Genomic DNA, 144,179 nt, shown 5'->3' with positions numbered 1-144,179 from the left:
TTATTGTTGTAGCTTAGCCCGTCCGAATGTGTGTGTGTGTGTGTGTTTGGGTTTCGTTGTGGCGGAGCCTGTCCTGGTGTGTGTGTTTGGTCTGTTTACTGGCACTTTACTTACTGTTGGAATAAATTGAATATGTACCGTATTTGCTCGATTATAAGACTCCCCCAAAATCTGAATATTAATTTAGGAAAAAAAGAAAAAGCCTGAATATAAGATGACCCTATAGGAAAAAAGTTTTACTGGTAAATATTAATTCATGTAAACTATTTTTTTCATATTTAATAAAAGCTATGATTGAGAAAAATATATTTTTTGTTTTTCTTTCCTTTTATTTGCCAACCTGCCCCCCAGTTATGCACATCTGCCCCCAGACTTTCCACTCTGCCTCCCTGATATGCCTTATACCCCCCTATATTCCACTCTGCCTCCCTGATATGGCTTATATCCTTCTATATGCCAGAGTGGCATATAGGGGGTTAAAGGGCATTTCTGGAGACAGTGGCATACAGGGAGTTAAAAGGCATATCATGGGGGCACTCTGTCTCCAGAAAAGCCTTATGCCACCCATACAACACTCTCGCCCCCCCCCGACTTACCAGTGCTTCTGACTCCCTGGTGTCTGGTGGGGGCAGTGGGTGTTCCGCCAGAACTTCTATGAGCACCTGAAGGTCATGTGACGCCAGTGCTGCTTCATAGAATCTACAGCGGAAGTACAAGCAGTAGCGAGGGTTGTCTGTGTTCATCGAGGGGACGTTCGCCGGCTGCCAGAGAAGAGAATTCCCTGCAGCACTGCAGGGAATTCTCCTCTCTGGCAGCCGGGGAAGGTATGCGCAATGCGCGTAGACAACCCCCGCTACTGCTTGTACTTCCGCTGCAGCTTCTATGAAGGTGATCGGTGATAGTCGTCCGGCTTAAGTGCCGGCAGCAGCTGAAGTTACTGGACAGGAGGCTCCAGGTCCCCCGCAGAGCTGCGGGGTATCTGAATCTTAGTCTCATAGTAAGACCTCATTTGAGGTCTGATTAGAAGACGACCTCGATTATAAGACCTTTAAAAATCCTTGTCTTATAATTGAGCAAATACGGAAATTTTTACTTATCCAGAGATAAAAAACTCTCCTGAATTTGTATGCACTTCAGAGGACAAAACTTTCTAAGCACAGAAATCAGTGAGAGGAAAAGTAAAGGTATTGTTATTTCAATCTGCATATTTTAGTATTAGTGGGACTAAATTATGACTTCAAGAGTCCCATGTATGATTAGTTTTTTTTTTTGTGTACTCATGTACTCCCAATCCTATCACATACGATTATATCCTATATTATCTGCCTAGCACTAATGTCATCTTTATCTAGTACATGTGGATGCTGAGGAGTTAAGATTCTGTGTATTTTATTTATTTCCATAAAAAGGCCCTCCGTGACTGATGAGTGTTGTCTGTGAAAGTTTGCAGAGTGCAATGTATGTAAGTGTGCGTGTGTGTATATGTAAACACTCACTGGCCACTTTATTAGGTACACCTTGCTAGTACCAGGTTGGAACCCATTTTGCCTTCAGAACTGCCTTTATTCTTCGTGGCATACTTTTCTACAAGGTTCTGAAAACATTCCTCAAAGATTTTGGTCTATATAGACATGATGGCATCATTCAGTTGCTGCAGATTTGTTGACTGCACATCCATGATGCAAATCTCCCGCTCCACCACATCCCAAAGGTGCTCTATTGGATTAAGATCTGGTGATCATGGAGGCCCTTGGAGTACAGTGAACTCATTGTCATGTTCAAGAAACCCGTTAGAGATAATGTGAGCTTTGTGACATGGTGCATTATCCTGCTGGAAGTAGCCGTCAGAAGATGGGTATGCTGTGGTCATAAAGGGATGGACATGGTCAGCAACAATTGCTGAGGTAGGTAGCCTACTCAGGTAGGCTGTCATGTTTAAATTACGCTCAATTGGTACTAAGGGGCCCAAAGTGTGCCAAGAAAATGTCCTCCACACCATTACACCACCACCAGCCTGAACCATTGATAAAAGGCAGGATGGATCCATGCTTTCGTGTTGTTTAAACCAAAGTCTGACCATGCCATCTGAATGTCGTAGTCGGAATCGAGACTCATCAGACCAAGCAACGTACGTCCAGTATTCTGTTGTTCAATTTTGGTGAGCCTGTGCGAATTGTAGCATTTGTTTCCTGTTCTTAGCTGACAGGAGTGGCACCTGGTGTGGTCTTCTACAGACACACTCAGAAATCTTATGGTGCTGCCACAACCACAAGGGATTCTGGGTAAGTACATGCAAATAAGGTCAACAATGATCTGGCTTGTCTGGTGTCTGTAGATGAGTGTAGCTGATGCTTGCCTCAAGTTTTCCTGCTAAATTTCTGCTGTCTGGAGTAAATGCTGTTTTGCTATTCAACCTGGGTTTATCCAGACCACTGGATGACAGTATTAGAATGCCAAACATTTTTATTTTACCAGGCATTGTCTGCTATACTGCAGGTGGTACCACAGAATTATGTTGTCTTAGTTTGGCAATTGTTAAATAGTTTGTTTTTTGAAAAAAACAAAAACAAAAACTTAATTTTTGTGTTACTACACAGGCAAGGGAATCTCTCAGATTTAGCCAGTAGAATTGTTCTCTGGTTTGAATGCACTGAGATTTCATGTAAAAGCTGAATAAGCTCAACTATATAAAATATTAACTATGCGAGGACATTACTTGTTTAAGGTGACCACTTTTTATTTCTGCCATTTAGGGACACACTATGAAGCAGATGAAATTATACATGCAAGACGCATAATATATATATACCGTATTTGCTTGATTATAAGATGACCCCCCCAAAATTTGAATATTGATTTAGGAATGCCTTTTAACCCCCCTATATGCCACTCTGCCCCCCCCACATATGCCTTATACGCCCCTATATACCACTCCCTAGACTTGTCCCCCGTACTTCAGATTCCTTGGTGTCTAGTGGGGCAGCTGGTGGAGGTCTGTGGGATGTGCACAGACAATCTCCGCTGCTGCTGCCGCCGGGGCTTCTATGAATGAGCACCGGAAGTTCATGTGATGCCGGCGCTCCGTCATAGAATCCCTAAAGGAAGTGCCGGCAGCAGTGGAGGTTGTCTGCGCAGGCGTCCCTGCAGCGCTGGTCGAAGACAACCTCAAATATAAAACAATGGATATTTTTCACAGCATTTATAATAGAGTAAATACGGTGTGTGTGTGTGTGTGTGTGTATATATATATATATATATAATATATATATATATATATATATATGCAAGCTGTCACAAACACATAAAATACATTTTATATTATGTATATCTCACATTCACACTGATTCACATATACTATAAATTATTAGGATTTAATAATATACATACATTACAGACATGATTAGATTCAGACTGTTAACCGCTCTATTACCAGGCATGAGCAGGTCAGATACATAACTCCTTTATTACCAGACATTACAAACACAGTCACATACACATAGTCACATACACATACCTGGTGCTGTAACCTTGTTACATGGAGTTATTTAGTATATAGTAGACATGTGCACGACGAGCAAAATCTCATCGGACAAAATTTTGTTTTTGACGCTTTCTTTTCTGGCAACAAATTTTTTTTCTGCCTGTTTGTTACATTGGAAATTTGGAGGTCTTTTTTGATTAGGAACGACATTTGGGGGCATTCCCAAAAGGGGGAAAATGTCCCTGACACCTTCTGGACTCAACTTTCATTGGAAATTAAAAAAAGGTTCCCCAGAGTAAGGCTAGGTTTCCACTTGGTTTTTTTATGCTAAAAACGCCCATAAAAACGCCAATAGCGCCACCTGGCGTTTTTTTTAGTGGAAAAACGCAGCAGCCAGATGTTAGCTGTTTTTCAATAGGAAATCGCAAAATGCCATTTCCACTTGGCGTTTTTCTGTCTGGCGTTTTTTCAGTCCTCTTTGGCGTTTTTCTGCTTTTTTGGGCTCTGTGGCAGTTTTTCAAAATCGCAGCATGTTGACACTGGCGTTTTTTCAGAGAAATCTTGGCGTTTTTCTCCAATAGAAGTCTATGGGAGAGAAAAAACGCCATGAAAAAGCCATGTGGGTTTATTGCCTTGGCGTTTTTTATGGCGTTTTTTCCACAGTTACAATGCAGAGGATGGACCCAGTATCTGTGTGTTCTACGAGAAATAGGCTGAAAACAAACAGTTTCACACAAAACAAAGTCCTGGACTGGTTCATATTGAATTTTACACCATTTGGAACAAACATGCCATTACAAACAAACATACGCGACACATCAACTGGATCCTGCGTGCCAAAAGCAACAGCAAACAATTTGCACTATCATTTGGGGCCAATCTTCCTAGAGGAGCAGACATTCGGAATAAAGCATGCCTTACAAACCACAGAAAAGAGACAAAGGGGTCCGCCGGGGCGTTTAAGTAGAACTCTACCAAGTAAATGACATCGGGGGCAGATACTTGCCATTTATCCTAATCCCTTTTAGCTGGGTGAAACTGCTAACTTGTAAAGGCTGGAAAAACTGCCTAAGGTCAAAAAAAGCAATTTCCACGGAAAGGCTAAAACGCCAGAAAAAAACGCCAAAATGCAGTGGCAGTTTTCTTGGCGTTTTTCATCAAGAAAAGAAACGCAGGACAAAAACCCAAGTGGAAACCTAGCCTAAGGATAGCCAAAGAGGTGGAGCAGCAGTGGTAGTGTGACTCTGCCTTTCTTGGTTTTTGGCACCAGGATTGTGCATTCAGGTTTTTGGCCTGTTCCTAGTTCAGCCTCTAGTGGCCACCCTGCTTCTGTTTCTCCTCTCCTTCTATTGTCACCTGGCCTCGTTACCTGCAGCTCTGTAGTATTAAGGCGAGTAGCTTCCTGCAAACAGGCATTTGCATTGTTTGGTTTTTGGTTTCTGTTAGTTTGCTTGCCGATAATGTTCTGTGTACTTCCTTCTGCCCTTACAAAAAAAATACTGCAGTTTTTCTGAAGTAATACTGCAGTTTTTTGGACATGAAAAAACTGCAATACTGCACTTTTACTGCAGTTGTACTGCATTTGTACTTCACTGTATTATTTTTGTACGGAAGTACAAATGCAATAAAGCTGCAGTACTTTGAAGTACAACTGTAGGTTTGCAGTATAAAAAAAAAAGTGCAGTAAATGTGCAGTAATACTGCAGTAAAAGTGCAGTATTGCAGTTTTTTCATGTCCAAAAAACTGCAGTATTACTTCAGAAAAAACTGCAGTAATTTTTCGTAAGGGTGAGCTCATATTTCATGATCCAGCTTTGTTTACCAGACCCTGGCGTGTCCTAGACTCGCCTAGCTGTCCAGCCATGTACCCTGTCTGTGCCCTTCGAGAGGACTTCAGTCTCTGCCTGGTTCTGTCTCAGCATCAGCCTTGCCAGTCCCAGTCCTGCTTTTCTGTCTGCTGTGTGCCTGTCTATCTTGTACCATGAATCACAGTGTACAGACAACACTATCCCTGCACTGAAGCTCCTCTCTAACCTGCTTACCCACTGTGTGACAAGTAGAGCACTGGGCCTTGGTAGGCAGCCTCTGGCACATCATAGGCAGATGCAGCCCCATGCAACAGGACTGAATTTCCCCGATATTATATTATAATGTCTGGTTTTGTCACCAATATTTATTCATCAATGAAGAATAATAGATTATATGATAAAATATATATGATATGAAAAATAAAAATTAACTTATTCACAAACTAGAGGTTTGGCTGGCAGCATAAATGGGCAACTTTGTTAATCAACTAAACTCTACTCAAGAACAGGGGGGAAACATCTGCTGCAGTTCCTGTACTACACTACAGTAGTCACTACAGGTTCTCCAATCCACCCCACAACAGTACATTTTCTGCACTAAAAGAAACGTTGAATTAACTTGCAGTATTGTATATGAGTAATGAGCATCAATCTCTGATAAGCTGTCAGTCTCACATTCCAACTACCATCTGTCTGTTACTGCTGCTCCCGACAAAGTTAAAATGGCATCAGCACACTTGTATGTCCATGTGCCCCATGATATGCCTTTTGACCCCCTATGTGCCACTCTGCCTCCAGAAATGCCTTATACCCCTATATGCCACTCTGGCATTTAGAGGGTTAAAAGGCATATTATGGGGAAGAGTGGCATATAGGGAGGTTTAAGGCATTCAGGAGGCAGAGTGGCGTATAGAGGGTTAAAAAGGCATTTCTGGAGGCAGAGTGGCATTCAGGGGGTTAAAAGGCATTTCACAGAGCCCTCTGCCTCCAGAAATGCCTTATGCCCCCCATTTAACACTCCCCCGCCCCCCCCCAACTTACCGGTGCTTCTGACTTCCCTGTCATGTAGCCGGGGCAGCGTGTAGATCCCACGCACTTACGCTGCAGCCGGAAAGAGGCGTGGCTAGCAGCGGGGGTTGTCTGCGTCCATCGCGCAGACCTTCCCCAACTGTCAGAGATCAGAGTTCCCCGCACCGGTGCGGCACAACCCCCGCTGCTAGCCACACCTCCTTCCTGCTGCAGCGGAAGTTGTCTATGCGAATTGCGTAGACATCTACACGCTGCCCCAGCTACACACTGGGGACTCAGAAGTACCGGTAAGTGGGGCGGACGGGGGGAGACAGGAGGATCCAGGTCCCATGCAGCTGCGGGGGATCTGGATCTTAGTCGTCTCATAGTCAGACCTATTTGAGGTCTGATCATAAGACGACGCCGATTATAAGACGAGGGGTATTTTTCAGAGCATTTGCTCTGAAAAAAACCTCGTCTTATAATCGAGCAAATACGGTATATCCATTTTGTATATATAGTACCTTCCACAATGGGGCAGTGTTATACTTGAAACTCGGTTGTAATGACTAGCGTAACTTATGTTGCTTTTCTTTTTGCTTATGAAAGATAGTGTTACTGAAGGTTCTCATGAAACACATTATTACCGTATTTTCTTGATTATAAGACAAGGTTTTTTCAGAGCAAATGCTCTGTAAACTACCCCTCGTCTTATAATCGATGCCATCTTCTAATCAGACCTCAAATTAGGCTGGCTATACTGACTGGTCAGTGACTTGTCATTTGCCTTGTTGTTTCATATTCATTTTTTTTTATTTCAAAGGAGGAGAAATGTCAGAACAAGGGATCATAGTCTAAAAGTAGATGGTCAAAGGTTTAGCTGTCAGAATGTTTTGCTTTACTGAAAGGGTGGTAGATAAATGCAACAGCCTCCTATGAAAAGTGGTAGAGGCTAATACAGTAAGGGGATTTAAACAGCCATAAAGCTATCCTGTATCTAGGACAAGATCAAGGACTGATTAAGACCTGAGTCTTTCATCAGGAAAAATGAGTAGATTAGATAGGCCGAATGGTTATCAGTAAAATTCTATGTTTCTATTGTTCGAGTCTTGGTTGATGCTCTCTTGTAAAGTGCCTGCCTGTGGCTGAACAATTGCCCTAAAAAGGCCTTGTACTGACTTTTCATATACTTTAGGAATGAGATACTGTCTCCAGCTGTGTGCCCTGTCTGAGGGCTTCCAGGGTAAGCAAACACAGTTTAGCAAAACTAGGTAACCTGTGTTTGGTGGGCATGGTGATCCATCAGTATCTGCAAATGTGTAACTTGTCAGTCTCTCTTACTCTATGAGACATGTGATATAAGTTGTGTGGAACATATAAATTATGCACTAGCCTCACTTTCATTATTCATATACATGTAACTAGAGGTGCAGATGATCGCAAATCATCTAAATACAAAGAAGAAATGAAAACCCATGTTTCTTTTAATTCTTAAGAAACATGTTTCCGATCAGATATGATTCTCAGGAAAAGGTACGGATTTCGATGTGCTTTTGATGTAAAGAATGACATTGTCTGCAGTGGTAATTATACTGCATTATCTAAAGTTTTGCATAGTAAGAACTGATATGGTGACCTCCAGGTGAGACAGCTAATGATCTGGTTACAGAGTAATGGTCTATGGATGAGATAATGTGTGATGAAATATAGAGCTTTAATCCCGTTGTGAGAAACTTACCTGGTTTCACATGCTTAGTCTCTATCTTAGGCATTAAAGTTCTGAACTTTTTCAGTAAGTAAGTTTTGGGCAATAAGACTGAATGAGATAAAGAGAACTTCTATGATAATGAAAAACCTTATTGAATATTATGCATTAATTTGTATGTGATGCATCATACATTATCAGAAAACCTACATATTTTTGTTTTAATTAACAAGCATTGAAGTTTAGGAAGAGGGTGATGATATATATAAAAGTAGCACTGTAATAAAAATATATTTGTGACATTGCTAATATTTACACATGTATAATAACCACCAGATTAACTATTCTAGCTGCAAAATCTATACCTGTCTTTATGTACAGAAGTTACAGTGAATGAAAGCAAGTAAAAATCTAACCTATTCCCTGTGCTCAAGCTATATTCTACTCACCCACGCTTGCAAAGGCTGCCTGAATCATTGAACTTGACAATAGGTGAGATATAACAACACAATGGGCACGAATAATCATGTTGATTCAGTGAATAGGAAGTAAACATACCTTTCCCTATGGTATTCACATAAACTATTTTTTTTAATTACGCATGTAAAATGTTAATATATACACACAGTTAACATACATTTTAATTTGTAGAACTGTGCAAGGTAACAGATCCACTTCATAATATGTGAAAGTTAATGTATTGGAAGGATACGAATCATGCAGGTTCTCCATGATATGCTTTTAACCCCTTCAGGACCAGGGAGGTTTTTTTTAATTAAAAAAAAACATGTCTGCCTTACATGACCAGAGCAGTTTTTGTGTTTTTGCTAAATCTTTATTTGACTATGATTGCCCACTAACTCATTTATTGCATCCCCACAAGTAGGGCTATTTTATTTTGAAATTATATATGAATATTCAAAAGAATTGATTCAGATATTTGTCCTCATATGCCTGGTATTTTCATTTATTTGGGCATTTACAAGGTTAAATATGACTGCCGCACATTGCTTTTTCTAAACAAGATTTTTAAAAAATGTGATTTGTTGGGAGTTGGGCCCGATTGGCAAAAATAAAAGTATTTCACTAAGGGCACTTTAACACTTTTTATTTAACTATTTTAGCACCCGTCCTAAACATAGCAGTAAAATTATTTTTTTTTGTCATTTTTAACAAACCCGTTCTATATAATACACAGTATCTGCGTACATTTATTTCCTTGAGTAAGTGAAATTATTGAAACAACGTGTGATTTGTATTCAGAAACTCCACCCGAGTACAGGAATACCCCACATGCATGGGTAGGGCATGTTTTTTGGCACCGTGGGTTCAAAATTACAACATGTGCATTACAGTTTTCAAATATAGAATGTTGACAGATCAGTTAATGATTGTGTTTTGTGTGATCATTAGCCCCTGTTTGGTATAATGGTTTTGAAAACTGTAATGCACATGTTGCATTACATACAAATCCTGTATTTGCAGATATACAATAATAATGCATGGAAACATAGCATTGCAGGTATAAATCAACTGGAAATCACATGTAAACTCGGCATTGAGGGTATAGATCAAATAAACACATGGAAACAGCATTGTGGGTATTGATCAACTGCATAAGACATACAAACCCTGCATTTGCAGTTATACATAAATAATGTATGGAAACACAGCATAGCAGATATGGATCGACAGAATAACACACAAACCCAGCTTTGCGGGTATAGATCAATTGGAATTCACATAAACACTCAGCATTATAGGTATAGATAAAACCCCGTAAATTACAGGCATAGATCACAGGTTGCACAACCCAAAGCCAGCCCTGGCGTCCACACTGCCCACATAGAACCTGACTAGCACCCAAATTACACTCATAGGACTTGCCATCTTGGTCCCCAAACAGCCCAGCATGAGTCAACTTTGTGCCCAAACAGCCCGGCCTGTGCCATCTTGGTCCCCAAGGCTCAAACACCTTGCTTGTGCTATCTTTGCCTTTCCACAAATCAATTATACATCTATGATACACTTTTACAGTCACTCACAAATTCACACTTTCGATCACACAATCATTTATTTACTCACTCATTCAGACAAATAATTTACACATTCATTCATTAAATCTCTCACTCGTTCACACAATGCATCCACACATTCTTTCATTTTCTCACTATCTACCCCCTCTCACTCCCTTCTCACTATCTACCGCCTCTCCTCCCTTTTCTCACTATCTACCCTCTCCACCCTTTGAAGTTCACTTACCTCGCAGAAGTCCTGCGGTGGGAGCGCAAGGCCTCTGTCTCGCTGCTCTGCCATACTGCTGAGCGCCGGTATATGAAGTAATATTCCAGGGCTCAGCATGAAATGCCCGCACCTCGACCGAGCTAGAAGTGAGGGGCGCCGAGCGGTTGCTGAAAACTTATTCTTGAGCGACCGCTCGGCACCCTTCTCTCTCTCCTCTGCGTAACAATTCCGGGGCAATGCAAATCCCTGTGTTTGTGCAAGCATACCTAGAAGAATTGGTTCCGTTTTGAAGACAAAGGGTGGTCTCACCAGATAATGATTTGATTTAGGTTTTTCTTCTGTTCACTCACGTTATTGGCTTGCCCTTCTATTTTTTTCCATAATTGCTTCACAGACAAGCCCCACGGAACTAGTTCATGCATAGTTTGCTAAAATCATTCAGATGTCATCAAATAAGCATGTTAACACCTCTCACATAGCCTGGCAGTAGGATTTCAGGGAAAAGAAAAAATGTCGGTGCGCTAAGGTAGTCTCGGGCTCAAATAATACAAATGTGTAATACGAGGCCTACCAAACAGGTGTAAGCATGCTGCAAGAAACAGTGTATTGCCTGTACAATGTATGCAAAAAACAAAAACTGTCTGCGCTTTTTACCCTAATAAAGTTGGCAATAAATATATAAACATAATATAAATGAAAGGTTTTGGTTATATCAATTGGCCAAAGTATAATTAAGCTCACCCACCACATCAAGGCACACTCTCAATAGGGTGAGAACCTACTCTCGCCTCCTACATTGTGGGCAGGGGAGGGCTGGCAGCCTAAGGCCTGGGGGGCAAGTCTTGTCAAGTGGCCCGTTGCGCCACCGAATCAGCCCACTATACATGCCCATCTTTTCCTGATTTTCTAACGCATATTGATGTAATGTGATGGGACTGGGAGTAAAAAAAAATGATGTTTAATACATTAAAAAACAGCTAATCTTTGTAACAAAATAAAATTGGACCCTAGGCATTTCCTTGGGCCCCTGCCTGTAATTATCCCCAGAGTCCCTTTGTCCCTCATTCACTAAGCCACACCTCTGTTTTACTTACTCCCGGTAGTTCAGGTATAGATCAAATAAACAACACATGTAAACAGCACGTGCATGTATAGATCAACTGAATAAGAAATACAAACTCTGTATTTGCAGGTATACATAAATAATGTATGCAAACATAGCATAGCAGAATAACACACAAACCCAGCTTTGCAGGTACAGATCAACTGGAAATCACATAACAACTAAGCATTAAAGGTATAGATAAAACCTCCTAAATTACACGCATATATCACAGGATGCACACCCCCAAAGCCAGCCCTGGTGTCCACACTGCCCACATAGAACCCGACCAGCACCAAGATAACATTAACAAATTACAGTCCAGAGTGAGCCAACTTTGTCCCCAAACAGCCCAGGGTGAGCCAATTTTGTCCCCAAACAGGACAGGCTTTGCCACACAGACAGCCAAACACACAGACACCAGGACAGGCTCTGCCACACCGATATCCAAACACACACACACCAAGACAGGCTCTGCGACACTGATGCCCACATCCAATGGTTTGTTGTTTGTTTGTTTTTCCCCCTTGTGTATTGATGCCCATCCAGCCCCCCCCCTTTGGTTTTAATGTATTTCCCCCCACACCCTTGTGTATTGCCCCATGCGGATTTGTGCCCCCAGCCAGACCCCTTTGTACATTATGCCCCTTGTGTATTGCCCCATGTGGCTTTGTGCCCACAGCCAGCCCACTTTGTACATTATGCCCCAACACCCTTGTGTATTGATTTATGTGATGTCCCCAGCCAGCCCCCTCCCTTGTGTATTGATGCCCCCCTTTGCATTGTTTAATGACTGACCCATGTAATTTGAACCCAGCCCCCCACCCCCCACCTTTGTGTATTGATTTATGTGGTGCCCCAACCACCCTGTTGTGTACTTATACCCCCTAGCCACCCCCATTTTGCATTTAATTGTTGTCCCAATGCAGCCCCCCCTTTGAATATGGCCCCCCTTCCGCCTATTACCCCAACTATTTTTTTTATTTGTTTAATACTTACGTTTTTGCTGCCATCCTTCACTGCTGCTGTGCTCCAACGTGCTCTTCTAGCTGTCACGAGGAGCTGTTCGTATGACCCCGCCCCCTTGAGCGGCCCATCACATTGACGATGTGACGTGCCGCTCAAGGGGGCGGAGTCACACAGGACACTGGGCGGCACTGTGCAGGCACGCTGGCCGCTTAATGATTTTAAAGCGGCCAGTGTGTCTTATGGCCGCTTAATGATTAACCATTGCAGCCGATGTGGCTGTGACTCTTAAAGCGGCCGTAAGACACGCTGGCCGCTTTAAGAGTCACAGCCACATCGGCTGCAATGGCATTTCGGTGTGCCGGCCAATTCGGCCGGCCTACCGCGGATGCTGCGGGCGTTAAAGACGGCCCTGGTGTGGCCGAATCAGCCGCTTAAATGGGCGGCCGCGCGGCCGTTTAATGTAGATTCAGGGCGGCAATTGCCCCCCTGATTGTGGGCACACAAAGCAGTTTATACTGCTACCAAAACCTTATTAATGTGTTGGGGGAGGTGCAATTAAACCTCCTCCCCATTAACCCCTGGACAGCAAGCTGCAACCAGACATATGAGGAGCCAGACTGATGAGGAGTAGGATTTCAGTACAGTCTACACAGAGGAATCATGGGAAATAAAGGTACATTTATAGTGGTGGGCAAAGCAGGTTTGGTAAAGCATGAGCCCAGCAGAGCTAAAACAGACCAAACAAAATTCATCAAATGAGAAGCAGTCACTGATGCGTTTCATTCATATTGTTGTACTTATGGATAGGTACATATGTAGTACGTAAAAATAATTTTGTGTTTGGTGAAACAAAGAGTAGCTTTGTGCGCAGGCTAAGTGGAACTCTCATGCAAGGGAACTTAGTGTCCATTGACATCAATGGAATCATTAGGAGCAAATCACATATGGTATATGCCACCTGAACACTAATTTTTTTATTCACATACATGCGGTTGGTTGCTGCTTCAGTGAATTTAATGGGAGTGCTATTGAGCTTTTGCAAGAATTTTATGTAATGTGTCCTAGTTTCAGTATAAAACTGAAGTCTCCTTTTTAATTTCTGTATCCAAACAATACATGCTTTAGTTTGAATGCAGTAAAATTCAGAGGAGTCCGAACATGCCTTACAAAATAAAAATGTAATTTTGCGGATAAGACTTTTTTTGCCTAAAATATTTACACTATTCCGAGTAATAACCTCACACTGGAGCCAGTACTACTCCTGTTATATAATATAGTGTTTTTAACCACACATACTTAGGTAGTAAATGAAAAAAAATTATAAAAAAAAAGTATGATTATGGAATTGCCATTTTAATATCACTGTGCGGCCAATATAACTAAAAATTACTTATCTATGTACATATGTAATGATCTGGGATGAAAGAAGAAGAAAAGCATATATATATATATATATATATATATATATATATATATATATATATATATAATGTTCACACACACTAACCTACCTAGTCACACACTTTCACTAATATACCCAGACACACATGCTTTCTGTAGCATACCTAAAGACACTTATTCACACACAATTTCACTAACAACCCCCACACACTTTTACCAACATAGTAGTAACTAACTATTCAGCCTAGGCCAGGATACTTAACTGAACGGTGATACCTTTTTATTAGAAAAAAAATATAAAGTCACATAAGCTCAGATCTTCATTCCATCTGACGAAGGCACCTCTGAGGTCCCAAAAGTTTACGCAACTCTTACCTTTTACTGTGCATTCAAAGAAAAACACATCGCCTTAAACTACAGGCTCCATTTTACTATAGCAATATAAATTGATTTTATTAAAATGTATGTTTCTGCCCAGCTTTTGTCACAATTATTGTTTTTATATTCTATGTACTGAAAAAACACAAACTAGTTTAATAAAGTTAGCTTACTGGCTTATTTAACAAGATTAGTGAGATAACTGATGCTTGTAATTTTAAGGCAAGACAGGAGGCTTCATATTTTGCATCTCTTCCTTTACTCTCACCACAGCAGCAAAGAAAGAGTTAACGTGAAACAGTGAACCAACCAATAGAACAACATACACAGGAGGTATATAAACCCCTAAACCTTCCCCCCTCTTCCTCTTTCTTTGCTGCTCACCGTGCTTTCAAGGTCAGATCATTTGCTATATTTGCTCTTGATTTCTGAATTATTTTTTTTTTTTATTTAGTGTCAGTAATCTCATTTACTTTAGAAATTTAATGTGATTTCTTGTTATTCATTTATTATTCCTCGTTTGTACTTTTGCCTTCCAGGTTTATATTGTGCATTAGCTACCCTCCTGTGGTGCTCTTTTCCTCCTTCCCCTGCCCTTTTGGGCTCCGTCCAGGTGGTGGGGGGGGCCTTCGTTTCCTCGGGTCCTCACTTCCCATCTTCTCCCCCTGCCTTCCTGGGTCTGGTTCTCCCTGCTCGTTTCTCTCGGTGGCTCGCCCCTCCTTTTGATACTTACCTGTTCCCTCGGTCAGGTTCTGTCCCAGCTCGCGGCACTTCCTCCTTCTCGGGCGGCGGCCATCTTTCTCTGGGCTTCGTTCGCCGTTCTCTCCCCTTTGCGGCCGCCATCTTTTTTACATCAGTTTTCTTTGCCGCGGCGGCCGTTTTTCTGTACGAGAGTCACGTTTCCTGCGTGATTCTCGGCGGCCATCTTTGTTTAGGCTCCGGATCTCGTGCGTCTGAGTTCCGGTCGCCATTTTGGATTTGTTTCTCGTGTCCTCCGGCGGTTTTTTCCTCTCGGCTGACTCGCGTTTTTTCTAACCTGTGTGTCATCTAGGCTGTTCTTCTACCGGCTCTTCGCTTTATCGGGTGAGCCCCTGCCTCTATCTCCTTGGGCATCCTCCTGGTTTTCCCTGTTCTCCATATCCCCAGGTTTAATCAGGCTGTTGGCCGGGGTGAGCCCCAACTTTACTACACTTGCCACTATCTTATACCGTTTTGAATCAGGGTGAGCTCCTGTTATTCTTGTCTCAGGGTGTGCCTCTAGTGTTATACTATGTCCCTAGAGAATACTCCTTCCCAAGATGCCTTTATGGCCTGGCTGGAGTCGAAATTTTCTACCTCCATGGAGTCCTTCCTAACCAAAATGTCTGCTTCTATGCCCCAAGGGCAGCCTCCTGTCCCTAGTAGACCCTCCGCTGTTCGCTCAGATTCAGATTCTGAGAAGTCAGATGAGGAGGCTCAGGGCTCTAAGCGCCCCTGGAAAGGCAGCAGGGGGGTAAGTGTCTGCTGGCAAAGGTAAAGCCCCTGCCAAGCGGCCCAAGACCTCTGACATGCCTCTCTCTACAGGCCTGGCCTGCGATGAGGGCTCTTCCCAAGACCCACTTGCTATAGTGGACGAATGGCGGGCTAACTCCTCCAATGGCTCGGAAGCCTCAGTGAATCTGGTTTCGTCCAGAGACTTTGACTCACGCTTCGTTCGTGAGTGCTTGGTGGATGAGCCCCACCTGGCCGAATCCCAACAGGCTCTGGCAGCCTATACGGCCTCCACATCTACGGACCTCCCGGTCCTGGACCCTTCGGGTTCTGCCTTATTTGATCCTACTAGTATGCGCCACCCTAGAGCTACTGAATGGGCCCCGCCTGAGCACATTGCTCTCTATTTGCACAAGTGGCTACGCAAACCCCTGCCTAAGGAGATACGTAATAAGCTCAGGGCTGAATGCCCGCGCCCAAACATTCCAGACAAGGTTGCGGTCACACCTGAATTCGACCCTAACGTGGTCGCACTGCTGGCCCTTAATAAGAGAGACCCCAGGAAGGGTCTAGAACAGGGACTTAAATCGGCCCAAGACAAACTCCTGGACCTAGTGGGTCCCGTCACACAAATTTTGTCCCTGGCCGACAGGGCTTTTTTGCAAGCGACCCCCCTTGACCCCAAGCTCGTTCGCGACTGGGCTCTACACGTGGTGTGTTTACTGGGCAACGCCAATGTGGCCATTGCGACCGAACGCCGCAGAGAGGCCCTATTCCGCATGGATGCACGTTTAGCCGATTTAGGCTCTAGGGATCTGGGGGCAGCCGCTAACGGTCTGCTTTTTGGTGACGCTTTCGTCAAAGAGTTGAATCGTCACGTGTCCCTCATGACGTCCTGGAATAAGGCGAAACTGTCGATGCGAAAAGTTTTTCAGACGGGCCCTCGTTTTTCCGCCAGGGCTGGACGACCGCGGGGCCGGGTCGCCAGCCGCTCATCTTTCCAAGGCTCCTGAGGATTCCCTCAGGCCCAGACGTCCTACCGGACCCAGTTCCAGCTCCTTCATTCCACGAGGTAGCAACAGAGGTCGAGGCGCTTCCGGATTCCCTAGAGGCCGCTCCGGATTCGGTAAGCCCACATGTTTTTTACCCTTCTTTCCCTCCTCGGGTTGGGGGCAGTATCTCTCGTTATTTCCACAATTGGGCGTGGATTTCGTCAGACCCTTGGATCCTCCAAACGGTCCAGGGTTTTCAGATAGATTTTGTATCTCCCCCCCTTCAGGTGCGCAGGCCCCCTCCCTCTCGCCGCTCCGCGGTCGATCGCGCTCTAGTGGATGCGGAACTTCGTTCCCTTCGCGACAAAGGAGCCATTCAGCGGGCCTCCGGCCCGATTGGTTTCCTCAGCTCCATCTTTTTGGTCCGGAAAAGGTCCGGAGAGTTTCGCCCGGTCATCAATCTCAGGGCCCTCAACGCTTTTGTGGTGTACCGCCACTTCAAGATGGAGGGCATCCATCTTCTTCGCGACCTTATGTCGGAGGGCGATTGGTTTACCAGACTGGACCTTACAGACGCGTACATTTCCGTCCCTATTCACCCAGATCACAGGCGGTTCCTGCAGTTTCGCTGGGGCAGAGAAATCTGGCAATTCAAGGCCCTGCCTTTCGGCCTCAGTTCTGCTCCCTGGTGCTTTACAAAGCTCCTAAAGCCGGTTATGGCCCTCTTCCGCTCCAGGGGTATCAGGTGCATCGTCTACCTAGACGATATCCTGCTTTTTTCCAGTTCCAAGTCGACTCTCCGAAGCCATACGGACTTCGTGGTCCAATCCCTCCATCAGCTCGGTTTCCTGGTCAACGAGGCCAAATCGGAATTGTCCCCGAGTCAGCGGATCATCTTTCTCGGTTTCGAGATAGATTCCCGGGCGGCCATGCTTCGACTCCCGCGGTCCAAAATTGTCGCCATCCGCAAAGAGATCAGAGCCCTTCTTCGCGCGGATTCTTGCTCCCTCCGCCTCCTGGCCCGAGTGGTGGGCCTCCTCTCGTCGTCCATTCAGGCGATATTCCCGGGCCCTCTGCACTATCGCGCCCTGCAGCGCCTCAAGGCGCGACACCTCCGCAGGATCCCGTCCTACGACCAACCGGTTCAGTTGACCCCGGAGGTCCGCCAGGAGCTTCTCTGGTGGCTCCGGCATATGGAGGCGTGGAATGGTCGGGCGATCTTCGGTTCCCGGCCGGACTTTGTCCTCGAGTCGGACGCCAGCATGCTGGGCTGGGGCGCAGCCTCCGCTTCGGAGGCGACCGGGGGTCTTTGGTCCCCGGAGGAGCGCTCCCTCCACATCAATTGCCTGGAGTTGATCGCGGGGTCGTTCGCGATCAAGAGCCTAGCGAGGGACCGCACGGACTGCTGTCTCCTTCTTCGGATGGACAATGTCTCGGCGGTCCGCTATATCAACCGCCTCGGCGGCGCGCGCTCAAAGCGGCTCACGGAGGTGACCAAGGATATTTTCGAGTTTTGCCTGGCCCGCAATATCACCCTGCAGGCCGAGTATCTTCCGGGCGCCGAGAACCTCCTGGCAGATTGGTTCTCGAGGCATTGGCGGGATGCCAGCGACTGGAGGCTCCATCCCCAGGTGTTTCTAGCCATTCATCACCTGAGGGGTCCTCTGCATCTGGACTTCTTCAGCTGGCTTCCGGATCCGGAAGCCCGAGCGACAGATGCTTTTTCCCAGGACTGGCCTGCGTCGGGCGCTTACGCTTTTCCCCCGTTTGCCCTCATTCCCAGGGTAGTGCATCACCTGCGTCGGGCGGGGGGCTCCCTTGTCCTGGTGACCCCCCTTTGCCACTCTCAACCGTGGTTTCCGGCCCTGTTGGAATTGTCCTTTCGGGATCCTCTGGCTCTCCCTCTCCTGCCGTCTCTCTTATCCGGCCCAGAGGGTCAGCCTCACCCTCTCGTCCTGGAGAGCCGCCTGTCCCTGGTGGCTTGGACGGTTTCGGGGGACCCCGCCCGCTCCCGGGCCTATCGGAGGAGGCTCAGTCGCTTCTCCGAGAGTCGTGGGCTCCAGGTACCAGAAAGTCGTACAGGTCTGCTTGGCGACGCTGGGCTGCTTGGTGTATGGGACGACAGGTGGATCCCCATTCGGCCCCCTTAGGTTCCGTTTTGAATTTTCTGGCCGACCTTTTTTCTGCCGGCATGTCTTATCGGACGATTAATGTTTTTCGTTCCGCTATCTCGTTTGGGCATGTGGGGTTTGCTGGTGACCCGGTCGGTAAGGCTCCTTTGGTGTGTCGCCTGCTGCGGGGCATTCTCCTTTCTTCGTTCCTACCTGTCCCGTTCTGCTGCGTTTCGTCCCCCTTTGGTCTCTCAACTTCTTATCTCCTACGTTAAACCGTTTAAGGCGGTTTCTTCCCCTACATTAGCCAGGTGGGTCAGGTGGCTCTTGTCCCTGGCGGGGGTTGATGCGTCTTTTGGGGCCCACTCGGTTCGGGGGGCTGCGGCTTCGGGCGCCCTTCGGGCCAGTGGGGCTCTGGGGGATATTCTCCAGGCGGCTGACTGGTCTCGTGCCTCTACTTTCCGCTCTTTTTATTTTCGCCCGGTTGCTTCGGCTGCGGTGGCTTTGGTTTCCAAGCGTTAAAAATGCAAAATATGAAGCCTCCTGTCTTGCCTTAAAATTGGAAATTATTCTAGCCTTGGTGCCTGAATAATTATAATTTTAATAAAGACAGGAGGCGAGTATTTTCCCTCCCTTCCCTCCCTGCAGGTGTTTGGCTCCTGGGGGTAAGTACGCTGGCTTCTGCCTATGGTTGTTGGGGGCTTTCGTGCTCTCTTTGTTTATGTGATCCTCTTATGTTCTGCTCCTGTGTTCTGTTTGCGGCCGTTCCGGCTGTTTTCTGGATGTGATTCTGTTAAGTTTTTCCCTCTTTTTCAGCTTGAGTGCTCCCGTGTCCTGTGCTTATTGCGGTTTTTCCACTGGTAGCGGCTGGTTGCCCTCCTTGTGTGACTCCTGGTTCGAGTTCTGGTTCCAGTTGCGGTTCTGGTTTTGGACGGCGTTCTGATGATCCTCGGCTCCGGCTCGCAGCGGACGAAAGAGGAAGAGGGGGGAAGGTTTAGGGGTTTATATACCTCCTGTGTATGTTGTTCTATTGGTTGGTTCACTGTTTCACGTTAACTCTTTCTTTGCTGCTGTGGTGAGAGTAAAGGAAGAGATGCAAAATACTCGCCTCCTGTCTTTATTAAAATTATAATTATTCAGGCACCAAGGCTAGAATAATTTCCAATTCTTCACTAATCTTGTAATGATTTGTTTATAAACAAACATTGCTTGACGCAGACTGATTCTTGATAAAATCTGTACTAGTACTTAACTTTGTCATGGTTATAGGTTGGTATGAACGAAACTCTAATTTGTTTACTTAGGAAACATTTGTTTTAATTAGTCTTGTTTACTGTGGAAATAATGTTGTGTCTTGGTTGGAACGTTTGAGTGCCGATGGGCTGGGGCTTATCTTTGCCTTCTGGAACTGAGTCAATTTTCAGAGTTTTACTATAATTACATTTAGGGGACAATCCTACATACTGTTAAATAAGGTAAACCTATATATTGTTTTATCTGGCCAAGTCAAGGCACTTATACCTAGTTTAAGATAAACCATGCATCCTATCATGTAAATATGAAAAAAAAACCATGTCTAGTAACCTGAACTGAATGATTTTCTTAAAGCCCCAAGCTTCCCTTAGTTTATGTACCCAATAGATCTTACATACACGTGGATTGCATGGTCACAGTGCACAACATTGTAGATATTTTATTTCCCTTCCACAAAGGCATGCTTGCTAAAAATTTTGGGTAAGATCTCAAGAATACAGCCTTTTTTTGCTTTCCGGTCCATGGAAGACATGTGCTTATATATCGTACTAATTGTTCTGCAATATGTATTATACTACTGGCGATATACTTTATTAGCAGTATTGGTGTGCTGACCATTTCTTAAGAAATATGTTCTCACCTTAATTTAAATTTGGCCAAAGTGGCAAACCAGGTGTGACATGATTAAATCTTTGTGAAAAAGCAAAGAAAAAAAGATTTAAAAAAACCCCAACACATCTTTGCATGTAAAAGATTTATTTTCTAGCCCATGCCTCTCTTAGTGGATTGTTCATTAAACTGGGAGTTTGAAGTTCAGTTGAATATTACATGTGACAAGCTTAACTATGAGCATCTCCTGCAAGAAGAGCTGAATTGGGCTAGCATAATAAATAGTTAATGTTAGCAGACTTCTTGAAAGTCATCTCATAAATTGAACAATGTATTATGCACAACCAGCTCAGGCTTTCTTGTTGTTGGGGTTGTCTCTATATTATACTGAGATAAGGAGTAGGCTGTAATCTTATAATACTTCAGTATGCAGTGTTAAAATATAGCAATGCAACCGATAGCCTGTGTCTAATTAATTGATGTAAAGTTCATTTTTGGTGACTTATCCACCATGAGTGAAACTTGACTAACATGTCTTACCATCTGTCGAGATGTCAAGTATCTTCAGGGTAATATTCCCTGAAGAATTGGAAGCTTGCAGGCCTGGAGATTTCTTGACTGACAGGACTTTTTCAATAAACTTATGACGTGTGTTTGCCGAATGACAGAAGTCCCTAAAGTTTTGTGTGTTAGGCACACAAAAATAAAACTTATTATCGAAACGTGTCTGAAAAGGCTTTTTTCTTTATTAATCTAAAATGTGTGAGTACTCACTTAAGTAAGCAATTGTCCTGTTTTTATATTATTTAATAGCATACTTAAACAATGTGGTTGAAAATAGTGTACAACTAAAATACCTTGCCTATAACATTGGTTAATTTTAGTTGTATGCCAGTGAATGTCAAAGTTTTGCAACCCGTTAGCAGACTGGTATATCAGTTATAGTAATTATGTTGCTTAGAAGCCCAAGTAGCAAAAACTACAGTGTGCTTAACTTTTCTTCAAGTAGTTGAAAAAAAGACTGGGTGGGACTTTTTCAGCTGATATATATTATATAGGCGGACTCTCTTTGGGATACCTCAATAATAGTATATCCCACAATAGTATTAACAAAGCAGTAGGATACATGTTGTATTCCTTTTGTAATGACACATGGCATATAAGTGGGCATGTAGGGCATGCTATTTTTAGTGTAATTGTTTTTTGGTTAAATTTAAGGTAAAGATGTCAAAAACTATTTTTTTTAAAAATTAATTTTATATATCCCCAATGTACTGACAATAAAATATATTTAAAAACCTAATTCAGCTTTGTAAATAGAAATTTGATGTCTTAAGAAAATCTTACTTAAAGCAACTATAATAAAAACAAAGTATATTTTCTAAAATACGACACAAATCCTTTCTAAATGGTCTGATTATTAATAGAAATTAAAGAACCCTATTTTTACATTGTTTGCAATGTATGCAAATATCTCATGTAAAACTTCAGTATTTTAAGTTTAGTATACAAGCCCTTATCCGATTAAGTACCACTCTATCTAAGCATCATGCTCGCTTTAGCAACTACAGTCACTGGCCAACTTGCCGCATCTTACTCGTGATTCCATTAAGGAAGCAGGTCGAGTATTTTCATATTCTTTTGTAACTGCCCATGTCCATGGAAACTCAAGGCACAGTATTTCTCCTAGATAAACAGTTCCTAAATAAAATTAAAAGTAATAATTCAGATATTATATGTATTGCAGGGATTTTGTACTCGTTCAATATGTAATACAATTAGATATTTGCTTCCTTGGTTCAGTTACAGGTAGCAAAACTATTACTACCACTGACCCTGTGTTTGTTTTAGTGGGTTGGACTGTTTATAGGGAAAGATCAGATATTATATTGTGATACCGCCTTGAGTTAAGTAGCTTAAGTGATTTCCTTGCTTGGCAAACATTGTATAAAGAGTGTGCCTTAACAACACTAAATCATTTTGGCATAAGTATCTCTAAGGATATGATTCGGTAGACTAGAAGCTTTCATAATTACTTTGTGCTGCACAGTTGTAGCTGACTAGAAGCAGAGTATAGTCTACAGAAGTGGAAGCAGGAGGCTAGTTTATTGATGCTGGGCAGCAGACACAATTCTCAACAAAGTGTCTAATTCTTTCCAAATTAACTTTTAATGATGAACAAAGTGTGTGCCTCCTGCTTGTTGTAGACTTGTGTGCACTGTAATTTAATTTGCTCTGCTGAAGCTCAACAAGCAAAATAACATGTTCAGGTCTGGTAGAAGGCACCTATGGAAACAAAGTGTTACAAGAGTTTTAAAGGTAAGAATATTTATATTACATGTAATATAATTATTGAAAATCAGACTATTTACAATTAAATACACCACATAAAGCACAATTATAAATGCTATTAGAAGTATACATACTTTAGTAGTATAGTAAATAAGTATAAGCACAAACTGACGGTGTATCCTATATATATATATATAAATGTATGTATGTGTATAGCAGGCATTGTTAAACACTCATCTACATCCTCCATACAAGCCATAAGACTTGCTTTCCTCACCGAAATATTGTAGTTCTGGTGGATGTAGATAAGTGTTTAATAATGCCTGCTATTACATAATTCTTAGTGGAGGGGTTTTCCATCACACTTTTCCCCCCATTATACCTAATAATATATAATGAATTATACGCTAATGCTAAGTAATTTGGGGATATTTTTATTTCAACCAAATGATGTTTTTATATCTTAATATCTTATCTAATCTTTTTTAACATTCATTTTTATAGTTGTATTTATTTATTTTTTTAACTGATTTTATATTATATAATAGTTATTTCTTTTTAAGCATAACATTTAATGATTCTTTTTTACAGTACGGGTCTTATGTTGTTCAGATTTAAAAGAATATTTTTATCTGGGTGGATTTAAGGTCATGAGAACTGGGTGCAGAACATGGCTGATATAGATGCAACCCTACATAAAATGTTATTTAGTTGAAAATCCTTATGTCATTAACTGGAATTCATAATATTTTGAAATAAAGGTATTGCAAACCTCAATAAAAAAAGAACACAGGCGACTATGAGAATTTGATTGCTGTGGAGCTCAGTGAAACATTCAACAAACGCAAATATTCCTACAATCGAATTGAAAATATCTGCTGTGCTATTATAAAATAAAATAAAATAATATATCACCATAGACTGTTACCCTTTATTTGTTGTGCAGTAGCTATGAGCTAATATGTGGTTTCAAACAGTTTGTTTTAAGTCAATAAAGCACCCAGATAGGAATCATTTGTCAAGATGAAAAGCCAAAGGTATTCAATGGATAAGCTTGGTTATTTTTCAAGTCCAGACTTGTGGAAAAGGAGGGGCTATAGCTTGGCTAACAGTAAAAATCTTATCCAAGACTGTATAAAGAAATGTCATTGATCTTGTTGTAGATAACATAGGGAACCGTTTAAATAGGAGATAATTGCACAATGCAGATTCCCCAGCTTGGTTCCCCCCTCACAAAAGTTAATATGTGTGTGCCATTATGTTTAAATAGGAGAATGAGACCTTTCCTTTATACACTCACGTCATTTTAGAATTGTTCTACGTTTTTTGGTCTTTGGATTTGATTTGTATTTTTTTTCTATTAAAGGGTCAGTTTAATGACCCACACAGCCCTACCATCAAAGAATGAGTGTGAGTTAGAGCGTGAGATGAAAGTGTGAGTGAGAATGTAATAACCTTCAGTTTTGTTGGGAGGCCCTTCTCGTACATTCTTACAAATTAACAAAATTGTCATGTTTCATCTCATAACCAGCACCTTTCCTTTTTCTCATATGTTATGTTATAAAAGCTAAACAATCTACTTTTTCACATGTGTTTCCTGTAGCAACAGGACATCATAAAATGCTGGGGTCCCCTTTCAAGCTGTGAGACCACAAAACTTGCCTCTTTTTGATGTGAATGACTGATTCTGTGAATGGGTCACTGTGCATATGTGAAATTCTTGTCTATGGGAGATCATGTTCTGAAACAAATAAATGGAAGGCACCAATTTTGCCCCCCAAAAAGCTCTTTTGTGATAACCACCACCTTTTTAATATCTAGTAATATTTAGAAGAGTGATGAGCAGCAGACCGTATTAATCTAAGTGTCAAAGGATATCAGTTTTCTTCGTGCCTAATGACCCTAGAACACAAGCCTTTATTTTTTTACTTCCTTACTGCGTTCTTGAATGATAGTTAAACATCAAACCCAATTATCTAGTCTAATTTATTAATTTTATAATAGGAGCAGAGGAAACGCTTGCTTTTCTGTTGTCGCTATAGTAAAAAAGAATGTTCACACAGATATCCTTTTAAGAAATTAGGCAGGGACATCTATCATTTACAGAATATTTCTTTGAATAGTTGTTATTTATGTTAGGTCACTTGCATTTAGCATTACTGACTGACCTAGACTATAAATAGGTGCCATAAGCTATTCATAGGGAGTTGTAGTGCTTTGTTAGTTAGCCCTGTCAATATACATGCCCATATAGCTCTTGTTACTTCCAAAATGCCTGTTTAGACATAGCCGTTTGCATTACAATTGTTTAATTGGAACCCTCTATGCTAATCAGGAACTCTTTTGTCAAAGTCAATACTATCCAATTAAGTATTTTACTTATCCTGTAAACAATATACCGCCTCGTGTAATGTTATTGTTGACATAAAATCTTTGGTCATTTCTTTATTTCAGCAAAAACTAAAAGAAGAGAAGGAGGCAAAACGGGCACAGCTGGATGGCAGACATGACTATGTTTTGGGAATTGTGGCGGCCTGTTTGGATTTGGAAAAATCAGAGGTGGAAGATGCAATTTTGGAGGGTAGTCAGGTGTGTGGCTTATTCTTCCTAGAATCAATATAATATAAACAAATAGATCATTGAATGAAGCAGAAAATGTTACATGCTTTTTTCCCCCTGCAGAATTATTGGGAAGTGAAAGTAACAGGGGGTGGCTATATGAAAACTCATTAAAACAATCTGTACCGATGATGTTTGAAATGTAATTGTGCTTCTGTTTGAAATGCATGTTGCTATCCTTGGCCATAGAAAGTCTGTATGCTAAAATCTTTGTTCATTTAGAATTGGCTGAAATATTTATTTAGTCTCACGATTTGCAAGAAAATGCCAAACTAGTGAAGACAAGAACATTCACTGCTAAGCTATCCCTATAGTCAATTACAGCCCTGTACATGGTCATACAAACATAATTAATTTTGGTGTTAACAACATGGCGGTACAATACTTGGCGGTATTGTAATCTCTGAAACACCAATACTGTAGCATTGTCCAGAGAGAGAAGGAGCATCAATACCTTCTATAATAGCAGACATATGTGTCATTTATGAGAACTGGGAATCTTCCCTTCAGTAGTTTACTACTCATATTTTTCTTCTCATTAATTTGTGATATACACAACAGGAAAAATATAGTCTCCTTGATTTGGACTCTTTCCAGGGACTCCTCCAATCCCACATCTCATATGTATACAATAAGAGAGCAGAACTTCTTTAAAATGTATCTTGAGAAAAGGAAAACAATTCACTTGCAAGAAGCATACATAGCGTGACTCTGTGGTATAGATTAAAACCTTTTTTATTGATATACACTCACAATATTAACAAGCGACCTCAGTTGCTGACTTCAATTGTGAAGAATTGGAATCATTCCACGAGGACTCTTGACTAGTAATCTCCATCCATGTGTTTTATTGGCACTAGAGCTGTGAGTGATCAATAAAAAATACTTTATTTTGTAATCTCTACCACAAAGTTACGATATGTATTCCTCTTCTTTTCTCTGCGTGTGAATCTGTGTCCCCTGAGAGATCCAGTCGAGGATTTTTTTTCTCTGAAGATACATTTTAAAGATGTTCTGCTCTCTTGTATCTCATGAATTTGTACCAATGATATAATCACAGTAATTAAAAGTATATTTCTAGCATTTCAATTAACTGTTAATTTAATTGTAATGCAGATTGAGCGAATGGATCGTTTTTTTGCTGTTGGTGGACTCCGACATATCATGTTTTATTACCAAGATGTGGAAGCAGCCGAAGCAGGTGAATGAATGTTTTAATGCAAAATGAGAAGTCAAATGCTACTTAAAAGGGACACACCAGCAATCATATACACTTTAATGTTAAAGTAAGGTTTTAGGAATATTAGGCAGCTGCACAAGCCTATTTCAGGTACCAAAAAGATTACCACAGTTTTAGACCTATGCCACATATATATATATATATATATATATATATATATATATATATATATATATCTAAAGCATCTCACTTAGGACAGGTCCTGACATAGAGTTTACTGGAAGCCTAACTAGGAAGAATTCAGGCATGGACATGTGGCACACCAGGCAGATGCCTCATGGGTTGGTGGTTGGTAGGGCTACATACCAATATTGCTGCTTGAGTGGCAGATCGGGTTCTGAAGTGTGCAGCTGCCATTTGGATATGTGTGGCATTAAAGTGCCTGCTTGTCTCCGGTTGGGCCCTGAACCAGTTGTAGTAACAAGTGCTTAGGATGTCTTATTTGATCATTATTTGATCACTTGATTAGGCTCTATGGGCTTAGAGTATACTCTGTCCAGTGGGTATAAACATGACTTGAATGAGTTAAACAGTACCTGAGAAATGGCATTTCACAAACATTGTGATATTGCTACAATTGAACTGGAACTAAGTAAAAATATGATTTCCTTTTCCAACATTCAGTCGTCATTGTTGGCTGCACACGCTGACATCATGAGTTAGGTTAGGTTATGTGCTTTGTGTCCGTTATGTAAATAAGTTAAATTATTGCCTTACAACAAGTGGCTGACTTCATCAAGTCTGTTTTCTACGGTTACTTAACATTGTTAAATCAATTTTAATGCTAAAGTTAATTTAGTAATGTCTAATTAAAGTACCTAATTATACAATTGTAGGACATTTAGGATCATTCGGAGCTGTCACTACTACATTAGTAGCAAGAAACAAAAAACCCAAGGTTTTTGTGACAGAGGGAAAAGATGTTGCTCTGACTGGAATTTGCATATTCTTCATTCGCTCTAATTCTACAAAACCAATCACTTCAGAGAATATCCACAGGGTAAGCTTTCACGTAACCAAGTCTACTTGTTGTGCGATACCCCAAATCTTCAAAAAAGGTTACATATCAATCTGACTATAGGACAATACGAAGATACAAATATCTGACGATCTGGAGTAGGTCAGGTTTCAGTTACCCTAAAATGAGAAAAAAACACAATTAAAACAGCAGTGTGCTCTGTAAGAAATAATACACTCTTTCTATTACACAGGTGTATATCTATATATATATATATATATATATATAAAAAACTTAATTTATATACATCTAATATTCTGCAAAATAACATTCCTTACATTAGATTATCAGCTATTATATGGTTTGTTAGCTGGTACCTGTACAAAATTCTTGCCTGTGACTGTATTGTTCAAAAATATTTTCCATTTTTTGTTTTCTTAAGCATTACAATATGTTTGGTTTGATACATCTGTGTTTGTTTACAGGAGGTGAATTTCAATATGATAGATACATCTGGAAATAACTTGCTGAAAAGCGTGGAGTCTTTGCTGTCTGATATATTTATTCCTGCTCTGAAGACTATGGATAATGCCTGGGGAGAGCTGGTTGACCCCCAGGAAGCTGGCAATGTCAGGCAGGACTTCATTGGTTCTCTTGAAGGATTTGTTGATGTGCTGGCTGGTGCACAACAAAGTTTGATTGAGAAGGTTTGGATATTGTCTACTCACTTTGTGCCATCACCATACATAGAAAATAATTATAGCATTCGTTTTTAGTGATATTGCTAATATCCAGTCTATTGGTATACTGTATTTGTAATTGGCTTTCTGCTGACTTTTCTTATGGTTTTCACTATAAAGAGCTCATGGATAGCAAGAAGCCATCCTTGTTTAAACAGTTTTTTAAAGAAAAAATAGTTATTGTGTGGTTAGTGATTAATGTTTTCGCTGGATCTTTCAGACCTGAGCATAAAAAAAGTTACCTTGGGCTGGATGTAGCAATCCGAACAAAGATTGCAGTGGGGGAAAATCAGATAAAATATTTAATAAATCCGGGCCAGTATATCTATTTTTAATAGTGGTTAATTGCCCCCAGCATAAATCCAGCTCATTATTTGGTAAATGTGTTTTAAAATGTGTTTTAAAGTACAGTAGATGATCTGTGTATAGTTTACATAGGGAGCCATGTTTATTGTAGCTCACTGATGGAGCTTTTGATGTTTGTGCCAGTCACATTGTGTATACCACCTGTTTTACTTTTTATTGCTCCCACTACTAGGTTAACCTGGAGAAGTGTGAAACGTATGACTTACGAACACTGAAGGGCCCTGCTGATTACTTGGCTGTAGCTAACAGCACAGAAGGTCTTGAGAGAATAGAGAGCTGTATGAGAGTTTGGATTAAACAAATAGAACAGGTAATAATAAATCAGGCTTCAGTTTGTTTAAAGTTTTTGGTATAGTAGTTTGAGACTTGTACTGGTATTTTTTTTGAAAGTCTGTTTTCATAATGCCTCCTGTAGTAACTATTGTTTCACTGTAAAAATATAATGCATTAACGGAACATGGTAAGACAAAGAAAAAAATTAAATAGACAGGATGTTGCCAGATCATTTTTTTGAGCAGGCATTCAGCAGGCTCGTACACAGAAAAATTGGCTGATCCCTGCTAAACTCCTCTTCCTCCACTAAAAACTAAAATAAAATCAGACATTTTATCATTTTTTTTAATGTATTTAAATTTAGTCTTATGAACATATATATATATATAACCAATGGTTCTGGAACCCTTTCTTATACATGTATGTGCATCCTATGCACTGAAGATGTCCACATTTAGTATTAAAGTATTGTTCACACTCACAATCATTTCAGGTTCTGGCAGAGAGCAACCAGTTGCGGAAAGAAGCAGATGATCTTGGCCCTAGAGCAGAGCTTGATCATTGGAAAAAGCGATTGTCTAAGTTCAATTACCTGCTGGATCAACTAAAGTCTCCCGAGGTGAAGGCTGTCCTCGGAGTCCTCTCGGCAGCTAAATCCAAGCTTCTCAAGGTTCCTTTTATAACTTTATTTTAAACATTAAGTGTTTAATTACCTAGAATTGTAGCACAGTAAAATAATAATGCAACTCTCAGTCATTGTGGTACCATAGTAACCAGTTGAATTCTCCATTTTTAGCACTTTGCTCCAGAATTGCTCTTTATTCACAACTACCTATGTTCACAATATTCTTCGCTTTTATTTTTATATTGACATCCTTTGTTGCTGTAGATGACTGCGATTGTATGCCATAATGATGATTCTTCTAACATTTGTTTTCTGTTAACTATTTGTATACTGGAATAATAAAATAGATGTGTATTTGTTATATTCAATTTTAATATGGCAACAGGTCTTAGCAATATATGTATAACCAAGATTCTTCTAACAGTGTTTTTTTGTATATTGCCTTTTATGAAGACTTGGCGGCAATTAGATACCCGGATTACAGACTCTGCAAATGAAGCAAAGGATAACGTTAAATATTTATACACCTTGGAAAAGTTTTGTGACCCACTTTACAACAGTGACCCAGTAAGTGCTATTTAATGTATTTAAATACAATGTAAATGGGGATCTGTAAGAGATAAATAAGCTCACTGCATATAAAAGTCTTTGTCTCTGAAAATAAAATAAAACAACCTATGTGCACAGGATGTACGTATTGGATCTGTTGATTTTTTTTCTCCAATGAAGTTATAAGTATGTCATAAACTTTGTCTTAAAGAGATATGTTTTTTTTTGTTTTTATACATGACATGATACATTGGATTTATCATCATTGTTTCATTATTATGAGCCATGTCATGCTTGTTTATCCCACTGCATTGCTTTTCCTCCAGGTGTCTATGATGGATTCTGTTCCGAGACTAATGAATGCCATAGGGATGATCCATAACATATCTCGATACTACAACACCTCTGAAAAGATTACATCCCTATTTGTGAAGGTAGTGAGAAAGTTGTATATACATGGACACTTTTTATAGTTCTATCCTCTGCTTGCTGGTAGAAAAAATGGACATGTAGAACCATGGGAGGTTAATTTGTTAATATAGTTATAACTCACTCCCATAAATATCTATTTTTGCCTGCAATGTTGAAATTCAAATGACCAACCTTTGGGTCATTCCACTTGCATACACTAAGTGGTACATTTTCATATCCAATGTCGATATGCCTTTATTATCTGTTAACTTTTCGTAAAAAAGACTTTTTAAAGATATGTATAACAATATGTTTGACCTTATTACGTATATCAGTATTCACTTCTTCTTTGGCTGCATGTAACAGCTTACATGTTAATAAATGTTATATATGTAACAAAAGTTATGGCGAAAACAGAAAAAAATGTTTATATTAATATCCTAAGCCTCAGTACATAAAATATTAAATTCTTTACTACAAACATTTTAAAAGCTTCTACAAGCTGTGTTTAGATGTGGACATCTAAATGGTTCTTTCTGCTTTATAGTTAAATGTTGAGATTATTTAGGTGATTTGCCAACTTTACTTATACATTGCCTCATTTTGAGAACGGTTCTCTGTGTTGTATGTATCGTAGGTGACAAACCAGATGATAACTGCTTGCAAGTCTTATATTACCAACAACAAAACTGCCACAATCTGGGATCAGCCTCAGGATATAGTTGTTGAAAAACTGAAATCAGCAATTAAACTCAATCAGGTAACAGTAATCTATAAATCATCTATAAAGCAAGCAGAGTGGTCTAAAGGGACACAAATCCGTTATTCAGAACCAGGAGCCCCGGGTTCCCTGAGGTTGACTGATCCTTTGTGATATGACCCAGCATAATGCATAGTTAATGTGTGGAGACAAGCCAAATCGCCAGTTAAAAGATGGCTTTTTTGGTTGCATACTCACTGAACATTTATAACAAGCATCTCAGCACATATATCATAAAATAAATCAACACAACGTGCCAGCATTGCAGAAAAAAGTAATTGATGTGATGATACATCCCTTATGCATGCCTGTAATAAGTATTTACACATATAATTTAGCAGCAGGTGGTCCAATTGTGCATCGAGAAACTTTGGGGAACATTGTGCACTGCAGGGGCTGCTCCTCTTTTAGTATAACTAATTAAAAAGCTATGGGAATCCATGTTTTACACGCTTATTCCCCCATTTTGCCTTAGCTGAATGTGAGGCTACTTGATGTTGGTGAATAATGTTTTGTTTTTTTTTAAATTATTATTTAGTGGTATCAACATGTATTTCACAAGACCAAAGAATCCCTGGAACAAATTCCTTCTGAAAGACAGTTTGATTTTAGCGAAGTGTATATTTTTGGAAAGTTTGATACCTTTCAGAAAAGACTTGAGAAAATCATCCACATCTTTGAAACCATTACAACATATTCGTCTTTAAGAGACTCTAAAATTGAAGGGCTGGAAGTCATGGCAACAAAATTTCAGGTAAAAAATACTTAACAGCCAACTCTGGTTTTTTTTGCAGCAAAACCAACTGATGTTTGCTTTTCTGACAGTATAGCCTAGTTGGAGTTTCTGCAGATTCCAATGTTTGCATTTTTTTCTGGAATTTTTCTTTTTTTCAGCTTTTCAGAGCATTATCTGAAGGCTTGGTGGAATAGAACTGGCAAAATAATATAAGATACATAGCTAAAAAATGTATTTTTTATAGTTGGGGTTATGTGTAAGAGGTATTCTACTGCAAAGCTTGAAAAGTGTTCTTGTCAATCAGCAGTTGGGTTTTGAGTACCTTTTTAAATCAAACTTTTATATGAGAATATGATTTTTATACACTTTTGACCATACCCACCCGTTTCCCTATTTTTTGACCATACTCACCTGTTTCTCCAGCTTATGATCATTTCCAGTCATCAGTGTTGTCAACTTACATTTTGTATAGTAACATCAGGGCTATGCTCTTGTATGAATTAAACCAGTTTCATACACCTATATACCCAATGATTAAAAACAAAACACATAACGGAATGATTTGTGCTTTCATTTGCACAGACGGCAGAAATACAGGAGCAGTGGGAGGTAATATAATGAGATAATGTGGTGGATTGTGATTCACAATATCTTTTCCTATATCTTGTTACAGTTACAGGAATATGCTATCATACCACTCTTTACAAATTAAAGTATTTTGTATTGTATTTCTCTTCTCTTTGTTTGCTCTTCCTATGTTGCCAATTGAAATACCATTGCAGGTTGGTATTTTTGAGCATTTATCTTGAAACAATGAAAACTTAAAATTCAATTTTTCTTCCATTTTGTAGTGCCCTTATCACCAGTGGTAAAGTTTAGACACCTAAAATGTGGGGGTTAATTGATCTACAGTTATTTCGAGTCAAAACCTAAAATACATTTGGGAAAACTAATGGTGTAGAACCAACTTTTTCCTCCACAAAAAGAGTACTGTGTTTATAGTAAAGTTAAAACAACTAATATATAAGTGGAATCATAAAATAAATATTGATATGCAAACCATTAAAAAGAGAAACAATGCTGTCTTTTAAGAATTGTAAAAATGTATTGGAAGTGTTCATTTTAAGAATGATTTCAGTGTATAGAATAAAATTGTTTGTTTTTTGGTTTTCATGTAAATGCTCATTTCAAGTGAACATAGAACAAATTTTGCTATGTGTCACTTGGTTAGAGGTACCATATGTGTTTTTTTTTGTTTGTTTTTTTATAGTACAAAATGCTTTTTTTTTTAGTTTGGTTAAAAAAATGATTTCTTTCTACACAACATCTGTTTTATTTTCACCTAAATTATTTTTTTTCCCACTTTAGTCCATTGTCACAACAATCAAGAAAAAACAATATAATTTTTTGGACCACAGGAAAACAGAATTTGATGAGGACTATTATGAATTTGTGAAGCAGACAAATGACCTTCATGTAAGTCATAAAATTTCATTGTATAAGAAAAAGGCCATTTATTGTAATATGACTTAATAGTGTGCATTTTTTTGAAATATATTTTACTTTATAATTTTCACTTTGCACATATTTTTTGATATATGTATAAAAATAAAGTTGTTATTTTATACAATATTACTTGGAAAGCATAGTGTAAACTGGTGATTTTATTCATATTTTATTATTTAGAAATAACATACATATTCTATCCAAATAACATTTTTTTGCCCCTTAATATTTAATTATTTTGTAAATTAGACTAGATAAAAAAAACCACACTGCGTAAAGCCCAGTCCACAGTATTCCATCATTTCCAAATCACTTTTAAAAGCATTTGACTTTCAAGACCCAAGAGTTTCTGCAATATATCAGTGGAATGGACTGAGAGTGTAAATAGAATGGAAGATTCTGACAACTGTCTTTTATATTATCAAGTAAGGTTTTTTATGGTGACTACACTTATTTTATTAATTTTATTAAAGCCAGAGTAAAGTTTGTTGAGAATAACACCTGGTAATTCCTTCTAATTGTATGCCCTCTCCATCAATTGTTATCTTTTAAACAGATGTTTTGTGTTTAATGTATTTTTACATTTGTTAAATCTAGCAAAATTGATTTGTTGCATACAGTACTTAACATTATATCTACAGTCATATATTAAATAAAAATAATAATAAACATGGTTTGCACCAGAAATACCGTATATTCTGAAGGGCACAGTCAATTTAAACATCTTAAATTCTGACGACCTCCTCTTCCTGATAGTATTTGCATTTCTGCACACGCCATAATACCTAGACTGTAAGCTTTATCTGACAGCGACCACTTTCCAGATGTATTCATACCTTGGACATACACAATTTATTGCAGTAGCCTAATGGATTTAAACCAGAATGTTATTTATTTCAGAACCATCTGAAGATGTTTATGGATTCTACTTTTGAAATGATTCACAACACTGAAAGGGCTCTCATTATGCTGAAGAAGTTTGAAAGGTAAACAATTTCCTTGAATAAAGTTAATAATCCATTGAATGTTTATCTTTTTATTTATAGTCTATTATTCACAATGCATTTCTATATTGTGAAGTATGATATTAACTACAGTAGTTTATGGGTCAGATTTTTTGGTGTCTTTCAAAATTAGCTATAAATAGAACAACCTCTCATTAGAAGTGGTGGGGGATAATATTGTAAGGGAATTTAAAGATGCATGGGAAAGGCATAAAGCTATCCTGAATCTAAGACAAGATCAAGGACTGTAAGACCCGAGTCTTACACTAGGAAAAATGGGCAGGCTAGATGGGCCAAATGGTTCTAAGTTTTAACCCAATCTCTTGTGACCACTACCACAATGTATCTTGCATGTCTTTATCCTGAAGAATACAATTCAATTATATACTATTCATAGTTTTTATGTTTGTGTTCATTATTGTTTGATTCCAAGGAGTGATATTTCTTCCAAGGAGTGATGGGTGGGTTTTGATAAAATTTAGTAACAAGTTAAGAAACTCTTAACAGGTTGGCAATACCAGACTTGGGCATTGTGGAAAAATATCAAAAGATCCTTGAGAACTATGGACATGACATTGAAATGGTCTCCAGAGTTTACACAAAGCAAAAAAATGAACCACCACTAGGACGGGATTTACCACCTGTTGCTGGAAAGATTCTCTGGGCTCGTCAACTTTTCCACAGAATCCAAGGTCCAATGGAACTTTTTCAGCAGCATCCAACCGTTCTTCAAACAGAAGAAGCCAAGCGCATAATCCGCAACTATAACAAAGTTGCAAAGGTTCTTTTAGAATATGAGGTTGTTTTCCATAGAGGATGGCTAAAACAGGTAGGTGTGAATGTTTTTCCAAGTAATAACACACGTGATGTTTCAGGATATTTTAGTATAGTACAGAATTTCCTGTCTGATAAGTTGATTAGTTGACATCAGAGTAACAGCTGATCATGTCATTTGATACACATCAAAAAGCTAGGACTAATGTGGAGCAATATAGTAAATTGAGGTTATTAATTACCTGCAAGAATATCAATTGTTTAGGTTGTTTTTATTGCAACATATAATAATATAGTTTTTTTCTTTGTTGTTCCTTTTTTCTTTGTAAGATGGAAGTTGCCAAATCTGGTCTTCAAGCATCTTTACTTGTTAAGGCTCCAGAAACAGGAGAAATATTTGTGAATTTTGACCCTATGATATTAACGTTGATCCGAGAAACTGAGTGCATGGATCAAATGGGCCTTGAAATACCACCATTTGCAGTGGCTCTCCAGCAGAAACGAGATCTGTACAAGAGGAATTTTAATAAATTACAGGTAACAACAAGTGGATTCTCTACCCATCCTCTCCATTCGGCTTACTTTATCACCTTTCTGTTTAGCCATTTGACATTACCATGGTTTATCCTTCTTCCTTTAATTCATTTCATCCATTTAACCTAACTTTGTTTTTTTAAAACCTTTTCTATCCTCTCACTTTTCCCATTTTACATTTATTTCTCCCAGGTTAAGCAGAAAGAGGAGGGGCAAGTTTAAAAATGATTTCAATAAATGTCATTTTTGTCCAAGCACCTACTTGTATAATGTAAACTTTACTGTATTTTTCTTTTAGATGATGCTGATGGAAGACAAGAGGATTAGGTCAAAGGTATATCTTCCACTTGATCAACTAATGGCGCCTCATATAGCAAAAGTGGATGAAGCAATTCAGCCTGGTCTGACATCTTTAAACTGGACATCTCTGAATATTGATAAATATTTGAACAACATTACTGGGAAACATGGTAAGTTTCAATATAAAGATCCTCATGGCTGTCATCGATTACTCATGTATAAATAACATTTTTTTTCTAGTCATTATATCTATGTATCAAACATTAACTGGAAAAATCTATTTTTTTAATGTTTGCCCCTTCTAACAAACAAGAATGTTTGCTCTCTTTTCCTACTAAAACAAAAATGTAATCCTATCTTTTAGAAATTATGCATACCTTTTGTTAAGTTAACATTTTACAAGCAAAAAATTTTGTCATCTAATTGTTGATGAACCAGTAATGGATAATACAGGTTCTTCTGATAAAGAAGATTATCCGTTTCCAGCTACATTCTTTTCTTTCAAAAACAAGGAAACCCAAAACTTTTGAACAGTGATGTGTGCATCTGTTTATGTATAATATATATCACTCTCTCTGAAAAGCTTTAGGTTTAACCTGTTCTTTATAGCCCTTAATAGGTCACAGGTTGCCCCAACAATTATCAGATACTTGAGTCTCAGAACACAGACATGTCATTAGTGGGAGGGATATACATAGTATTTCTGCAAAATCACACAGCATAAAACATATACTGAACAAAAAATTATGACAATTAAGTAGATATTCAAACATGCATCCTCACTCACAATACTCAACATCTTTTTATTTTCTTCTAGCTGAAGTTGAGCTGTTGCTTGACAGAGTTAATGACTTGGTAGAATTCAGAATTGATGCAGTACTGCAAGAGATGAGTTCAACTACTCTCTGTAAGCTTCCTGAAGACGAACCATTAAGTTGTGAAGAATTTCTCCAAATGACAAAGGTATTTATTTAAAGCAAAGTACATCGACTGGTCACCGCTTTCTGGTATTCTGTATGAGCTATGTAACTGTGCTCCCACAACCATTGCTGTTCATCTATGAACTACAACTACTACCATTGAGTTGTCTGTGTTGTTACACAAAGCTCTTTAGATACTGCATGATATATTTTATGTGTATTTGTATGTGTTTGCTATAATTATATCTGGCATGAGGTCAAAAAAACAATCTCTCTAAGATCACAGTGCGCTGCACTCATAAAAACAAACCTTGATTCATACAGTGTAATGATATAAAGACTGGATATCTAACTAAACTGAATATTGCCTGTGTATGAGTAAACTGTTTATTCATGGAGATATATATATATATATATATATTGTGAGCTGGGATCATGTAACCACACAGTCTTAAGGTTTGAAATACCACATAAGGCTGAATTATTTTTAGAATTGTAGTCCTTTTTATTAAAAGGTCTGTAAACAAACATAAATAAAACAAACAAAAAGAAAAGCCTTGCTCTTTGAGCACTTACTGACAAACAAAAACTAACTATCGTTGGACGGCTTACCCGCTACCAACAAAAAACATTTAGCACAGACCTTTTTCGTTTAGGAACCGTTCAGCAGATTTGTTTAGGAGAAAATGCAGTCTCACTCACTGCTTGTATCTTTCTCACCTGACTAACTTACAGGGCTCCTTTTTGTAGCAGCCCCCTGCTGCTCATTGGTAACAGGTGAGTAAATCTCTGAACCAGAACTCCTGGACTGGCTGCATCACCTGCTGCAAGTAAACTGTGGAGTGGAGCACTGGCCCTCCCTTCTCTCCAAATGCTCCACCCCAGGGACCCAAACATAACTACAACATTACCATTACTTTGCTGGTAACAAAACATTCTCCCTGGGGTTATCGAATACATTGCACTGCAGTATTTGGTGGGAAATGTACATGTTATCCACCACAATGCCCTGTTCCCTGTCACAATATATATATAGATGTATAGGAACTGCACTGAAAGATCTCTATATACAGTAATTTGTGTGGGCACATTAAATGCTAAAGAGACAATTTAGGGTTGAGCAAAGACATACTGATACTAATTTGTTTAGTCTGCATCATCAAAGGGTTAATAACCAGTATGCTAATATGGTCACCGGTAATTAGAATGACAAAAGCCAAATTTTCTTGTTAAATGTCCTGTACGCTTTATCAGATGTCAAGCCCAACAGTTACCTTGGTGTCAGGGTATAGTCTGCACATGTTCTTACTCTTAGCATCAATATCACATGCTATGTAATTAAACTAATGGAAGTAGAAGCTGCAAAGCGATTGACAAAGATTTCTTTTTAAAGAAAAACAAGGGGCCATTTACTTTGTTAAATGGACTTGTAAAATGAACCATTATGCTAATACAATTTTTATGTGGAAACACAAACACAGCTTCAGTTACTTACAATTACACAATCTACTGGTCTGTCGCCACCAAAAGAGTGGCCAAACTAGATATAGGATTACTTGAAGTTAAAGATAAATGTTGACCAATTCAGACACAACAAGCCAATAATATTAGCATGTCTAGTAACTAAATACACAGAAACATAGCTCAAACTTTCAGCCAACAATCATACACTGTAGTCATTCTTCACTCAAGCCTTTATACTGTAAACTCTTGTCTGTAATGAATCTGGATCTCTCTAAGTTAATTTTTAAAATGACTCTATTGTTTTATTAGGTTAACTGTGTTTATTGTACCCAATAATTGCTCTGTAGAGTATATCGGAACATTGTATACAAAGGATAATAGTAAACGACCTAGTATATTGGCGTAGAGTTTGTTTTGCTCTAAAGGAACAAGTGTCACAATGTAATAATTATATTCTGAACAATGTGAAAAATAGAATATCTTTTGTAATCTGGTTAAAAAGAAATGTACATGTTTGGACAATTTAATATGATACATAAAAAGCCAACCCACATTATATGCTTTAAAATGAGATATGGAATGGGTAAAATCCATTTCTGTAGTATACACATTTGTTTAAAAATTAATTTGAGCACACATTTCCCTATTTTACTGTTTAGGTGAATCATTTATGTCTTGCTTTACAAGTCAACCCCCAAATCTTGTGACCTTTTGGTAGATTTTTATGCAACTGTATAAGGCATTTAGATGAAGAATGTGTTTTATTTATGAGAAGAAGTACAGATAGTCCTCGTATCTATGCAAAGGAAAAGCAATTTTTAGTCTGAACAGTTTAGAACATTGAAGTAGTAGCAGTCTCTTCATCACCAATTACATACATGGATACTTTACATAAAATGTGTGTGTCATTTACATGATTACCAACACTACATTCACAACACATGGCTACTCATCCCAAATCTAGCTCCATGATTTTTTTCTTAAAAGTAATGTTTTCAGAATTGTTTCCTTAAGATCTTAGCTGATTTACTTTCCTGCTGATGCCAACTTCCACTTGTTTCTTGTCTCTGGCCTTCACTGCAGAAACTGTTCTCCAATCATACAGGACCCACTGTGTCCAATACATATGCCTGTCTCCTAACTGTTTAAGAAACTATTCAGTAGACTTGTGCACATGGACCACAAACAATTAGGACAAATAGTTTATTTTGTGTGTGGTCCAATCATTTTCAAACAACAAATTTCATTTCCCATTCATAATGAAATTTGTTTTCTCTCCCACACTCTCATGCTCACTTACTCTCTCTCACACTAGCATTCGCTCGTTCTCTGAGAGAGAGCATGAAGCTCTACTTCGTTTGTTTTGTTGAGGTACCTCCTCGTTTTCAGACAATTGCTACCAATTTTCCATTCAAATTTAATGCCAGTTTCATTCAAATTTAAATTTGTACTATTCAGGAAATGATTCTGCAAACCTTAGTTTTAATATTTTTATGTTTTGCTTTATTGCTTTCGTTAAAGTTAAAAAAGAAATCTTTTTACAATGATTAGACACAGTGGGCATAATTCTCCTGTTCTTATGTATAAAATTAATTCTCGATTTTGTGTTCAGTCAGTTGCTTTAATGATACACTGGAAAAAAAAATACATTCTTTGCTTTTGAATAGGATTTTTGTCATAAGGGAGCTTTGAAGTTAAATACCAAAAGTTCCATGGTTGAAGAAGCAACCAATGAACTTATAAATATGCTGCTTGAGTTGGATGTTCATTCCATTAATGATGGTGCTAAACCAATGACAGGAAGTAGAAATGTGGATGAAGCAAAGGGACCTACGGATGATAAAGGTAAGTCCATTAAAAAGATAATTATTATTATTATCCTTTATTTATATAGCGCCAACAGTTTACGCAGCGCTTAATACAATACATAAATTCAAGGGATATGACAAGACAAGAATTGACAGACTAAGACAAACCGATACATTTGGTGGAGAGATAATCTATCTCCATTAGCATATCTCCCTCAGTGTTAAAGATGTATCATTCTTGGTCTGTCTAAATGGCTTGCACATAAGGTAAAATGTGAGCTATCTTCAGAGGAAAATATTTTTAACAATAACATGCAAACTAGGGAGCAACTTCAACCAGGTGGCTCAGTAATAAAGCAGACAACATGCTGAAAATCAATTCCTGTCCAAAACGTATTTGTTACTTTATACATGCTGAAGTTTCAGTGTGAAACAGCAAGTACACTAAACAGCTTTACTTTGTGGCCCAAAATCTTTAGTCCAAATCAGCCCAGCAGGACATTCACCCATTCCACGTATACTAGCTCAGTTTTACTTATAGGCATTTAAAATATACAATAATTTTTTGTTAACAATCAAAGAATTATGATTCTTTGAAATTACACGTGATATATGTGTATTGTGTATGGTTGATATTGAATCTCTGCATTGTTTTTCTTGTTTCAAAGATGTTGAGGAAGGAAAAACACAGACACTGTCAAACACTCACAATACTAGTCAGGTTACGCTTGGTCCTCCATCACCACTGACCAAGAAGAAGAAAAAGGATATGATTGAGATATTAGAAGAGGAAGCACATGAACTTTTGTCTCATTTTAATCATCGCAATCTTGACGCTTTGTTGAAAGTCACTCGAAACACGTTGGAGACCATTCGGAAAAGAATTCAGATGTCTTCAATGATCAGTTTCTTGGGTATGTGTTTATGTCTTTTTCAGTAATAATTTTTTCCATACAGTTGAAGCATAAAGTAAATGAAACTAATGAAGTTCCAAAGTCTGGCAACATTACACATTTCTTCTGCAGGTTTTGTTTATCTCTTTAACAAATGCTATCTTTGGCTTAATGAGAGCATAAGAGCAATCATCATACAGCTTTTCTTACTGCTGATTTTCAGCATGATCACCGACAATCTTGCTGCTTTCAGGTCAACTTGGAATGGTTTGCATACTGGGTGACCTGTCAAGTTCTTCCACACCAAACTCATCCAATCATGTCTTTATGGACCATGCTTTGCGCACCACTGTATGGACAAAAGTATTGAGACACACCTCAATGAATGAAATCAGGGTTTGGGCTAGGCCCCTTACTTCCATTAAAGGAAAATATTAATGCTTCAGCATACCAAGACATTTTGGACAATGCTATGCTTCCAATTTTGTGGGAACAGTTTGGGTAAGATCCCTTTCCATTACAGCATAACTGTGCCTCAGTGCACAAAGCAAGGTCCATGAAGACATGGCTAGATGCGTTTGGTGTGGAAGAACCTGCACAGAGCCCTGACTGGAGATTGTAAGCCAGGCCTTCTCGTCCAACATCAGTGCCTGACCTCACTTATGTTGTACTGGATGAATGGGCAAAAATTCCCACAGAAACACTCCAAAATCTTGTGGAAAGCCTTCCACAAGAGTGGAAGCTGTTATAGTTGCAAAGGGGGGGGACCAACCTCATATTAATATCTATGTATTTAGTATGTGATGTCATCAAGATCCCTGTTGGTGTAATGGTCAGGTGTCCCAATACTTTTGTCCATATAGTGTATCTTCATATCTTTACTAAGGTCATTTTAAATGATTTGTGTAATCACTTTTTGAGAAGAGTGGAAGCTGTTATAGTTGCAAAGGGGGGGGACCAACCTCATATTAATATCTATGTATTTAGTATGTGATGTCATCAAGATCCCTGTTGGTGTAATGGTCAGGTGTCCCAATACTTTTGTCCATATAGTGTATCTTCATATCTTTACTAATGTCATTTTAAATGATTTGTGTAATCACTTTTTGAGATAAAATTAATATTGAAATTAATGTAAATGAAATATAGCTCAATTTCAGAGCTTGTGGTTTGTGTCTTGTCACTACGATAACAGTAATAACGGAATACTTTTTCATTTCTTTATGGGTATGTGTAAGCAGACGGTAACAATGTATCAAAGCAGAAAATAAGTGGACAGCCGATCTTCAGAACCAATATTACTTTGACAATCCCTAACATAAGCATGGTTCCAGCACTAGATGAAGTACAGCAAACCCTTAACAAGGCAGTGGAGACCATTGTCAGTGTAACAAGAGGAGTTGCACAATGGAGCAAAGAGAGGATGTCAAAGGTTGGTTTGTGATTGCCTATCTATATTTCAAATATTTTTTTAAAAGCTTCTTTGTCAAACAAAATAAAATTACTTTCTTTTGCAGAAGAAAATTCTTGAAAGGAAAATAGCAGCCAAGCGGCGAAACAGCATGGATAGTGATACTGAAGATGGCATGATAGAAGCAGCAGGAAAAAGCACTCACGGTAATTTTCTGGCTTTTCTTGTTTCTTATTGTGCAACAGTAACCACAGACTCTTCTCTCATTGAAGGTTCCGCTGTATCTATTGGATGAGGTGGAAGATTAGATCTTCCTGATTGTGGGCCCCTATTACTCTCGGGCCCTTGAGCAATTGCTTCAAATGCTCCTTGGTTAACAAGCCCTACATAACAGCATAAACAAGGATTTCAAACTTTGTGTCCTCAAAGATACTTTCCATACTACCCCTCCCACTAGAGAACAAAAATGTAAAAAATAACAAAACATTTTGGCCTTCCAAAAGATAAAAACCTGTGCACATGGGGTATTAATGTACTTGGGGGTGGTGTGTGTGTGTGTATTTTTACCATTGTCCCATAACCTGTGAGGGAATGGTTCCGTAAAATTGTACAAACAAATTGTACCAAAAAATAAAATGAATGCAGTAAAATAGTACATAGTTTGTTACATCTTTTACTTTTTAGAAAATGCTTCTGAGGTGACATCTATCAATGCAGCTGGGCACACCAATTATAAAAACTACTTCAAAAGTGTTTCTGAAAACAAAGAGATTGTCAAACTTTGCTCAGTGTTGAGTACATCAGTAAATTCGACAAAAAAGGTAAGACCTGCATAGCTCAGGATTCACATATAAAAATGTACCGAGCAGGAACTAGTGATCTTTCATATCTCATGCTTATGAATCTTATTGGTGTCTACAAGACACACGTTCAAAGAATTGAAGGCTTTGGTGTCTTTCACAAAACACATACTTTAACATATTGTACATTAATGACATGCTCCAGATATGGAAAATATTTTCTCAATACAGAAAAAAATAAGCCTATAAATCTGATGATTTAACTTTATAGATTTTGCATAATCTCACACTAAAACACATACACCCTCATGCTGCAAACAAACTTACAATAACTTACACTTGAACACACATTTACACACTCATACTCACACACACTTACACACACGCATGCAAACATATACACTAATGATAATACCCACACACATACGCACTTAAGCTATAGCACATACATACTCACTAACACACACACAGCCATGTTAATACACATATACACTTGTGCTAACACATACACATTCGCTCTAACAAACATGCATGCTTACATGCTCACCCTTCTCTAACACCCTCTCCTCATCCTTTACTTTCCCAGAGGCTTTTTTCTCAGAGTGTGTGCAAGCAGGACCCTGTTGTGGTCTTGATTACATTAATGTTTTGGAGTGGCCTGGGGCCAATTGCCCCTAAAGGAAACTCTTACTATGGCCTACGATAAATATACACATATGTATATGTAAGGCCCTGACCTCAATATGTGTGTACAAAACATTGCATAAAAAAAAACCATGCCATTTTTTAACGGCTATATGTATTTGATTAAAGTAAATTTATTTTTTTGTTTAACTTACATATCTTTGCATTATCTTTGCATTATCTTTACATAGGAAGTCCTGACCGCATTAGAACGGTTTAAATGTTATCATCACATCTGGCAGAGTGATAGAGACAGTGTTATTGAAACATTTGTTGTGGGGAACCCACTATTATCTGAATTTGAATCACAAATTCTTCATTTCCGTGATCTTGAATTGGAGATCAATTCTGAGCCAGAATATATTTGTGTTGGTACCATAGCACTTTATACGGGTAAGTCATATATTTTAACTTGTACGGATTTGAAACTTATGACACTTGTATATGAGAAGCATAAATGGATTCTACAAGAGAGATATAGTGAATAAGACAAGGTTCACCTAAATCACCGCAAAACTCTCATTTTGAACCAGTCATGGCAGGATGAATCATCAGGAATGCCAATGTGAATATGTTAAATAGCACCAGTTTAAACACATTCAGTTAAAATACCCAGTCTGTTATTATCTTTTAGATTTCAGCACCTAATGGCACATTGGGTTAAAGATGCCTCTGTCTATCAGCCCAGCTTTTAAAGGTTTCATGCCAGTCAGTGTGTTTATTGTTTATATTCGTATATAAGATACCAGGTTATGTGTGGGATACTTTTTGTTCTTCCTCTTTGAGTTACATTGCTCTGTAATGCAGAATTTACATTTAGGTTACATTTTATTTTTAGGTCTTTAGTTTACGCCATTCAGTTAATCAAATGATACAACTTGTTGTTGTCTTGTTATTTTCCATATACTGTACCATTTGCTGACCCATGAGTGCAAATAATTAATGATTGATCATTTTCATAGCTGATTTGAAATTGGCATTAACCTCTGAGACGAAAGCTTGGATGGTTGATCTGGGTCGCCATTGTAACAAGAAATACAGAACAGAGATGGAAAACATATTTAGTTTTATTGAAGAAATGAGTAAAAAACTAAATCGGCCTATTAAAGACTTGGATGACATACGGATAGCTATGGCTGCACTGAAAGAAATAAGAGAACAACAAATCTCCATTGATTTTCAAGTGGGACCAATTGAGGTATTTGTGAAAATTGAACATGTACCTATTACAGTGATCTTGAATGGTACAGAAATAAGTATACATAAGGACCAATTTTGATGCTAGTACCAAGTTCACAAAGGTTAGAAATAGATTAATGCAATTAGCGGTCATCAGTATTTAGCTGAGACTTATGAGTAAACCTGATTTGATACAAAGAGTGCCCAGAAGTAGAACTACATGTAACTTCATATCTGCTTTCACAATGTCATAGGTTCCTTTTCTGATGTGTGGCTTCAGATTTAATGCTAGTTCATAATAGTGATCTGAGGCGTAGAGGTGGATCCAGAAGCTTCTTAGGATGCTTTTAGGTATATGTATAAAGAGCAACTTTGGTGGCAAAACAGTATAAACTGTACATACAACTTTTTGACTTTTTGTGTAAATGAATGATAATTTCTACACGTGTACTATGACTGATTGCTTTAGAAAAATGTTTTTATTGTACAATAATTTGGAATTCATTACTTACATATTTAAGAAGGCAGATTAATATTTCTTTTTTTATGCTATCTTTAGGAATCATATGCGTTGCTGAATAAATATGAGCTTCTTGTTGCAAAAGAGGAAACAGAAAAGGTGGACACATTGCGTTATACCTGGGAGAAACTTCTGGTCAGGGGCAATGAAGTGCAGAATGAGCTGGTGGCCATTCAACCTAATTTTAGAGGAGAGCTGATAAATACTGTTCAAACATTTATTCAAGACTGTTCTGAGTACTACTCTGATTACGACAGGGCAAGTAGTTATAATGTTTCTTTATCTGTTCCATATTATGCTAATTAACTTTAGCTTTTTAACGGTGCTCTTTCAAATCCACATAACCAAGCTTGGTAGATATTTTTGATCTGTTCTGCTGTTCTGAGAGATGCATCGATAACCTCCTACACTAGTCACAATTCCTTTTTAATAAAATATTTTCTATTAATTATCTGTTAGATGCAAGCCAGGATCCCATAAAAGCTGTTATAAATATGCAAATTGTTATTCTCTTCATAGACTAGTAGATTCTAGTAGATTATGGAATACACTGAAATACAATCAGTGACAAGACAAGACATTGTGCCATTTAATATGGCGCTGCCCTTATCCTGGCAAGAACTTCAGAAGTGATCCATGATCACTTCCATCGGTCAGGGGGTGTGACTGCATCATGTACATGTCCAAAATGTGGGCTTTTATCCCCAAACAATCCAACAAATATGAGTGGTATCACTGGAGATGTTGCTGAATACATATCAGGTGTTATTTCTTGGTAACCCTTTACATTTATACCTGAATTGCAATCTGTAATAAAATCACCAAAGTGGTTACCTCTTTGGAAAAGATTGGTGGTAAAATGACTGCATTAAAAGTGCAAAATACCCCAAGTTGAAGCCTCCGTCATGTTGGGTACAAAAATGTAAAAACCGTCTGGTCCTTAAAGGGGTGATATATTAGTACATGGCATTGTCTTTTATATCACTGTGCAGCTTCACTAACTCAAACTATTACTTGTAGAATGGACCAATGGTTGTTGGCCTCGCTCCTCAAGAAGCCAGTGATAGACTGATCATGTTCCAGGTAAAGTTATTATTTTTTAATGTAGAATGTATATAAAAAAAATTTCAAATTTGCTAGTTCTTATATGTTCTTATGTTATGGCAACCAGTATATTTCCTTTTTTTTTTATGAAATATTGTAATGGTTGATCTAATCATAGCCAGTAATATTTCAGAACATATTCTGTTTCTTCATTGTTTCATTTACTTAAAAGCTTGCATAGTAATTCTTTCAGATCAGTTATTTTCATTTGTTTATTTCATATTGCTTTTGCTACACATCTTTAATCTAGTCCCCAGAGTTGTATTTTTATTTGTTTATTTGTTTCATGATGGAGATCCCTATGGATTTTACTGCATGTAAATACTGGATGTACATTTGGTGCATGTATTCTTTAGTTATTTTGTTATCTGTCTCATTTAACCTCACCGCCGGCTGCCTCGTTTAAATAAAAAAATTAAAATGCGGGAATTTTTCAAATGCACACCTTTTGCATAAACTTAGCAGCAATCCCTTTCTAGAGAGCTGAGCTGTCATTGATTCCCGTAGAAGTGGTAGCAGTCACATATCGAAGTAAACTGAAACAGCCACTCTCCTCAATACACTGTTTTTAGTGGGGGGGGAAACTATAAAGGCCAACCCTGGAATGTTTTGCCTACAGGATAATTTGATGTGGCTGTACATAGTTTAGTCAGGCAGGTGACTTTTATAAACAAATCTTACCACTTTCACTATGAAATATAAAAGGCCAGCCAAATTCTGCTTAAAGGAGATGTTCACCATTGTTGGTCCTTCAAAATGCAACTTTCCGGAAAAAATCTTAGTGAATAAACCCTGTTGCATCATGCATCATGCATTATACCTAAAATATTTTTTTGCTTTGACCAGAACCGCTTTGACAACCTGTATCGTAAATACATCACGTACACTGGGGGAGAAGAACTTTTTGGCTTGCAAGTTACGCAATATCCTCAGCTGTTAGAAATTAGGAAACAGCTAAACTTGCTTCAAAAACTGTACGGCTTGTACAACGGTGTAATCGACACGGTGAATGGCTATCATGATATTCTGTGGTCAGATGTAAATATTGAGAAGGTTAACGGAGAGCTTCTAGACTTCCAAAATAGGTAAGACTTAACTTTTAGTGGTTAATGTTAAAAGCACATTTCTCAAATCAATTGATAATTATTCATGTGGAATACCATTATATCAATTAACATTTACCACTGACATTTACCAAAGAATTATGATATTTGTCGTTAATGAGAGTACACCACATTTCTAGCGCTCAAACATGTTTGACTATATGCAGGTCTTTGGCGGTTTAGCTCCTATTCCGATCATCTTCATTTTACATCCTGCAGGTGCCGGAAACTCCCAAGAGCTTTAAAAGAGTGGCAAGCCTTCCTTGATTTAAAGAAAACAATTGATGATTTCAGTGAGTGCTGCCCTCTTCTGGAGCTGATGTCTAACAAAGCAATGATGGCACGGCATTGGAAGCGCATTACTGATGTCACAGGGCAGAGTTTTGATGTGGAAAATGAAAGCTTTAAGCTGAGAAATATTATGGAAGCACCTTTATTGAAATGCAAAGAAGAAATAGAGGTATTCAATTTGTCATTTGATAAAAAAGCAAATGTTGATAGGGTGTTGACATGGAATCTTATGATGACATGGTTTATTTGTTAAGTGTACTAGAGAGTACAATTCATATTTTCAATTGAAAAAGTATCTCTAATCAAGATATAGAAAGGTGAGCACACCCTAAAGAGCATTAAAGGCATACATGTTCATATTCACAATTTGCTGCTAAAATAATAATGACCAATAAGTACACAAAACAAAGCACACATTCAACCAATAGCCAGTGAATACTATTCAAAACCACCTATCTAAGAATCTAGTATTGGGGATTCCATCACATAATATGGCCATGTAATGCTTAGCCCACCACTACCTCAAATATCCCCAAGTTTGTTGAGTCCTGTCTAATTTTACATGGCTATATTGCCTAGCAAGGAGCTGAATCAGTGGGACTGCATTGCACTTTAACCCACCAAGGCTCCCTGGACCCCATTAATCAGGCACCTGTGTGGCATGTTGGGTACTCAACCCTACAGTTTTCTCAGAACCTCCAAGTATGCACACACAAACAATAAAGAACATAAAAGGCATATATATTTCGATTCACGGGTTGCTGCTGAAATAATAATAATGACCAATAAGTACACCAAAAAGGTCAATAATTCTCCAATCAACGTGCATGCTGTAAAATCTCCTGAATAATATAATTCCTTCTGATTTTAAGACAGTAAATGCATATCAAGTAACACAATCTTTACATATAGGTTTTGTATAACTTGTATATGTATATTTTACATGAGCAAATATTATACGCATGATTTTATTTAATATATATGGTACACAATTAGTCAACTGCAGTTACATAGTATTACTCACTGTACTTGTCTCATGAGATTCCTGCTTATGGGAAGATTGCCTCCCTCCTTTCATACATTATATATATAGTATTTAACAATGCTTTTTACTGTTTGTTAAAGTACAGCACACTCTCATTGTTAAACTCTTAATCATTTAACCTTGTATGCTGCTTACAGTGCACATTTACCATATAAAACTTTTTAAACTGAACTTAATCAAACTGATGTTTTTATTAGGATATCTGTATTAGTGCAGTAAAAGAACGAGACATTGAGCAGAAACTGAAGCAAGTGATCGTTGAATGGGATAATAAAACGTTTACTTTTGCCAACTTTAAAACACGTGGAGAGCTGCTTTTAAGAGGCGACAGCACTTCTGAAATCATAGCGAGCATGGAGGATAGCCTAATGATGTTAGGCTCCCTTATGAGTAACAGGTAACATTGTAGTAACACAAACTGTCACACTTTTTGATCTATGTTTGGAAAAAAATTGATCTATGTTATAGAGAGGCCTCCTTCCTTTTTTTTCACTTCACAAATAATAATGATATTATGTAGTATTGCAGTATGGCTTTTTCATCACTTGTTCTTGCTTTCCACTTCTTCTTTCCTCACTTGTTCTTGCTCTCCACTTCTTCTTTCTTCTCTGTGTTACTCTGGCCTCCTGGATTGCTTCCACATTATCAACGATCCTCTATGTGCCACACAAGGACTGATTGCAGGAATGGGGATAAACTGTCTGCGTGATTCTCTGCCCTGATGCGGAAGTGATCCAGTAGGCTAGAATAATGCAGATCTGTGGAGGAAAAAGAAGAGTTTCTGCACGTCTTTCTCAACAGCTCTGTCTGTACTATTCTGGCCTCCAGGAGAACTTCCGCATCAGGGCAGAGCCTTGGTGCTCACCACGAGGACAACCTCCAATTGGGGGAGAGATTGTCCCTGTGGTACATGTCGAGGGTGTACCCTAATGCAGAAGCACTCCAGGAGACCAGGGTAACACAACCAATCATGAGAAGAAGTGCATCATAGTTTTCTTTTGTTTAGTTGGATGCTCTTCTTTTCAGACATTTGTAGGAATTAATGAAATTGGTCAGTTTTGTTAAAATTACATTTCATACAAATCCAAATTAATAAGTCTATTAAATATTCATTTAATTCTAGGTACAACACTCCATTTAAAGCACAGATTCAAAAATGGGTTCACTACCTCTCAAATACAACAGACATCATTGAAAATTGGATGAACGTGCAGAACCTGTGGATATACCTAGAAGCTGTATTTGTGGGAGGTGATATTGCAAAACAACTTCCAAAGGTAATATTAGTCACGCAGAATTAAGCAACAGTGTTGTGTTTTGTCCTTGTGTAGTTGGTGATGTGCGAAAATTAATTTCATGTAATGGGAGTTTCTGGGATTTCACATTGACAAAATGTACAGTATATGAAATAGACATAATCTACAGTTGTTTGCTAGAAATTATTCTGTTTTACAGTACCATAAATCACAGTAATGTTTGTTTAAATACTAATAATGTTTGTGCAGGGATTTTAAGCGGTCAAATAAATAAATATCTGCATTTCATTTGGACAATTTATGCACAATTTATGTGTTTTACTAGGTGTCTTGATAATGTTCCATTAAGTACATGCACACACATTTTTGCAGTATTTAATGACAAATCTACTAACATTGTGCCCCAGAAGCAATATACATGATCTTATAAGCAGACCAAGGTCATGGTCTGGTGGGTGGGACACCATAGTAACTATGTAAGCCAAAATAGGAAAGGGTCATGTCCTGCCTTCGTTTTTCTTACATAATATAATCATCTTGCTTTAGAAATTACTTTAAAAAGGATTTTTTTTTTTTAAATTAACTATCTTATTATGTAACTATAGGAAGCCAAGAGGTTTTCAAATATTGACAAGTCTTGGGTTAAAATTATGACTCGTGCCCATGAAATGCCAAATGTTGTGCAATGCTGTGTTGGGGATGAGACAATGGGACAACTTCTGCCTCATCTCTTGGAGCAGCTTGAAATCTGCCAGAAGTCCCTTACAGGGTAAGAACGTTATCTTGTGCACTTCCTCATGTAAATTTACATCAATCATTCATACTGTTCTGTAGCTTTCTATGCACTGATATGCACTTGCAAGATATTTTGCAATAATAATTGTATTATCTTGTTAGCTTGTCATGCTCTAAAACAAACTATTGACTGCGGGCCCTTGGTTTAGTTTAGCTTATTTTAGCAGGAATTATTGGCATTTACAGCTAAGTCACAAATTCCAGCTACATATAGTATCTGCAATAGAATAGCATGCATCTTACACATACAGTATATATTATTCCTATTAGTTTTTTTTGTATAAATACCATGTAAGTAACTTGTACGTTAAACTCTATACATCAATATTATGTAAATAAATACATAAGTACAAGTCACTACAATATTTGCTGAAGAGTAGCCATCTTAGATTAAAAAATACAGTATCACAAAAAAGTTACCCTTTTCAGCACCTACCCACAACACCAGCTGCACCTAATCAATGTATTTCCCTGTTCCACACAATATATAGTACACAACAAACGCTATAAAAGTGATAAAGTGCGCTCAGTGCAAATCTAATAAAAAATATGACATGTATCCCCAGGCTCAATCAATTTGGTAACAAACAGGGCCGGCCCGACAATGGAGCCGAGTGGGGCAACCGCTCCAGGCGGCACTTTTGAAGGGGCGGCACTTCGCCTGCCCTGGTAACAAATATCTTGAAAAAGGAAAAAGCAATCTTAGTTTGCCTAAACAACAATTTGCTTCCTTGTAGACCTTAATAAGACAGAAAGTCCCTCTGGGTACCACCCTAGTGACCACAAGGGAGAATGATGAGAAATTAGTGATCCAAACACATACATCTATTAAGAACTATTTTATCTTGTGAAAACATTTTATCTTGTTGGAAACAAGTGATACTACTTTTTAGGTATATGTCAAAGGAGAAAAAGTAAACAAGGAATAACTAGATTAAAGATAAATGAGGGAGTTATATAAATTAAGTGATTTAAATATTTACTTAAGCAATACTGTGCCATGCTAAAGTATTCACCTCACTTGGCATTTTTCCTATTTTGTAGCATTACAACATGGAACTAAAATGGATTTGTTGGGGGTTTGTATAATTTAATTTAAACACGGCTACCACTCTGAAGATGAAAAATATTTTCTGTTGGGGTATGTCTCTATAAGCCGGGCACATCTATCCACTGGGATTCCTGCACATTCTTTAAGGCAAAACTGCTCCAGCTCCTTCAAGTTGAATGGCTTCCGCAGGTGTACAACAATCTTTAAATCATACCACATAGTCTCAATTGAATTGAGGTCTGGGCTTTGACTAGGCCATTCCAAAACATTTAAATGTTTCCCCTTTAACCTTATCAGTATGGTTAGGGTCGCTGTCCTGCTGGAAGGTCTCAAATCTCTGGAAGACTGAAAAATTCCCTTTATTTAGCACCATCATTCCTTCAATCCTGACCAGTTTCTCAGTCCCTGACGATTTAAAAAAATAAAAATAAAAATCATCACTACAGCATGATGCTACCATGGGATGATGTTCTCGAGATGATAAGAAGGTATTGGGCTTGCGCCAAACATAGTGTTTTCCTTAATGGCCAAAAAAACAAAATTTTAGTTTCATCTGACCAGAATACCTTCTTCCATATGTTTGGGGAGTCTGCCACATGCCTTTTGTCGAACAGCAAATGTGTTTGCTTATTTTTTTCTTTAAGCAATTTTTGTTTTTCTGGTCAGCTCTGTGAAGGTTTGGCATCTTGCCGTCAGAAGTAAGGAAATTTAAGCATGCATGTGATAGGTGTAAAGCTATGCTATATCTAAGACAAAAGGAATGATTAAGATCTGAGTCAGGACAAATGGGCAAATTCTGTGCTTCTATGTTTGTAACTGTTTAAAATGTTAGTGAAAATGTAATTTTCTGTTTAAAGTGGTTGCTTAAACATAGGACAAAAGTGGGAGGATTACCTTATTTTGTATTTCTATTAAAGGTACCTGGAGAAAAAACGTTTACTCTTTCCTCGATTCTTCTTTGTTTCGGATCCTGCTTTGCTGGAGATTCTGGGTCAGGCGTCAGATTCTCATACTATTCAGGCTCATCTTCTCAATGTGTTTGATAACATAAAATCTGTTAAATTTCATGACAAGGTATGACGTTTTGTTTTCCAATACTATTATTATTTAAAACCTGGTTAAGAACTGAGTTGTTACGAATCCAAGACACATTAGAATGATGCATGGAAACAAATACCCAAGCACTGAGCACCAGTTGTGAAGCTGTATTATGTATATACACTGAAAATGCATCTAACATTTTGCTCACCAAAATGTGAAGGTTAGAGCACATCAGAGTACAATATTAAAATATAAAAATGTTACCAGGACTTTTCAAATTGATTCTAGGTAGATTTTTATATAACTTGTGCTCTGTATTTATATTTTTTTGCAAAGTACATACTACATGGGAAACTATGAATTAAGCATTAAAGAGGTGCATTAGAATAATGTGTGTGTATCTTGTTATATCTGTGAATGATTCATTAGTTGTGTTTACTCATTGATTTTGTTAACATGCTTTAAATTGTTGACTCCATGGGGCAGATTAGACATAGGAGTTATTGAGCAACAGACCCTTAGTCTATGGGGCCTAAGGGAAAGTAGGGTTTTCACACACCCTTTAGGATGGAGCATGCATGCTGTCTCATAATCGCGGTGTCTGCATCCCTGAGAGGCGTGAAGCACTAGGGCATGACGGCAAATGTCCCACTTCACTCACTAATGCAGAGAGATTGAGCATGCGATGGAGAATGGTAAGTAGCGGCACTGTGAAGCCCTCCTAATTCCTGAGGCCTGAAACAGTAGCCCTTCGTAGTCCTGTCTAAGGTTGATCCTGTTGGTCGATTTGAGGCTGTTATCAAATGTATATATATATCTATATATATATATATATATATATATATATATATATATATATAATTATTAAATGATCAGAGGATGCTATGGGTAGCGGAATCCTATAATGCAAAATAAACTGGAAAGTCCACCTTTCCATTTAAACTTGTTGTTTTAAAAATAACCCGATGTAGAAATATATTACTTGAATAATAATATAAATTGAATCTAAACTGACTGGTTAGCTTGTATATGCACTGCACACACTACTAGAGTACTTTAATATGCATTCTTCCTTAAATTGTTGTCATGGACATTATACTGCCCCTTTAAATTCTGTTTTTACACCTTTATACTACTCAAGTGAAGAATTTGGAATGCACAGGGCATGCATTGTAACTTGTGACCTATGAAATGATGAACCAGTCTGGGCTATTAAACTATTAGTAACTTTTTCACGCTTATCATCAAAGTCTCAATGTAATCATTTGTTCCAGGTCAGATGAAGCTGGGTACGACTAAATCTATTTAGAAGTAGGTACAAAATGCACTTGCGTTTGGCTTATCTGTTCCTGGTACATTTACTTTAATGTAATAATAAACCAAAGTGATATTCAGAGAGGCCAAAAAACATTTTGTTGGTTGTTAAACATGATAGAAGTATAATTATTGCTGCCGAACAAAAACCCATTTTTATATAAAATGCAGTTTTTCTACCTCTGCATAACACTTGTACACCTTGTTCTCGATATAGATTTATGATCGTATCTTGTCCATATCGTCTCGAGAGGGTGAGACTATTGAACTAGAAAAACATGTCATGGCTGAGGGAAACGTGGAAGTGTGGCTCAATGCACTTCTTAAGGAATCACAATCCTCATTACATCTTGTGATCCGACAGGCAGCAATTGCCATTCAAGACAGTGGATTTCAGCTTATTGAGTTTCTGTCTTCATTCCCTGCTCAGGTATACTTTTCAGAATTTGTTGTTTGGTAAATTGTAATGTGAGAAATGTAAACTAGTTCAAAGATATTGTAATAGTTTTGATAGGTCTCTATAATTTTCAGTGTTTTAAATAGTATACTAAAAGCCAGTCAGGGATTTGGATTGCTGGGCACCTTATTTCATCCTTCAGAGTGAGGATTTAAAGAATGAACTTTAGTACAAAGATCTAAAAATATCCTCCATATAATATTAAGATACAAATTAATTATATATTGTATCATCTTTATTATTATTCTTACATATTTAAAGTGTAAGAAAAAACTAATGGTAACTCGAATGCAATAAAGCATATTAGAAACATAAAAACATAGAATTTGGTGACAAATTAGATAAGGATGAGTCAACCCATCTAGTTTGCTCTTATTTCCTCATTTAAGGAGTACAATCATAATTTGTACTTGGTCTTGTCTTAGATTCAGGATAGCCATATGGATACTCCATGCATGTTTAAATTTCCTCAAAATATTATCCTCTACCACTTCTAATGGGAGGCTGTTCTGTTTTTGTTGGGTGGTGAGTCTGTGTTAATATACCACTGTTACTCAGTTATTTTCAGATTGTAATTCAGTTTTTCATACTTTTGTCAAAATATTGATCCAGGAATTTGCCCTTATTATATTTATTCATTTCAATCATCTGGTCAATACACACATTTAAAGGTGATTTATGTACAGATGTGACTACTCAGTTCCAAGTGACGGCACTTGTACACATGTTTAAATAAATGATTTTAGCCGGTAACCCCGTGTCATCTATGCTAGACAAGGCCAAAGCATGTTTCTTTTCTGATATGATAGGTTGGTAACACAGACTACACATAGGATTTATGCAGATATGCATGGAAACAGTTAGCTATGAGAAAGATTATGTTGCCATATCCAAGTGTCAGTGCTCTAAAGAGTTTGTGCTCTCTCTCTCTCTCTCCTCTCTTCTCTCTATCTCTCATACGGTATAAATGTTGCAGCTCTTAGTGAGGCTATGATGTTAGTGGGTTTCAAAAGCACTTCTATTGCCTTTTCAACTGACTTGTCTGCTCAATGGAAGTCAGAGGCTCTCCCCAAGTGACTCAGTGTAAATCCGGTACTGTTTGAAAGAATGCAATTAGTGCAGCGATGTAGACCTGAATGTCACTGTGTGATTCCTTGGGTCTTACTTGGCAAAGATCATTCATTGATGGAGGGAAAAAAAAATATCAGAAAGCAGCAAATCTGATTGTTAACTTGCTGGTTTTCTGAAGGATTTTAGGGTTTATTCAAAACATTTTATGAACAAATTGTTTCATATTTTGCATAGAAATAAAATGTTTAATGAAAACAATTCTCTCTAAATGCTTTTGCATGTTTACAGTAAATATGCTTTCAAGTTTTAAACTTAAAAAGGCAGCATTTACATGTGTTCATTTACTGTTTAATTATCCATTTTTCAAACAAACAAATCTGTTTTCTTTGTTTGCAAGGTTGGTTTACTGGGAATTCAAATGATTTGGACAAGAGATGCAGAAGAAGCACTCACCAATGCAAAGTATGATAAAAAAATAATGCAGAAGACCAACCAGTCCTTTTTGGAGCTGCTCAACACACTGATTGATATGACAACCAAGGACTTAAGCTCTATAGAGCGCATTAAATATGAGACTCTGATTACCATTCATGTACACCAAAGAGATATTTTCGATGACTTGGTAAATCTTTTTTCAAAAACTAATTCCTGGGATTTGGATTCACTTGTATTGAAATTTTAAGAGCCTTGTGACTAATTTATCTAATGTTTTTGTGCCTTGTGAGAAAATATTTCAAGTGGTTGTAAAAAGAATCCCAAAACTATCTTGAACTGTTTTTGAATTTATAAGATGTACATCAGAATTGTCTGTTTTGCTGTTTACCATTAATTATTTGTAGCATTCCCATTGATTTCTTATTATCAATCCATCTATTTATGTATTTTTGTCATACTATATATGAATTACCGAAAAATTTTCCTTCCAAGTTACTATCTACATTAATATAAAAAAGATAACCCAATCTCAACCATTTTGAGAAACTGATAAAAGTTAAATATTTTCTATACAATGCACTGTACTTAATCAAATATTTAATTTACATTCCAACAGTATATTTATCTAAAATGACAAAACTAACACTTGTTAAAAGGAACATCTCATAAGGGAATCTTTTGGCATAAAGTGAAAGTTATGAGGCTATATGACATCATTTAGCGATAGGGCATTAGTATGATGACAATAGCATTAAATGTATATGCTGATTATTTAAATAATAAGCAAAATATCACACTTAAAGGGACACTCCAGAATGCATATAATAGCTGCAGGGTCCCTTTAAATGTTCATGGCATCAACCTTGAAAATGCATGGGGGGATTCTGCTGAATCCTCCATATGCATTTGCTCTCAGATACTTTTGGTGCACTAGATGTGTTCGCCCAAACACAGAGTACTTTAATATGCGTTCTTCTTTGGAAGGACTGCAAGAGACAGCAAACCGTCCCTTTATTTCCGTTAGTTGCATTCTAACAGAGTAAGGATTTAGCTCTTTGGGGTCTTTACCCCAGCTTCAGTGTTTTCAGATTGCTTTTTTAAGCAAAGTCTCCATTGTCTTTAAGTAATTTGTGAGCCAAACTAAAGAAGGCTACAGATGATGTATTTTTAGTTATTGAGCACCTATATATTTTCTTAGCACCTTACAGTTTATAGTATAGCAAAGAGGAGATAAAATACATGCTGTCAAATAATTTAGTCTGCATACCTTTTGCCTGTGACGCTTACAGCAATCTATTTCCATGGTGGCTGTAAGTCCCACATGTGTTGAATTCAGAGTATTTGTGGTTCGAAACTTTAGCTGGCAAGGGTACCATGTGATTGACCTCAGAGTTCACTCTAGTTTTGATTGTTCATCTGTAGTTTTTCCCTCAATCAAAAATAAGATGCCTTCCATCAACAAAGAACAGCAAACGCTAATAACCCTGTTTTTATATTTCAGTGTCGTATGCACATCAAAAGCCCCACTGATTTTGAATGGCTAAAACAGTGCCGATTTTACTTCAATGAAGACTCTGACAAAATGTTGATTCATATTACTGATGTTACATTCATCTACCAAAATGAGTTTCTGGGCTGCACAGACAGACTTGTCATCACACCGCTGACAGACAGGTATACTATTCCAAGTTTCTTCATAAAAATAGTCTATATACGGAAGGAAACTTGTGGTAACTTTGTGCATGGATGTGGATGCTGAATTTACTATTTGTTATGTAGCTCCAAGCTTCCATGAGTTGTTCCAAGAATCAGATGTAGAATCAAGCAGGCTTTCAAAATCTGACGGCTACATCTAGTGAGAGACCTTAGTAACCGTAAGATGATCATGCCATTTTAAAGAATGCTAGTGAAAAGTCACCTAGCAAGACCTCATCTAATAAAAAGTATAGAGAATTGGTAATAATAGATTGCATAGTTTTATAGTTACAGATTTTGAAGATTTTGTCTTTTCAAGGATATTTTCATGTACAAGTTTGAGGAAAGATGAGAGGTTATAGACAATACTTAAGGGTGTTGGAGAAAAGGTTGGAAGTATATTTCAAACCAGGATAGATGTGGAGACTAAAGCTTTCCAGAAGTGGAAAGCAACCAGTGCGAAGATATAAGATTATGCTAAACATAAGACATGGACCTGGTATGGTTTTAGGTCCCCCCCCCCTATACCAGTGCTCACACCCGCATATTCTAAACATATTTGTGGATATACCAATACAAAGTTGCAAGTAAATATAAAAGTATACTAAAATATGATGTTTTTTCCTTTTTTCAGATGTTACATTACACTTGCACAGGCCTTAGGAATGAGTATGGGAGGTGCACCAGCAGGACCTGCTGGAACAGGCAAGACCGAAACCACCAAGGATATGGGCAGATGCCTTGGCAAATATGTAGTCGTGTTCAATTGCTCTGATCAGATGGACTTCAGGGGTTTGGGAAGAATTTTTAAAGGTAAACAAATCTATATTTTGGGCCTTGAAAAGCGAATTGCATGAAAGTGTTGATTACATCATCTTGACATTGGGCATATATAATATATTAACCACACTATTACAAATGTAAGCAGTAATATTTGCACTGATTGTAGTGGCTTTGATAATTTAAATTCATTTCCATCAGAGGTTCATATAATGAAATAGCCGTGATCATATCTGGGAACTTGTGGTCTCTGGCTGTCCGTAGCCTACCCTTGCAGGTTGCAAGGGGAAATGGGCAGGGAGTGGGGTGTGTCAGGACCTCGCTCCCATGACCCAGAGGATTTTAGTGTTGAATCCCGGAGAGTTCCCAGGTATGGTCATAATAGTCCCCATAAGGAATTGGGCTTGATTAATACTTACTAGGCCCCTTTTTATTTTCCCTTAGTTGTATATTTTGAGATCATTCTAATTTTGTGTATGTTGAATTCTGTATTATTTTCTGTTTTAGGTCTTGCACAGTCTGGCTCCTGGGGATGCTTTGATGAGTTCAACCGTATAGACCTCCCTGTATTATCAGTAGCTGCACAACAAATTGCGATAGTACTTACATGTAAAAAGGAGCGGAAAAGGAATTTTATATTTACAGACGGAGACAATGTGGAAATGAACCCTGAATTTGGGCTCTTTCTTACAATGGTAAGACTGCAAAGTTACCCAGAATATGTTTATATTATATAACAAACAAACAAAAAAACTCAACTGGGAATGGACAGCCACTTTTTAGCCTGCCCTATGGTGTATGTGTTTGATGAAAGATGAGAGACGCAGAGGATCATATGTGGTCTGTGCAATACTCACATTTCGGTTCAATACAGATTTTCAAAAAATAATTTTAATGCACTGAAAACTATTCCAATCAAACCTTAACCTAAAATACTACAGATAATACTTTGTTATCTTTAATTTTCAAATTGTATTACAATAATTGTTAAGATGCAATTGTGTATTAGAAAAAATATTTAGAAACTGCTAATTCTTTTTCCTATAAGAATCCTGGCTATGCTGGAAGGCAGGAACTACCAGAGAATTTGAAGATCAATTTCCGATCTGTGGCTATGATGGTACCTGATCGACAAATCATTATTCGTGTGAAATTGGCTAGCTGTGGATTTATTGACAATATTGTCCTTGCCAGGAAGTTCTTCACGCTATACAAACTGTGTGAGGAACAGCTATCCAAACAGGTCAGAGTAACATGATTGACTAATCAATGAGTTGTTTTGACAGTTAAATACATTTAATATTTAATTTATTTAATTCATTTATTATTTTTTCTTTACATCATTTGTACAGCTTGGGTGCAATATTACAGCTGTGTGTAGCACATTATTTACGTATACCTAATATGTGCATATATATATATATATATAATCTACTGCGACACTGAGCAGATAGATTATGGCAGATGCAAGTATAACATAAAGTGATGTGTAACTTTAAAACAAAAAAATATAGTTTTGTGTAACCATTTTAATATTTTACTGCTCCCCCCTCTCCAAACATCTAAATGTGCATTATTGAAATAACATGTCCTGTTGTTTGAAATGCCCTTAGGTTCATTATGACTTTGGTCTGCGAAATATTTTGTCAGTTTTAAGAACATTAGGTGCTGCAAAAAGGTCAAATCCAACTGACACTGAATCAACCATTGTTATGCGTGTTCTAAGAGACATGAATCTTTCAAAACTAGTAAGTAAAACCTCACTTTGACAGATCTTTGTTTGAGTGTGCAAGAAAAGAGCTGCATTATCAGCAAATATGTAGGAACTCACCCTTAGAGTAAAATATTTCAGATATAAAATTATAGCGGAGAGCGATCTCACCATACTAATACTGTGGGAAGCATTTTCCATGCAGCTGGCAAGAAGACAAGAAGTATGGAAAAATAACACAAACGCTTCCATATATTGCTCTGAGGGCAAGATGATGTCATATTTAATATATAAATTATACTGCAGTATAGTTTTTTTTTTTTTGTTTTTTTTTTTTACAATTTTGTGAGCACAGGTGCCCCTCTGCATTGGTGAAATGAGACTTTGATATTGACTAAATGTTCACCGTTAATATTTTAAAGACGTTTTATGACGTTTGCTGTAGCAGATATTTTTTATTAAAACAAACATCAGACGTATGGAATGAAAATATAGTTATGTAAAATTATAATGAACAAATGCAATATGTTTTAAAGCCATTTTATGTAAACCTTGTCTCTTTGTAATTAGATTGATGAAGATGAACCCTTGTTTTTAAGCCTCATTGAAGATCTCTTTCCAAGCATACAGTTAGACAAAGCTGGTTACCTTGAACTTGAAGCAGCTATTGTTAAACAGGTATTTCAATAATATGTAGTAAGTAGAGTGTACATTGGTACCTGTCATCTACATATGTTCACTAAGTGTGTATTACAGGTTGAGGAATCTGGCTTAATATGTCATCCACCTTGGAAGCTTAAAGTTATCCAGTTATACGAAACCCAGAGAGTAAGGCATGGTATGATGACTTTAGGACCAAGTGGAGCAGGTAAAACAACCTGCATTCACACATTGATGAAAGCAATGACAGGTAAGTTGGCTTCCAACAAATACTCTGTACTAGTAAAATCCCGGACATTAATCAATTAATATTACATCTTAATGTATTAGTTTACATTTAAAACTTTTGCTTTTTTAATAGCAAAGTAATTGTTTGTGTCTATATTAATAAAGCAATTACAAAACAAAGTTGTACGTCAATATATCAGGCTTTTATAGTGCATACACATTCTTTAGCGTTACTTGCTACCTTCTAATATAACAGTTTACAGTATGTTAGAAATTTAGTTCTAAGCATATTTTACTCAATTTGCAGATTGTGGAGAACCACACAGGGAAATGAGAATGAATCCCAAAGCAATCACTGCTCCTCAAATGTTTGGTCGCCTTGATGTAGCAACCAATGACTGGACAGATGGTATATTTTCCACTCTTTGGAGAAAGACACTCCGGGCCAAAAGAGGTAAAACACCCCAAATGAGTCCATATTTTATCAGGGTTATGCGGAAAACTAACACAGTTTAAAAAGATTTGAGACATGGTACACCTGTATAGAGAACTGTTTCATAAATCTCCCCAAAGTAGAATTTCTCTGCTCCACTTATATGCTTAACTTTTATTTTACCATGCTGCTTCTTGGTGAGATTTATTCACTAAATGGGGAGGTTTGCAGGGGGGGTTGTAGCTTTAACGCTTTAACTTCTCTTTATATTAGTAAATGCCCACTGGCAGATGTCTCAAGCAAGAAGGGCTGAGATGCCCTGTATAGTGCATAATTTAATGGGTGAGGAGACTGAAGAAACCTCACTATTTTTTTTTTCTTCAATGCACAATACAGGGCCATCCAAGCTTTTTCTTGCAGGAGAAGTTCACTGGAGTTGGACCTTCCTATGGACCAGTAGTCAAGGAGTTGAAACTACAACTCTCCTGTCAACTTTTCCTTAAGTGAATAGAAGCACTTGTTTTTTTACTGGGCTGTCTTTCCTTCAATTAAATTTACAAAAATTACTAAAAATCCTAAAATTACTGGTCCTAACATGCAAACCTCTCCATATTTGTACTCTTCCATACTTTTCTGCCACGTTGCAAATATATTTTTCTGCGCATCATTAATACTTTGATCATGGGCCTCATATCCACCTTTACCCCTTTTTCTTGTCCTGCCACATACCTCTAGAACTCAAAAATTATTCCTGCTTTCTTCCTTCCTACTGTTCAAAAATAATTCAACCCCAGGTCTCTTCAATTAGGTCTACAATTTCCTTCACTGATGCCACCTTTCTGGCTGACTTTTTAATACTTTGGTTTCGCCTGTACCTTACTCCCTCTAGATTGTAAACTTGCAACCATGGCTTTATCAGCTGTGAGATACTTTATATTTGGAGACAAAAATATATATCCTTAGATTGAATAACTAAGTTACGCTCATTTAGAAAATTAGATTTTAATGAAATCATTTAGCAGCTTGTACTTTTGCAATCTGTATTGTTAAGCACTATTTCAAGTTTTGAAAAGTAAAAATGTTTTTTCAATGCTTTTCATGAACTAATTACTGTAATGCTTAGCTGTGGCATAATTGGGTTTTTGCAGCTGATTAACACAGTCAATTTAGTCCGAGGGATTTATTACCTTGAAATTATATTCACAGTTTGTTTTTCTGTCACTTTAATAATTCAATACATGCTTTCCAAGCAGTTTACCAAATTAGCATACATTTCCTCTTTCTATTCTAAGTGTAAATAAATATAAAATTAATATTTATATTATCGCCTTCATTTTTTCTTTTTTTTTCTTTCTTTAGTTCTCTTTCCTTCCTTCCTTTCCACATATTTATGTTCTTCCTTTTCTTCTTTGATAAGTGGACACAAACTTCTTTCAGGAAATTAAATACCAAATAAAAAAAAACATGCATCAAGTTGATTAATTTACATTCGTACCTAGGATCAGTGATGAGTTGACTGCATATCATACCTTGGACAGTTTCAGATTTGACCCCAAGTCCCTGGGTACATCTCTGCCTCCCCCAGTCTCTGTTTTAGTTTCAGAGAAGATGGGTTTAGCCATGTTTTTCTTACTCCCTCCTACTTACCGTCTTCTCCCTGGGCAGTATGCTGCCACTAAAGACTTATAGTTGTAGCCCTGTCACACGTCTAGCCTTGCTCCTTCACAAAATCATTCCCTCAGAAAAGGGAGAGCTCTGAGTAGCCTATTCTGTGAAGTTCCCAGGCATGGTGTTGCTACCTTCAGCCATAGTTAAAATGTGTTGGTTGTAATTCCAAAAGGTAGTGCTTAGTAATATACATATTGCTTTCTACTGTCACAGGCAGTTGTGTTGATGTGCTTGCCCCCCACACACCTGTGTGGTTATTGTGTGTGTGTATTTCACAGCTAAAAATTTTTTTAAAAAAAAGTAGTTTTAGTCTGCCTGTGTTTTTAAATGTCCGAAAATCCCTTCTAAATCCATAGTACGTACATAGCTATTGCACTGTAATTTATTGCAAATTATTTTTGGAAATAACTTCTACATTAGCTGCTTGTGCAAGTTCATCAAAATTATACCCCAAATGCTTGTTCTTTATTTTTTTTCCTTACAACTTTTCAAAATTGAATTGTGGTAAAGCAATTACTTGTAGAATTACTGCTAAATTTAGGATAGCTTTTTAGCAGTTAAATTATACAAAGCATGTTTTTGTGTTGCCTATCTTGGGCATAGTGTAAAGCATGTATCCAAAGGCCATTACAGGCACCACTAATATCCACTTGTGGCTTAGAGTGTATGATTTTACAGAGCTTTCTACTTGTGATCTATAATAAAACTGATTAAAACAATAGATTTGATTACTTACAGGGGAACATATCTGGATTGTTCTTGATGGCCCAGTGGATGCTATTTGGATAGAGAACTTAAATTCTGTCCTGGATGATAATAAAACACTAACATTGGCAAATGGAGATCGTATTCCTATGGCACCCAATTGCAAAATTGTCTTTGAGCCGCATAACATTGACAATGCTTCTCCTGCCACAGTTTCAAGGAATGGTATGGTCTTCATGAGTTCTTCAGTTCTCAACTGGAGTCCCATCCTTGAGGTAAATTGCTTATTTATGACAGTTCAAATTAAAAGTTTACCTGGATTCATTTATATCATTTTTTTGCATAAAAGGGGCATTACCCCACTCAAACATATGCATTATATAGGAACAACATTGGCACATTATATGGATACATTTTTAGGTCTAAGTGGCCAAACCATGAAAACCTAGACTTAAAAAAGAGGGAGCATTATGTATTCTAGCATGAGAATGTTTGTTTTTGTACAAGCCAGGCATTTTATATGTGGGATCTATGGAAATAGCCCTAATTTCACTAGAGCCTTTTTTCTGTGCTCTATAAAAGAATAAAATTGAAAGGTCCTGCTTAGACAACCTCCCCTGCTCATAAAATATATTTCAAGCAAATATGGTCTTAAAATGTGTTGAAAGATAAACACAGTGCATTTATATATAACAAAATTAAACTGTGTAACACAGGGGAATATAGCTTTTGTTTATTGTAAACATTTCTTTTGTTTGTTGTATAGGGATGGCTGAAAAATCGTTCTTCATTAGAAGGAGAAATTCTAAGAAAGCTGTACAGTGCCTCATTCTCTGATTTGTACCGATTTAGTGTCCAGTCTTTAGAATATAAAATAGAAATGTTGGAGGCATTTGTAATAATGCAAAGCATCAATATGTTACAAGGACTTATCCCTCCAAAGGTAGGTCATAAATGAATGACTTCAAATTAAGTTTATAGTTAACTTAATATACACTGTAGAAAGACCGCAAGGTCTGAGCTTAGGCTCAGATGAATTACATAGCAGTTAAACCTCACAGTGGATTTTAAACACTCTGTCTAAATGTATAGCTGAACGAGCCAACATGTGTATCATCTGCACTGAAGCCCAATGTCTGGTTTATCAGAAGGACTCAAGCTGTAGCTAATCAGACCTAGAACTTGGCTTCTAGGGTAGCCTATATTGACAAAGAGCATATCATCTCCTACTTAGAATGCCTCTGCAAGCAGCCATTTAAAATGTGTACACAATTATATTTTGACTGCATGGCGTTTCTGTCTCCTTTTTTAAATGTAAAGTAATGAGAAGTTTCCTGTCTAGAGAAACTGTGAATTTTAGAAAGACAAATAAATAAGTACAAATGGAATGTGCAGACAAAGTATGGGCCATAAGACTGTACAGCGGTGACAAAGAGATACACAGGAAGGCAAGCAGAAACCTAAAAATCTTCAAACACTGACCATTAATGCAAAGTGCTTGAAATCCCATAAAAACACCATCAAAAGCAACCTAACTCCAAACAAACTGCCGACATAGTTACAATTTTTATATGCATATGCAGACTGCTAAAGCCATACAAATTAAATGTAATATTATTTATTCAATATTTTATCAGGAGCAAGGTGGAGAAATAAGCCAAGATCACCTGGAGAGGTTATATGTCTTTTCTTTAATGTGGAGTGTTGGTGCTCTGTTGGAACTTGATGACAGAAAGAAAATGGAGCAGTGGCTACGCACTCATGAAAATGTGCGTCTGGATCTTCCTAAGATCCCACCAGGAAGTGAAGACACAATGTTTGATTATTATGTGACTTCAGAGGGTTAGTTTATGTAGTTTGTAAAAAATGTTAATACTTTACAATATTTAGCTGCTTTGTTATTTGACCCAACACCAACTTTTCTCTCAAGATGAGCTGAGTTAGCCCCATGTAATGCATAGTTTCAATCTCACAAACGTAACTATGCATTATGCAGGCAAACGTATTATATGAGCTCATTGAGACAGAGATGTATTCTGGCCTAGGCCAACTTCTAGGGTGACAGGTCCCTCTGCTGAAAAACTGAGGAGGCAATTTGGATATACTCCTTTAACAGCAGTTGTTGTTGGACATTAAGTCAAATTAGCCCGGTTAATCTGATAACCGTAACTAATCACAGACCACTTAATGTGATTTTTCTGCAGTTGGCAAAATGCAACACAATTACAGTTCATGAAGTACACCTTTTATTTTTTGGTTCATTTCCCAGAAATCATGTTTTGAACTAATCAAGGGATTGCCTAGTGCTGTTCCATCTGGTTAGCATTGTTTAATGGATTGAAATATATGCATGGTGATACTTGGATACATACTGTGTTTTGGTTAATGCTAACATCATAAATTACATTCCCATACCTCCAAAAGGAAAATGGATGCACTGGAATACACGTGTGGAGGAGTACATATACCCCCCGGACAGCACTCCTGAATATGGATCGATCTTGGTGCCCAATGTTGACAATGTTAGAACAGACTTCTTGATACAGACAGTAGCCAAGCAGGGCAAGGTATAGTATGATTTATCGTATTTCCAATATCTACGATTTTATCTGGCGAATATAGATAAAGTAAAGCAAGCTGAAAAGGCAAATATGTTTGATAAGAAAAAATATAAGGTAAATTAACCAAAAGTATTTGCAAATGACTTTTGGGATTTCTTCATTCCTTTCAGGCGGTGCTATTAATTGGTGAACAAGGAACAGCCAAAACTGTAATTGTTAAGGGATATATGTCAAAATATAATCCAGAGAGCCACATGGCCAAGAGTCTGAATTTCTCTTCTGCTACTACACCACTGATGTTTCAGGTATCCTTATTTGAAATACAGATTTTTTATTTCTTTCTAATCTACATCTTATTTTTATTGTAATGTCAAAAGATAAAGTATCAACAATTATTATATAAAATTTGTGTCTTGAAGTAATATGATGATGTACTCTTTTAATGGCCATCTGACACACTGGGCAAATGCCTGTGGCAAATCAGGCCCAAATGTGTGCAGCCACCATCTGAATATGCCCAGCCACATGAACATAATGTATGGCCTGTCATACCCAGCAATCGGCTGCACTCACATCCTTAGATGGCCGCCTGCCTTAAAGTGCTAGGGCCGCCTCATTATTCTCAATCTGGCCCTAAAATTAGCACTTATGTTTCATTGCATTTGGCACTTATTTTTGTAATACATTTAATAATTACTTTTTATTGTGCGTGTTACTGTTCACAAGGAAGCCGTGTTGCTTGCTATATGCAATATTTTAAAATCCTATTTTGTGTTTAGAAGTATTTCTTGTCAGCTTTAATTGCATCAATATTATCATTTAAAAGGGGAAATTAATTTTAACTTTACTAAATGTATATCATTTTACACAAATATGTAATTGTAAATAATACTACCTAGTTTATCATCGGCAATAGCCTAGAATTAAGGCAGCAGGTGCCACATGGTGGTACATTACTGAGATCAGAGATGTCACTTGTAAGGTCCATTTGACAGTGGAGGTCTGTGTCTGGATGCCACATCCTCCATAATAAAGCTTTGGGATGTAATCTCATCTTCCATTGCTCATCATAGAGGATGAGCTGCACAAACATGAAAAGATTTCAATATTGTTTTTTAAGGTTTTGGAGATGCCTAGGGCAACCACAAAATTATACCGCTGGATGCCAGTAAATGTCCAATTTACCAAGACAGTATGATTTCTTTGGGACGGTATATGTTGGGAAGATTATATAAATCTTTTTTTGTTTAATATTTAGAAATGCCTGAAATATGCAATTGTGTTTGGTATTATGGATGTTGCAAAATGGTAAACAAGGCTAGCTAAACTATTACTTAAGTACTCAATTGTATAGTTACTATAATGTACTCTGTTGCTATTCTTAGCGAACCGTCGAAAGTTATGTGGACAAGCGCATGGGAACCACGTATGGGCCTCCTGCTGGAAAGAAAATGACAGTGTTTATTGATGACATAAATATGCCTGTGATTAATGAATGGGGGGATCAGGTGAGATTTGGAGTTTTTTGCTATGTGATTTTCTTTCAGTAAACTTATAAAATAAATTGAAGATTATACTTTGCCTTAAAACTGTTTCAACTTGTTATGTGGCTGTAAAAACCAGGTCATTTTATAACTGAAATATTTCTTCTTACTTAATAATTGCTCTTAAGACATTGTCCAGGTACATGCTAAAATGTTAAATTGATAACAAATATAGTGATACTAATATGATATTTTTTCCATTGCTCTTATTTATTATTGTATTACACTATTAGGTTACTAATGAAATTGTAAGACAGCTTATGGAGCAGAATGGATTCTACAATTTGGAAAAACCTGGAGAATTCACAAACCTTGTAGACATCCAGTTTCTGGCAGCTATGATCCATCCTGGTGGAGGAAGAAATGACATTCCACAAAGGCTAAAAAGGCAGTTTTCTGTTTTTAACTGCACTTTGCCCTCAAACGCTTCCATAGACAAAATCTTTGGTGAGAAAATATGAGATCAGCCAAATTTTTTTTTTTTTAATGTAGTCATTTGTTTCTCCCTGAAAGTGTAAGATTTCATCAATATTAAAGGTGATATAAACATAATTTTGTTATTAAAGTGCATTTTGTTAGTGGGTAAAATGATTATTTAGAACAATTTTTATGTTTTTGTATTTTCTTTGTTTTTTTTATAAAATATATTTACTTTACATATCTGTTAAAATTTAATATGTTTTTATGAAAAGTAGTTTGTAGTTCTAATAATTTTACTTGGTGCAAGATTTGCTTACTATAACCTCTTTCACCCCTAATGACACTCTGGATGACCGAAATCTTGACATGAAACAAACATATTAATGCCAAGATGCCCCTTTGGAATGTAGAATGTGTGTCGTAGAGATAACATTTTGGGTTAAACAAAGTATCCTGGTAGCTGAAGGTACACTGCCAGAAATGAAACACTGAGGGGGTAATTTGGTGCGCCAGCATTCAGTTACTCCTTATGCCAGTGTGCGTCTTTCTTACTTATATTATCTGAATAATTGCCAAGTATGATTTGAAGCTTTGTAGCTATCATATTTGAGTTTATTCATTAAAATGCTAGTTTGCAGGAGCATGTTTAGGAATTAATAAGCTATAATTGAAAAATTAACTCTATAAAGAGGCCATTTTTGTTTCTTAGGTGTTATTGGACTAGGCCATTACTGTACTCAGAGAGGATTTTCCGAAGAGATAAAAAGAGCTGTTACGAAGCTTGTACCTTTGACAAGGAAATTATGGCAGATGACTAAAATCAAAATGTTACCCACACCAGCCAAGTTCCATTACATATTTAACCTTCGAGACCTTTCAAGAATATGGCAGGGAATGTTAAACTCCACATCAGAAGTCATTAAAGGCACCACAGTAAGTCACTGGTAGTTGCATGTTATAAGTGCACTTATAACTTTGTGTCTGATTTAAAACTGAAATTATTTTATTTTTCATCTTGTGTTTGTCAAATGGTCTTTTCCATACAGCAGTCAGAAACTTAACAATAGGTTAGAGAGAGAATGAAATAGGGAGGATTAACTATGTAAACTCTGAGAAGGGAGTAGAGATATAAAGTGTATTTCTAATTTAAAATATATTGCTTATTTTAATTTGTAAACAAAACATATTTTATTTGTATGCCTAATTATGTGTTTAAAATTTAAAGTGTGTTATCTAGGTTGATTTATAAGGTAAAGTAAATGAAAACTATTTTTAGTTTTATTTTCCTTTTGTTATTTCTGTGGCGTTCATTAAACATGTAATTGACAGGTATTGGTAAAGCTCTGGAAACATGAATGTAAACGTGTTATTGCTGATCGATTTACAACACCAGAAGATGTGGACTGGTTTGATAAAACACTGCAGAAATTGGTAGAAGATGAGTTCTGTGAAGGCAAGAAGTCTGCAGACTTTGCAGCTGATGATTATTTTGTTGATTTCTTAAGGGATGCACCTGAAGCAACAGGTATGTCATGGGAAAATGTTCTTGGAGCAAGGGAAAAAATATTCAATATGCTCCAGTCAAGTTATGTTTTTAAGGTTTTTCGAGAGCATCTGCTTAAAAAGTCATGTATTAACAATTTTTTTAAGATTTGTGTATGTTTTTTTTTAACTCGAAAAAATATCTTTTATTTTGAAATAGCCAAGGATATTGGAATTCATGATAATGGTAAGTTGATAGGAGTCATTAAAAAGCTTTGAGAATGCTATGCCATTAGATCCCAAGGCATTAGTTTAGCCCCAGCATAGCTGGGGAAGTTTAGTGCACTGCTTGGCTTTTATCATATGAGGCTCCATTATATGACATAGTAATTGTTGTTATTATGATTTTTTACTTATATAGCGCCAACTTCCAATACATATATTTAAGGGATATGACAAGACTAGAATTGACAAACTAAGACAAACCGATACATTAGGTGGAGATGTTATTGCTTTAACCTATTCGTATTTATTTTAGATCATCTTTTTTATATTTTAAATATAAGTACAGATTTCTCTAGTTAATTAGATATATTTGGATCACACAATGTCTATAACTGTAAATCATTTATAATTATTGGATATAGGGAACAGCCTTCCGATGGAAGCAGCAGAGTCTAATACAGTGAGGGAATATTAACACGCATGAGATAGACATTCTGAATCGAAGACCAGACCAAGAACTAATTAAGGTCTGAGTCAGTAATGCTTGCATGAGTCGCAAATGCGACCAGGACCGCTACAAGCACTTGTCCAACTTGTCTGCCCCTTTAAAGCCGCTAGGTACGGGTGATAGTCTCCGCTAGGACCAGGGAGAGCAGGAAAGCACCACCACATGATCTTTCAGTATAAACGTGGCTGCTTATTTACTGTGTGTGAGAAAGAAGCCTCTGGGAAGGTAAGGAGGTTAGGGGTAATGAGGGTGTGATAGAGAAGATGAGGTGGTGAGAGAAAGGGTAAGGAAGTGAGGGAGGGAGGGAGGGAGGGAGGGAGGCAGGCAGGTGAGAGAATGAGAGAGTTGATAAGTGAGTTAGGGAGTAAATATGTATGCATGTATGTAACAGAAAATCTGCATGTGCTAGCATGAGTGTGTATGTTAGAGGGAGTGTCAGCATGACCATGTGTAAGTGTGTGATTATGAATGTCTGTGTTAGCAGCAATATGTATACGTAAGTCAGTGTGTATTAGCATCAGTGTGTATGTGTGGTAGCATGAGTGTGTACGTATAAGTGTATGTGTTTGTGTGCTGGCACAAGTAAGTGGGTGGTAGCATGGGTGTATATGTGTAAGTATGAGTGAGCATTAGTGTGTATGTGTGTGAGTGTGTGTTGGCATGAGGTGTCCATAATGACATCCTTTTAAGAGCCCCTCTGCTGCCACCCCTGTAGACTCTCCTCTTCACTCAAGGCAATCTGGGGTGAAGAGATGGGTCCAGTAGGACATGTTCCTTGGTGAAGTGATGGCACTGTAGGGCATGTTCCTTGGTGAAGTGGGGGGCAGGGCACGGCAATAGCTCTGTGGTTTCTAGCTATGGCCCTGTTCTGGGCAGACTAGATGTGAACTCTTTGATCGCTTTTGTGATCATTTAATATTATGACTTTTTTGGTTCTTTCTGTCCTTTTAGCCTACATTCAGCAAATGTTATATTGACAATTACAAGAGGTAATATCATTATACGAAATCCCAGATGGCATATTGTACTGATGGCATTCAGTTATCAATGTTGTGATTTGCAGTGTGCACACGGTTTCATAATAAAATAAAATACATCTCCATTGGTTTGAGCTGCAACAAATAGAGCCTTTTATGATTCTTACAAATAACAGTTATATGTATTTGTGGCATGGCTTAACATAACATTTATGGTTTGTTATAAAACAGGATGAGTATAAACTGGATTCTGTATTTACTATAACTAGTCAATTCTGTAGATAGGAATAAAGTGTATCTGTAACTATAAGGAATACATGTGCACCCAATGTATTTGCCTGTAAAACAAAACAAAGAACATTCCAAAAGAAAATCAAAATAATTAATTTAACATAGAATTTTCAAACTTTCAAACATAGTCCTCTTTGTCATTATTTAGTTCCACCCACCCTTATTTTTTTATACATTTGCTTATTTTTGCATGCCTCATGTCAATATAGTGTATTTCTTCTTTTATTCTGTGATTAGACCTTTTTTAATTTTACATATGATTCTCTTGTTTTAACAGGCTGGAATGTTCTTGTTATTGTTAATTTCAGTAGACCTCTTAGATTTTTGTAGAGGAGCAAAATATTCCTTGATAATATGCCATTTGGCAATATACAGAAAATAGTATTGCAAAGTACCATCAGTTTGAAATAACTATCATTTGGGGATCCATCTGAACCATGCATGGAAAACCTGTGTCACAACATTTCGTAACTCGAGTAAATCTGCTATATACTGATATATACATCTGATGCAACTTAATTATAGTTCCCAGCATCTGCTTTATGATTTAACCAGCTGTAAGGGGTCAACAGAAAAAAAATGCAGTTGTAAAGTTGTAAGCTCGTTTGAACAGGGCCCTCCTCGCCTGTTGTTTCTATAAGTCAAATTGTTATATGATAAAATATTTGTTATGTCCTGTCTACCCATTATACATCGCTACGGAATTTGATGGTGCTATATAAAACAATAAATAATAATAATAACAAGCAAAAGTGATGGAGGTCGATGCAGTGAGGCAATGCAAACACGCATGGGATAAGCATAACGTTTGAGATTTTACAGCTTTTGAGCTTGTTATCAGGAAAAACAGACCTAGATGGGTCCAGTTGGATCTTATCTGCTGTTATATCCTGTATTTCTACCAAAAATATTGAAAAAAAGTTAAATGAAGACTCCTAAAGAGGTGCCTTGTGTCTTGGCAATAGGTGGGGTGTTTCTGAAACGCTCCAGCAATTCTCCAGCCAGGAGGCCCGTTAAGGGGACTGCTTACAAAGTGCTAATTTCATACACTGTCAACTTGGCGTCACCAACTACAGTTTTGTATTATTTGTTTGCTGTTGGTGCTGTAATTAATGAAAATGTTTATGAATATATTTAGTGTGTGTAGACATATGCACTATATGACCAAAACTATGTGGGCACCTGAACTTCACATGTAAATGAGCTTTTTGGACATTTCAAACCATAATATTATTTCACCTTGAGGCTACAATAACCTCCACTCTTCTGGGAAATTTGTGGGAATTTGTGCCCATTCAACCAAATGAGCATTGGCAAGGTCTGGCTATGATGTTGCACAAAAAGGCCTGGCTCAAACTTGTTTGGTGGGGTTAAGGTCAGGGCTCCTCGCTTTGGGCACCTAAGCACATTCATGCTGGAACAGGACAAAAAACCTTCATCAATTTGGTTGCACGAAGTTGGAAGCATACAATTGTCTAAAGAGACATTTCACATTATGGTTCAGTTCATCTTTCTGACGTAGGAAAATCCACATGGACAAGTGATCATATAGATCACATGACTCGGGCACTATCTATAACATACAGCTGAATACATAAATAAAACACGTGAGACATGAGGTCGTTGGAAAAAGTGTAAGGCCACAGCGCTTTATTACTGTGACAAATGCAAGAAATAAAAGAAAATATGAGATAGGTTATGCATACATCACATTTTAAAACCCAATAACATTTTGTAGGGATATCCCGCCAAATACCATGCGGAGACCGCTGGGTCGGAACACCCTACCCTTTAAAGTTCCCCCAGGGACTGAACCCGTGGAGAAACTGAAATACACATAACTGGTGGTATAACAACCAATAAAACACAGCATACCTATCTCAAAACATCCGCCATAACTAAAAATAAAATTAAGAAAGACAATTTAAAACAGGGGAGGGAGGGCGGGGATTCACTGCTTTAAGCGCTGGTCAAAGTATCTGACCAGTGGCGGGAAAAAGGGTCACCTAAATAGACAGCCAAAAAACCCCACCCAACCAGCCGAGGAACCCCTTGTCCTTTATCTGACCCCCTAAGACCTGGCAACAAGCTTTCTGTTAGTCTAGGCCCAGTCATGCAGCCCTTCCTCCTAGTATCCAGGGCTTGACTGATTTGTTCATAAATGTAATACAATATCTAATTTGAACTCACCTGTATGCTGGTGTGATGAATATATAAAATAAATTGTGCGTGAGCATGTTACACAGTTCAGGCATCTATAGTAACAACCAGGTTAACTATGTTTATTCTCAAACACAGAAGGGCCAGACAACACAAATATTCTGTCTGAATATTTGCACCTCTCTTCTAACCATAAATAATTAATTCCTGTGCAAAAAGTTTTTAATGATATTTTTCTATCCAATGTCTATCTTTGAAAAGACACTAAATGCTTGTTAGTGTACCTTCTATAGTCTGTGTTTACCAGAATGACTATTGTGTGTAATATAATACCTATACATCGATTTTTAAAATCACGTCCTATCCACAGTTTCTGCCTTTTAGAACATGAAGCACACAATGGACTTATTAACATTGTCAGCACTCTAAGAAACATTTTGATAACTCAGATGACATTAAATAACACTGGAGTCCCCACCTTTTTCTCTCCTGTATTTTGTTTGAACAACCCAGCTCAAAATAAATCTGTAAAATATTTGTAATGTTACCATTTTTTAATACAGGTGAGGAACCTGAAGATGCTGATTTTGACATGCCTAAAATGTATGAGCCAATTGAATCATTTACACAATTAAAGGAACGCTTGAACATGTTTCTTCAAATGTTTAATGAAAGCATCCGTGGAGCTGGGATGGACATGGTATTCTTCAGAGATGCCATGATCCACTTGATTAAGGTAGCATATTTTAAATTGTTCTTGTAACCACTATATTATTTTATAAGCACAGTACTTAGCATTTCAGGATTGTGTATGAAATTATAATTGCATTTTTTTTTTTTTACTTATAGATTTCTCGTATCATTCGGACTCCACGTGGAAATGCCCTTCTTGTTGGTGTTGGTGGTTCAGGAAAACAGAGCTTGACTAAGCTTGCATCTTATATTGCAGGATACAAAACATTTCAGATCACTTTAACCAGGTAGCCGCTATAAAAAAATATGTTTTAGTCCATCTGGTCCTTTTCTTAAGCCTCATTTGAGAAAGAGTCCTCAGCATTGTTATGCTGTCTATTAAAGGACACATAAACCCATTAGAATGGCTGAAGGGGGCAAGGTTATTCCTTCAAGTGGGCAGTTTTCACGGAAGAAGAGAAAAACAGTTTTTATCACTGGATGCTTTTTAAAACAAGCCGTGTTTTACTCAGAACAATCACTCATTCACTGTGTTCATGGCTGCTGCCCTCCACCTTGTAGGCAGCACCACTGGGTGTACTGTACTTACACACACACATATTGTCACACACTAACTAGGCATACCTGAATTGCTTTGGTAGTTAAGAGGCTCTGGCAGGGAATGGTCATTGCTCTACACTTGCACACCAAGAGCTAGTAATGGTGGAGACACCAACGAGATAGAATAGACAATTTCAGTTGGATCAGCAAGCCTAACAGCAGGAACACAAGTTCACAAACCAGTACCATGTAAACATTGGGAGTCCTATTTTTGGATCCTCACAGCAAGCAGCACACATTTTTTCTTCCTATTCTAATCTTTTTAGAGTTTGCCTGTATATAGAGTCTATATTCCTTATCCCTGTATTATTGGATATGTCTTGTTCAAAGATAAATTGTTAAAAGTTTAGATTTTTTATTTTATGACAGTAGCAGTAGGTTTACTAAGGTACAGTGAATACTATAAAGTTTCTATTCAGAAAGAAGATACCATTCAGTTGCAAATATATATATTCTTTCCAATACTTCAAATGCTTTTTTTTTTTTTCTTCTTTTTTATTGAAAGATCTTACAACACTTCAAATCTTATGGAAGACATGAAGATCTTGTACCGTACTGCAGGTCAACAAGGCAAAGGCATCAGTTTTATTTTCACTGACAATGAGATCAAAGATGAATCGTTCTTAGAATATATGAACAATGTGTTATCTTCAGGAGAGGTAGTGCATCATATATATTTATTGTCATATCTTTTTCTATAGTCATGGTATGTTCGTCAGTACTTGTCAGTTTTCCTGTAATCCTAGCTTTGATTTATTTTGCACAGGTTTCAAATTTGTTTGCACGAGATGAAATTGATGAAATCACCAGTGACCTTATTCCTGTTATGAAGAAAGAGTACCCACGCCGCCCTCCTACAAATGAAAACCTGTATGACTTTTTCATGACAAGAGTCCGTCAGAATCTTCACGTAGTGCTGTGTTTTTCACCAGTGGGAGAAAAATTTAGAAACCGGGCACTTAAGTTTCCAGCACTTATTTCAGGTTGTACAATGGATTGGTTTAGCAGATGGCCAAAGGATGCCTTGGTAGCAGGTGACTTTTTTTTTTCTTTTTCTGTAGGATCAGTAAGGTGCTCAGCACATTGTAATACAAAACATTGAACGTTAAGTTAACCTTTCATAAAGTTAGTCCCTGTTTAATACTTATTACTCATTAATATGTTCACCATGTAGTAGTAGTACTTTTCTATATGTTTGTCATATTGTTTTGTAGTCTCTGAACACTTCCTGTCAACATATGAGATTGACTGCACCATGGATATCAAGAAGGAGATGGTTGAGTGTATGGGCTCGTTCCAGGATGGTGTGGCAGAAAAATGTGTGGATTACTTCTTGAGATACCGTCGCGCTACTCATGTGACTCCTAAATCATACTTATCATTTATTCAGGGGTACAAAACAATATATAAGGAAAAACATGCAGAAGTACAGACCCTGGCAAACAGGTATATGTGGTGGTACATTTACAAGGCTGCTTTGGTGTTTGTTCATGTGCTAGTTTCTGCAAATAATGTATCCCTCAGTGTTCTGGTTATGTACAGTACATATTTCAAAAACAGTGTGGATTTATTTCAGGAATTATTAAACATTGAGATGCTCATAAACCCTTGGCGTGTTTTTAACCCTTTAGTGATATGTATTTGGCATAGGAATCCTGAGAGGCCAACTACTGAAAAATCAGATTATTATAAACCATCAGCTGCCTCTTGTTTTAGCACTTACACGTGCTTACAATTATAGTAAAAGCAAAATACCTTGCTGACAATGTTTTTGTAAATTTCTGAATTCAATAATGAGGTTTTCATGCTGTACAACATAAATGACAAAATATGGCAATCCCTTACTTTTAGAATGAACACAGGCTTAGAGAAACTTAAAGAAGCATCTGAATCTGTGGCAGCTTTGAGTAAAGAATTAGAGGTGAAAGAGAGAGAACTGCAGGTTGCAAACAAAAAAGCAGATATGGTAAGTTATTTGTGATGGCCTACGGCACTAATTTGTTTCAAGATTGGTTTGCCAAGGTATTAGCATATCAAATTCAAACACATTGGGTCATTACTAGCTTAGATAACAAGAGATAAGAAGAGATGGAGTGAGGAGACTTGACAACATTCACTGTAATTGATAAGGTTATATACCAGGACTGCCCGTTGATGACGGTGGGTGACCCCGCTGTCATCGCAGGAAACACCCCCATTTAAATGGGGAATGGGCGGTGAGCCCCCACTCCCATTTTTACATGCATTACATTGATTGCAGCTTTTCCCTGCAAAGAGGTTGAGGTACACTCACATTGTGAACCAACATGGAAAGTGGCATGGCTAAAAAAGCAGACTGCTCGATACTTTAGATTTGGAACCAAACCTTAATCCTATTTAAGACAAAGTAAATATATATTAATTTAATCACAGCAGATTAATTTAAAAAGCAAACGGTAATGGCCTATAGAAAAGTAGTCCTGAAATTATGATGACTGGAACACATTATTGGGATCCTGTTGGATGTGCCCAACAATCCAATGCTCTGTTGCTTTTTTCTGTGTTGCAGTATGTATAGGAGTTTAGCATGTGCTTCACTTGTAATAGAAACCTGGTCAAATACAATAATAATACAATATTTTTATTTACATACCTCATACCCTTACTTTTTAAAATTGTGAATAATTTCCATTTTCCCCTATAACAGGTTTTAAAAGAAGTCACTGTAAAAGCTCAAGCTGCTGAGAAAGTTAAAGCTGAAGTACAGAAAGTGAAGGACAAGGCTCAATCAATTGTAGACAGTATTTCAGTTGACAAAGCTATAGCAGAAGAAAAGCTGGAAGCTGCCAAGCCTGCCCTTGATGAAGCAGAAGCAGCATTATTGGTCAGTAATTGTATTCTTTTAAGGCATCTCTATTCATGTAGGACTGAATATCCCCTTAAGGACAATGGGCGGTCCCTAAACCCATTGAAAACAATGCATTTTGTCATTAAGGGGTTAAGAATGTCTAGTATACATGTATACAATATGGTTAACCTTTGGAGTGCAAGATGAAGATACGTGATTAGCAAAATGCATCTCAGGAGGCCAACCCTTTCATTTAAAAAGTTTTCTGTGTGTAGTGGAGCACCGTGCAGTTCAGTTCTTGTTGGCTACAACTTTCATGAACGTCTACCTAATTGGTGATGAGAGTCTTCTGGACCACAAGATAATGGTGTGACATAAAATGGACTGCACCAACAGTGCTAAAATGACATCATATTTATAGACACCTATATTTTATACATAGTTTGAGTTACTATCTATGTTCTGTTTCTTTTGCACCATCTGCTAATGCAATGTACAGTTTGCCTTAAATTAGGCATTCATGAGCTTAACTTGTTCTGATCTTAGTTTTGAGTATTGGTTCATTTATCCCCTCAGTATCCAATATCTGTATTTCATTCTATCTCTCTAATAATCTATGCATGTATAAAAGTTAATATAGCAACATAACTAGCTTTTACAGCTAATTTTAACCCTTTTACTTATGTGATACAATGTTTATGAACCTCTACCTAATTGGTGATGAGAGTCTTCTGGACCAAAAGGTAATGGCGTGACATAAAATGGACTGCTCCAGCAGTGATAAAAGGCCATCGTATTTATTGAAGCCTTTATCTTATATGTAGCATAAATACTGAGTGCTAACTGAATAGCCTGAATAAAAAACAAGTATGAATTTCCTTAGATACATTTTAAACTGTTTATATCAGTGATGCAGAATACTTTTTTCTGCATGAAACCAAGTTGCAGATCTCAAACTGCCAACACTGCAAGTTGTTGCCTACCCCTGCAGTGTACGCACACACAAAAGCATATACTCACACTTGCTTACATGTATACACGCACATACTCACACATATACATGCATACACACACACTTTACATAGATCACACAGCTTGGCAGATAGAGATTGGCAAAATATATAATTCTGTTGGGGGTAACTGTGGCAATTTCAGGAATAATCTGCATTGTGAGGAAGAAAAGGGCAATGGCAGCAGATAATGGCTAAGAACCCATCCTGTTTAATCTAAATGTATATATTTAATTTAAACAATGTGGATGCAATGTGTTTGGTGGCTTCTTAGATAGAACCCATTTGCTTCTGCTGTCACTCTCTCTCATGTTTCTCCCCAACTTTCTCATTATCTCCCCTTTCTCTCCCCATCATAATTTCTACCTATATGTCTCTTTATCTCCCAATTTTCTTACCATCTCTCCTCCTTTGCACCATCTTTCTCCTCATCTCTAACCTTTCTTAAATCTTATGGTGAAAGCATGAGGTCTGTTCCTAAAGACCTATCTCAGTGTTCCATCGTGCTGTATCCTGCTTCAGTGCTATATGCCAGGTTATGACATACCGTGACACTCAGTATCAGTGCTTTGTGAGGGAGCAGTGAAATGGAGGTCCGTGGTGATTTGAAAAATTTACTGGCTAGTCGCCAACCTAGCTGTGTGAAACAGCAGAGGCCTTGGTTCCCAATCTCTAATTTACTTAACTGTTGCTTAAACCTAACTATAACAAAACTATAAAAAATTAGCCCTGTTTCCTGTTTCATGAGTAAAAATGTGTTCCAGCGTTTAAAGGGTTAAGACATATAACAAATGTTGTAAAATGTCTTCAATATAAACACAGGTACATTTAAAATATTCTTTTAAATGCAGAGTATTAAATTACATCATTTTTTTTTGCATAATATGTCATTTGAAATACTGTGTGTTAGGTTGGGGGAAGCAATTTCATGCTTATTTTAATAGCAATTTGTTTTTAACATCTGGGTTGACTGTCAAATGGTTTTGGTTTTCACTCAACTACACTAATATAATTTTGTAAAAAAATCTATACGCTATGAAGGGAATATCAGAATTTCAAACTAATTTTAACTCAACACGTATTATATAGTATACATTGTTATATTTTATTTTAGCCCTAGTGTGAAATATGTCAAACCTCAAATATTTTATTTTGCTCCTAGTATGAATTTTTTTGTTGTTATATCTCGTTGTTTTTATGTGGATTAAAAAAAAAGCTAGTACTTTGTTTCTTACAATAATAAGACATTTAATAAAATGGTGCAAAACAAGGAGAACAAATATAGTATATGTATCATTGTACAACCATTACATTTTCTCCTTCTAACTCGCTTATAGACTATCAAGCCTTCGGACATTTCCACCGTACGAACTTTAGGAAGACCACCTCATCTGATCATGCGCATTATGGATTGTGTGCTCTTACTGTTCCAGAGGAAAGTCAACCCTGTCAAAGTGGACCAGGAGAAGGGATGTACTGTCCCCTCTTGGCAAGAATCCTTAAAACTCATGATTGGGAATTTCTTGCAGAGTCTTCAGGTACAGATGATAACATTCTGGAAAATAAGTTTAATAAATCCAGTAGCATTTTTTTTATTTTTTTTTTGAGTATAATATATAATGCTTTGTACCCCTAGGCATGGTAGAGCAATATTTGTGGTCAAAATCACTACTTGTCATTGTAACAATACATGATGTATGTATTGATTCCCTTTTCATTTTATTTGTAATCAACAGAGATTAAGTATTTTTTCTGCTTAGTCCTCCAACCATATTCCATCATAGTGTAGTAAGGTATACAGGTCACAAAAGAAAAAACATTTGTATGGTACGGTATATTGTATGTAACCTATAATACACACTACACAAAGAAGACCAATAATTTATCACAATGCTATTATGTTTGGTGTATTATTGTTTTTTTTCTTCTTTCATTTGAAGCAATTTGCGAAAGATACAATCAATGAAGAGGTGGTGGAACTATTGGCACCATACTTTGAAATGCCAGATTACAACATTGAGACTGCAAAGCGAGTTTGTGGAAATGTAGCTGGGCTTTGCTCCTGGACCAAAGCTATGGCTGCTTTTTATTCTATAAATAAAGAGGTTTTGCCTCTAAAGGTAAATCTTACTTTTCATGCAACTTCATCATTGAGAAGCATACCTGGTAACTTTACGGGTGAAGTGTTGCTTTCCCAGGTCTTGGCTTCACCTGCCCACCTGTTTCCGACGCCACACATATTTTTAGAATGGTCATGTATAGACTATGTAAACGTAGAAAGTCTAACAAAAAAAGAGTCTGATAAGATATCTGCTAAATACCAATTAAAAAAATAACCATTAAGCAACATTTGTAAACAACATACTTATAACTACACTTCATATCAATTAAATGAAATGCACATACCATGTTGCATATGAGTTTCAAGACTAAATTATTTGTACCTTGGACGACTAGCATATAATTTCACTTAAAAAAACAAAATTTGTATTCTGGTCAATTAAATAAAGCAGTTTGGTTTTATTTTAATTGAATTATGTGATTAGAATGTTTATGGAAAACAGCGTGTTATTTCCAAAGTATTTTTAGATTATCTGTGTTTTGTTCTTTCATAGGCTAATTTAGCAATTCAGGAGAGCCGACTTGCTACTGCCAATTTGGATTTGCAAAAGGCCCAGGCAGAATTAGATGCTAAGCAAGCTGAGCTCGATGTGGTTCAGGCACAGTATGAAAAGGCTATGATGGAAAAGCAGGTTAGTATAATTGTTTTGTTTGCTGAATTTTTTAAGTTGCTTATTTTCAACATGCCACCTGGTGTGAAAATAAAACATTTTAAACAACAGGAAATTATAATTGGGGCTGTACGTCAGAAAAAAGCCAGTACCAAAAAAGAGAACATCAGTTATCGCAACATATTCTGTGTGGTTGTGTTTAGATAATAGACTACAGGATACTTGATTATGAAAAGATAAGATGTAATTGAAAGGATTTACTATATTGTTCTGTATTTTAATGGTTCCCACTAATGCAAAAAGAAAGAATCTAGTTAGGCATAGTCATGTGTGGGAACTGTATGGACTAAACCTTAGTGCGTAATAAAAGAAAATGAAAATAAAAAAAATCCAAATCACATTTTTGTATAGATAGATTCCAATTTCCAACATGTGAACTAGACTAAAGATTTTTTTTTTATATACATGTGTATACGTGTTAGTATGTGTGTATTTACTGTAAATGTGTGTGTATGTATATATTGCACTGTAGGGGCTGTGTTCTAACAATAACCTTCTATGTAACAAACACAAAACCAATCAATTAAAACTAAAAAAGTTAAAATAAATGCAACTGATGATAAAACACTGGTTTTGATTAAGAAATCCACCTTGTAAATAGACCATATTGAGTTTTTTCTCACTTCCATGCAAACAGACTTTGCTAGAAGATGCTGAACGCTGCAGACATAAGATGCAAACAGCTTCAAGCCTGATTAGTGGCCTTGCTGGAGAAAAAGAGCGATGGACAGAAGAAAGCAAGGAATTCACTGCAAAGACCAAACGACTTGTTGGTACGGAAAGGTCTCATTTTAAATTAAGTGATGGCATTACTTGTCAGAATTAACATATAGAACAGGGAGATGAATATTATCATTTTGATACTTATTACTTATTGTATCTAAAATGACAAATAAGCTATTAAGAAAACACAGGAGAAAACATGGTAGAACACAATATAAGATTGACAGATACATTACTTTAATGTTAGACTTTTAATTCTATATTTTTTTAAAAGCTTGGTTGCCACTCCAACGCCCTATAAGCTCATTAGCTCTTTTCTAAACATGTAAATTGGTTGAGGCGTGTAGACCCTGTTCCCTCTTTATTCATATTTCTGCTGGAACTGGGTATCCAATAGTGTTACATGTTTAGACCACTAAATGTGTTTTTTTTACCTCACCTCATGTAGAGGATGCCTTGTCGTGGCAGAAAGGCTATGGTCAAAAGAAAGCCGCATCATTTGTTTTTTTCATGTCCTTATATTCAGTTGTTTTTTTTCTCCTTTGTCAAGTAAAATGTAGAAACATCAGGAAAAATTCTATTGTCATATGCACATTGTGTCATGTTTTCATTACATCAGCTGTGATGTTTTATGCCAACATTATGCTGCCCATTTTTTCTGAAATACAGTTAATAAATGTAGTGTTTTTTATGTTTTTTTAGGTGATGTCCTGCTTGCTACAGCTTTCTTGTCATATTCTGGTCCATTTAATCAAGAGTTCCGGAACTTGCTGTTGACTGATTGGAGAAAGGAAATGAAAACTAGGAAAATTCCATTTGGACTCAATTTGAACCTGACTGAGATGTTAATAGACGCACCCACCATCAGCGAATGGAATCTGCAAGGCCTACCAAATGATGATCTCTCAATTCAGAATGGAATAATTGTAACAAAAGCAGCTCGTTACCCCCTCCTTATTGATCCACAGACACAAGGCAAAATTTGGATTAAAAACAAAGAAATTAAAAATGAACTTCAGGTATTAGATATGTAATTATATGAGTGCTTAGTTACATGTTTTGCCTATCATGACATTCCATACTATCACACTAAACACAAAAAAAACAGCTTAAAAAAAGCTATGTAACCAAGTGCTTTTTCATAAACATCAGCATTGCCATGCACCCACAGCACCTGCCATGTCCCCATCAAACCCTGTTTTTGTCCCCACCAACACCGATAAACCCCCACCAAATTGCCTGGTGTAGAAGCTGCAGCTGCATCAGAAGTGCCGCATTTGACTTTACATCAAGTTCTTCCGATAAAGCCACGCTGGACCTGCCGTTGCCTCATTATTATTATTACCTTTTATTTATTTAGTGCCAACCAATCACGCAGTATTGTACAAATTAATTAGGGAAGTTAACACATCCATAACACATATAGGATTACATATTAGCACACACAGACTCAGGAGTGGAGAACCCTGCCTGTAAGCTTGTTGTCTACCCTTATGGTACTTTTATACAAAGTTCCTGGCTGGAATGGTGGGTTTATGAGGGCCCTGCTTCTGAGTTTACAAAACGGAGGGGTAAAAAAAAGGGAAGATTAGCTCATTTGTAGCAGTTATTAAGGCTCAGGATGCAAAAAAGGATGTATAAATAAAATTAACAAAGGGGTGGACGAGTTAGTGCTTGGTTTCAGATGGTGGTTTTCATAGGGCTTGGGATGTTTTAGTAAAGATACAAAAGAGGAAAGAGAGAGATGAATAAAAGAAGATAGATTTTAGGTAAAAAAAAAGATCCACGAACCTTAGCTTGCCCCTGCCCCCTACCTTTCAAAACGCCTAAATAAATAGAAAATAAAGGGACAGCTTAATGCCCTAGAAAGCTATTACAAAGAATAATGCATATTATGGTACTTTTGATTAATTTAATACGCAATATAATTTAGGGAGAAGCTAAAGCTACAGGGCTCCTCATCTCCTCTGTAATCTGATTATAGCAACTGATTGGCTGCTTGAAGATATTTAATATTTTTAAAATGGGCTTATGTGGATGACTACTCTCACCTCCCTCAGTTAAGTAAAATTGTGGCATTCTAGATTTTGTTTCTATAGGGTAGTTATGGCATCTAACCCGTTTTTTATATGTCTACTCTGGCATGTGTTGTACATGTTGGCTGCATGTGCAGTCTACATGATAGTAAATATACCTTAGGTGTGTAGTTTTATAAGGGGGCCAGGGCTTTTCATAAACATATTTTTATGTCATTTGTATGATTTTGCTTGGCCTAAGAAAATGGGGACATAACTTTTGTATCATTATATCAGGTGATGTGATGCATGGTTTGCTCGACTATACATATAAAAGGCATATAATCATTGTTGGTATACATACAAAAAAACTCAGTATGCCAGAAGAGACACTGTTGCAGGGTAGGACACGGAGGAGTGGAGTGCGTGGTGCTGGTAGGAGGCCTGCCCCAATGAAGGTGACACCCTCCAGATTTTAGGGAAAACTATACCTTAATAAACAAGGGGTTAAAGGAGGCTCATTGTATGTATTTCTGTGCCAGAGGGCAATGTCTCGCTTATTCTTGTGCCAATGAAAGGTCAGTGACCATCAGAAAAAAACAGGAAGTAAGTTAGTGAACAGTATTTTTTGGGGTTTATTTTATTTTTAGTTAACAATAACTATAAGATTTTATCAAAATGTCTGGAAGCCAATATATGGGTAAATTAAACATAGCTGTCAAATTATTGTTTTTGTTTGCAATTTAGATTACATCACTAAATCACAAGTACTTTAGAAATCATCTAGAGGACAGTCTTTCTCTTGGAAGGCCATTACTGATTGAAGATGTTGGTGAAGAGCTGGACCCGGCCCTGGATAATGTTTTGGAAAAAAACTTCATCAAAACAGGATCTACTTACAAAGTATTATGAGAATCATTATTTAATTGCATGAATAATATTTTGTTTGGAAACAAATGCATACAACATGTAGCGGTAATGTGTACTGGGTTTATATTCATAATTTTAGTAAACAGTAGGTCACTTTAAACAGAATTGCTTATTAAAAATATACCAATCAGAGATGGGTCAGTTTTATAGCTGCCATGTGTGTATGACATTAAAGGAGCTTTAAGGCCACCTTAATATAAGATTGTAATTTATATTTGCATGTATGAAAGAGAGAAGTTACAAAATGTTTAATAATTAGACATTTATAAATGCGGATATTATAGAAAAACTGCATTTCTAGGGGGGTATTACTAAAATAATGTACATTTGGCTTGATAAAGAAAAGTAGTTTATGTATTGCATTTTCAATCAATAACATGATTCCTATTTTGAATGCTACATTTTCATGAACTGACAAAAGTCTATTTTATCTAGGTGAAAGTTGGTGATAAAGAAGTAGATGTGATGAATGGTTTTAGGCTATACATTACTACTAAGCTTCCTAATCCAGCATACACTCCAGAAATAAGTGCTCGTACCTCTATAATTGACTTTACTGTCACCATGAAAGGCCTAGAGGATCAGTTACTGGGACGCGTCATATTGACAGAGAAGCAGGTATGAAGAAATCTGTGGGTTTTTTTTGTTTTGTTTCTCATGTGGGGGGCAGATTTGAGTTTTGTTAGTAGTATTTTTTTCTTATAAGGATCAGTGAAGCAAACTGTTTTTGATACAAAAAGTAGTGTTTAGAAACTTTCTTTCTTATGTCACTGCTCGCTGCCAGTTAGGCCTAAATCAAAGAGGAAAGAAAGGGTGTTCTCTCATCTAGCCTACCTGACCCTTCTATTTTATTCTACTTAAAATAGTTTTTAAGGCAGTGCCTCTGTTCCGACAAGGCCGTTCACAACCTGGCGCTGACGCACAGGCTGATGTGCGGTAGCAGACTAGATACTGTATTTATTTTTGCATTACTGGTCAATTATCTATTTACTTATTTATATTGATACTTAGTATTATTCCATATATAAAGCTTACACATTTCTTCTATTGAAAGGTTTGACTATGTGGATTCAAAGTGTCTAAATTGAACTGGACGGCTTCAAAGATGTCCCAAATAGGACATGGGGCAAGATTATCAGATTTGAAAAAAAGGTTTTAAAATAGCAAAACGCTAAAACATAAAAACTTTGGGTTTTTCTAAACTTGGGACAAATATTATTTAATCTTTAATTATTTATTATTATTTAATCTATTTAACAGGTATTTTCATTAGCTTTTGTAGATGAGTAAAAGATTTTTAAAAGAAAAAGAAAAAGTGCTTTTTTTTGTAGCTTGTTGACTAAATGACTCTACATACACAGTAGGTTATATGTATAAATATATATTTCAAGCAGTCATTTGGTTTTAATATTGCCTTTCTGCATTTAATTTAAATATTTAACTATTAATAGTTTGAGTCTGGCCTGGATATTACAGGCTCATCAATGTATTAAACATGGGTTTCCAATAATCCAGATCAAAAATGAATGATGTACAGGCAGCTCTTCTCAGGCCTAGATATTTAAAGTTACTTATAAAATTATAAGTATATTACAAAATATAAGTATATTACAATTTAGGCAAATAATTAAAAATCCATAATTGATGAAATTGAGCATATTAACTTTTCATTTAATGTATGATGCATTTCAAGAAAGGGTCATGCCTACTTTTGTATTTATTACTACTTCACCAATTTTCCATGATGGAACACCAGGATACAATATGACATGCCCCATAGGTCCCCTCCATAGGTTTTTAGGTTGTAGTGTGACATCACGACCCATCCCTACCCATTTTCCATATGCCCAGCAGCTGATTCAGGTCATACAAAAACTATTCCTATTCCCAAGACAGCGGAGACACAAGTTCAGTTGTTGGGACTGTTCTGGCAAACATAACTATGCCTATTAAACAAAACTGCATTTAAGTAGGCTATGCTTATATGTATGAAAATGCATATCTTACACATTTAAACTATCATTTGAAAATCTAAACTTTGTTACGTTGCATTTTTTGTTGTTAGGGGGCCAAGGCTGAAATGTTATGTTAATACACAAAGGTTAATTTTTCCTATGTTATCAGGAATTAGAGAAGGAAAGAACCGATCTCATGGAGGATGTGACTGCAAACAAAAGAAAGATGAAAGAGCTGGAGGACAACCTCCTATTTAGATTGACCAGCACACAGGGCTCTTTAGTAGATGACGAGAGTCTCATCACTGTGCTCAGTAATACAAAAAAAACCTCAGAAGAAGTCACCCAGAAACTGCAAATATCAGCTGAGACTGAAATACAAATCAACTCTGCTCGGGAGGAGTACAGACCTGGTAAACATATAATAGTAAAGAAAAATCATACTGACCAGGCTTATAATAACTAAGCATATTTCTTATTGTTGAAAACACAATACACAATGACATTTATTACAATTAATGAGTTTCTTATATCCCTATGGTTACTTTATCATTTTGTTTTACTCTAGGTGTTACAGAAACACAAGACATAGTTCCCCTGCAGGTGTCACTGTTTGACTTAATAGAAATATTAACTTTAATGTGAGGACCTCTTAATTAAAGCAAATTTTCAGGGCACATTGTGTAAGCCTTCATTGAATTTTAGAAGAAAACACATGGAAATGCAATTCCTGGATATTTGCTTATATGAGAACATTCCCACCAGAAAAAAAGCTCCTTTTGTGAAAGCAGGGACCGTCACGTTAATAAACATTAAGTAAAAAAATAAAAAAGGAAAACAACACTTCCCTAATAAACTATGGGGATATGTAAATGTTTTGCGTAAATGTGAAGTAAAGCTTCCTAACACAATATTCTGTTTAAAAGATGATTGGCATCATTCAGCCGAAGTGGGCATGTACAGTAATAAAAAAAATAGAGACAACACACTCTGCATGCACTCAATCAAGTTTTGTCTTAGAGAGTAGAAAATCCACAAATGGATCTGGGAAAGGTTCCGGTCAAGATATAAATGCTGGCAATTAAAACACACCCCAAAAAAATACATCAAGTAGTGGCTCAAAAGCTTTGAATCAGAATAGCTTGGGATCCAACTGCGTCCTGTTTCCCTTGCAATACTCACCTAATCCTGTTTGTAGGTATAAAGTAAAATAAGCTATTTTTTATTAAATGTGACTAACATTCTTACTGTGACTCATTTAGTTGTCTACCCTTTCCTCCTTGAAAGTATTTTGTACTTTTTCAATATAACTTTAATCTAGTTCAAATGCCTGTGCACAATCTGGAGTTGTGCGCCACTGATCTAGAAGTTCTAACTTAGAAGCTTTTAACCTTTGGATGATACTATTTTAACAAAATGTGTGATGATTTAGAGAAATGGTGATGTGACTCCTTACCTGTTGAATTATTGCCTATACCTAGACTAAAGGAATTCAAGAATGCATAAATAATGTTATATTTATTTGATTTCTAAAAAGCACCAAACTATACATGAAATATTGTAAACTAGAGGTTATTTCTTTTTTTTTTTTAGTTGCAACCAGGGGGAGCATCTTGTATTTCTTGATAACAGAAATGAGTATGGTTAATGTGATGTATCAAACTTCTCTGCGTCAGTTCTTGGGACTCTTTGATCTTTCATTAGCCAGGTACTTGGTTTACTTTATTTTTGTGCTTAGCTATAAACATTTCTAAGATGCAAGATAACAAATTATAGAATTATAATTGAATTATATCAATTTGAATGTTCATTTTTATTCTCCCCTTATAATAATAGTGCTTTTATAATAGGGATAGTGACTGGAACCACAGACTGTGTGGAATGAATTTGCACATGAGATACCCCATCGGACAAAACTTTTGGCTAGATGCTTTTTTTGTAATGTCCAAATTGGGCACCAGGTGGGATAACCTCATGTCACTGGTGAATAAGATGTTGTTTCCTACTCAATTTGTATTTTAAAATTATTGTGTGAAATTAATACAAAATGTTTCCCCTTTTTACAATGTTTTGTTCAGTGGCATGTTTAACAATATGCAATATATAAAATGTGAACTCTGCTCACATCAGTGAATATTTTTTATAGATTAAAATAAAATCCTTATTCTCAAATTAACTTTTTTATATAACCCATGTATTTTATATGTCTCTGGTGCAGATCAGTGAAAAGCCCTATTACAAGCAAAAGGATTGCAAACATAATAGAACACATGACTTATGAAATCTATAAATACTCCGCAAGAGGCCTATATGAGGAACATAAGTTTTTGTTTACATTGCTGCTTACTCTGAAGATCGACATGCAGAGTAACAGAGTGAAGCATGAAGAGTTTCTCACCCTCATAAAAGGTTATATATGATATACATTGTAGATACTTGGCTTTCATATTAAATATTTAGTAACTGAACATTTATATAAATAGGTTTTACATGGAATCAGAAATTATGTATGATTATCATGCCCCCCAACTGTCCCGATTGGGGCGGGACAGCCCCTATTTTGTGACTCTGTCCCGCCTATCCCTACCGCTGTCCCGCTTTGCAGGGGCGGAGTAAGGGGGAGATGAGAGCGGTACTCACCTCGGGTGCAGCTGCGAGGGGGCGCACAGCCGGCCCGATGAGCAACTGCAGCAAGCAGGACTGGTTGGGCGATTGCAATCTCCCTCTAGTCGGCTCACCATTAGGGAGTGCGAGGTCCGTCACTTCAGACCTCGCTTTACTGCTCCCTAATCACTACGCCCCGGCAATTAATGCCGAGCTTGAGAAATTATGTCTGAAGTGACGCACCTTGCGCTCCCACCACAGGATGGAGGAAGAGGAAAGAGATTGGGAGAAAGGGATGTTAGGGCAATGTATGTGTGTGTTTGTAAGCTTGTGTGCATGTATGGGCAGGTGTGTGTGTAAGAGCAGTATAGGTATTTCTAAGCTGGTGTGTAAATGCAGTGCGTGTGTGTGTGTGTGTGTTTGTGTGTGTGTGTGTGTGTGTAAAGGTTCCTGTAGACTACTCTTCAAATGAGCCAGCATTATGGTGGACGCCTGGCTGGCTGAGAATCATGGGAATTGTTGTTCACAGCTAGCATCTGCAGCTTTAGTGTTGACTGCACTTCCCATGATGCTCAGCCAGCATCATGGAAGTAGTATGTCTGGCTGAGCATCATGGGAATTCAATTCAATGTGTTGGTTATTTTTAATATGCATGACTGTGCTGACAAAAATGAAGCATGTTTTAAGTGGCGATGCAAGTGCGACATTGTAAAGTGCAATTGCTTGTATTAGTTCCACAAGAGCGATTTAAAAAAAAAGTGTCCTTTCGCATCTTGAAATGTTGGGAGGTATGGATTATGCATAATTTTTTAATACAATTTTTTTTACTTTGAGAGTCAATATTTAAAAAAAAAACCCCAAAAACATGAAATACATCTTTATCATGCAATATTTTTGCACTTAGTAATGCATGCTAGTTTTGCAAATAATTTTATGTATTTCAAATTTAAGATTAACTAAGTAATTGATCTGCGACATTAGGATGGAATCCTCTATAAACTATTTGGGTTTTTTTTTTTATTTTACAGGCGGTGCTTCATTAGATCTGAAAGCTTGTCCTCCCAAGCCTTCTAAGTGGATCTTGGACATGACATGGCTCAATCTTGTAGAATTAAGTAAATTGAGGCAGTTTTCTGATATTCTTGATCAGGTGAGCCAAGGTCTAATAATAGAAGAAATAACACAAATGAGAGAGATCAGGCAAAATATCTACCATACACACTGCATTATGTGCTGTCTGGAATTGAAATGATTAGAAATATGGTAATCCTATAGTGAACAATGCTGATTGTATTCTATAGTGTATTAAAATAAAAAGTGAGAATACATAATGCCATAAACAAATAATGTTATCTATAAACACATGGAACATTGAATGCATTAGGAGAAAAGCAAGTTTACAGCATCCAGAAATATGTCGTTTATTCATCACACACTAATCAATGTTTTATTTCTATCAAAAATAGCATTTTAAATAGCAATAGGTCTGTTCTAAGAAAAACATAATTTGTATTTTTTGAGGGGTGGTCTTATTTGTTTGAAATGTTGTATTTTAGTATCCAGGGCACAATACCAAAGTCCCAGGAAATATAATTCATACAACTTACATGAAGTAGAACTTGCAGAATTGTATGCGTAGGGAAATACATTTAGTGGTGTGCCAAAGCAACTCTCTCGATCATGACTTGTTATATATTTTCAACAAAAACAATCCTTAAAACATAAAAAGAATACCTTTTCTTTCCAAAATATTCCAGATTACCCAAAATGAGAAGCAATGGAAGCTTTGGTTTGATAAAGAATTTCCTGAAGAGGAGCAAGTTCCAAGTGGTTATGATCAAGCACTTGACTGCTTCCGACGGTTACTGCTGATCCGATCTTGGTGCCCTGACAGAACTATTGCACAGGTAGAATAATTACCTTTTTATATGATAGCATTTCATTATATTAAATTACCTTTAAATAATTTGCTACGAAAAATATTCTTAATGTAAATGTCACCGTTGTGTTCTCTTACAATAGGCCAGAAAGTACATTATGGATTCCATGGGAAACAAATATGCTGAAGGAGTGATTTTGGACTTGGAAAAAACATGGGAAGAATCTAATCCACGCACACCCCTTATTTGCTTCCTTTCCATGGGATCAGACCCAACAGATTCCATTATTGCTCTAGGAAAGAGACAGAAAATTGAGACCCGTTATGTTTCTATGGGACAGGGTCAGGAGGTTCACGCGAGAAAACTTCTTCAGCAAACCATGGCTCATGTAAGTTTTGTAAAAAAAAATAAAAATTGTATTTTCACCAAACAAAAATATTGATCAGGATAATTGCATTACAAATATTAAATAATAGCATAGTACTAACATGCTGTAATCCTTTTAACAGTAAATGGACAGTCATGACATGTCCAGTGAGGCAAACTGATCCCGTCTTTCAGCAAAATGACCAGCTGCTCATTTGCTTTGTTAAACTCCTGTTGTGTCTGTATGTCTAAATGTAGATTTTTTATGTGTTAACCACCTCATTTGCTAAGAAGCACTACAGAGTGCTTCCCATAATCTCCAATGCAAAATGCATTTAAATTTGTTTACGTTATTTAAAAACTAATATTCCCAGCACTTCAACAAATTCAATGGTCATGATAGGTTTCAGAACTAAGCCACACTCTCTGTTTTAAAAGGTTTACTTGTATTCACCATTGTCAAGTACCACCACGATATGGGTACATTCCTGCTTTCTATTCATTTTTTTGACACAATGCAATTTTTTAATAGGGAGGATGGGCCCTGCTCCAAAATTGCCATCTAGGTTTGGACTTTTTGGATGAATTGATGGACACCATTGTAGAGACAGACACCGTACATGATTCATTTCGTCTGTGGATGACTACTGAGGTTCACAAGAATTTTCCCATTACTCTTCTACAAATGTCAATCAAATTTACCAATGAACCACCTCAAGGACTTAAAGCTGGACTGAAGAGAACATATGGTGGTACGTTTATACGGCTCCTTTTAATTCAAATAATTTAGTACTGTGTATTCTTAAATATTTCAGAAATATGAGGGTAGTAAATAATTTAAAAGAAGACAACAGTGATTAAAAGAAAACTCTTTATATGTTCAAATCATAAGCATTTTGTTGATTAAAAGTGTACTATGAAACTACATCACACCTTTTGTGGAAAATGATGATATATAATTTAGTATTGCCCACAAAAAATCAATACATTCATAAATGAAAATATGATTCTAGATCGATCTACCCATCCATTTCTCTCTTATTTAAAGTCATTCATTCATTATAAGTCATTCATTCATAGATATATATATATATATATATGTGTGTGTGTATCATTCAGTGTGATGTTACATGGTGTTGTTCCTTTTTCAATAGGTGTAAGTCAAGATCTTCTTGATGTTAGCAGTATGACACAGTGGAAGCCCATGTTGTACGCAGTGGCATTTCTGCACTCAACAGTTCAAGAGAGACGAAAGTTTGGACCATTGGGGTGGAATATCCCATATGAATTCAATCAGGCAGATTTTAATGCTACAGTACAGTTCGTTCAGAATCACCTAGATGACATGGATATCAAAAAGGTGTTATATCTTGTTATATAACTTGTTTATACCATTAATTGTATTTGTTTTTGAAATCCCATGCTGAACAATTCTAAAGAATCTTTATTTTATAATTAGGGTGTCTCGTGGACCACTGTTCGATACATGATCGGTGAAATCCAGTATGGCGGAAGAGTCACTGATGACTACGACAAACGGCTACTAAATACATTTGCTAAAGTCTGGTTTAGTGAAAGTATGTTTAGCCCAGACTTCTGTTTTTACAAGGGCTACAACGTACCAAAATGTACTACTGTAGACCAGTATCTACAATACATACAGGTGAGTAGACCTTGATATCCCTTGAACACATGCGTAGCTCTTATTGTGCTTTGAAGCATGTAAATAAAACGGAATCAAGTTTATTTTGTGATGAATTTCTACATTACTGAAGCACAGACAATTTTTGTTTTTTTATTTACAAGAACAAACCTAGAGCAAAGTTTGAAATGGGATCTTATCAACATAGCAACCAATGGAATTCTCCAATTTGCATTCCATTGGTTGCTATGTTAACAGCAGTTTTACACCAATATTGCCTTCATTAAAAAAGAAAAAAAAAATCTTTATTTGTGGAAAGATAGCTTTTTACATTTTTCTCTAGCTAATTTTATACATGCTGAAAACCCGTAGGTTCAATTTGATTTCACTATAGCTGCTCAGGGAATTAACCTATTGCTGGAACCAGCTGGCATATATGTTGTTGGCACACATCTATATTCACTGGTTTTATTCAACACTGGTATATGATGTATACTTTTATTCTACCTATTATGAATCATTGTGATTTGCTGTGAATGCTTCCTGTTATTGCTAGCAGAACTTGCCTGTTAAGAAATAATAGAGCAAGAGTAAAAATTGTAAATACATCAACATGAGCTACCTGCATAAACAGGTGCAAAAATCTACCAGTACTACTTCACAAAATACGCAAAGGAACATAAGGCTTGTAGACTTTGGGTACACCTGTAAAATAAAATTCAGACTCAGATGAGTAAGAAACATCGTTAAGCTACACCTGTAGTATATCTGATGCTTTGATGAAACAGTATTTTTTTAATAAAATTGTTACAGATCTTAAACTTTTCTATTATATATATTTCATGTGGTGTATAATATGTGCAAATACATACTACAAATATACTCTCAATACATTTTTGTGTATTTTAGTGTGTGCTTTCTTTACCAAAATTAGTTATGATCACTTTTTAGGGCTTGCCTACATATGACACGCCGGAGGTGTTCGGGTTGCATCCCAATGCAGATATCACATTTCAGAGTAAGCTGGCAAAAGATGTTTTGGATACCATTCTTAGCATCCAGCCAAAAGACAGCTCCGGGGGTGGTGGTGAGACAAGAGAAGCAGTGGTTGCTCGACTTGCGGATGATATGCTAGAGAAACTCCCATCAGATTATATACCATTTGAAGTGAGTAAATATAGATGAATTCATTAAGCATAATTTTAATTTACTTTTCAACTCTCAAAAGTAACAGGCTAGGCGCTGTAACTGTATTTTTTCATGACTAGAAATGTATCTTACTACAGATGTCTATCCATAAAAGATTATAAATTAATGTCTATAGTACAGTATAGTAATGTTTATTTTTCACTGCTGTGTAATAGCTAACAAATTTTCTTGGTGTTCAAGAAATATAATTCTACAAATAAAAATTGTTTCAGCTGAAACGGAAACAATTTTACTGGATTTTTTTACTGGAAAAATAAGTATTGTATCTGCTAGCAGGATCTATTATGCTAGGCTTGCATTATAATATTATTATAAATATTATTTTTAATAGCCGGCTTACTTTATGCAGCATTTAAAAAACACTCAACATAAATAATTGTATTCTTTTACACCAAGTTTCGGTGCAGGGAAAATAATTGGCATAAAACCAAAATGTAAAAATCCTGCTTATGTGTTCTTTTAAGGTCAGAGAACGACTCCAAAAAATGGGACCTTTCCAGCCTATGAACATCTTTCTACGACAGGAAATAGACAGAATGCAGAGGGTAATAAGCTTGGTGCGAACTACCCTCACAGACCTAAAACTTGCCATTGATGGAACCATTATAATGAGTGAAAATTTAAGAGATGCACTAGATTGCATGTATGATGCCAGAATACCTGAACGCTGGAAAAAGGTGAGCAATGCAATAATGTAGTTTTTAAATTAAGCCCTTAAAACTACGATGGCTGATTTTATTTTTTGTACTCTTTGTGACAATGGCTGTTTTTACATTTCTGCGCTGCTCATGTTTAGCTGTAATTTTATTCTTTCCCGTATAACACAAGTTATATATTGTTTTTTTCAGGACAAGAAGGGCTTTCTTTAGATGTCATTGTTTTGATTACATCATATTATTTACTATAAACAAAAATATGGTGAAAAATTTAGAAAAAATTACTTTTTCTAACTTTTACTTGAAAAATCTTTTACTCATCTATAAAAGCTAATGAAAAAACCTGCTAAATAGATTGTACTATTTAGAAATACCCAATGTTTGTATGTTTTTTTTCTGCATGTTATGGGGCAATAAGTACAGGTGGCGTTTCCCCCCCCCCCCACACACACCTGGTAATTCTTCCCCCATGTGCTATTTCAGGTATTTTTGAAGCTGGTATTTTAAATCTTTCCATGCACTAATTCTACCATTTTTTTCACACACATTTTACTTCAGGTATGAATTTACAGGTCCTGGTACATGTCACTGTCATAAAACACCCCAATATGTGCTCAGCAAAATCTCCTGAGTACAGTGATACCCCACATGCATGGGTTTGCCTAGCTGTTTGAGGCCACACCCCAGAGTATTTCAAATGCTGGTATTTGAACTCTTTGCATGAGCACACATTTTACCACCAGCATTTTTTCAAAGTTTGCAGTAGTATTTTTTGTGTGTATTTTTCCCCACACACATACTTTACGTATGAATGTACAGATCCTGGTATGTGTCACTGTCACACAACACCCCAATATGTGTTCAGGAAAAAAGTAGACACCCCATCGGCATTTAACATGCCAGTATTTTAACGCTTTCCATGCAAGAATTGTTTTAAGCTAAACTGCTAATTTTAGGACTTGATCACATACATATTTTTATATATATATATATATATATATTTTTTTTTATTTATTTTTTTTGCCTTTTTTCACATTTTTTTGGAACTTGAAGGTTCCCCTGATGATGACATCAGTGGGAAATTATTTTTAAATTTAGCAATTTTTTTTAAAACTATTTCTTTTATTTCTTCTTTTTTTTTTTTTTACTAATCGCATTGTGATTAGAAAGCTGGGCTTCATTGACTTGCATGGTTGAATGCAGTGCCTGTATTCAACCTGCAGGTGGAGCCAGATTCTGAGGAGGGTCTGAAGAGACCCTCCTGAGAACTCTTTTCAACTCCATAGTTTTTTTTAAAGGACGCCGCCATCTTGCGAGTGGCAAAATCACTCGCAGTGGAGATTGTGACCACTCTCCGGACCGGTCACGGCGCGTCCTGGGGTGGGAGTTTGGTGTCACTGAATGCCTCGTGATCATGGCATTTCAGCGACACCATTGAAGTTTAGGAGGCGATCGTTGTAAATATTAATTCATGTAAACTATTTTTTCATATTTAATAAAAGCTATGATTGGGAAAAATATTAACCCCCTATATGCCACTCTGCCTCCAGAAATGCCAGAGTGGCATATAGGGGGTTAAAAGGCATATCATGGGACAGAGTGGCATATAAGGGGGGTATAAGGCATTTCTGGAGGCAGAGTGGCATATAGGGGGTTAAAGGGAATTTCTGGAGGCAGAGTGGCATACAAGGGGTTAAAAGGCACTCTGCCTCCAGAAAACCTTTTTCCTATAGGGTCATCTTATATTCAGGCTTTTTATTTTTTCCTTAATATTGAGATTTGGGGGGGGGTCTTATAATCAGGGTCATCTTATAATCGAGCAAATACTGTAATACTTATAGTTGTAGGTTTAGAAACAATTATGTGATGTAAAATAATTATTTTGATGTAACGATTACTGTTATGTGGGGTTATAGTAAGCTATTGTTTTACATTTTATATTATTGTATTTTCATTTTATTTTTTTAATTTGTGTTTTTTTTCTGGAATAGTTCAGAAACTTAGTTTTTCCTAGGTGCCCTATTGCTGGTGCACCAGACCGCTCCACTGCGCAAGGGGTTCCCAGTGGAAGCATACTGTTTTTTTTTCTTTTCCTTTTACCTATTAAATAAAGATGTTTAGGGATATTCAAAAGGAGTCTATTGAAATGTATGTCATTTGTCATTGTTGCAATTTCACTTTGAATTGCCTATAATACATTTAAGATTAGGTTTGTCATAATTAACTTGCAAGGGTTGAACTCACCACAAAAATGTAACCTACTTTAGAACTTGTTGAGAAAAGAACAGGTTCATATTTGCGCCATCCATAAGACCCATTGGTGGACAACAGATAAACAAACAATACTTCAAATTAGGGCTGCAACAACTAATCGATAAAATCGATAATAATCGATAATGAAAATCGTTGCCAACGAATTTCATTATCGATTAGTTGAATCGATTTTTATCGATTATAAAATTAGGTTTTTTTCAGAGCAAACCCCTCTGAAAAATACCCCTCATTATATAAACCGTTTCAGTGACTCACAGCAGCAGCTCATACTTACCAGCCCCTCCCTGTAATCACTGTGACAACTGGCCCCGCCCCCTTCCTTCTCCCAGAAGGCCAGAACCACATGGCTGTGACACTCATCTAACTGTAAGTATAAAATTAATATTTGGGCTGCTGAAAGTTAGGGGAGGTGGGGTTTAATTTAGGGGCAGTTATGGTTAATGGGGTGTTTAGGGTTAATTTAGGGGAAGTTATGGTTAATGGGGTGTTTAGGGGCAGCTATGGTTAATGGGGTGTTTAGGGGCAGCTATGGTTAATGGGGTGTTTAGGGTTAATTTAGGGGCAGCTATGGTTAATGGGGTGTTTAGGGTTAATTTAGGGGCAGTTATGGTTAATGGGGTGTTTAGGGTTAATATAGGAGCAGCCGTTGTTAATGGGGTGTTTGGGGTTAATTTGAGGCAGTTGTGGTTAATGGGGTGTTTAGGGTTAATTTAGGGGCTGTTGTGGTTGATGGGGGTCTTTAGGGTTAATTTAGGGGATGCTGTGGTTAATGGGGTGTTTAGGGTTAATTTAGGGTAGTTGTGTTTGATGGGGTATTTAGAGTTAATTTAGAGGTAGTTATGGTTAATGGGGTGTTTAGTGTTAATTTAATGATGAGGACTGAGGGTTAATTTATTAAAGTTAACTTAAGGTGCAGTTAGAGGTAAAGGGGGGCAGACTAAGGGGAATCTAAATCCTGGGGGCAGTGAAGATTAACCCAGTACTTATTTATAAAAGTATGGTGTCAGTGTGATGTGAACAGGTCTGTGACTCTGAGGGGACTATGAGGTATCTGGGGGTATAAGGCATATCTGGGGAGGATGGAGTGACATATCTGGGGGTATAAGGCATATACGATATATAAGGCATATGTGGGGAGGGCAGCGTGGCATGTCTGGGAGGCAGTGTGGCATGTCTGGGGAGGATGGAGTGGTGTATCAGGGGGTATAAGGCGTATCAGGCACAGTGGCATATGTGGGGGTAGAGTGGAGTGGCATATGTGAGAGGCAGCGTGGAGTGGAATATGTGGGAGGCAGCGTGGCATATGTGGGAGGCAGCGTGGAGTGGAATATGTGGGAGGCAGCGTGGTATATGTGGGAGGCAGCGTGGAGTGGTATATGTGGGAGGCAGCGTGGCATATGTGGGAGGCAGCGTGGAGTGGTATATGTGGGAGGCAGCGTGGCATATGTGGGAGGCAGCGTGGCATATGTGGGAGGCAGCGTGGAGTGGCATGTCTGGGAGGCAGCGTGGCAAGCCTGGGCTCAAATGTGCATGTGGGAGGCAGCGTGGCATATGTGGGAGGCAGCGTGGAGTGGTATATGTGGGAGGCAGCGTGGAGTGGTATATGTGGGAGGCAGCGTGGAGTGGTATATGTGGGAGGCAGCGTGGAGTGGTATATGTGGGAGGCAGCGTGGAGTGGCATATGTGGGAGGCAGCGTGGCATATGTGGGAGGCAGCGTGGCATGTGTGGGAGGCAGCGTGGCATGTGTGGGAGGCAGCGTGGCATGTCTGGGAGGCAGCGTGGCATGTCTGGGAGGCAGCGTGGCATGTCTGGGCTCAAATGTGCATAAATTGGGGGGGCTGGTTGGGAAATAAAGACAAGAAATGCATTTTATCAGGGTTTTTTTTTATTCTGCGTTTGTATTTAACATCATTTGTTTATTAAATTATTTTAAATAAATGAAAAATGTACATTCATTTTTTTATCCGATTAATCGATTAATCGAAAAAATAATCTGCCAACTAATCGATTATGAAAATAATCGTTAGTTGCAGCCCTACTTCAAATCAAACAGTTTTCCTTAGTAATTAGTGCCTTGCTACGTGATAAGTTCAAGAGAGGGGTGGCTGTTTTCTTTTCAAATAATTTGGCTGTAAACATTAAATACCAAGAATGAGATGAAGACGCAAAGTTTATGATTCTTATTGCGGAAATCAAGAAGTTATATACAATTGTTAATGTATAGGCCCCAAATGCCCCCCCACGCAATTTTTCTCAATAGTTCTGGAAAAAGCTGAATAAAACAAGGAGCTTTGATGGTTTTGGGGGACTGTAACTGTGTTATGGATCCCCAAGTGGACAAATCTCCTCCTGGGCTTGGTGCGCACGGAAAGGATGTTAATAATCTTTCCGATAGATTTAGAAATGTAGCCCAAAGGTTTTTTCTGTTTGACACGTGGCAGAGATTTCATCCTGTAGATAGAGACTTTACGTTTTTCTCTAAAATACACTGCTCGTATTTCAGAATAGACTATGTACTTGGAGATCTAACAGTTGTCCAAAATTTAAAGAAGGTCTTCATAAAATAACTCATTTTGTCAGACATAATGCAGTCTTTCTGGATTTAGGCAAAGAATTTGAAAAAAATAATTAAAAATAGATACTATTTATATCTAAAATATACACGGAAGCGAATCTGGTCCAGTCTCCAGAAAAGATTGGTCAGGCCTTTAATTCTTTTTATAGCAAGCTATAAAATGTAACAGAAAAACCCTCACAAGTAGATATATATATATGCGATTACCTAAACTCCTTAAATGTACCTAAAATTACCTCCGCCCAATTGGATTCAATGAATGTACCCTTGAAAGTAGAGGAAGTAGAATGTGTGATTGGTAAACTAAAGACCAATAAGCCCAGATGGCTTTAACAATCTGTTCTTCAAAACTTTGGAGAAATATATTGTCAAAGATCTGACTGAGGCTTTCAATTTCATTGTTGATATGGCTAGCGCGTCTGAAGAATTGTTAAGAGCAAATATTACACCTTTTTTAAAGCTGTGTAAGGATCCACTCAAAGTACAGAACTATAGGCCAATTTCGCTTTTAAACGTGGATATAAAAATGTATGCAGGTGTCTTGGCCGATAGATTTAAAAAAAAAAAAAGTGATTACATCAATAGTGCACCGGGACCAGGCGGGTTTTTGTCTCTGAAAAATTCTCCTCTAACAATATTAGAAGAATTATAGATGCTCTCGAACTGAGCAAGAAAAATAAGAACCCTTTCATGACACTTGCCTTAGATGCCAAAATAGCATTTGACCGAGTTAATTGCTCACTTATAGAACACACACTCTGGGGATTTGGCTTTGGGGGAGCATTTTAGATTCAGTGATGGCATTATACACTTTACCATCCTGCCGGATTCGAGGAAAGCAGAGATATCGTGGTGGGGGAGGATAAATGCATTAAGAGCTTACACATTGCCTAAGTGGGTGTACCTTTTTAGGATGATCCCTTTAAACATCCCCCCAAATGGTCCAAATGTTTCTATGGTTGGGCAAGAGACCAAGGATAAATAAGAGTGATTTTGGGGGGTGCACCGAATATGCAGGAAACTTTGCAGGCCAGTATGCTGTCACATGCTCTAATAACACAAAAATGAGATCAGAGAGATGGCAGCATATAGAACAAACTATATCTGAATGTGATGTCTTAGCAGTCTTTTGGATGACAAATACAAAACTTCAACAGGAAAGGAAAAAGTGTTCAAGATCATTTTTAAATGATCAAATTTTAAGTGTCCTCCCGCTGCGCTGGCGATAATATCGGAAATATGAACTTAACTAGATGGGTACAGAATGGAATACACTTGGAGATTTGATAGAAGGTAGTAGAATCAAACCTTTTCAGTTATTGCAAGAAACCTTTGAACTTAATAGTGGAGATATTTTCCCCTATTTAAGGGTTAAGCATTTCCTCCAAAGCCATATGGCTTTTGCTGTGTCAAACCGGGTTGAACACCTTGAGAGACTGATCAGAACCGAGACAACGGACCATTTGCTATCTATTTGTAATAAAATAATAGCGGAAGTAAACCCAGGGCCGGCCCGACAATGGAGCCGAGTGGGGCAACCGCTCCAGGCGGCACTTTTGAAGGGGCGGCCTTTCTCTGCCCCAAGCCCCTTTTTTTTTTTTTTTTTTTTTTTTTTTTTTAAAGCTAAAGAGAGAGAAAGGGGCGCCGAGTGGTTTTCGCTTACCAAGCTGTCAGTATCCGCTCGGTGCCCCTCTCTCTCTCCTCTGCGGTGAGTCTCCCTGTTCGTTCTCGGTGCCGGCGTGTAATGATGAGTGCCGGAAGATTTCCGGCGCTCAACATTACAAGCCGGCACCCAGACTGAACAGGGAGACTCGTCGCAGGACTGCTGAAATGTAAGTACAAGGGGGGGGGGTAGATAAGGGGGGGCCGCATTTTAAAATTCGCCCCAGGCAGCATTTTGCCTTGGGCCGGCCCTGAGTAAACCAAATACAGGAATTACCAGCAAAAATGAAAAAAGATTTAAGCATAAAAATCACTAGAGATGAGTAGAATGGAGTACTAATTCAAGCTGGTAATGCTATACACTGCTTGAACTTTAGAGTTACTTTTTAAACTTCTTAATAGGTGGTGGTACCTTGTACCTAGCCAATTAGCAAAGATATACCCAAGTTAACAACTGTTGGAGATGTGGTGTAAGAAATAAAGACTTGATACAAATGTCCTGGAGTTGTAGTTTGCTGAAGGGATTCTGGAAAGATATTTTTGCAAACATTATTTGTGGTGTAGTTTTAAAGTTCAGCCCAGAGATAGCACTGCTCCGTTTGTAATTGGCTAAAATACTAAAACACTATAAAGTAATCATTATCCATATTTTGATGGCTGCAAAAATAACAGTCACCAGAAATTGGAAGTTTGCTAAAATATTGTGCTGGGAAGCAATAACAGAAATTTCCAAATTAAAATGAAGCAAGGTATAATAGCTCAGAACAATATATCCTTTGATAAAAATAAAATTGGAAGGACTGGATCATTAAACTGACAGACACTTAACCTAAATAATCTATTAAGAATGTTTTATAGAAGTTTGATATAGGCAAAAAAAGGGATGGTGCTCTCCCTATGGCGATCTGTATTTATGTATATGTATATTCTGTTTTGTGACCTGTGTTATATGTTGCCAGGTATGTTTGATACAGGGGTAGATCCTTTTAATAAATGAAATAGAGCCAGGATACAGGCAGGTATAAGGACTTGATCGTTTCTTCTGTTTCACCTTTCAAATTGTTGATGTTATATAACATGCCAGATGGTATTTGATGTATGTCTTTTTAACTAAAAAAAATTGTTGGGTTTCTGGCAAGGATGCACATAATTGCTTGTCATTTTTTGGCCCTCTGAGCCTGAAGTTGTACACCACTATTCTAACACTATTTAACACTTGATTAACTTTCAGAAAATATCTTAACAGAGGATTTTAATACTAACTGCTATTATCTGTTTTTATTTTTTATTGTAGGCTTCCTGGGCTTCTAGCACATTAGGATTTTGGTTTACTGAACTCTTGGAGCGAAACCGTCAATTTTTTTCTTGGATCTTTGAAAGTCGACCAAATTGTTTCTGGATGACTGGATTTTTTAATCCACAGGGTTTTTTAACTGCAATGAGACAGGTAATATAATGTACCACCCAGTAGATTTCTGGTTGAAAGTAAGTTTTCTCAGTTGGTGTATCTCATTCTTTAAAAAAAAATATTATTATTTATAGGAAATTACCCGAGCTAACAAAGGCTGGGCGTTAGACAGTGTAGTTATCTGCAATGAAGTAACTAAATGGATGAAGGATGACATTTCTAGCCCACCACAAGAAGGTGTCTATGTCTATGGTCTGTACCTTGAAGGAGCTGGCTGGGACAGAAGAAATATGAAACTCATAGAATCAAAGCCAAAGGTGTTGTTTGAGTTGATGCCTGTGATAAGGATTTATGCAGAAAATATGGGTAAGTTCACAAACAGTTACTTTCTGCACTAATTATACAATTAAGTGCCAGAACAATGGGGAAAACAAGTGGCATTGTATGCTAACCATGCTTATTACACGTATGTGCTTTGGATCCCTGTGGTTCCTTTCTTCCCACAAAGAAAGTTTGAACAACAGTTAGGGCGATAGTAATCCATTCAAATGCCAGTTAATAACCAATGTGTGATATTAAGTGATAACACAGTGTTACTAATTTAGTATAATCCTTAAATGAGCAAGTTTTTAACATATCTTAATTCATTCAGGATTCCCTGTTTTCATTTTAGTGTACCCATAAAAATTCTATAGGGATAGATACATTTTTGTTTTAACTTCATTTATGTTAATACATTATATCATTTAGTATGAATATATTAAAATTAAAGTAAAAAATAAAACAATATTTTTTGTAAATTTACTGAAGTGTTTTGCACCTGGATATGACATCATATCCTTGAGCTCAATGTCAATAGCTGGCACCCATTGCGAGGGAGTACTGTAACAGTGGTCTGTAGGAACAGACCTAACATTCCCTTCGGTTTTGACCATTTAGAGGGAAATCCCCATCTGGCTTTGCTCCTCCAGCGGCAGGCAGTCCAGTCAGGGCAACTGACGCCGATCTCTCCTCCGATCACTGGAGGTGGAATCACAAAAAAAGCCCTGTGATTATGTATAAACTAGTAAAATTGCATTTATTTATGTGGAGTTAACATGTTTTATTTTTTTTCTCTCCTTTTTTTTTATTTTTTATTTTTTTTTAAACAATAGCTGCAAGAGACCCCCGGCTCTACTCCTGTCCAATATATAAAAAACCAGTGCGCACAGATCTGAACTACATTGCTGCGGTTGATCTGAAAAGTACACAGCACCCTGAGCACTGGATACTTCGTGGTGTGGCGCTGCTGTGTGATGTCAAATAACCATATGATCCCATTCATACAGTAATGTTTGTGGTTTCTCTAAAAAGCAATAACTGTCCATTCCCATTGAATGTGCAATATGTTTGTACAATCTTTTTTTGTTTATTTGTCTTCTATTTATGATTTCTTAACAATAAATAAATTGAAACATATTTTTTTGGAAAACCAAGCAATCTTATTTATGATTCTTTTAAACTGCAAGTCAATTAGACCCACACTCAACTAAGACCACCAAAAACCCATGGTGAAGTCTTGGCTAAATCTGTGCTACCAGTTACATTATCACATGAACTTCAAATATTAATTGTATTAGCAGTACAGGGCCTGCTTAAAATACACATTTCTATATATTTTTCAACATTATTATGTTAAATTATAGTAAAAGTGTACAAGTTGTTGAGTGCAACATGTTTGTATTAACCATTGATGATATGAATATACCGTAGCTCAATTTCATATTGGCCATAGTGACTGTATGAGAATGTAAATAATACACACCTAAAATCATTTCAGTTGTATTAAATAGGCTGAAAAATGTCAGTACTTTTGTCCTGAGTTCTAAATTTTTCATTCAGAAAAAAAATTTCTTTTTTGAATATATAGCTATTTGTTTTTCTTTTCAGTCATTTTGCTATTTGCTGCATTAAGAATAATGGTGATGATAATTTGGAAATAATTACTGCCATCTAGTGGTTCCATTAAAATATTTGCATTATGCAAACAAAATTGTTCATTTAAGTTTGAGTTTCATCTTTCAAAAAGGCAAAAATCTAAATTTAGGATGACTTTTAGGATGGCTCCATCTTGGGCAAATAGTTTACATGTTATTCTTAATATTTGGTTATTGTGGATTAACAGGAAACTTGTGGACACATAATGAAAGCAAAATAAACAAAATCATTGATCCTTGAGCACTCTTTCAGCTCTGATTGAAGAAAATTATTTCAAGGGCTCAAGCCTAGTTACTTGAACAGCCAACATACAGCCCTAAACACAACTAGACCCAGTACTTGGGAAGACTGGTTTCTGTTGAGTATAAACATCCTGGTAGTGAAATTCTCTATTGGATACTCTACGCTAGAGACCAAAAATACACTGTACAAATGAATGCACCTAGAGTTTGCAACTCGTCCAAGTGATGTACTTCCCATTTAAATGGATAGAACTAAATTAGCCAAACAGAAGATGAAGAGACCCCCAAGGTGAGAAACACTAATGTGACTTTCAATCTTTGTCTGCATTGGTCCACTAAAGACCACAAGACTATTGCCACAGATCCTTCTACTTTCCTTTTGCAAAGGAACATAATATTACAAAGCATTACAGAATAGGACGATTGTACAACTTCGTACACGTTGGTTTTTTTTTTTCTTTTGCTTAACACTCTTTAAGGCTAGGTTTCCACTTGGGTTTTTGTCCTGCGTTTTTTTTCTTGATGAAAAACGCCAAGAAAACTGCCACTGCATTTTTCTGCGTTTTGGCGTTTTTTTCTGGAGTTTTTTCTGGCGTTTTAGCCTTTCTGTGGAAATTGCTTTTTTTGACCTTAGGCAGTTTTTCCAGCCTTTACAAGTTAGAAGTTTCACCCAGCTAAAAGGGATTAGGATAAATGGCAAGTATCTGCCCCCTGATGTCATTTACTTGGTAGAGTTCTACTTAAACGCCCCGGCGGACCCTTTTGTCACTTTTCTGTGGTTTGTAAGGCATGCTTTATTCCGAATGTCTGCTCCTCTAGGAAGATTGGCCCCAAATGATGGTGCAAATTGTTTGCTGTTGCTTTTGGCACGCAGGATCCAGTTGATGTGTCGCGTATGTTTGTTTGTAATGGCATGTTTGTTCCAAATGGTGTAGAATTCAATATGAACTTTGTTTTGTGTGAAACTGTTTGTTTCCAGCCTATTTCTCGTAGGACACACAGATACTGGGTCCATCCTCTGCATTGTAACTGTGGAAAAAACGCCATAAAAAACACCAAGGCAATAAACCCACATGGCTTTTTCATGGCGTTTTTTCTCTCCCATAGACTTCTATTGGAGAAAAAGCCAAGATTTCCTTGCAAAAAACGCCAGAGTGTCAACATGCTGCGATTTGGAAAAACTGCCACAGAGCCCAAAAAAGCAGAAAAACGCCAAAAAGAGGACTGAAAAAACGCCAAACAAAAAAACGCCAAGTGGATATGGCATTCTGCGATTTCCTATTGAAGAACAGCTAACATCTGGCTGCTGCGTTTTTTCACAAAAAAAACGGCAAGGTGGCGCTATTGGCGTTTTTATGGGCGTTTTTAGCTAAAAAAAACCAAGTGGAAACCTAGCCTAAGACAGGAATCAATAAACCTTTTTTTTAAAAATGTGAAATTCATTATTTGGATGCACTGATACAAGTTAATAAACTGCACTTTAGTTTCTGGATAGCTTACCAAAAAGCAATGCCTGTGAAATTAGGAATTCAATTGTAAAAATTCCACATTGAAAGAAGCAGAACTATTTATTTATAGATTAGCTAAGTAAAGTGGAAATATAAAAAACAGGCTTACTGCATAAAGCATTACAATATGTATTTAATGGCAACAGTAAAGTATTAGCCAGGTTTTCAGTTGTAATTAAATATATCTCTTAAAGGGACACTCCAGTGTCCCAGTAAGCATCCAGAACAACAAATGTATAAGAATGTACTTGGTGAAAACTTTATATATATTCTTCAAACCCAGAAAAAGGCACTTACCTTAGGGAAAATCTGCAGCTCCAGAGCTCCTCCATGCTACTGATTGGCTGTTTAAAGCCAATTAGTGGCTGAAGAGTGCGTTCTTTGAAATCAAGGAGAGCAATTTCTGTGTATGTGCATGGGGCTCTCAGTTAACTCCCCTAGAACAGTCATCGAGCTAAGGCTGGACCTGACTAAGTATGTATATTAAGTGTTGTGACATATTTTTGGCAAATCAAAGTGCATGTACAGTGGCAAGAAAAAGTAAGTGAACATCTTTGAATTACCAGCATTTATCTATAAATGTGTCTTAAACTATGATACGATCTTTATCTACGTTATTACTATGAACAAGCACAATCTATCTTAACTAATAACACACAAGTTATTCTTCTTGTCCATAATGAATACATCATTGAAATATTCACAGTGTGAAAAAGTATGTGGACCCCTAGGCTAATCACTTCAACATAAGGTATTGGAGTCATGAAGAGTTAGCAAACCTGGAACCCAATCAATAAAACCGGGTTGGAGGTGTGTTTTAAAACTCCTTTGACATGTACAAAAAAACACTCGGACATTTACACGTTACTATTCTCAAGACTTTTGACCAGCTGGTACAACCTCCATAGTTTGCTGTTCCTGACATCCTTAACAGATAGAACACCAGGACATGACATCATATCCCAACTCTTGGGAGTAAGGTAAGTGGCTGGGGAGCTGCTTTCTGTTAGGGCCAGGGCAGCGCCAAGCTTCTAAATGTTGCGGCATACAACACTAATGAGTTCGAATTGTAAGCAATGCACAATGCATAGTTACACCGGTGAGACTTTTTAAAGGTCTTTTCACACATTGAATAATGCATTAGACTTGTGCACAGAGAGCAAAATCCCTTTGGGATGGGTGTCGCGGTCACACCTAAGGGTATGATGGCTGTAAGGGTCTTTCAATATAACTAGAGGTTGGATATATGTAAAATGAAGAAAAACGAAAAACAGTGCGGTATGTCTTATGGAGCCAAGGTGAATAAGAACAGGAAACACTTACATTATATAGAGCTAAATATAGCTCTATTGTAACAGCATGGGCAGTATAATCCCCGCCTGTGAATGTTCTTGTTGGTGTGGCTTTTTTCTTATGGTATACTATGTGAAAGGTTTTCAGAGTGGATATGTAGAGACATAAATGATACAAGACCTAGTGTACACTTTGATAATGGGATAGGGTTTAAAGAAATAGAAAAGTACTTATTTGTAAGAGCAAATAAAGGTTGCTCAATCCTCATCAGCATGGGTGGTATTTTCTGCACCAAGGAAATAGCTCCAGTGAGAGAAAAATCAGAATAAAAACCAGGATAAAAATGGAAATGGAGGTCAAAAAATAAGAATAATCCAAATCTTTATTAAATATTTTAATTTTAATATAATTAATTTTAATATGAATATAAAAAAATGAATATAAAAAAACGATCATTTTTTGATCTTAAGATGGTAAGAGAACTTAGTTCATATGATCTCTGGCTTTTGAGGTAATGAAAATAGAGGTAAACTTAGACACTAGGCACTTGATTGCAAAGTGGAATTTTGTGAATGTGTGAGAGAATAAATTAATTAATGTGTGGATGAATTGTGTGAAAGTGTGAGATAATTAGTATCTGTACGAATTGTGTGAATGAGGAAGATAATGAATGAATGAATTAATGTGTGGATGAATTGCGTTAATGCATGATAGTATAAATTAATGTGTGGATAAATTGTGTGAATGAGTCGGGGGCGCAGTGGCTGTAGTGGGGGGAATAGAGGCTAGTAGTGGGGGAAAGAGGGCTAGTGGGCCTTCCACTACAAGCCCCTGTCTGTCCACCCACTACAAGCCCTGTCCCCCCTCCTACAGTCCCTGTACTCCCCGCTACAGCACCTGCCCCCCACTACAGGACAGGAGGGGGGGGACTATTATATTGTTTGCCCAGGGCCCACCAGAGCCTTGAATCGGCCCTGCCTACAACAGTATATCTTCTGCACTAAAGTAAACTATTAACTTGCAGTATGATAAGTGAGCAGTCTCCTACATACAGTCCCTCCCGCTTTACCGCATCAATAAGCAGAAAAACGGCTTGTAATGGCGGCTACACCTGGCGACGAATGGACGAATCATAACAAATTTTCGCCCCTTTGAAGCTTGACGCATTTCGCACCTCCACTGCTTTATGAAAAGCTAATCCCACAAGACAAAAGCAACCCTAATATAGCCATTTTAACCACTTAATGAAAATAAATAAAGAACACCTGATAGTAATAGCACTTAGAAAAGTTTGTGTAGTATCTGGGCAGTATCTATCTTTTACAAATGGTAATTTCTATCCAATTTCTAGTTCATAGTTTAATGTTATTTCAGCAAGCACCTTTATTGCATCACAATATACCCCACAGTCTTTTAAGGACAAAATAATTTGGTGCTTGTGTTTTTGATTGAAGAATACATGTTTCCTAAAAAATTAAATGAAAGTATTGCACTTTTTTCTGTGGTATGTAAATCCCAAATCTTCATTGCAGAACTGTCACTGAGCCTTCTTCAACGACAGCTGCAACTTGAAATAACCACCTTCTGTGACAGTTTAGAAATATTATGTTGTAATTGAAAATTACTTGTTTTAAATTAAAAATGTTGGCTCCTGGATAATATGAAAGTATATGGTGCCCTGATAATACACAAGTACCTTCTAGGCTTTACCATATATCAAATGCAATAACTGCAAATTAAGCCAAAACTCAGAATCCAAAAATAAAACTATCCCATAAGCTTTGACAAACACCTAGGCAAAACCTTATAGAGAGAAAGTGGTCATAAACTCCAAGATAAAACAGAAGACCTTGACATTTATGTACTTACAATGAGCAAAGTACATTTATTTTTTTCTAGGAAAATGTGCAGTTGTCAGATTAAAATAAACTAATTAAATGCACATTCGAACAAATTTTTAAAGCTACTAGATTCTACACAAGTATTATTTAGTGTCTCTCCGTAACACCACTGTATAAGTTCTGTATTTAAATGTAGCTTTGAATAAAGTGTGTCTATTTTAATAAGTTGAAAGACCTCATTGTGAGGTTGTTTTTTTGTCTCAATAAATCTGCCTGACGCTGGAACTCTTGAGTGCCTGGAGCCTTTATTTACCTACTGGATTTACTGGGGAACTGGCCCTTCCTGGCACAGTTAAGCACCTGGGTTCCCTTGGAGTGTACAGATTCCTCATTTTGGTTACACTCTTACCAGGGGCACCTTCTGGCCTGTGGGCCAGACGCTGCACACATATGTACACATACTTACACACACTCACGCTAATAGACATGCTTATAAATCCTTAAACAAACATTCACATACTCATACTCGCTAACAAACACTCCCTCTCACACCACTTACGTTCATGCACACACACACTTACACATTCATGCTAACACAAACACTTACACAAATCCATACTAACACAAAAGCACTTACGCATACACATGCATGCTAACACACACACAAACACTTATGTGTTAATTTTAACACTCTTATACATACATCCTCATTATAACATACATATAGTAATTCAAAAATACTCCTTCCCCTACCCCACTCACTTGCTTCCTTACACCCCCTTCCCTCACCAGCAGCTTTCTCTCCGGCTAGTTACGCTATGTCAACCCCCTACAGTAAAATGGCCTTTTCTGAACAATTTTGGACCGTTATTTTCCCCCTACCCCTGGGCTAGCCCACCCCCGATTCTTAGTAATACCATTTTATAACGCATTAAAAGTTACTTATGAAAGAAATAACTGCCATAATCACTTACCTGTATTGCTTGAAGTATCCTAGGGCAATTTCTATTTGGTTAATTAAATATTATGTTGCAAGAGCATTTTTTAATTTAATAGGCATGTTTACAAAGTGAAGACAAAATGCATACATTAGTTGAACATTGCTTGTGTAAAGTGCAAAAAAAAAAAAAATGTTCTCTTTATACTACGAAAATGTAAATCAGACCTGTCAGATTTCTACAAAGCACATTATTTATTATCTGCAAAAATATATAGGTTTGGATGGACCATCAGCCACTTTCATGCTTCAATGATTAACATTTTCAGTGTGGAAAATACAGTATATGGAGTGTTAAGATAGACATGGGTGCTTTTTTAATTTCACAATGAATTAAAGTTATGAGTTTTTTAATTAAAGTTAATGAAACATATAACATTTTAATTTTGAATTTTCCCTGTAAACAAAATTATTCCAGTAAGCAATTTGTTTTGCTGTATTTTATAAACATGTTGCTTTGGTTTGCTGCACCAGTGGTTTGCTCTTAATGGAAAGGTCATAGCTGGAGGTTTTGGCTGACTAGTGATACTTACAGAAAACGCCTTTTCTTCTTTAATCACTTTTCATAATCACTGCTTCTCCTTTCTTCACACAGACCCACAATTTTTTCCAAAATTTGGGGATGTTTATCAAATAATATTATAGAACTTAATAAATATGGGATCCATTTCAATCTGCAAGGACTACCTCTCCTCCTGTCTTCCATGGCAATAGCTTAAAATTCCACATTTTTACTCAATTAACATTTTGGTTTCAAATCTCTTTATGTTCTACTTGTTACTATTTCCCTGCTCATCTTTGTCCTTATTTTTACTTTCTGAGACCCTTTCTAGACACTCCAGCATCCTAAGTCCTTGATGTGCACCAACTATTTTTTTACTACGCAAAGCAAGCTGTCATCTAATTTAGGTAATACCTATTGATTGATTAACTTTTTAAATTAGATTTTTATCATACTACAGAACACCCCCGGAGAGAAAGCATTGGATGCAGGGGCAACATAACTGAGGTGATGCCAGGCAGACCCCCTCCCCAGTATCTGGGTAGTAAGGGGCTGCGTGATGGTTGGTTGGTTCCCCTTGGTGGAGGCAGGACACGGGGTCAGAAGAGGATATTAGGGACTCTCTCAAGGCCGGCCCCCTGTTATTGTTAGCTGTATGGAACAACGTTCTGGTTGGTGCGATTGGTCACTGGCATGGGGCAAGGGTTAACCACCTCTAGGTTAAGTGCAGGACACTCCTAGGGCTGGTGCCCTTGTGCCTTTACACCATGTCACATGCTCTGTTCCTGCTTCCCCAGGCGGTGCAAGAGAAGTTGTTCACACAGACTGCGAGCAAAGCAGAGGGAAGCAGCAGCGGCCCCTGCGGAAGTCTGTAAGCGAGAGATCTGCAGTTCAGTTAAGGGGTGAGGGAGGGTGTATGAATACGTATGAGTGATTGAGGAAATGAATGAGTATCTGTGAATGATTAATATATGTGAATGAATGTTTAGGAATGAGTAAATGAATGAATATGTGTGTGATAGCATTACATAGGGAGGCTGTTTGAGGCTAGGATGCCACATGGATGCTGTTTGAAGCTAAGATGCCACAGGCAGGTTGTTTGGGGGCAAAGGTGGCAAGATGCTTCCAATCTAGGTGGGGCTAGCTCGGGGCAATACACAAATAGGAGGGCATTATGGTGACTACATCGGCAATGTTTTCCAGGACACAAATAACTTTTACATTCTGCTGACCAGCCCACGTACAGACTCATGGAAGGAACATACTAGTCAGATATATATCCCCCATACTGGAGGGCAGCATTTTCTCTGTGCTGGCAGCATCAATACACAAGGGGGAATCAATACTAAAGCGGGGCAGGCTGGGGGCAACAACACAAAAGGGGTGTGGAGAATACTTTTTTTATTATTATCGTAGCTTAGCCCCTCCGGTGGGTGTCAGTGTAACAGAGCCTGTCCTGGTGTGTGTGTGTTTGGGTGTTGGTGTGGCAGAGCCTGTCCTGGTGTATGTGTTTGGGTGTTGTTGTGGCAGAGCCTATCTTGGTGTATGTGTTTATCTGGATGTTGGTGTGGCAGAGCCTGTCCTGTGTGTGTATCTGGATGTTGGTGTGGCAGAGCCCGTCCTGGCGTGTTTGGGTGTCGGTTGGCAGAGCCGGTCCTGGTGTGTATATTTGGTCATCTGTTTCCTGGCACTTTAGTTACTATAGGAATAAATAGAACTATTTAATTTTTACTTATGCAGAGATAAAACTCACTCCTGAATTTGTAGTCACTTCAGAGGACAAAACTTTCTTCAGTGAGAGGAAAAGTAATGGTTTTGTGTTATTTAATCTATATCAATCTGCATATTTTATTAAAAAGGATTAGTGGCACTAAATTATGGCTTCAGGCATCCCATGTATGATGACTTTTTTTTTGTGTACTGATGTACTCGCAATATCATCACATCAATATGCATTAGAAAATCAGGAAAAGATGGGCATTGATGGTGGGCTGATTCAGTGGCGCAATGGGCCACTTGACTAGACTTGACCCCCAGGCAGTAGGCTGCCAGCCCTCCCCTGGACAGACCTCAATCACTGATACAATACACTGTAATAGTCACGGGAGATTGTAGGATCTCTCCAAATGACCATGCCCCCCCCTACTCAAGAGATAGAGTAGCAGGACATCTCAGCAGGATTTATTAAACTGAACTGCAACAGTTTTGGTATCTGTCTATTTATGAAATGATCCTCGCATCATAATAGTCATAATAATAATTAGTATGCTTTGTTTTGCGTAGCAAGATCAATCTAATTTACATTATGAGAATATCTAAGAAAGCTGTCAGGGTACTGTGTGTCTCATGGGATGACGTCTGTCTACAAATGGGTGAAATTAGTATTTTAGGCAGTAAAAAGGAAGTAGAATCTCATCCTCTTGTCCTGAAGCTGTGAGATGTAAAGCTTTGTCGAATCACTTGTTAGGATTCTGTAACACTCAGTATCTTTAAAATGTTCAACATTTTTTTTTATCATAATCACTATATTCCCACTTTGCCTGGTTGTATTTTATTGTTATTTGTTAGACAAATGTCCTCCTATTGGTGTGGAGTACAATATAAGCTGAGTTGGGTTAGGGAAGGTACAGGAAGTATAGTATGGTATCAAGATTTAAGGAAGGCCCATTTTGATAGATATGGGCAAGTGCATAATCTTTTAAATGTCATCCCTTCTGAAAGGCCATAATCTATTTTTAAGGATGCGGTGGCCCGTCTTTATAGATATGGACAAGTGCATAATCTTTTAAATGTCATTTGTTCTGAAAGGCCATAATCTATTTTTTAAAAGTATTAGCTGTAGAGACTGAATGTGTTCTGCAGATTGAGGGTGAAACAACAGGTATGTCACTGTTTGCCTACTCACTGGCTAACCACTATGTGAGATTTATCGCAAAAGTGAAGGGGCACAGAGACATGAAGAAATGCAAAATATAATGTATTCATTGATGATGTGCAGCTTTGTTTCTGATACTTACAAATGCCATGTTTTGGAACAGCTATTTGATCATTTCATTAAAATATTAAAATGGTGACATCAGGCAGTAGACAGCTCTTGGCAGAATTTTAGTAACAAAGTATTACAAAACCTTAAACTCGGTGAAAAAAGTAAGAAAAGAAAAAATGAAACTTAAACAAGGATTTATAACTTTTAAAAATAAAGCAGGGTTGGATTGGGAACATTGTAAAGTGCTAAAGTGTAATTAGTGAGGACATCCCACATGTGTTTTTAGACAGGTTATCGGAATAGAGCTACATGTGGTTGTAAGGGATACAGTAAATACAACAAATACATTTTGAAATAAAAACCCTAAAACAAATGTTTTGAATAAACAGCCGTGGTCTTTTATTTAGCTTAAACATTACAATTACAAAACAAACCAATTTGAAGCGTAATAACATATACCACAAAGTTCTTGGCCCAAACCCAGAGTTTTAGACAACCTTATTACATGAACTTAAAGAAAGTCAACTGCCCTTAAGCCAGAAGGTCAACAAACGGATTACCAGTTTGCCACAACCACCACAAGTGGATATATATAAACCATTTGTGGCCCTACCCCATCAAAAAATGGCCTGTTCCACCATACTCTGCAGGTTTAGATTGAAAATTGCATCCAATATCTGACAAATGTACACCATTACTTCTATATAAACCTTCAGAATTTTCCTCAAGATCCGCATGTCTAAAACTGAATAGACCCTCCATTAACATACATTTGTTCAGCTTATACCTAACTCTTTCTAGTTCTTTGAATTCAGGTCTTTTGATTTAGATAGATCTAGGTACTATTTCAGACCAAACAATTAGAAAATCATTTCAGGTTTAAAATGAAAAAACAATAGTAGTTTAACTGATTTAGTTTTATGTATATCATTGAATAATGATAACATTCGGCCAAGGTAACATATCTACATATTCAAATTCCTGACAAATTCCAAAACCTCACACTCCTAACCAAAATATAAGAACTTTGTTTACATCAAAACCAAAATTCTCTCCATAACTACATTGCGCTGCTCTTTTCTGTGGCCAAAAATCAATGAATATCCAACAATCCATATAATCTTAGGATGTTGACCTGAAAGAAACTTTAGTTAGTATTTCATAAAAGGTTAGGTCTCACATAACTTAAGAAACGGTTAGAAACCTGCCTCCAAATTCTTTCAAAGTTCTTTCAACCAACTTGTCTAGGTCTAATAAAGCAGCCTCTTTTGCAATTCTAAACTAATGTTTTAAATAATTTTTAGACTTGTGCATTCGTATTCAGGCGAACATGAAAACGAACACGTGCGTTTTCGTTGTTCAGCTGGAATACCGAACATACGAACATGGCGGTGGCAAAACGTAGAAAAAGATGAAGACACACAACACGAAGAATCTTCGTGTTCCTATTCGTCTAGTAATCTCCCTGATCCCTTCCCCATCTAGCCTACCTTATCAACGCAGCATCGCAGGGGTTGACGGAAGCGGAAATCCATAGGTTCGCTGTCCAGGGTTAAAAGGCCGTGCGAACGACTCTATTGGTCGCCTACAGGGGCCTCCTCTGGCAGGCCACCAATAGGCTCACTTGCACTCACTCCTGACAGCGACGAGTTCCATTTCAGAGTACTAGTAAAAGAAAATCCTTCCACTAGAAGAGGAGTGCCGTCTACAGTGGTTTGAATTTTTGATCCTCTCGTATTTGTCACTCATTCATTTTCGTTGAGTAAAGGATGTTAACAAGGCTGGGATGATGACCTCAGACCATATTGGGAAGCTTGGTTTCAAGACCTCCATCTTCAGTAAAGATACCACTTTGTTATGTATCAATGACATTTAAAGATGTTCAGCAATATGAGCTATACAATTTTTCATTTATGTTTAAAACTGGGACCAAGACTAGAAAAGTCTACTGCACGCTCGTTATGGGTAAAGCAAGATTTGCCCAAACATGGATAATAACAACTCCAAGACTGGAGTTATCAGCTGCAGTTGTGGTCACAAGTTGTGCTATATGGTGTTAGCTCTGTTCTGTCTAATCTACTAAGCAAACACTTTTACTCCTTATCTACTAATCAAACACTTTTACTCCTTATCAAGGAGGACTTCATTATCATTGGGGTGTTTGAATAGGGAAAAATACTCAAAATATTGACTGTCTACAATGGTGACTTAAAGTTTGCAGATAAAAATCACCGGAACCAAATAAAATAAAGCTAAAGCACAGAATGTAAGTTTTATTGCATATAATGCAGAATTTTGCGGGTCCAGGTTACGACCAGATTATGTGACCTGAAGAATCTGATCCAAACATATAGATCACATAGCTCAATGGGGTAAGTAGATAATTTTTTGCATCATGATGTCATTTTTGGTGTATACCGGGCTTTATGCGATGCCATGTAAAATCTTCAGCAAAGCGGGCAAGGAGGCAGATTCAAAGTCCTTAACCTGTATTTCTTGATTTGTATGAGCACTACAAGGTTTTTATTTGCCATTTAATTAATACAGTTGTTTAAGTCAACTTTATGTTTATTCCCCTAGATAGGGGAATGCAGAATAATAAAAATATTGTTTTTTCTATATTAACAAATCCCATTATCCCTATACAGTAAATAAAATATATTTCATCTAAGATTCAATATTGTATATTTCTTGGTTTAACTACTATCCCTATATACTATACTCATAATGCATTTTTTATGTGCAAAAGAGGCCTTTGCCTTTTGTCAACTAAAACATTTTTTGTGTGACTTTGACCTTTTCTGTCCTGTTTCTTTACTGAGCTTATGAATGACACTAATGTAGATATGTTAGAGCAGGAGGAGACAATTCGTGCTCAGAACCGAGACAAGATCAAAGTGACATCGAAGAGCAGTAAATTCTTGTCAGTAATACACGTGGATATTTTAAAATTTAAACAGAAATATATTTCACATTTTTAGAGAAGCAAAATGTACTAATATGTAAGATGGTTCATCATTGCAAATTCAAAATGTTAACAAAAAGGCCAAATTCATCTCCACCCTTTGAATTAAGATTCACTTTTTCTGTGTATTTCATGTAAATGATGATTCTATGACCTTGCCACATGAATCAAAGCCACTCCTTAAAATATTCCCTACATCTGCATCATAAAGTTTGTTTAAATCTATTTTTTTATTTATTTATCTGTTATCTTGTTAAATTAATGTAAAGAGCTTCAACTCATTTTGCATGTCTGTATTGTTTTTTATGACATTGATATTTGTACTGATTGTAATAGTGCTACGGAATCTGCTGGGGGTATATAAAGTCACCTGCTGTATACAAGTTCTTGTATGTATGGACTAGGGCTGCAACAACGAATCGATAAAATCGATAATAATCGATTATGAAAATCGTTGTCAACGATTTTCATAATCGATTAGTTGAATCGATTTTTATCGATTTATAAAATTATGTTTTTCAGAGCAAACGCTCTGAAAAACTCCCGTCCTTCTATAATCCGATCTCAAATAGAGATCGGATCATAACTCTAGAATCCAGACCCCCCGCAGAGCTGCAGGAGACCTGGATCCTCTCTGCCACCCGGTGAGGGTCTGTGCAAAACGCGCAGACATCCTCCGCTTCTCCCCTTCCGCTTCTCCCCTCCACTTCCGCCGGGGCTTCTATTACTGAACCCGGCGTCACGTGACCTTCCGGTGCGGCTTCCATCATGGAAGCCCCAACGGAAGCGGAGGGGAGAAGCGGCTGTCTGCGCGCATCACACAGACCCCTACCGGCTGCCGGAGAGGATCCAGATCCCGCTGCAGCGCCTGCTGGGGATTTGGATTTTAGTGCGCGATGTGCACTGTGTACTGCCACTTCCACCTGCCCCACCAGGGGTTAATATATCAACAGAAGAAAAACAGGACAAGTAAGCAGCACTGGGTAAGTATTATCTTTATTTTTATGCTCATTTGCCCTGTGTTTCTTCTGTTGATATATTAACCCCTGGTGGGGCAGGTAGAATTTTTGCGGGATCTATTAATTATGTGCATTTGTGTTTTTTTTTTAATGTCTTTTATGGGGGGGGGCAGGTTGGAAAATAGAAGGAAATAAAACCAAAATATTTTTCTCAATCATAGCTTTTATTAAAAAAATAGTTTATATGAATTAACATTTACTGTTAAAACTTTTTTCCTATAGGGTCATCTTATATTCAGGCTTTTTCTTTTTTCCTAAATTAATATTTAGATTTGGGGTCGTCTTATAATCGAGCAAATACGGTAATATATAATATATATTCATTTTGTAAATGGGTACTCTATTTTATAATTCTATTCTTCTAAATGTATCTTTGCCTTTTTGCTATTTCACTTTTAAATATACAATTGTAGCTTGCCGTTTGTTTCTTTGTAAATGGAAAACCCAGTTGGGATTCACAAAATAGTAAATTAAAAGCCTAAATTTGCAGCTTTGTTTCTGGTACTAAAATATGCCACAGTTTTGGAACAGCTATTTGATCATATAATCAAAATAGTGGTAAATACAGTATTTAGAAAAATTTTACTTAAACAGAAAAGCACAAAAGAAGGTTAAAAAAGTATTTGTAACTTTTAAACATTAAGCTGGGTTGGATTGGAAACGGACACACTCCAAAATCTTGGAATCCTAGCACCAGGGCCGGCCTTTGGGGTGTGCGACCTGTGCCGCCACGGAGTCCTCCTCCGCCGCCGCCGCGGGGTCCGCTGCCGCCCCCTCTGCACCTAAATGAAAACATTGTTGTTTTTTTTTTTACTTTATTTAACATCCTCCATGTTAAATAAAGTTTTTTTTAACTTTATTTAACATGGAGGATGGTAAATAAAGTTAAAAAAAACAACAACAAAAAAAACCAACAATGTTTTCATTTATGTCCCGGGCAGGGGCGCCGAGCGGTTGCTCGTGAAGTTCTCAGCAACCGCTCGACGCGCCTTACTCTCCGTGACTCCGTCGCAGTGCCGGGATCTCATGTTGAGCGCCGGACTATTCCGGCGCTCAACATGAAATGCCGGCAGGACTCCTCAAGGTAAGTTAGGATAAAGAGAAGTAGGGAGAGGGGGGGGATGGTTTGAAGGAAGGGGCAGAGGGGGGGTAGTTTGAAGGGGCAGAGGGGGGGTAGTTTGAAGGGGCAGAGGGGGGGCACCAGAGGAGTAGTTCGCACAGGAGCGCCGGAACACCTTAGGCCGGCTCTGCCTAGCACCACAACATGTACATTACATGGTCTATAGTATGTGGACCCCTTCCCATCACATCTGTGTGAGCTTGTTGGAGATCCCATTCCAAAACCACAAGCATTAATATGGAGTTGCATCCCCCGTTTTCCGACGGTAATAGCCTCCACTCTAATGGGAAGGCTTTCCACAAAACAGTGTGTTTATGGAAATGTGTGCCTATTCAGCCAAAATAAAATTTGGCTTGTTCTAATTCATCCCAAAAGTGTTCAATGCAGTTAAGGGTATGGTTCTGTGCATATCACTTAAGTTCCTTCACAGTTAACACAAAGGGCTACAGGAAATATTCTTAATGGAACAGGAAAGTGCCATGAAGCTGGAAGCATACCATTGTCTAAGATGTCTTTATATGCTATAGCAGTACCATTACTATGCTTTGGAATTGGGGGCCTAGTCCAAGCCCTGCAAAACAGCCCCAGACCATTATTCCTCCTCTACCAAACTTTGCTCTGAAAAAAACCTTGTCTTATTATTGAGCAAATACTGTAATATGTGATAATATAAAGCATGGATGTAGCCATCTGGAATATAAGAAAAACATCTATGTTGGTAGGGTATGAATGTAATCTGGAGATATTGCTTAACATAAATTGTGTCATTGTTCACCTGTGGCACTTAGATAAGAAAATTTAAGCATGATTGTAAAAGATTTTTTTTCTATTTTACTGTAGTTTTTTGTATCGCTTATCACTAATGATTATTATGTTTTGTGTATTTCTATGATTTTAAAAGAAGGCCATAATTCTCCTGGACAAAATGATGTATACTTTGTGTTGGTTCATCAAATCTGGAAAAGGGAAATCATGGTTTGACAAACATTTGGTAAAAATTACAAAAACATATATATTTTGGTCCTTTGGTTATGAAAACCCGGGGACTAATAGGTTATAGGGTTAAGTTTAACTATTTATTGTATATATGCTGTCAAGTGAACATACCTATAGCATTGCACATGAAAATTAAAAAAACATGGAAATTTACATAGGAAAACATTCAAGGATATTTTATGGAGATATAAATGCAATTTTGAAATTGTTAGCTGTGATATATTGCTTACAAGAATTAAACAGCATTTCTGTTATTTCTAGTGGTTTGGCATTGTTTGCCTAATTAGCCACTAATGTGGCTTTAATAACTGTTCTGTGTCAAAAACAATGTTGTACTGGATGATGGAGCAGCATTGCTTTAATGAGCTACTAATCAAGCCATAATTGCCACGCTTTGGCAGAAACATGTTTGAAAACAAATTCTCTTACATTTAGACTACGTAACTAATTGTAATTTAGTGCAACTGGAGTTCCTGGCTGTTGCTGCCACCATCCTCATAGCAAAAGCTGGTACAAGATGTGTAGCTACTCTGGTGCTCTCAAAGAACTGTACCACCTGTTACAACACAGCACACCAGTCAGGATGCAAGAAAACACTTTTTTGGGACTGAGCATATTTTATATAGCCACTTTACCCAATGAGGGGGAATTGACAAACACAAGAAACAGGAAAGCATTAACACACAACACAATGTCACAGGCTTATACAGGTAACATTGGCACCAGACTAATCTCATCACACATACGGTACAACTAGACCTGGACGCCGGCCAACTCTTCGTCTTCATATTCCGCGAATATTCACCTGTTCCTGTGCTCGGTTCAGGTGACTATTCATGTACATTCTTCGTGTACGTTTTTTTTCTTCTTTTTTTGCCATTTTTTGTACGGCCCTTTAACCCCTGACGGGCGAACCTACGGATTTCCGCTTCCGTCAACCCCTGCAATGCTGCGTAGATAAGGTAGGCTAGATGGGAAAGGGACCAAGGAGATTAGTAGACGAAGACGAAGATTCTTCGTGTTGTGTGTCTTTGTCTTCGTCTACATTTTGCAGCTGCCATGTTCATATGTTCGGTATTCGGGCTGAACAATGAAAACACACCCTTCGTGTTCCTTTTCCTGTTCGCCCGAATACGAATGCACAAGTCAACAATGGTGAATACACAGGAGAGGTGAAGGGATAAGGGAAGTTACACTCAAACATAGACTAAACAGTGAGACATTATTAGTACACATACAAATGAAAACAACATTGTAAAAATACAAAATATTACAAATTAACCAGTGCAAGTTAATGTAAAGAAGTCCCAAGAATATTTTTAATATGGGAGTCCAGCATCCGTTACAACCATATTGACATAAGTGTGAATGTAAAATTTTCCTGTCATTTCAAATAGTAAAACCCACGTTATGTACAGTATATACTCGGAGTTCTGAATCTATAAATCGGGCTAATAAATTATATTAGCCATTTGTTTCAAGCGCTATAAAACACCATCAGATCCAGTCTTTGGTGGGTTTGAGGAGAAATTACGTACCCAAAACCATTGTACTCTTTACTCTTGGAAATCTGGTGACTTTAGTTCATCAATTCTAATTTGTTGTGGCAAATCAAATTAGTGTGATGTCCCAAGCATTGTCCGCAAAGAGCTTTGCAAAAATCTCAGTTTTCAAAGATTATTTTATTCAGATAATGTTCACACTGAACTTTGCGCCTAGCCAGTCAAGACACAAACTGTCTGATGCGTTTTGTACTATATACTACAAAGGCTAAAGCTCTGTTAGAGAAGCCCTTAAATATGTTCACTTTTTGGTTGATAGACTCCAACCAATAGGTGGGTCCTTAATTTTAACATAATTTTAAATTGGCCAAAATTTAGCAGATTACACAGTGGATAAAACATTATATATTTAAATTACCGACTAATTAAAGCCGGTCCGTGGGCCGGCAGACCAACATTCAAAGTGGCTGCCCAGCCACAAAGTTCAAAGCAGCCGTCGTGTGTGCTGTCATGCATTTTGCAGCACTGAAAAGGCATATGATAAGAGAGTGTTTGTAAACTTAGATTGGGAAGTGAGGTGGGGAAGCATGAGTCCAGAGACACACTATGTGTGAAAGGGTAGCATGGACTGTGAATATTGGTCAGCGTGTTGTACTAAATGGATTTTATAAGCGTTCTCTACAATCTTCAAGGCAAGTGAACATACATTTAGAAATCTACAGACACAGTGCTAAAATATCCCAGTTGATTTCATTAGAAAGGCCTCAATAAGAGAACCGTCACAAAGCACAAGTTGTGAAATAGCATAAAAAAGGGGTCATCAGTGATGAACCAGAGAGCTCTCTCTACCTTGAATAGTCATGTTACAACTGATAATTTTCAATGGCAGTTTAACAGTCAGTATGAATCAACGCATCAAGATTTCGAATGAAGAAGACAGAGCAACATTAAATCTGATTTTTGCTGACAAGGTATAGAGAGAGAGGACCCATCACACAAGCCTATTGTCAAATCTCATGTAAGACAGGATTACCACTATAAAGGATCAAGTCACACTGTTGAAAGCCTTTTCTGTAACTGTGGACAATAACAGCCATCCTTGTCTAGATGTATTTGTCAGGTGGATCAGATTCAGGGCCCTAATAGTGTTATCTCTAAATTCCCTCCTAGGTGCAAACCCATATAAATCAGCTGAGGAAGAACAGCTCTCAGTGGCAAGATTTTTTAAAGAGACAGTTTAATGTACCTAACAGCCACCCAGACTGCCCATCGAGCAGTAGTCCATTGGTCGACAGCCCTATTTCCTTTAGACTACTGACAACCCAACTGAAGAAACAAATGCAACCCCACTTAGTTCCATGGTAGACAATACAGAAATGTTACTATTAGGTGCTTTTAATTTGTATTTGCTGAGCGTGCACGATTCCTTACATGGTTGTATGTACATATTTTTATATATTTCAGCAGCACCCAAAAATTCAGGATTTTCCTAACAAAGTGAAGTCACAATTTTACTAAAGACGGGAGGCAAGTATTATGCTTTAACCTTCTTCACTACTCCAAAATAGCATAAAAAGTATAAAAGGAAAAAAAAAGTTTAGGCAAGAAAAGGGTTAACAACACAATATGTAAATGTGTAGCCAATCAGCATACAGTCCACTATATATAAGTCCCAGTCCTTAAGTATTCCTCTTTCATTTCTGCGAGTTGATTGGAGAAATAAGGCAAAAGGAGCCATATGCAAAAAAATAATAATGAAAACAAGAATTAACATTTAAGTAGAACCACAGCAGAAACAATGAAGACTAGGCCAAGTCTCAATCCAGATAAAGTTAAGTTCCATTATCCGGAAGTTAACCTGAAAAAAAGAAACAAAAGAGAAAAAACTGTTATTGTGGTGGGTCCCAGGGAGGGATAATACTCGCCTCCTGTCTTTAATAAAAGTGTGACTTTACATCACTTTGTATTTTAATGAAGACAGGATGCTCATATTATGCTAGTTTAAAGCTAACTATTAATAAAATGCGTACTGACATGACAATTTGGTTTAAAATAAAAAGATTTGAAAGTAAATTCCGATGACCAATTGGCTGCTTTAAGGAGATCCGTCAATCTAGCCCTAGCAGCTCTAGTGGAGTGTGCCCCAAACCTAGACATATCAACACCCGTCAATATCATAATTTGTCTTACCCATCTATCTAGGGTGGCAGTGGTAACAGGGTAAAAGGGTTTCTTGAAAGAAATTAATAATTGGTGGACATCCACAGGTCTAAAACCTGAAGTTCTTTCTTCATATTCTTTAAGACAATGAACTACGCATAATTTTGGCCTGGCTGAAAAGGCTGGATAACAAACAGACTGTAGCATAGTTTTAGTTCGTCTAGAGACATAAAATATAACACCCTCATGGATGAAGGATCTATTAGAGATGTCTAGAGTTCATACATCAGATATGCATTTAAATGAAACAAGACACAATAAGTCAGTTTCCAGGATAAATGTTTTAATGAAAGGTTAGAGTTATCAGTCCATGATTCAAACATGTTAAGGGCTAGGTTAACATCCCAAGTATCGGAATATCTAGGAAATCTAATTCATATCCCTCGCATTAGTCGACGGACCAAAGGATGTTGTCCAACAGGAACATTGTCAATGGGGTGAGGTTTGCCGAAATAGCCGATCTGTAGACATTAATGGTTTTGTAAGCTCTTTACTTTCATCGAAGCAGTTGGATAGGAAATTCAGGATCGAGGGAATATTTGCAGATAAGGGATCCAGACATCATCGCAGGCACCAACTAGACCATAGTCTCCAGGCCGATCCATAAATGATTTTGGTACCCGGTGCCCAGGCCTCTGAAAGGATAGCTTGAGTTGTTTCCGAAATTTGAAACTCTGATGTTGGGATTCTGACATCAACCAAGCTAGAAAATGCAACTGGTTGTCCTCCAGAAGAGGATGATGATTCCCCATTGGATTGGTTAGCAAATTCTTTCAGTTCGGTAGAAGGCAGGAAAAATCCATGGCAAGTTCTAGGAGGTTCGGGAACCATGGTTGGTTTGGCCAAAAGGGAGTAAGAAGTACTATAGTTGCTTTCTGTAACTTGATGTGAAGGGTGGGAAGGCATAATTCTGTGTCTTGGACCAGTCCTGAAGGAAAGCATCTAACGCCATCGCATCCGGGTCCGATTGCCAGCTGAAGAACTGGTCCAGTTGTCAATTCAGATGAGAAGCGAACAGATCTGTGTGAAGTGGTCACCATATGCCAAGAATTTCTTGAAATTTTTATTTGTGTAGCATCCAATCGCTCCAGTCGGTGAGGTATCTGGAATTCCAATCCGCCACAGTAAGTATTCGGCTTTGAGAGTAATTCCACGATCTAAGCAATAATGCCAAAAGTCTTTGGCTATGTCTGCTAGATGTTTGGATCTCCTGCCTCCCAAGCTATTGATATACTGGACGGCAGAGATATTGTCCATCTTCAGTAGTATGCATATGTTGAACTTGCCTTTCACTAAACTCTTGATTGCAATGGAACAGGCCAGAAGTTCCAAACAATTGAAGCGGAGGTGATTTTCTTCTTCTGACCAGCGTCATCCTGTCTCTGAAGATCCGCATCGTGCACCCCAACCGTACAGACTCACGTCCGATTCTATCACTAGGTCTGGTTGGCTGACGAATATAGCCTTCCCATTCCAGACATTGATGTGTCATAGCCACTAGATCAGTTCCTCTCTTGCCTCTGGCGAAATACATATTTCGTCTGAGTATTGTAGTCCTCTCTGAATATAGAAAGCTTTCAATCTCTGAAGGGCTCGGTAATGGAGAGGTGCCGGAAAAACTAGCTTGAATTGAAGCTGCATAGACCCACGATGCATGCTAGAGTCCTGAGGGATAAAGAATCCCTTCACAGTACGGTCTTAAGTTCCTTTCGAATGGATCTCAATTTGGGACCTGGGAGACTCAATGTTTGATCGATGGAATTGATCAGAAAACAAAGGAATTACATTTGTTGACTCAATACTGATTTCTTCCAGTTGATGCCAAATCCGAGATTCTGGAGTGCCATGAAAAGGAGGTTGTCCAGACAGATTATTAGTCTGACCCCTCTGCTCCCTAATAGAGAAACTACCGGTTTCAGAAGCTTCGTGAAGCACCAAGGTGCTGAGGAGAGGCCAAAGGGAAGGCATGTGAATTGCCAGATCCTGCCTTTCCAAGGAAATTGAAGGAATCTCTGATCAGGGAAAATTCTTACTGTAAGATAGGCATCCTTGAGGTCTATTTTGGTGAACCAATCTCCTGGTTGTAGAAGTTCCCTTTGGTGATGGATGCCTTCCATCTTGAAATGTTGGTAGCCCCTTTCTTTAATAGATACAACATCTCTGTCTATTAAATGATAGACATAGAGATGTTGGATCTATTATAGAGTTTTTATTAAAATAGTTTACATATGAATTAGTATTTAGTAGTAAAAAAAAAAACCCTATTGGGTAGTCTTATATTCAGGATTTTTGTATACCAAGGCATAGTAGGTATCACTCATGGAGAAGGTCCATCTGCCAGTTACCAGTTTTGGAGGACTAGTTGACACCAGCCACAAAGTCCAAAGATTGGCCTTCGACTTGACAGTTCCCCTAATGTGCGATTATGAAGTCAGTTGATGCTTGTAGGACATCTGTATTCACAAGATGATTACATAGGTAAGTAAGGTTTTAAGTTGAAGTTATTTGTTAAATTTTATAAGGGGAAGCTATTAAACAACTCAGTTGTCTTGAAGATAGGTTATGTAGCATTGGGTGAAGTTCTAATGTATGATTGGTCGATTTTTTTCTGTGAGTGGAATCCTGAAGACAGGGCAGGAGGAATGCTAAGACCCTGCCAGAACCCTTACGAAAAAATTACTGCAGTTTTTCTGAAGTAATACTGCAGTTTTTTGGACATGAAAAAACTGCAATACTGCACTTTTAGTGCAGTATTACTGCACATTTACTGCAGTTTTACTGCATTTGTACTTCACTGTACTGCAGTTTTACTGCAGTTATTTTTGTACGGAAGTACAAATGCAATAAAGCTGCAGTACATTGAAGTACAACTGTAGGTTTGCAATATAAAAAAAAAGTGCAGTAAATGTGCAGTAAAACTGCAGTACAGTGAAGTACAAATGCAGTAATTTTTGGTAAGGGAAGGCCTAAAATGTGAGGTGAACTAGACCCCTCTATATGAAGCCCTTAACACTGTGTTAAATCAGGATGATCATGGAGAAGGCCGGGATTGTTGACCTGTACATAAGTTACAGCAAGTCTGTCTTACCTTTATGGAAACCAAGTCAGTAAGTTACTGTATGGGGAGCTGAAAACTAGAAAAAAGGGTCTTTCTGACTTGCGTAATTAAAAAAAAACCAAAACAAAAACAAAAACAAACATGACATCTACTGAGGCCACTGGGAAGTTTCTATACCTGACCAAATAGTTACCACCTTTGGAGAATTCAGCAACAGTTCTGGAGCACCAGGGATGCCAGCCGCAACATCCGAGGATTAGTCATATGTTATCTTAATTGTGCCTGGCATGTTGTATTATGAATGCAACAAAGAAGTTGAAGGAGACAACCACAGATGCTCCCGACTCATCTTGGAAACTGGGGAGGATGCCATGATACACATTGGCCAGGCATATGAAATGGATCAAGAAAAATAGGGTTCTATCTAATTGAATTCCTTTCCAGCTGCCTTTTCTGAAAGCAGGAAGTATACCTCACTATGATTCTTGCACATTCTCAGCAGAACTTTGGGTCATCTGGCTACTGTATGTGGCACAATGTATTTCAAAACAACATCTTAACGATTTATTGTTATATTATATAATTTATGTGCTACATTTCTATTCTCCTTTGTAAGTAGATTTTAAATTATCATTTACACATGCTTCTTAAAGTGTACAATTTAACATTTTGGGGGAAATGAAAAATTGAAAGAGTGAAAACTAAAATGCTGACACATGCTACACTAGAAGTTTTATTGTCAGTTTGATTATTTTCTATTTGGGAGCTAGTCTTTTGCTAACAAAACGTCTGTGTTGCACTTTTAAGCAGACAATTTACAGCGAAATCTTAAAATTTATGAGATACTGTCACAAACCCATGAAATGGCCATGAATAGTAATATTACTTTGAATTATCCTGCTGATAATTGTGAAACACAAAGTGACATATTTTAATAAACATGAGTGTGACTTTTTTTTAAATATAAATATGCATAGTCAATATATTGTAAAACCAAATTTGCAAGTATATATTTATATTTTTGTAACTAAAAGCCTTTTTTACTACTTAAATTAATGTGTGTAACAGTGAAAGAGAATGGATTTTCAAAAGAGATGGTTTTGTAAACCTTTTTTGGGTGTCAGAAAATAAGCTATATATCTATTTGAGGCAGAGATTTGCATTGGGGTTGACCAGTGTAGGATTTAAAACCAGCCATGGAAATAATTGAATACTAGCCATGTTAGGCCACACTACACATGTTGGGTTCTGGTACCAATATGTTTTATTTGGAATAGGCACAAACTGCATTTTAAAGCATATTTGAAAAACACATTAGTCTTAAATAAGATACAGTACACATTAGTTCCTAATATCACTGTGGGCCATGATATCATGTAATGGGCTAGAACCAACTGCAAGAGCACTGGCATAGTTCATATAGTGTTCAAATTTACTTAAATAAATAACTGAAAATAAAGTGATTTAAAACAGAGAAATCACTTTCACATTAGATAATAAACCTTGCAAATAAAACGTATAGCTCTCCTAAAACATTTAGAACTCTCAATGTAAGAGGGAGACTAAGGGAGGGAAACGTGAGGATTATCAGAAATAGAGATTGTGTATAAATATTTATATACACTTGGTAGACCCGCCAGACGATGCTTCTTTCTCCCCATGACCACCTGGAACATGAAACTTCAACCATCAGGAAGGACTGCAGGAAACACAGCTCTTTGGGAACCTCGGGGGCACTGTAGTATACAGAAGCATAGCAATACAGTGCTTTACCGCCCTGACAAGGGCAGCACGGAGGATTACCCCAATTTTTTTTATTTTTGAGAGCCCGAGGTCATGCTCTTCCATCTCTACTGCCATGCATTTATCAATCATGAAGAAGGTGATCCAAACTGTGGAAGCCACAGTGGAGCCGAGTCCCCAATATGCATCCCCTTCCTTCCCATCCAGGCAGAAGCCTTGGGTGGGCCGGATCTTCTAGGATCTCCCCAAGAGGAGATCCACTTAAGTGAATTGGCTCCACCAATACTGGACTGAGTCTTTGGGGGCTCAGTTTCACTGTGGCTTTAGATGACCCAAGGGTGCTTAACTCATCCGAAACCTGAAATCAGTAATGCTCTGAATCCGAAAAAACTGAAAAGTGTCGGAGTCAAAACAAGTGCCAGTGAAAGTATCACAGGCCCCAGCCAATGGTTGGTAAGATGAAAACTTCACCCTTCACCACCAGGGCAATTTAAGAGTAGGTGTATAAAAAGTGCATCATGAGGGGATCTAAGGTGAATACAACGTGCTTATCAACCTGTGCAACGTGGGAAAAAAGTGTGCCCCCAACCACACACTCATTACAGTGCTGAGTGCCCCAACGGATCCATGCTAGGGGACGCTATAACACCTTGGGCTCCCTGACGCCATCCCCAGCATAAGGCAAGAGGACCAAGCTTTCCCCTTCTCACGGGTACTCACTTGATCTTAGCCAAAAAGCCAAGAAGCACAGAGGCTTACCCCCAATTTTTTTGAGAGCCCGAGGTTGTGCTCTTCGGTCACCTTCTGTCGTGTGTTCATCAATCATGAATAAAAGGTGCTGTGGTGATCCAAACTGTGGACGCCACAGTGGAGCCAAGTCCCCAATCTTCATCTTCTGGGGCATGCACTCCCTGAAAGGATATGCATCCCCTTCCTTCCCACCCAGGTAGAAGCCATGGGTGGGCCGTAACTTCTAGGATTTCCCCGAAAGGTGTGCCAGAAGGCACACACCAGTCCCCCCACTGATACTGGACTGAGTCTTCGGGGGCTCAGCTTCACTGTAGCTTCAGGTGACCCAATGGTGCTTAACTCACTTCCGAAACCTGAATCAAACATGCTCAGAATCCGAAGAAACAGAAAAGTGTCAGTGCCAAAATAAGTGCCAGTGAAGGTATCACAGGCCCCAGCCAATGACTGGTAAGATTCACCCTCCACCACCAGCCAATGGCTGGGGCAATTTAAGAGTGGGTATAAAAAAAAAGGTGCATCATGGTGCAACGTGATAAAAAAGTGTGCCCCCACACACACTGATCACAGTGCCGAGTGCCCCAGATAATCCATGCTAGGGGACACTAACACCTTGGGCTCTCTGATGCCACCCCAGCCTTAAGGACAGAGGACCAAGCTTTCCTTTCTCACAGGTACTCACTTGATCTTAGCCAAAAGGCCAAGAAGCACCGAGGCTTACCCCCTGGTTTTTTTTTGGAAGCCCAAGGTGTCCTGCTTCTCGTGAGGTGCTTCTGTGAGGTCCGTGAGGAAGCCGCAGCAGTGGCCTGATCGTTCGTAAATTCTTTGCCTGGGAGGAGGGCCGGATTCTCTTGGTCCCCACACCGAAGAGGTGGACCACTGTAAGGAAGAGGTAGGGAGCCATAAGGCATCCACTACCTCTCCCAAATCCATGTACAAAAAAGAATCGGTGCCAGTCCCTTACGAAAAAATTACTGCAGTTTTTCTGAAGTAATACTGCAGTTTTTTGGACATGAAAAAACTGCAATACTGCACTTTTACTGCAGTATTACTGCACATTTACTGCAGATTTACTGCATTTGTACTTCACTGTACTGCAGTTTTACTGCAGTTATTTTTGTACGGAAGTACAAATGCAATAAAGCTGCAGTACATTGAAGTACAACTGTAGGTTTGCAATATAAAAAAAAAAGTGCAGTAAATGGGCAGTAACACTGCAGTACAGTGAAGTACAAATGCAGTAAAACTGCAGTAAATGTGCAGTAAAAGTGCAGTTTTTTCATGTCCAAAAAACTGCAGTATTACTTCAGAAAAACTGCAGTAATTTTTTTGTAAGGGGTGTTCTCGCTGTGTTCAAATAAAACCACAAAATAGTTCAAAATAGTGTAAATTGTGAATCTATTGAATAAGTGTCCAGCCATATCCCTGTGGCCGATTAAAAAAAAATTGACTATAACTCTAAGGCCCATAAGGGTCGAAGAGTGAAAAGGTGCCATTAGTGCTCTTTGTGCACACACTTCGACAACAATAGTGCAAGGTTGTGAAGGCGACCCAGGAATACTCTGGGTGCTCGAATAAGACACCTCGGGCTCCAAGCTACCTCGGCCCAAAGGCCAGAGGATCAAGTTCTTTCCCCCTACCACTAGGGTACTACACTTGATCTTAGTCAAAAGGCCAAGAAGCTTATACATGTGGCATCATTCTTCCCTTGCCATTCCTGGTTTCACAGAAAGAGAGATACCTCTTCCAGGTAGGGCAGGAACAAATAAAAGATTAAGCTTTCTCCTCCCCAGTGTTCCTGCCCTAATCAGGTAAGGCTAATCCTTTACAGGATTTTTTAAGATTTTATTTTAGGCTCTTGGGGTGCCTATATCCCTCACCCATTCCATGCTCCAGGGAATACACAGGTATTTGGGTGGACCTCCCTGTACCCTGAGGGCTTACCTGCAGCGTCTGTGTCGTCAGTGTGGCGGCCACACTTCTTCAGCTCTTCTGTCGGCTCTTCCAGTCATGCGTACCTCAATGGTACGTTCTATCCGCACTATCCCTGGAGGAGGAAGCGAGTCATTAGTTGCTGTTTTGACGGCAGATTAGAATTTTTGAAGGAGGTTTTTTCACTACAGCCCATATTTAGGGCCTCATGCTGGTAAAATGGTTTCGTTTTTTGTTGTGTATGGCCTTTTTTCTCTATGCTTCGCTGGCTGTTGTTCCTCTAAGGTGTCTGATAACTGTTGGATTGAGGCTCCAGCCCATGATGATGCCCCTAGGAAGGCTTCCTCTAAGACCAAGAACCAGGCATGCTATATATGCAAGAAGACCGTTCTAAAAAGCTGATGGGCACCTATTTTGAGCCACTGGAGGACGCATCTCCCAGACTTCTTACCCTCATGGTGGTTTTCCTGGTCTCCCTTACCTCGGCAAGAAGGGTCAATGAACTTCAGTCTCTCTCTAATCAGGAGCCCTTTCTGCAGTTTTTTCTGGGCGCAGGGCAGGAAGGAACTTCTCTCGATTTTGAAGGTCCACTCCACGTATTCAGTGTCTACATCCTTGGCCGAGGCCACTTGTGTCCACCCGAGCATTATCTGTAAAGTGACCACATGGAAGAACATTCATACATAGTTACATAGGCTGAAAAAAGACATGCGTCCATCAATTCAGCCTTTCCTGCATCTGTTAATTACCGTATTTGCTCGATTATAAGACGAGGTTTTTTTCAGAGCAAATGCTCTGAAAAATACCCCTCGTCTTATAATCGGGGTCGTCTTATAATCAGACCTCAAATAGGTCTGACTATGAGACGACTAAGATCCAGATCCCCCGCAGCTGCAGGGGACCTGGATCCTCCTGTCTCCCCCCCGCCCCACTTAATGGTACTTCTGAGTCCCCGGTGCGGGGAACTCTGATCTCTGACAGTCGGGGAAGGTCTGCGCGATGGACGCAGACAACCCCCGCTGCTAGCCACGCCTCCTTCCGGCTGCAGCATAAGTGCGTGGGATCTACACGCTGCCCCGGATACATGACAGGGAAGTCAGAAGCAACGGTAAGTTTGGGGGGGGGGGCGGGGGAGTTATAAATGGGGGGCATAAGGCATTTCTGGAGGCAGAGTGCTCTGTGAAATGCCTTTTAACCCCCTTAATGCCACTCTGCCTCCAGAAATGCCTTTTTAACCCTCTATACGCCACTCTGCCTCCTGAATGCCTTAAACCTCCCTATATGCCACTCTTCCCCATAATATGCCTTTTAACCCTCTAAATGCCAGAGTAGCATATAGGGGTATAAGGCATATCATGGGGCACAGTGGCATATAGGGGGTATAAGACATTTCTTGGGCAAATGTGCATAACTGGGGGGCAGGAGGGAAAATAGAAGGAAATAAATAAAACCAAAATATTTTTCTCAATCATAGCTTTTATTAAAAAAAAATAGTTTAGATGAATTAACATTTACTGGTAAATGGGTCGTCTTATATTCAGGCTTTTTCTTTTTTTTTTTTTTCCCTAAATTAATATTCAGATTTGGGGGTCGTCTTATAATCAGGGTTGTCTTATAATCGAGCAAATACGGTACTGTTAATCCAAAAAGAAGGCAGAAATAAATCCAGTTTGTAGCTCTTTCCAATTTTGCAACAAACTAGGAGGAAAAAAAAATATATCCCTGAATATTATGTTTTTGCAAGTATTCATCCAGTTACTGTTTAAATGTCTGTACAGACGCTGATAAAACTACCTCTGCAGGCAGATAATTCCACATCCTTATAGTCATTTCTGTAAAAAACCTTTTCCTTTGCCTTTTTTTTGACTAAATCTCCCTTCTTCCAGTCTAAATGCATGACCACATGTCCTATGCATAGTCCTGTTTATGAATAGATTTCCAGACAATGGTTTGTATTGGCCTCGAATATATTTATATAATGCTATCATATCCCCTCTCAAGCACAGATTTAAATTTGTTAACCTTTCTTCATAATTAAAGTGTTCCATTCCTTTTATTTATTTTCTAGCCCGCCTCTGCACCTTTTCCAGTGCTATTATATCCTTCTTTAGAATAGGTGCCCATAATTGCACAGCATATTCAAGGTATGGTCTTACAATTGATTTATAAAGAGGCAAAATTATATTTTTATCCCGCAATTGATGCTCCTTTTTATACACGACAATAGTGATGTCCGGATCATGAACGAATCGTTCATTTGATCCGGTTCTTTTTAGTGATCCGGATGAATCGGTTCAGTAGACTGAACGATTAATTTGTAGCGGTTCAGTCTGTGAATCATTCAGCTGTAACCTGATCCTAGAGCTGTGAGTCATCTGCAGAGCACTCAGACATAGACTCTGGGGTCAGGTTACAGCTCATTAATTCACAGAGGAACGATGACTCATAGAGTCAGAGACTCGTTCAATGATTCGAATGATCCGAAGACTCGAATGATTCAATGATTCAAATGATTCGAATCTTACAGGGATCCGGATCTTACAAGGATCCGAATCTTACAGAGATTCGAATCTTACAGAGAATATTACTGATACCATACTTTTATAAATAAATACATTAATAATGTTCACACTGCCCCCAGGATTTAGATTCCCCTAAGTTTGCCCCCCTTTACCTATAAGTGCACCTACAGTTAACTGTATTAAATTAATTAAATTAACCCTCAGTCATCAGCATAAAATTAACCCTTATACCCCATTAACCATAACAGCCCCTGAAATTAACTGTAAAGATCCCATTAACCATAACAGCCCCTGAAATTAACCCTAAAGACCCCATTAACCATAACAGCCCCTGAAATTAACCCTAACTACTCCATTAACCATAACTGCCCCAAAATTAATTGCATGTACTCCAGATAAATTACCTAATAAATTGGTATGGTTGATGGGGTCTTTAGTGTTAATTTAGGGGCAGTTATGCTTAATGGGGTGTTTAGGGTTAATTTAGGGGCAGTTATGCTTAATGGGGTCTTTAGTGTTAATTTAGGGGCAGTTATGCTTAATGAGGTGTTTAGGGTTAATTTGGGGGCAGTTATGCTTAATGGGGTGTTTAGGGTTAATTTGGGGGCAGTTATGCTTAACGGGATGTTTAGGGTTAATTTAGGGGCAGTTATGCTTAATGGGGTCTTTAGTGTTAATTTGGGGCAGTTATGCTTAATGGGGTCTTAAGGGTTAATTTTAGGGGCAGTCATGGTTGATGGGGTGTTAAGGGTTAATTTTAGGGGCAGACATGGTTGATGGGGTGTTTAGGGTTAATTTAATGGTGAGGGTTAATTTAATTAATTTAATAAAGTTAGCTTAAGGTGCAGTTGCAGGTAAAGGGGAATGTAAATCCTGGGGGCAGTGATTATTAATGTATTTATTTATAACAGTATGGTGATATTATCTGACTGATTCGAATCCCAATGAAGGCAGAGAGTCGTTCAAAGATCCGGATCTTACAATGATCCGGATCTTACAGTGATCCGGATCACTGTAAGATTCGGATCTCTGTAAGATCCGAATCTTTGAATGACTCTCTGCCTTCATTGACATCACTGGAGACAGGGGGGAGGATTCATAATGAAAGGGGCGGGGCCAATCGTTAGTGTACCTGCACGGAGTTACTGGAAAACAGTAACTCCTGTGAGTCACACTGAGTGATCCGAAGATTCGGATCATGAATCGGATCATTTCAGTGAACGAATCGAAATGATCCGATTCACTTTAATGATCCGAACTTCCCATCACTACACGACAATACCTTACTGGCCTTAGCAACTGCTGACTGACATTGCACATTGTTGCCTAATTTGTTGTCAAGAACATTTCCCAAATCCTTCTCATTTGTTGTTATCCCTAATTCACTACCATTTAGGGTGTAAGTTGCTTGTGCATTCCTTAACTCGAAGTGCATAACTTTGCATTTATCAGCCGAACTGAATGGACAGGGAATATTATTAATTGCCTGAAAACGAATGGGCCAAATACGAACCAAAAAAATATTCCGAAATGTTTGCACATATCTAATGTCTAATACATATGAATTGTGTGTTGTTTACTACTTGACATTAAGCACATCTATACACATATCTATCTGTGGTATACAGCAAACAATGTGTATGAAGTAAAAATGTGTACATACATTTAAGACAGCACAATTCAAGATTTACATTTATTTCTAAGGCCCATTCAATGCCTTGATATCCATAGCACTTGTCTTTGTATGCTTAAGATAGAAGAACCCCAGGACTTCATTGGTCCAGAGCACCTATTCAGGGCCCCCATCAAAAGTTTTGGGGCCACTTACAGAACAAATCGTCTGGACCCTCCCTCTACATAGCTAGTTTTGTCTCTTCTACTCATGTTTTTTGGTGGCAAAGATACCACAGATAATCCATTTGGGGACAAAGGCACCATCGAAGTGTCGTGTAAGACTAGGGATGCCTCTAGAGTGACCAAATTTTATTTATGCCATTTAAGAACATTTGGAATATGGAGTAGATGAGATTACACACACAGGCATATACATAATATCTTGCATACACATATAATACATTTTATATTATAGAAATTATTAGGAAGCCTTGGGAACCACACTATAATAATATATTATATAATATACACAGTCATTACCAGGCATGAGCAGTCTCAGGCTATTAACCTCCTCCATTACCAGACATGAGCAATCTCAGACAATTTACCCCTTACCAGAGGCGTATCTAGGGTATGGCAGCTATGGCTCGTGCCATAAGCGCCATTTGAAAGGGGCCAGCGGCTTTTAAAAGCCGTCTTTTTTTTTTTATGCCGAGGAGAGAGAGGGGCGCCTAGCAACAGCTCGGCGGCCCTCATTCTCCTCCACGAGCCCTCTACCTCCGTCCCGGTGCCGGCATTTCATGCTGAGCGCCTTAATATGACTTTATATTTCGGCGCTCAGCAGTGAAGCAGCGGGCACCAGCGAGCGGCTTTTAAACACTGTCTATTTTTTATTTTTTTTTGATGCGGAGGAGAGAGAGGGACGCCTAGCAACGGCCCTCGTTCTCCCCTGCATCAAAAAAAAAAAAAGACAGCGTTTAAAAGCCGCTCGCTGGTGCCCGCTGCTTCACTGCTGAGCGCCAAAATATGACGTCATTATACGGCGCTCAGCAGTGAAGCACCGCAGCAGTGCAGGAAGACAGAAGACTCCCGTCGCTGGACCTCAAGGTGAGAGAACTAGAAAGGGGGAGAGGAGGAGGGTAGTAGAGAAAAGGGAGGGAAAGGGGTTAGAAAGTGACAAGGGAGGGATGGGGGGTAGTAAACAGTGTGAATTAATGTGTGGAAGTTTGGACAGGGGCGCAATTTCAGTGCTTGCCATAGGCGCTATTTTCACTAGATACGCCTCTGCCCCTTACAACTTACCAGAAATTACACACAGTCACACAAACAGACAAACACACACACACACATATCACGCACACTGTGGGTTTCTTACCTGGTGCTAGCTGTAGCTTACACTGAGCTATGTCAGGGAGGCTTCTGAATTTTTAGCCAATCAGGAGTGTTGTGATATCTCTCCTAATTGACTGAGACCTCCTTTACCCAAGTGAAGCTCTTCTTCCAGCCCCCTCTAATAAATGGTCCAGTGCAGATTTTTTTTTTTTTAAACAGAGGGAAGTTTTTTCTCTCCGAGTAGGTCCCCAGGATAGCTCGGCCCCTTACAACTGTAATGATTGTACCCTCCTGGATGGTGGCCCTGCACCTATTCATTAATCATTGCTGCTGTTGTTAATACATAGTGTGATGCATGTGTCAGCGACTATGTTGGAAGACAAATATTAAGGGTTCTAAATCAAATATTTGTAAAAACGTGTAATCGAATCATTATGTCAGCACGCTACATCTCATAGTTAATGTAGAACAATGTGATTTGTATTATTCTTTAAGTTGGTTGTGTATGCTGTCCTTGAAAACTGAAGCGTGACAAAGCTTACTTGAGCAACAAGCTCATATTTACTACTGATCCTTTGGATGGCTCAGATGCTTCTGTTGATTGTAGACACTCACTTTTTGTTTCGTTCTTAGTGTAGACTATTCCTAAGGAATCAGTAAATGAAATCAGATGAAATTACATTTTATAAGAAGGAACTAATAAAAGTTATGAAAATATTGAGTGAAAAGTTGAAAGCATAATGTTTAAACACATCTTAAAGCCTAATTTAAAAAAATACATTTTTGATTGTGTGCAGCAATCCTTCATTTCCAATATGTGGGGGATATCTAATAATAAAAGAAAGCTTTTATTAGATTAGTGCTACATGTCGGTGAGATTTAAGTGTAATTGATGAAAAAATGTAAAACTGCTAAATTTTTGTTAAACACATATATATTGCAATATGTAGCCAGGTTTTTTGTCTAGTTTGAGTCAATGTTTTTTTTTTAGTTAAACTTAATTTTACAATATTATTATTACAATATTTTGTATGCGTATATTCATCATATTATATTAAAATACCGTATTTGCCCAAATATAGGCCTCACTCCCCCCCCCACTTTAAGTCTTTAAAGTGGGGGTGCGGCCTATATTCGGGGTTTAGCGCAGGAATGCGCCATTCGTATCCCCCGTCACCCGGGACATGCAGTTCCGGGCACCGGGCAGGAAGCAGGGTTAGGATACAGATCCCCCGCAGCACTGCAGGGGACCTGCATCCTACTTTGATACGCTGAGACAGCCTCCCCTGCCAGCACTTTCCACAGGGAAGTGCCGGCACGGGAGATTGTCTAAGCGCATTGTGCAGACGTTCACCGGCTGCGGCGATGCACGTAAACAACCTCCGCTGCCAGCACGTCTGCTCGATGTGCACTTCCACCGTGGGAAGTCCCGGCTGTCACGGACCGGGTCCATACGGATAACTGAAAGGACCCATATAATAATATATTATTATAAAAATAATTAAAAAAAAACCCTTACATCCCATTGCCCTAACACAACATCTAAAAAGTATAACCCTCCTGCCCCTGTTCACAACCCCCAAACAAACTATACGAATAATGTACACCTTATGGTATGTTCCATATTGCTGGGAAAGTATGAAAAATCTATATAAATTAGGTATTTCTGAAATCAGGACACCTGAATTGATAAACTTGGAGGGGATTTAGAGGGAAAATATATAAAAAAAAATTAGGGTTTTTTTGTAATTTCCGCTAGTTTTTACTAAATTTATCATCTTAAATTTTCAGCTAATCATCTAACTATGGTATTTGACAGTAATTGACAGTATCACTTAATCACACCACAACATATGTTGTGAGAAGATTAAAAAACCTAGCAACCAATGAGTTTGAGATTATTCCGAAGAGATATTTCTAATTTGAGTTGTCTAAGATCCCAGAATTATTTTGCGATGTCAGTCAACACAATAATAACTGGGGAGAGACCAATAATGGAGTTGGCTGGGATCCCAGAAAAATTTGCATGTTGGGTTTTTATCCAACCTATGCAAGTTTGCTATGCATTTGACCTTGATTAGAGTGTGCAGCTCCAGTGGTTGTAATTCCTGTTTTGGGGTTACGTTTTCCTGCTCCTCTGGCTTTAAGGTGGTGTCGCTATATTTTCTCTACTGTAGGTTTCTAGATTGTTATTATTGGTCATAAAGGACAACCATAGTGAAATACCGTTTTCAGCTCCTTCACTCCCTGTATAGCGTGCTCCATATTGAATAACATATCAGTCGCATTTGACAGAAGAATCATATCCCTGTCTGTATGTGATGGTTTACACTAGACTTGTGCATTCGTCTTCGGGCGAACATGAAAACGAGCACGAAGAGGCCGTTTTTTTGTTCGTTCCGAAGGAACGTAGAACAGAATACAGTGCCGGCAAACCGTAGGCGAAGACGAAGACTCACAATCACGAAGATTCGAAGATTCTTCGTGATCGTCTTCGTTTTTGCCGCGCAACCGCCAAAATTTCAAACAGGAGTGAGCTGATCCTCGTCTGTCCAATCAGCTCACTCTTGTGACGTAACGCTAAGGGTCTCGTCCAATGCCTGTGCTGCTGTTTTTTTAATTCTGAAGGCGCCTTTATAAGACCAGAGCTTGCCTGAGAGATCCATTCATTTTTCGCTGTGACTGCTTTGGCAACACTGCTGTGCTGCATCCGAGCGTTACAGAGAGAGATTGTTCTGTTCTGTGTGAGACTGGTAAGCCTTAGCCTGCCATTTCTCACTGTGTACTTCATCCTCACTTCAGTGCTACTTAATTAATATATTTAATAATAATAATTTGATTAATTTAATTTTTTTAAAATTAATTTGTCATCAACTTTAGTGTAAGTGCTGTTGAGTTGACAGTGCACCCAGTGCCTCAGTGGCACTGGGGTGCCCTTGCCCTGGGCTGGCACTAGTGCCTATTGCCTGTCCTGCTTAAATAAATTAAATAGAATTTATAAATTACAATTTAATAGAATCTATAATTTAATAGTTCATTATAATATTATATATATATATATATATTTGTCAGTCATATATATATATATATACTATAGTATACTAGTGTAGAGTGTACTGTAGACATTCATCTACTAGTGTCTAATTTAAAATCAGTAATATTAATTAATATAATTAATAATTGAATTCATTATAAAATTATATATATATTTGTCAGTTATAGTTAGTAATAGTATACTAGTGTAGAGTGTACTGTAGACATTCAGAACATCTACTAGTGTCTAATCTAAAATCAGTAATATCAATAATTCTCTAATTCTTTCTTATCTTAATAGTTAATTAAATTAGCTATAAATAAAAGTAATAATATTAATTAATTACTACTAGCGTATAGTTCAGCTAATCTTATTAGTACTGGTGCTGCAGCTCTATAGTTTGTGCTTTGTTTTAGCAACAGTAAGAGACCAAGTCAATTTTTCTTAATTAATCTTTCATTTTATTTCATTTGTTTTGCTCACCTCAGTCCATCAGTGAAGTGAACTTGTTGGGCTAGTGAGTGCAGCCGCATAAGTGCTGTGTTTTTTTTTGATCAGCAAGCAGTGACGTTAACTGTTTTGCAAAGATTTTCTCATTTATTTTACATTTTATTTCAATTTTATTAAAAGTACCCTTAGTGTTTTGCTCACCTCAGTCCATCAGTGAAGTGAACTTGTTGGGCTAGTGAGTGCAGCAAGCAGTGAAGATAACTGTTTTGCTGTGACATTTTATTTTATTTCTAATTCTTTTCAAGAAAAATTGACTGTGACGAGCTGTACTAAGCAAAGCTTCAAGCTACTAGCTGTAGTACTAAAATAATTCTAATCTTCTTTAATCTTAATCTATAATATATTATAAATAATAATATTCTAATTCATAATCTATAATATAAGTAATTCTAATTCTAAATTCTAATTCATAATCTATATTCTTCTATCTATAATACATAATATATAAGTAAATTAGTTCTAATCTATTAATATTATATAACTTAATATTAATTAATAAATCATATACTGAATCTGATTTAACCTCACTTTAGCTTAGTGGGTTTGAGAGCGTCTGCCTAGAGGTAGACTTATAGTAAGGAAATATAGCTTTAGGCTAGCATAGTGGTAGGCTAAGCTCTTAGGCCCGTGTAAATTCAAATTAAAAATAAAATACTGCTAGTTATTAAATAGTTAATCTTGAGTTAATAATTTCAATAACTTTAGGATTTTGGCAGATTGCACACAGCACAGTGCAGTAGTGCATAGTTTTACTTTTTAAGCAGTAGCACTGAAGAGAACTTCCTCTAATTTTTTTGTCTTTAATTCGTTTTTCCTTTTTTTTATTTTTATTTTTTTATTTTTTTTTTTATAGTTTTTTAAACACTACACTACACTACACTACACTACACACACAACACAAAATTTGAAATGGATCCTCCTTTTGGGACTAAGGAGGGACAAGCTCCATCTACCACCACCACCACCACCACCAGCACCACCACCAGCACCACCACCAGCTCTAAGATGCAGCCTTTGCGTCAGTCTAGTCGGCCAAGTAGGCCAAGCTCTCGCTTATCATTTGGGGAAGCATTGCTTGAAGGATCATCAAGTAAAGGAAAGGCACCAAAAGCAGGCAGTAGTAGTGCGGCTAGGCCCACAAGCTCTATGGTTTTTTACGGAAAGCCTAAAGCACCAGAAGCACGTTCAAAGTTAAAGGGTAGCACAAGTAGTACCAGCCCAGTGACTAAAAAGAAGTGCCTTTTGCCCCAAGCAGCATCTTTCCCATCCACCAGCAGCATGCAAGGTACCAAGCAGAGCCAAATTAGCAGCAAGACTCAGAGGGGTCCCAAACCAAAGCGATCTCATTCCTTTGTAGGGAAAACCACCACCACCACCACCCCCGCCTCTACCACCACTAGTGCTGCGCCTACTGTTCCCACTGGTACCGCCACGCCATGTCCTCCTAGTACCTCTAGCAAGCCACCAAGTCCTTACAAAATTTTTGTAAAGACAGTTAGAGAGAGGGCTACACATAGTGGAACTCCACCTAGCGAGGTAGCAGAGGAGCCTGAGACTGAGAGGCCAAGTGCAGAGTCTATTCTTCCTGCTCGCACTACTACTAGTCACGAGTCTCACGACGATATCAGTCTTAGCTCCAGCCTAGCAGGAATTCCATTCGATCTGGCTAATGAAGAGCTAGACTATGAGCCAGAGGAAGTAGAGGAGATGAGTGGTCAGGAATCAGATTCCTCAGGGAGCAGTGTCCAAATGACTAGTGCACAATTTTCCCCTGAGCCTCCACCTTCT

The 144,179-nt window shown here is 37.8% G+C and overlaps 1 protein-coding gene across 2 annotated transcripts; it reads left to right on the top strand.

Annotated features, from left to right (window-relative positions):
• The first annotated feature begins 22,794 nt into the window (after positions 1-22,794).
• LOC149283182 (dynein axonemal heavy chain 5-like) lies at positions 22,795-106,037 on the top strand. 2 transcript variants are annotated; one of them, XM_089497878.1, is made up of 79 exons: positions 22,795-22,851; positions 25,279-25,413; positions 26,560-26,644; positions 27,520-27,683; positions 28,127-28,348; positions 28,920-29,057; positions 29,514-29,690; positions 30,099-30,212; positions 30,521-30,628; positions 31,243-31,365; positions 31,904-32,119; positions 33,470-33,577; positions 34,508-34,593; positions 35,119-35,440; positions 35,716-35,922; positions 36,218-36,389; positions 37,037-37,182; positions 40,271-40,414; positions 41,088-41,325; positions 42,546-42,736; positions 42,822-42,912; positions 43,400-43,536; positions 44,391-44,592; positions 45,162-45,397; positions 45,938-46,156; positions 46,919-46,981; positions 47,849-48,087; positions 48,325-48,565; positions 49,639-49,838; positions 50,565-50,718; positions 51,303-51,466; positions 53,461-53,617; positions 55,116-55,328; positions 56,824-57,048; positions 58,363-58,535; positions 59,191-59,369; positions 59,844-60,031; positions 60,385-60,579; positions 60,950-61,084; positions 61,618-61,725; positions 61,804-61,957; positions 62,243-62,389; positions 64,775-65,016; positions 65,508-65,684; positions 66,379-66,583; positions 67,166-67,308; positions 67,473-67,607; positions 68,688-68,810; positions 69,080-69,293; positions 69,976-70,199; positions 70,596-70,791; positions 75,473-75,645; positions 75,759-75,889; positions 76,708-76,861; positions 76,969-77,236; positions 77,417-77,648; positions 78,054-78,168; positions 78,889-79,065; positions 81,377-81,577; positions 81,980-82,159; positions 82,655-82,792; positions 83,469-83,604; positions 84,257-84,573; positions 86,317-86,472; positions 86,935-87,117; positions 88,624-88,867; positions 90,048-90,162; positions 90,673-90,863; positions 92,087-92,208; positions 92,816-92,965; positions 93,081-93,326; positions 93,837-94,056; positions 94,459-94,664; positions 94,764-94,967; positions 95,898-96,113; positions 96,620-96,832; positions 104,618-104,770; positions 104,866-105,097; positions 105,886-106,037. In XM_089497878.1, exons 1-79 carry the CDS (start codon positions 22,795-22,797, stop codon positions 106,035-106,037), a joined length of 13,857 nt encoding a protein of 4,618 aa, XP_089354004.1. The 2 variants fall into 2 exon arrangements, with proteins under 2 accessions (XP_089354004.1, XP_089354003.1); XM_089497877.1 differs by having other exon boundaries at positions 40,271-40,448; positions 41,092-41,325; positions 42,822-42,921.
• Positions 106,038-144,179: the final 38,142 nt, after the last annotated feature.

The sequence above is a fragment of the Sceloporus occidentalis genome, unplaced genomic scaffold, assembly GCF_023333645.1.
Source record: "Sceloporus occidentalis isolate IW3139 unplaced genomic scaffold, rSceOcc1.0.p SCAF_110, whole genome shotgun sequence".
NCBI classification, from domain to species: Eukaryota; Metazoa; Chordata; class Lepidosauria; order Squamata; family Phrynosomatidae; genus Sceloporus; species Sceloporus occidentalis.
This window is presented reverse-complemented; position numbering and strand designations above follow the sequence as displayed.

What these genes read in the sequence shown, in the direction of transcription:
- LOC149283182 (XM_089497877.1), top strand. Translation starts at nt 22,795, where the DNA reads ATGTTCAGGTCTGGTAGAAGGCACCTATGGAAACAAAGTGTTACAAGA. An exon ending in ACTGGAGTCCCATCCTTGAG is followed by an intron (nt 65,017 to 65,507) that starts GTAAATTGCTTA and finishes TTTGTTGTATAG; the next exon opens with GGATGGCTGAAAAATCGTTC. An exon ending in CCATGATCCACTTGATTAAG is followed by an intron (nt 75,646 to 75,758) that starts GTAGCATATTTT and finishes TTTTACTTATAG; the next exon opens with ATTTCTCGTATCATTCGGAC.